The 144,179-nt window shown below is 37.8% G+C and overlaps 1 protein-coding gene across 5 annotated transcripts; it reads left to right on the forward strand.

The window, feature by feature from the left end:
* Positions 1–292: 292 nt before the first annotated feature.
* Positions 293–101,783, forward strand: Irk2 (Inwardly rectifying potassium channel 2). Of its 5 annotated transcripts, none has more exons than XM_067758720.1 (5): positions 294–727; positions 26,919–27,274; positions 91,475–91,749; positions 91,822–92,604; positions 101,427–101,783. In XM_067758720.1, the coding sequence occupies exons 2-5, from the start codon at positions 26,997–26,999 to the stop codon at positions 101,549–101,551; spliced, it is 1,461 nt and encodes a 486-aa protein (XP_067614821.1). In that variant the 5' UTR covers positions 294–727; positions 26,919–26,996; the 3' UTR covers positions 101,552–101,783. The 5 variants fall into 5 exon arrangements, with proteins under 5 accessions (XP_067614843.1, XP_067614821.1, XP_067614823.1 ...); XM_067758722.1 differs by lacking the exon at positions 101,427–101,783 and adding an exon at positions 95,735–96,047 and having other exon boundaries at positions 295–727; XM_067758742.1 differs by lacking the exon at positions 26,919–27,274 and having other exon boundaries at positions 293–727.
* The last annotated feature ends 42,396 nt before the right edge of the window (positions 101,784–144,179 follow it).

Here is a 144,179-nt window from a genome sequence, read left to right on the forward strand (position 1 = left end):
GTGCTTCTATATTTTCCCTCTATGCATACAAATATTCATAAGCTTAAACATTTACACACATACACACACATCATATATGTTAATACATATGTATGTAGGTTTATATGAAAGTTTGTAATTTCGCGTCTGTCAAGTGTTTGTCACTTTTGTTTCCATATAATATAATATTTGTATATTGTTGTTGTTTTTGTTATTTGTTGATGATATTCTCAACAAGGCATAGAATCATACATTCAGCCCCACATTCAAGTACATCAAATATTACAGCCTAAGCAGTCATTCAGCCACTCATTTGTTTCAGTCTGCATCAGTTTGTCCCCCAGTTTACACTTGTCCAGTTCGATGAATGGAAGTGATCTCGTCTTGCTTCAAAAGCAGATGCGCGTCGTTAAAGCGTGAATAAATTTATTTTGGTAGCGAAAAAGTTTTGGAGATCTGCGGCAGAAAAAAGGATATTTTCGAAAAAAAAAAATTTATTTTATGAAAACAAAAAGTGATGAGAAAGTGAAAATTTGAAAAAATAAAAATAATTTGTTTATTTACAGGCGTATTATATTGAAGAAGCTTTTTCAAGGTCATTGAGTTGTTGCGGGTTTAATTTAATTAAAATTCGAAATGGCTGTGCTAATTTCACAAAGTGTAAATACTTGTAGATATCTCGACTAAAAAGTGTTGCATTATCTTGCACTCGTCTTAAGATTTAAGTATTTGCGCAATGATGTAAAATGTAAGTGCATTATTTCTTTTGATGTTGTGTAAAATATTTACTACAGAAAAGTGAAGTGATAAATTTTACTGATTTCAAGCACCTCCCCAATAGTTCTAGAGTAACATTTTTCTACTTTTCCTTTTATATTTTTTCAAATATCACTACTTACTTACTTACCTACCTAATTGGCGCTTAATCGTTTCAAAGGTTATGGCCGCCGCTTCTTTTTTTGGGTTAATTGGTCCTTTCAGTGAAGTGGGGGCTGCCTTCTTTCTTTGCTTCCATAGGCGGGTGCCGATAAAAATACTTTTTTAGCCGGAGCATCATATTTCATTCGTATAACATGGCCTAGCTAGCGCAGCTGCTGCGTTTTAATTCGCTGGACTATGTTGATGTCTGCGTAGAGCTCGTACAGTAAATCTTCTTTGGTACTCGTCATCGCCAACGCGTAGAGGTCCTTAAATCTTTCGAAGAATTTTTCTCTCGAACACTCCTAGAGCCGTTTCATCTGATGTTGTCATGGTTCATGCTTTGGCACCATATAGCAGGACGGGTATGATAAGTGACTTGTAGAGTATGATTTTCGTTTGCCGAGAGAGGAATTTACTTTTCAATTGCCTACCTAGTCCAAAGTAGCATTTATAGGCAAGAGTTATTCTTCGCTGGATTTCTGAACTGATGTTGTAGTTAGTCTTAATACTGGTTCCCAAATAAACGAAGTATATTACTTTATCGAAATTATGGCTGCCAACAGTAGCGTGGTTGCCAGGCGCAAACGCTCTAACTCTTTGCTCGATGACAGCAAGTACTTCGCTTTCTCCTCGATCTTTTCCGCTTCTTTTTCTAATTTGGAGCGAGCAGAACTTACGGCGCGGGTGTTCAGGCTGATGATATCAAGTCATCAGCTATGCCAGTACTTTTACGCTTTTACGCTCACAGAGAATATTAACTTTGTTCGCATAACGGTAATCCGTAACGGCATAAACTAATCGAGATAGATATAGACTTCTATATATCAAAATAATCTGGGCGAAAAAAGAAATTCATTTAGCCATGTCCGTCCGTCCGTCCGTAAACACGATAACTTAAGTAAATTTTGAGGTATCTTGATAAAATTTTGTATGTAGGTTCCTGGAAACCGATCTCATTTAAAATGGGCGAAATCGGACTATAACCACGCCCACTTTTTCGATATCGAAAGTTTCGAAAAACCGAAAAAGTGCGATAATTCATTACCAAAGACGGCTAAAGCGATGAAACTTGGTAGGTGGGTTGACCTTATGACACAGAATAGAAAATTAGTAAAATTTTGGACAGCAGGCGTGGCACCGCCCACTTTTAAAAGAACGTAATTTCAAAGTTTTGCAAGCTGTAATTTGGCAGTCGTTGAAGGTATCATGATGAAATTTGGCAAGAACGTTACTCCTGTTACTATATGTGTGTTAAGGAAAAATTAGTAAAATCGGATTACGAACACGCCCACTTAAAAAAAAAATTTTTTAAAGTCAATTTCTAACAAAAATTGAATATCTTTACAGTATATAAGGTAATTATGTCAACATTCAACTCCAGTAATGATATGGTGCAATAAAATACAAAACTAAAAGAAAATTTCAAAATGGGCATGGCTCCGCCCTTTTTCATTCAATTCGTTTAGAATACTTTTAATGCCATAAATCGAACAAAAATTTACCAATCCTTTTGAAATTTGGTAGTGGCATAGCTTTTATGACGCTAACTGTTTTCTGTGAAAATGGGCGAAATCGGTTGAAGCCACGCCCAGTTTTTATACACAGTCGTCCGCCTGTTCTTCCGCTCGGCCGTTAACACGATAACTTGAGCAAAAATCGACATATCTTTACTAAACTTAAAAAAAAAAAAAAATTTAAGGCGCGATAACCTCCGAAGAGATCTAAGGCCGAGCTTCTCTTCCAATTTTCGTCGTGCTCCTCTTAATTTTCCCTACAAATTGGCCGGACGGGACCTACATGATTTTATGCCGACTCCGAACGGCATCTGCAAGGCAGATGAGTTTTCACTGAGAGCTTTTCATGGCAGAAATACTCCCGGAGCGCTTGCCAAGCACTGCCGAGGGGCGACCCCGCTTAGAAAAATTTTCTTCTAATTGAAAAACCGTATTTCTAAAATTTTTGATGTTTCTTTGCCCGGGGTTTGAACCCAGGGCATCCGGTGTGGTAGGCGGAGCACGCTACCATCACACCCCGGTGGCCGCCACTACTAAACTTAGTTCACGTAATTATCTGAACACACTTTGTCTTGGTATAAAAAATGGCCGAAATCCGACTATGACCACGCACACTTTTTCGATATCGAAAATTACGAAAAATGAAAAAAATGCCATAATTCTATACCAAATATGAAAAAAGAGATGAAACATGGTAATTGGATTGGTTTATTGACGCAAAATATAACTTTAGAAAAAACTTTGTAAAATGAGTGTGACACCTACCATATTAAGTAGAAGAAAATGACAAAAGTTCTGTAGGGCGAAATCAAACACCCTTTGAATCTTGGCAGGAATACTGTTCCTGGTATTACATATATAAATAAATTAGCGGTACCCGACAGATGACGTTCTGGGTCACCCTGGTCCACATTTGGTCGATATCTCGAAAACGCTTTCACATATACAACTAAGGGCCACTCCCTTTTAAAACCCTCATTAATACCTTTAATTTGATACCCATATCGTACAAATACATTCTAGAGTCAACCCTGGTCCACCCTTATGGGGATGTCTCAAAAAGGCGTCCACCTCTAGAACTACGGCCCACTACGTTTTAAATAATTTTCCCTTATTTTGTCTCCAAAGCTCTCAGCTGAGAATGTAATATTCGGTTACACCCGAACATAGCCTTCCTTACTTGTTTTAGCTTAATTTTGTATCCCCCTCAGAACAATGCCAAATAGAATTTGCTGCAGAGAGTGGTTCTCCATTGAATTTGTAGACTGTTTTTGCTTGAAACGGTGGTTCGCAAAATTCTGGTTTCTCCCACTTAAACGAATTTTCTAATAAGCTCGGATATTTCATTTATCATCATCATAATTTGGGCAGCATTTTTTTCCCTTCTCCTTATTTTCCAAGTCGCCTGCTACCTAATATGAGTTAATAGATTAAATTTTGAGCAAAAATGGCCTAATATTCTGGTGAAAAATTTATTTGCTGGAGCCTGGTTCATAAGATTTCGGAATCTTCGAGCTAAGGCGAAATTCATCACCCATTGCGATATGTTACATCCAGAACATTTAACTTTATGGCTGTGGGGACAAAGAGCCTTTGATTTGTTTGCGAAGTGTTATTCATTTGTTATTATGTCGATGAAAATGCGGCTACTTCTCGATAAAAAATTTACAGCCCGCCGAAAACAAACGGAAAACACTTAGATAATAAACCGATAACATTTCGACAACAAGTCGATAGCAGGCCGACACATCTGTACCTGTTGTTTTCAATAAAAAGCAGATAAAGCTTTTTATCAAAACCGATAACAAACCTAAAAACAAACAAATACAAGTAGATCAATACCTTCGAGGAGGTTAAGGCCGAGACTTTCTTCCAATTGGCGTCGTGCTCCTGTTTAATTTTTCCTACAAATTTTCGGAATGGGACCTGCATTTATACCGACTCCGAACGGCAGCTGCAAGGCAGATTAATCTTCACCGAGAATCCCTTTATGACAGAAATACACTCGCAGTATTTGCCAAACAACTGCCAAGGGCGATACCTATATGAAAAACCCTTTTTTTCCAATAGAAAAAAAAAAACCAAAAAATTGTTTTTCAAAATTTTTGATAATGCTTTGTCCGAAACTTCAACCCAGGACTTTCGGTGTTGCAGGCACAGCATGCTACCACATTACCACGGCGGTCACCGTTGTTCTTGCAGCGAATTTTAGGAAACTCTCAATTCTGGACCTTCGTTTATCGTTCGAATAACTGAACTGTCGAATAAATTAACTCAAATCTTCAGTATTGCGAATTGTTCTTTATTTTGTAAAGCAGGATGTTTCAAACAAGCAGTATTATATTTCCTAAACTCTTAACTTACCCTAATTTACATATCCGAAACCTTCATTCTTCAAATATTGGTCTGGAATTGTTTCTATCACACTATTATTAATTAAATACGTATAAGCTTTTCATTATTTTTAATCAAAATTTGTACTCATTCTTTATTAAGTTTATTTATATGTAACTTCAATTTTTTGATGTGATTGATGTACTACCTAAAGACTTACTTGTACAAATAAGTTTCAAATAAATAAATAAATAAAAAATAAAAAAATTTACAACACATATGGAGTCCAACTTCACAATTGAATTTATTCGTGTACTTTACTTACCACGTTTTTAAATCAAATTGATTGGGCATCGCTTGAATTGCGCTGCTCTTATACTCTCAGTTGGCTTGTTTGCCTATTTCTTCCAGGGTATAGACATTTCGCTAGCAGCCTTCTCGATTACCGTTTTGTTTTACTTTTCTCATAACTCTGCATCTCATATTCCCTGTTACCTTCTATGCATATGTATGTATTAGGGTGGCCCTTCGTTGTATGGAGGGGAAATAAAGTGTTTGGATTCTTAATCACACCCTTTAAAAATATACGAATAGCTCAAACACGAATATGTACAAAGTTTTAGGCCAATCAAAAAAGATTTAGAGGAGGCGCAAATGGCTTGAAATCATGAAAAATTACGAATTTTTACAATTTCGTATTTCAGACTTCCATATTTCTAAGCTCTATGAAAATTTACTGCTTTTCCATACCGTAATAAGATCTTATTTTCTTGCTTTTCTAAAATGACCATAATCTTCAAAATCGGTCAATTAATAACAGAGTTACACGGCAAAATATATATTGCTTTCGACAAACAAATATGAAAAGTAAATTAAGTCTGTGCAAATGTTGCAACACATGCATGCTGAAGCGTCACATGCTTGTGATATACCGTTATAACCGTTACCGTTATAAAATGTGTACTACAAAAAACTTCTTATTAAAACTATACTGATCTTGATTGAACAAATTTTGGATAGTAGGTTTTTATAAATAGATACATTGCGGCACTTTGCATTGGGATGAAAACCTACTTCCAGAAATAATAGGTCGTGAAAAGGTGGAACGACTTCCAGTTGTTGTTACTTACAGGAATGGCGAACAGTTAATAGGAGCTCCAAAAGTATATGCTGCAACAGGCTCGGAAATAGCTGATACGTTGTATGAACTGTTATTTGAATGGAATCTGAAGGATGATATTGTGGCCTGTTGTTTAGATATGACATCGGCTAACACAGGCGTTATAAAAGGTGCTGCAACATTATTAGAAAAAAACTTGAGCGAAAACTATTGTACATATCTACCTTATCATCATCATATTTATGAAGTTTTGCTGAGAGGGTTTTCGAATTTTATTTTCCAGTAAATACTAGTAAGGACGTCAAGTTATTTCGGCGATTTCAAGAAAAATGGAGAAACATCGACAAAAACAGTTTTAAAGATTTGCTACAAAATAACGAATTGAAATTACTTTTAAGCGATAGCAAAGATACTATTCTAAATTTCCATCAGGAAGAGTTAAAAAAGAAAATAGTAAGATATAACAACAGTGAATTATTGGAATTAACGTCTATATTTCTAGGAGCAAGTGATGGCATAAAGTTTCATGTACCAGGGTCCACTCATCATGCTCGGTGGATGTTTAAGGCATTGTATTTATATTGTATTATTTCGTGAATAGTTTAAACTAACGAAGTATGAGGAGAATTATTATACAATTCTATGTTAAGCTTTGATTTAACTGTACCAATCCTCATAGAGCACCCCTTAAAGACTTATCTTATATTAAAGAAATTTATAAATACAGAAATGTTAATAACAAAAATATCTGACGTTGCAATAAAAGAGTTTTGTAACCACCTTTGGTACCTGTCTGAAGAATGTATTGCATTGGCGTTGTTCGATGATGACGTCTCTTGTACCATCAAGAAAAAGATTGTGGAAAAACTCAAAAGAATAGACAACTGCGACAAAGAAACAGAAAATTTAAATAGGGTACACTTAAGGCCCAGTGTAATCAATAAATTTATAGAAAAATAACTAAACGATTTTGTAACAGGAAATACAATTGATTTTTTTTGGTCGGTTTGGGATATCATCTCAATCTCTGGAGGTAGATCCACTATACTGCGCGATACTGTTATAAATATAAAAGTAGTTAACGACACAGAAAAACGGGGAGTAAAACTTATGGAGGAATATAATAGAATACTTACGAATGACGAATAAGAAAAACAATATTTATTACAAGTTGTAACTGATTACAAAAAACAATTTGAATTGTCATTAATTAGATCCTAGGAAATAATATTGTAACGAATTTGCTGCAATTCCTCTTATTTGCAATCCTCTGCTAAGATCGAATCACTAAACTGTTGAATAAATAACTCCAATTTGTAATAATGCAAAATGGCCTTTATTAAAGTACTTCACAATAACAAACTGTGCAACGAATAGCTTGCTTAATAACCACACTGATTGATAGCTCAATGAAACTCTACTATTCAAAATAACACTGCTATTGCTCGCTAGATATCGTCTTAATCAAACTGCTTGACAACTCAAATCAAACTGAATTACTTCTTACTCGCCTGCCCCGCTTTTATAGTTTACGCTGCATACTTCTAGGCTCTTCGATTTCCAGAAGTTACTAGTTAGTTTCGGCTACAAAATCGCCAGCCACAACTACGTGCACAAATTATTGCTCTCTCTTGTGACAACTCAGATAAGATATATGCATGTGTTTGTGCATTGCCGCTCCGCTGCTCGTATACGTACATATGTGTAGACGCATTATTTATTCGTTTATGTAGATACATAATGATTGAATTATTGATGTGAATGTTTGTAGTTTACAGTCTCTCGCGCATACATAGGCGTATAAGTAAATGCATCTGTGTGTGACATCTTTCGGCTGCCTTATATATGTGTATACATGATTTGATTATTGATGTAAATACTGCTTATCGTGGCCTTGGCATCGCCTTAGTGATGGTATAACTTAGTGATGTTAATATCCGTGACAATATCATATTATATATGGACGTGTCAGCTAAAGTTTCACAAGATATATGTATATGTTTTAAAAATCGCGGGTTCGAATCGAGCTCAAGGCCTAACAATAATTTATTATCATTATTATTGTTATGATAAATTTTTTCTTAATTGAAAAAATTTTTAAATTAGAATAGAAGAAAGAAAAAATTTAGACAACTGCCAAAGCTCGTTGTATAGATCCATTTCGGGAACTGCTAAATTCCTTCATCGGCAACGTTTAGGCGCCGCTGCTATAACCATTCAGCCACCACAGCGGTTTTTTGTTTGTCTTCATTAATCCTACTTCTATTCCGGTTCGTGCCAATTGATATTCACAACACTGCGATATCTGTTGGAGAATAGCTGTGAAAATTGGACTTGTTTGTTGGCAATGCTGCCATAGTGTCATATTTTTATTGACACTTTTTTCCCCGTGCTCTGGGAAAAGAAAGTCCAATTTTCACAGCCATTCTGCAACAGCTGTCGCAGTGTTGTGAATATCAATTGGCACGAACCAGAATAGAAGTAGGATTAATGAAGACAAACAAAAAACCGCTGTGATGGCTGAATGGTTATAGCAGCGGCGCCTAAACGTTGCCGATGAAGGAATTTAGCAGTTCCCGAAATGGATCTATACAACGAGCTTTGGCAGTTGTCTAAATTTTTTCTTTCTTCTATTCTAATTTAAAAATTTTTTCAATTAAGAAAAAATTTATCATAACAATAATAATGATAAAAAATTATTGTTAGGCCTTGAGCTCGATTCGAACCCGCGATCTTAAAATCAGTAGGCCGATATAACAACAAAAATTGTTAATACATCCCAGAGCACGGGGAAAAAAGTGTCAATAAAATATGACACTATGGCAGCATTGCCAACAAACAAGTCCAATTTTCACAGCCATTCTGCAACAGATGTCGCAGTGTTGTGAATATCAATTGGCACGAACCAGAATAGAAGTAGGATTAATGAAGACAAACAAAAAACCGCTGTGATGGCTGAATGGTTATAGCAGCGGCGCCTAAACGTTGCCGATGAAGGAATTTAGCAGTTCCCGAAATGGATCTATACAACGAGCTTTGGCAGTTGTCTAAATTTTTTCTTTCTTCTATTCTAATTTAAAAATTTTTTCAATTAAGAAAAAATTTATCATAATAATAATGATAAAAAATTATTGTTAGGCCTTGAGCTCGATTCGAACCCGCGATCTTAAAATCAGTAGGCCGATATAACAACAAAAATTGTTAATACATCCCAGAGCACGGGGAAAAAAGTGTCAATAAAATATGACACTATGGCAGCATTGCCAACAAACAAGTCCAATTTTCACAGCCATTCTGCAACAGATGTCGCAGTGTTGTGAATATCAATTGGCACGAACCAGAATAGAAGTAGGCTTAATGAAGACAAACAAAAAACCGCTGTGATGGCTGAATGGTTATAGCAGCGGCGCCTAAACGTTGCCGATGAAGGAATTTAGCAGTTCCCGAAATGGATCTATACAACGAGCTTTGGCAGTTGTCTAAATTTTTTCTTTCTTCTATTCTAATTTAAAAATTTTTTCAATTAAGAAAAAATTTATCATAACAATAGCCGTGTTTTTTAACACGCGCGTATACGTTTCGTTTGCGCGTGTTAAAAAACGCCTATCTTCGCTTAGATAATGCTTAGGAGACCCATCTAGCGGCTGTGGTTAAACAACTAGCTACAGCAACAGGGTGTACCGAAAAGCGGAGACGCAACGCTCTGATGGCCATAGGGTATAACATATAGCTGAATCAGTTGCGATGAATTGGGGACACACATAGAATACATAGAATTAGTGTAGAGGGTGAAACAAAGACACATATTTCAGTTACATCTGAGTATAATGCGTATTTAAATTTAGTAGGACAAAATTTATGCGCAGCAATTTCAGAGGTGTATTTATAGTTTGTCGACTAGCAGTCAATATAAAGTTTAAGCGTAAACGGATATACGCGTGTTAAAAAACACGGCTAATAATAATGATAAAAAATTATTGTTAGGCCTTGAGCTCGATTCGAACCCGCGATCTTAAAATCAGTAGGCCGATATAACAACAAAAATTGTTAATACATCCCAGAGCACGGGGAAAAAAGTGTCAATAAAATATGACACTATGGCAGCATTGCCAACAAACAAGTCCAATTTTCACAGCCATTCTGCAACAGATGTCGCAGTGTTGTGAATATCAATTGGCACGAACCAGAATAGAAGTAGGATTAATGAAGACAAACAAAAAACCGCTGTGATGGCTGAATGGTTATAGCAGCGGCGCCTAAACGATGCCGATGAAGGAATTTAGCAGTTCCCGAAATGGATCTATACAACGAGCTTTGGCAGTTGTCTAACTTTTTTCTTTCTTCTATTCTAATTTAAAAATTTTTTCAATTAAGAAAAAATTTATCATAACAATAATAATGATAAAAAATTATTGTTAGGCCTTGAGCTCGATTCGAACCCGCGATCTTAAAATCAGTAGGCCGATATAACAACAAAAATTGTTAATACATCCCAGAGCACGGGGAAAAAAGTGTCAATAAAATATGACACTATGGCAGCATTGCCAACAAACAAGTCCAATTTTCACAGCCATTCTGCAACAGATGTCGCAGTGTTGTGAATATCAATTGGCACGAACCAGAATAGAAGTAGGATTAATGAAGACAAACAAAAAACCGCTGTGGTGGCTGAATGGTTATAGCAGCGGCGCCTAAACGTTGCCGATGAAGGAATTTAGCAGTTCCCGAAATGGATCTATACAACGAGCTTTGGCAGTTGTCTAAATTTTTTCTTTCTTCTATTCTAATTTAAAAATTTTTTCAATTAAGAAAAAATTTATCATAACAATAATAATGATAAAAAATTATTGTTAGGCCTTGAGCTCGATTCGAACCCGCGAAATTAAAATCAGTAGGCCGATATAACAACAAAAATTGTTTTAAAAATGTATTTTCAAAAAAGTTTATAATAAAAAAAATTTTAACAAACTCATTTACATATACTCATTATATACACATTTTAAAAGTAATGACACCGTGTTTAAGGCATAATTTATTTTATAACTTTATTATTATTTGGCCAGTTTTTGTTGTTTGAGATTTATTTGAAAGTGAAATATCTCTAGAACTTACCAATAGTACGGTAAATTACGCTTCGCCCATAACAAATGAAGTAGGGTTGACCAAATTTAAGAAATTGTAAAAATTCGTCATTTTCAGGATTTTAAACTCTTTGCGCCAACTCTAACCCTTTTTCGATTGACCTAAAACTTTGTATATTCTAGTTTTTAGGCTATTCGCATATTTCTAGGGGGTGAGATCGAGAATCGGAACACTTTGGAAAATAAGGGCCACCCTAGTGTGTATATGTCTGAGGTATATGGGCTCTTTACGGGCTGTGTGCATGTGTGTGTGACTGTCTTCCATTTCTTTTGCTTGCCTTCTTGTTGCTGTTGTCAAGCATTTATTACTAGGGGCATAGTAACGTATCGAAACTGCTAAACTGCATCGTCACAATATTATAATAAATAAAATAATAAAAAAAATTTTTAGTTAAACGGTTTTATTGAAAACAATACTTACATGAAGTAATAATAATACTGAAACCTAGAAAATAATTAGGTAGGTCCTAGGTACTAGTCATCACACTCCTCATCAACCTAGGACGTTAATCAGACGATTAAATAAAAGCGTTGAGCGCGTGAAATTTCTAAAAATGTGAGGCGTAGCAATACCTAATTAAGGTTCAGTCGGTCTTATATATGACTATCAATACAAATTTGACGCGAACCACGCTTTTATTTAATTGTCTGATTAACGTCCTAGGTTGATGAGGAGTGTGATGACTAGTACCTAGGACCTACCTATTTATTTTCTAGCTTTTAGTATTATTGTTACTTGCAAATCCTCTTATTTGCAATCCTCTGCTAAGTTCGAATCACTAAACTGTTGAATAAATAACTCCAATATTGAATAATGGAAAAATGGCCTTTATTAAAGTACTTCACAATAACACTTATACTTTGCTACTCGCTGGCTTAATAACCAAACTGATTGATAACTCAAATTAAGCTCTACTATTGGCCGCCAGATCGCGTGCTTAATCAATAACTGATGGATAGCTCAACTCAAACTGAATTACTTCTTACTCGCCTGCCCCGCTTTTATAGTTTACGCTGCATACTTCTAGGCTCTTCGATTTCCAGAACTTACTAGTTTGTTTCGGCTACAAAATCGCCAGCCACAACTACGTGCACAAATTATTGCTCTCTCTTGTGACAACTCAGATAAGATATATGCATGTGTTTGTGCATTGCCGCTCCGCTGCTCGTATACGTACATATGTGTAGACGCAATTATTTATTCGTTTATGTAGACACATAATGATTGAATTATTGATGTGAATGTTTGTAGTTTACAGTCTCTCGCGCATTCATAGGCGTATAAGTAAATGCATCTGTGTGTGACTTATTTCGGCTGCCTTATATATGTTTATACATGATTTGATTAAAGACGTAAATACTGCTTATCGTGGCCTTAGCATCGCCTTAGTGATGGGATAACTTAGCGATGCTAATATCCGTGACACTGCCCTCCACCTAAGTCTGATCGTCCCGGTCAGACAAATCTCTCGATCTAAACGTTGCCAGCCTTTCCAAATGGACCACTTTCATTTTGGTTCGTGGTTTATCGATGGTTTGTATGCGGTACACTACATCGGTGATCCGTTTTACAAATTTGTATGGGCCTTCCAAATTACACTGCAATTTCGGGGACAAAACTTTTTTACGTTGTGGGTTGTATAACAGCACCAAATCTCCTTCCTGAAAACCTTCTGAATTAATTGCTTTATCATATCTGGCTTTCATCTTGTCACTCATAATCTTTGTTCGTTGCCTTATCAGATCATGTATTTCTCTTAGCTCTTCTTCAAAATCACTAGTGGATTTCCTGGCATTTCTCTCCGCATTGGCATCTATCCCAAACTTCAAATCAGCTGGCAGTCTAAGGTCATTGCCAAAAATTACTTTTGCAGGAGTTTGGTCCGTTGTCTCATGCACTGCTGATCGGTAAGCCATCAAGAATAATGGTATGCGGGTATCCCATTCTTTATGGTACTTGTCTACTACTTTCCTTAAGTGCTCCTCCAATGTTCTATTGAATCGTTCTACCATACCATCGGATTGAGGATGCAATGCAGTTGTCCGTGTTTTTCGAATGCCCAATGACTTACACATTTCCTGGAACACAGCTGATTCGAAATTCTTGCCTTGGTCAGAATGTAACTCCATTGGTACACCATACCTTGCAACCCATTCGTTTTTAACCACTTCTGCTACTGTTTCTGCTTCTTGGTTTGGGATTGGGTATACCTCTGGCCGTTTACTGAAATAATCCATAACCACCAGTACGTATTTGTTTCCGCGGTTGCTAGTAGGAAATGGACCTGCGACATCCATGGCGATCCTTTCAAATGGCGCACCTGAGTTATATTGCTTCATCTGGCCATGACTTCGTGTTCTGGGCCCTTTCGCTCTGCTGCAAACCTCGCAGTTCGCAATCCACTCAGTGACCGACTGACGGCAACCAACCCAATAGAATCTCTGTTTAATCTTCTCGAGCGTCTTCGTGATTCCAAGATGACATCCGTTTGGACCATTATGCAGCTCGCTGAGCACGTCAGGAATCCTCTTTCTGGGAACAACTATCAGTTTATTCTTGTATTTACCATCCTCACTCTCCCATACTCGATGAAGGCAACCGGATATCAATTCTAAACTGTTCCACTGTGCCCAATACGACTTCGCAATGGGACTCTCTGCTGATATCTCTTCTCTGTTTGGTCTTTCATTTCGTTCGAGCCCTTGCATAACACGTGACAGATCTGCATCTTCTAGCTGGCACTTTCTTGGCTGTTCCTTGTCCCATTCATCTGTACATGTTATATTCATTAGCCGGACATCTATAATGTCTTCTTTAGCCTCGGCTTTTGAACAGTGCTTGCATTCCAAACTACATGGTCTTCGCGACATTGCATCAGCATTTCCATGGGTACTACCTTTTCGATGCTCAATGGAAAAGTCGTAGCTTTGTAGTCGCTCGATCCACCGTGCCAATTGTCCTTCCGGATTACGGAACTGCAGAAGCCATTTCAACGCTGCGTGATCTGTCCTGACACGGAATCGCTGGCCGTAGAGGTATTTGTGAAAATGTTTAATGCACTCTACCAATGCCAACAGCTCTCTCCGCGTAACACAGTAGTTCCTCTCTGGTTTTCCAATCGAACGGCTGTAATATGCAACTACCTTCTCCTGTCCATCGACCAGTTGTGATAAAACGCCTCCTATAGCATATCCACTCGCATCTGTATCTAGAATAAATGTTGCTCCTGGAATCGGATATGCTAACATTGGGGCAGTGCATAAACGCTCCTTCAATGTTCGGAAAGCCACTTCTTGCTCCTTCTTCCATTCAAAAGCTTTGTTTTTTCTTGTAAGCTCATGGAGGCTATGGGCTACGCTGGAAAAATTTGGTACAAATCGGCGGTAATATGTGCACAGCCCAAGAAAACTTCTCAATTCATGTAGGTTCTGTGGTCTTGGCCAATCCTTTACTGCCTCTATCTTTTCATTCGCTGTACAGACACCTTCTGTAGTTACTCTGTGGCCCAAATAATTTACTTCCTTTTTAAACAGCGTACACTTTTTGCGACTTAACTTCAGACCAGCGCCAGATATTCTCTGGAAAACTTACTCCAAGTTCTTAAGATGTTCATCAAAACTCTTGCCCAATACGATGATGTCGTCCAGGTACACCAAGCATGTTTTCCAATGTAGTCCTTTCAGTACCTGGTCCATGAGTCTCTCAAAAGTAGCTGGTGCATTACAAAGTCCAAAAGGCATCACTGTAAATTGCCAAAGACCATCACCGACACTGAAGGCAGTTTTCTCTTTATCTTCCTCCTTCACCTCAACTTGCCAATAGCCACTTTTCAAGTCCAGTGTGGAAAACCATTTCGTACCAGATAGCGAGTCCAGTGTCGTCAATTCTTGGCAATGGGTAGCTATCCTTTTTCGTAACGTCATTTAACTTCCGGTAGTCCACGCAAAACCTCATTTTTCCATCCTTCTTCTTTACAAGTACTACCGGTGAGCTCCATGGACTAGCTGATGGTTCGATGACGCCGCTGTCGCTCATTTCTTGTATAATTTGACTCACCACTTCCCGCTTCGCCAGTGGAACACTACGTGGAGCTTGACGTATCGGCCTCGCGTCTCCAGTGTCAATTTGATGTTTCACAACATTGGTGCGGCCTGGTTTGGAACCATCCTGGTCAAATATGTTCGCGTATTTTATGAGCAGTTGTTTTGCCTTACTCTGATAGGCTTCCTCTAGCTCTTACGTCCATGCCGTGATATCATTTGAAAGATCATGATCAAGATAGATGAAACGTGTTCCTGGAGCTGTTCACAGTTAATAACTACTTCGGCCTCTTGGCATCTTTCCAAAATAGCTCCTTTGGTCAAATTGAATGGTGACTTGAACTCATTGAGTACTCTTACCGGAATACGTCCATCTTGTTTTGTCATAGCCAGGGTTTTTCCTACAAGTATGTTCAATGCTGATTTATTTGCTGCTTCGACAACCCACAATTTGTTTGTCCCACAATCTCCATCAACCTTTGCCCAGATGACTGCTTCTGATTTTGGCGGTATTTGCTGACTCCCTTCCACCAGCACTCGTTTACTACTGTAGCCTCTCTCCTAGCCGAAATTAAGTGGCACATCCATGTTCTTATATCGCATCGTCTTGCTTTGCATATCGATTTTGATGCCTTGGTTGATTAAGAAGTCCACTCCAATTATGATTTCATCAACAATACCTGCCACTATAAAATTGTGTAGTACCGTGACGTTCCCAATTGCTACTTCACATTCTACTTCTCCAATTACCTGGGTGTCTTCTCCAGTGGCTGTACGCAATATTGCTCCATGCAATGGTCTTATCTTCTTGTTGACTAAATCCGCTCGAATGATGGAATGAGATGCACCCGTATCTACAGTCAGTAAACGTTCCTTTCCATCCACATGTCCTCCGACAGTAAGATTGCTCGACCTTCTTCCAATTTGTGAGATAGAGATTATGGGGCATTCAATTGAGGGAGTCAGCTGCCGCCCCTTGCTGCTGACTCCCTTTAGTTTAACGATTGATTTGTCTTGGAGATTTGCTCATCTCCTTCTGCTCTGCGTTTACGATCACCCACATTGTTGGAACTGTTAGGGTTGGTGTTGCAATAACGCGCAATATGCCCTGGCTTTCCACACTTAAAGCATTTGACTGCATCATTATTCTTCTGCTGCGTACCCTTCAATGCTTTCAAAATTGCGCCTACCCAGTCTGGCTTTTCCACTTCCACGCGATGAGCTTTGTACGCTGGCTTACTCAAAAGTGAGGCTGTTTCCTGAGTCAGTGCATGCGATACCGTTTCAGCAAACGTTAGTTTTGGATTCGCATATGTAGCCCGCTTCGTTTCCACGTCCCGTATGCTATTTATGAAACTCTGGATTTTTACCCTTTCAGTGTATTCCACGGGTGCGTCCGCATTTGCAAGATGAGCCAATCTTTCAATATCTGAAGCAAACTCCTGCAATATCTCATTTGCTTTTTGGTAGCGGTTTTGCAACTCAATTTGGAATATCTGTTTTCTATGCTCGCTTCCAAACGTCGTTCTACAGCAGCCATCAATGCTTCATAATTGTTCCGCTCTCCTTCCGGAATCGTCTGTAGGATTTCCGCTGCTGGCCCTTCAATGCCACGAACAGTGCAGCAACTTTATCTTCCGCATTCCAGTTGTTCACTGTTGCGGTCTTCTCAAACTGTAGCTTGAAGACCTGGAAAGGAACAGAACCGTCAAATGATGGTGTTTTTACCTTTGGATTGCTTGCTGAAACAGCTGGGCGGTTTAGTTGTAACTGCTCCATACGACCTTTTAACGCTTCTATTTCAGCATCAATTTTGTCCTCGTGTTGTAAAATTTATGCATCCTGCTCTTCCAGTTTCACAAAGAGCTGCGATGATACCTGTTCCGAAATTTGTGCCGACATTTCAGATATACGTGCCTCTTGCGCTTCCAGTTGAGATGCCAAATATGTCTTCTGTTCTTCCAATTGTGATGTTATACGGGTTTCCTGCGATTCCAGTTGGGATACCATATACGTCTTCTGTTCTTCAAGTTGTGAAGAAATTTGTGTTTCTTGTGCTTCAATCTTCGATGTTATTCGTGTCTCTTGGGATTCCATCTGTGATGACATATTCGTTTTCTGTTCTTCTAGTTGAAATGCCAGTTGAGATGTTATATCTGTCTTTTGCGATTCCAGTTGAGAAGCCACTGTCGATGTTTGAGCAGATATTGCAGCCAAAATCATGTTCAAGTCTGTGCTGGTAACCGTCTGCGATGTTTCGTTTTTCTCTTCAATTTTTGTTGTCTCCTCGCCATCAAGATGAAAGACATACTCTTCCACATCAATTCCTTCTGCTTCCATTGCCTCTCGTAGCCGTGCCTGAAGTTCAAGTTTAACGCCGCTTGTATTCAATCCACGGCTCTCCAACTCCTTCTTTAGTTGCTGGATCTTCAATTCACTGAACATTGCCATGTCCTTGTTGTCCTCTGGAATTTATTCAACAATTCCTCTTCTGACACCAATTGTAACGAATTTACTTGCAAATCCTCTTATTCGCAATCCTCTGCTAAGTTCGAATCACTAAACTGTTGAATAAATAACTCCAATATTGAATAATGGAAAAATGGCCTTTATTAAAGTACTTCACAATAACACTTATACTTTGCTACTCGCTGGCTTAATAACCAAACTTATTGATAACTCAAATTAAACTCTACTATTGGCCGCCAGATTGCTCAATAACTGATGGATATCTCAACTCAAACTGAATTACTTCTTACTCGCCTGCCCCGCTTTTATAGTTTACGCTGCATACTTCCTGGCTCTTCGATTTCAAAACTTACTAGTTTGTTTCGGCTACAAAATCGCCAGCCACAACTACGTGCACAAATTATTGCTCTCTCGTGTGACAACTCAGATAAGATATATGCATGCGTTTGTGCATTGCCGCTCCGCTGCTTGTATACGTACATATGTGTAGACGCAATTATTTATTCGTTTATGTAGATACATAATGATTGAATTATTGATGTGAATGTTTGTAGTTTACAGTCTCTCGCGCATACATAGGCGTATAAGTAAATGCAGCTGTGTGTGACTTATTTCGGCTGCCTTATATATGTGTATACATGATTTGATTATTGACGTAAATACTGCTTATCGTGGCCTTAGCATCGCCTTAGTGATGGGATAACTTAGTGATGCTAATATCCGTGACAATATTTTGATGTCACTTCTACCGGGCTATATGTAATAATTGTTCCAAATATGAGCCAAATCGGACATCATAGGTCGTTTTCTATTCATGTATGTATTATGTGTTCCAAATATTATTTTTGAATATCTCGATCCTTGCGCCACCTAGCGGCGATTTTTTTCATAGGCCGCTTTCTATTCATATATGTATTATGTGTTCCAAATATGAACCAAATCGGAAACAAATACGATTTTTTGAAATATTTCGATACTTATCGGAGTTTTTTTATACTCAGTTGAGCAGAGCTCACAGAGTATATTAAGTTTGATTGGATAACGGTTGGTCGTACAGGTATAAAGGAATCGAGATAGATTTCCGTATATCAAAATCATCAGGATCGAAAAAAAATTTGATTGAGCCATGTCCGTCCGTCCGTTAACACGATAACTTGAGTAAATTTTGAGGTATCTTGATGAAATTTGGTATGTAGGTTCCTGAGCACTCGTCTCAGATCGCTATTTAAAATTAACGATATCGGACTATAACCACGCCCCCTTTTTCGATATCGAAAATTACGAAAAACCGAAAAAGTGCAATAATTCATTACCAAAGACAGATAAAGCGATGAACTTGGTACGTGAGTTGAACTTATGACGAAGAATAGAAAATTAGTAAAATTTTGGACAATGGGCGTGGCACCGCCCACTTTTAAAAGAAGGTAATTTAAAACTTTTGCAAGCTGTAATTTGGCAGTCGTTGAAGATATCATGATGAAATTTGGCAGGAACGTTACTCCTATTACTATATGTACGCTTAAAAAAAATTAGCAAAATCGGAGAAGGACCACGCCCACTTTTAAAAAAATTTTTTTTTTAAAGTAAAATTTTAACAAAAAATGTAATATCTTTACAGTATATAAGTAACTTATGTCAACATTCAACTCTAGTAATGATATGGTGCATCAAAATACAAAAAATAAAGACAATTTCAAAATGGGAGTGGCTCCGCCCTTTTTCATTTAGTTTGTCTAGGATACTTTTAATGCCATAAGTCGAATAAAAATTCCCTGATCCTTTTGAAATTTGGTAGGGGCATAGATTTTATGATGCTTACTGCTTTCTGTAAAAATGGGCGAAATCGGTTGAAGCCACGCCAATTTTTTATACACAGTCGCCCGTCTGTCCTTCCGCATGGCCGTTAACACGATAACTTGAGCAAAAATCGACATATCTTTACTGAACTTAGTTCACGTACTTATCTGAACTCACTTTATCTTGGTATAAAAAATGAACGAAATCAGACTATGACCACGCCCACTTTTTCGATATCGAAAATTACGAAAAATGAAAAAAATGCCATAATTCTAAACCAAATACGAAAAAAGGGATGAAACATGGTAATTGGATTGGTTTATTGACGCGAAATATAACTTTAGAAAAAACTTTGTAAAATGGTTGTGACACCTACCATATTGTCACGGATATTAGCATCACTAAATTATCCCATCACTAAGGTGATGCTAAGGCCATGCCAAGCAGTATTTACGTTAATAATTAAATCAAGTATACACACATATAAGGCAGCCCAGAGAGATGTCACACACAGATGCATTTACTTACTTATATGCCTATGTGCGCGCGAGAGACTGTAAACTACAAACATTCACATCAATAATTCAATCTTTATGTATCTACATAAACGAATAAACAATTGCGTCTACACATATGTACGTATACGAGCAGCGGAGCGGCAATGCACAAACACATGCATATATCTTATCTGAGTTGTCACAAGAGATAGCAATAATTTGTGCACGTAGTTGTGGCTGGCGATTTTGTAGCCGAAACAACTAGTAAGTTCTGGAAATCGAAGAGCCTAGAAGTATGCAGCGTAAACTATAAAAGCGGGGCAAGCGAGTAAGAAGTAATTCAGTTTGATTTGAGTTGTCAAGCAGTTTGATTAAGACGATATCTAGCGAGCAATAGCAGTGTTATTTTGAATAGTAGAGTTTCATTGAGCTATTAATCAGTGTGGTTATTAAGCAAGCTATTCGTTGCACAGTTTGTTATTGTGAAGTACTTTAATAAAGGCTATTTTGCATTATTACAAATTGGAGTTATTTATTCAACAGTTTAGTGATTCGAACTTAGCAGAGGATTGCAAATAAGAGGATTTGCAAGCAAATTCGTTACAATTGGTGTCAGAAGTGGGATTGTTGAATAAATTCCAGAGGACAACAAGGACATGGCAAAGTTAAGTGAATGGAAGATCCCGCAACTGAAGAAGGAGTTGGAGAACCGTGGATTGAATACAACTGGCATTAAACACGAACTTCAGGCACGACTACGAGAGGCAATGGAATTAGAAGGAATTGATGTGGAAGAGTATGTCTTTCATCTTGATGGCGAGGAGACAACAAAAATTGAAGAGAAAAACGAATAATCACAGAAAATTACCAGCACAGACTTGAATATGATATTGGCTGCAATAACTGCTCAAACATCGACAGTAACATCTAAGATGGAAGCGCAAGAGGCACGTATAACAGAAATGTCATCACAAATATCCACCAACATGTCATCACAACTGGAAGAGCAGAAAACGTATATGTCATCACAGATGGAATCCCAAGAGACACGAATAACATCGAAGATGGAAGAACAGAAGACGTATATGATATCCCAACTGGAATCGCAGAAAACCCGTATAACATCACAATTGGAAGAGCAGAAGACATATATGGCATCCCAGCTGGAAACACATGAGACACGTATTTCAGAAATGTCGACACAGATTACATCAAAGATGGAAACACAACTGAAAGAGCAAGAGGCGCGTATATCATCAAAACTCGAAGCGCGTATGGACGAGAAAATAACGCAGTTTGAAGAAAAATTCGAGGCAGAGGTGGATGCATTGAGAGGTCGTATACAGGAATTGCAACTTAATCGGCCGACTGCTTCAGCGAGCAATACGAAGGTAAAAACTCCATCTTTTGACGGTTCTCTTCCTTTCCAGGTCTTCAAGCTACAGTTTGAGAAGACCGCAGCAGTGAACAACTGGAATGCGGAAGATAAAGTTGCTGCACTGTTCGTTGCATTGAAGGGGCCAGCAGCGGAAATCCTACAGACGATTCCCGAAGGAGAGCGGAACAATTATGAAGCATTGATGGCTGCTGTAGAACGACGTTATGGAAGCGAGCATAGAAAACAGATATTCCAAATTGAGTTGCAAAACCGCTACCAAAAAGCAAATGAGACATTGCAGGAGTTTGCTTCAGATGTTGAAAGGTTGGCTCATCTCGCAAATGCGGACGCACCCGTGGAATACACCGAGAGGGTAAAAATCCAGAGTTTTATAAATGGCATACGAGACGTGGAAACGAAGCGAGCTACATACGCGAACCCAAAACTGACATTTGCTGAAACGGTATCACATGCATTGACCCAGGAAACTGCCTCCCTATTAAGTAAACCAGCATATAAGGCTCATCGTGTAGAAGTAGAAAGGCCAGAATGGGTAGACACAATTTTGGAAGCACTGAAGGGATCACAACAGAAAAATGCCGGAGTTATTAAATGTTTCAAGTGCGGCAACCCAGTTCATATTGCACGACATTGCAGCACCGGTCCCAATAGTTCCAACAATGTGGGTGGCCATAAACGCAAAGCTGGAGGAGATGAGCACGAGCGAGTAAGAGGTAGAGAGCTAGATCCAGCTATTGAATGCCCTGTGATATCTGTGTCGCAAATTGGTAGAAAATCAAGCAGTCTTACTGTCAGAGGGAATGTGGATGGCAAAGAACGAGTACTGACTGTAGATACGGGCGCATCTCATTCCTTGATCCGATCTGACTTGGTCAACAGGAGAGTAAAACCGTTACCTGGAGCAAAGTTGCGTACGGTCACTGGAGAGTATAACCAAGTTCAGGGAGAAGTGAAATGTGAAGGTCATGGTTCTACACAAATTTGTTGTGGCGGAGATTGTGGATGAAGTTATATTGGGAGTGGATTTCTTGGTTGACCATGACATCAAGATCGATATGCAGAGAAGGGTGATGCGTTATGAGAACCAAGATGTGCCACTTAACTTTAGTTTGGAAAAAGGGTTCAGCAGTAATCGGGTACTGGTGGAGAATACTCGACGAAGGCCACGAAATTTAAAGGTAAAGGTTGATAGATCGAATGGGCCAAATAAATCAAAATCAAAAGTACCTGCGGGAGAAACACTGGCATTGACAAAACCTAAAAGACGCAGGAAAATGAAGCAACGAATTTCCGAGAAAGAATGCGAGGGTAGTTTCAAGCCGGAGCGCACTACTGTTGTAAAATGTGGGAACGATACCGATTATGCAAAGAAAATTCGTCCAGCGCAAGCTCTACGAAGTGGTTCATTGACCAAACAACAGAGTGTGAAGGAACGGCCCAGGGTAAAGAGTAGTAAGATGAAACACTGGCATGACAAGAACTTTAATTCGGAAAGTTTCTTGGCGGGAGATTTGGTACTGTTAAACAACCCTCACCGGCGGAAAGGTGTTCCAGCTAAATTTCGGTGCAGTTGGGAAGGCCCGTACAAAGTTGTGAAGAAGATCAGTGATACTATCTACCGCATACAAACCACTGGGAAACCACGGGTTAGAAGAGTGGTACATTTGGAGATGCTAGCGGCAGTTATATCGGGAGATTTGTCTGATCGGGACGATCAGACTTAGGTGGAGGGCAGTGTCACGGATATTAGCATCACTAAATTATCCCATCACTAAGGCGATGCTAAGGCCATGCCAAGCAGTATTTACGTTAATAATTAAATCAAGTATACACATATATAAGGCAGCCCAGAGAGATGTCACACACAGATGCATTTACTTATATGCCTATGTGCGCGCGAGAGACTGTAAACTACAAACATTCACATCAATAATTCAATCTTTATGTATCTACATAAACGAATAAATAATTGCGTCTACACATATGTACGTATACGAGCAGCGGAGCGGCAATGCACAAACACATGCATATATCTTATCTGAGTTGTCACAAGAGAGAGCAATAATTTGTGCACGTAGTTGTGGCTGGCGATTTTGTAGCCGAAACAACTAGTAAGTTCTGGAAATCGAAGAGCTTAGAAGTATGCAGCGTAAACTATAAAAGCGGGGCAAGCGAGTAAGAAGTAATTCAGTTTGATTTGATTTGTCAAGCAGTTTGATTAAGACGATATCTAGCGAGCAATAGCAGTGTTATTTTGAATAGTAGAGTTTCTTTGAGCTATCAATCAGTGTGGTTATTGAGCAAGCTATTCGTTGCACAGTTTGTTATTGTGAAGTACTTTAATAAAGGCTATTTTGCATTATTACAAATTGGAGTTATTTATTAAACAGTTTAGTGATTCGAACTTAGCAGAGGATTGCAAATAAGAGGATTTGCAAGCAAATTCGTTACAATATTAAGTAGAAGAAAATGAAAAAGTTCTGCAGGGCGAAATAAAAAACCCTTGAAATCTTGGCAGGTATTACATATATAAATAAATTAGCGGTATCCAACAGATGATGTTCTGGGTCACCCTGGTCCACATTTTGGTCGATATCTGGAAAACGCCTTCACATATACAACTACCACCACTCACTCTTAAAGCTCTCATTAATACCTTTAATTTGATACCAATATCGTACAAACACATTCTAGAGTCACCCCTGGTCCACCTTTATGGCGATATCTCGAAAAGGCGTCCACCTATAGAAATAAGCCCCACGCCCTTTTAAAATACTCATTAACACCTTTCATTTGATACCCATATCGTACAAACATATTCTAGAGTTACCCCTGGTCCACTTTTATGGCGATATCTCGAAAAGGCGTCCACCTATAGAAATAAGCCCCACGCCCTTTTAAAATACTCATTAACACCTTTCATTTGATACCCGTATCGTACAAACAAAGTCTAGAGTCACCCCTGGTCCACCTTTATGGCGATATCTCGAAAAGGCGACCACCTATACAACTACCACCACTCCCTTTTAAAACCCTCATTAATACCTTTAATTTGATACCCATATCGTACAAACACATTCTAGAGTCACCCCTGGTCCACCTTTATGGCGATATTTCGAAACGGCGTCCACCTATAGAACTAAGGCCCACTCCCTTTTAAAATACTCATTAACACCTTTCGTTTGATACCCATATTGTACAAACGTATTCTAGAGTCACCCCTGGTCCACCTTTATGGCGATACCTCGAAAAGGCGACCACTTATACAACTACCACCACTCCCTTTTTAAACCCTCATTAATACCTTTAATTCGATACCCATATCGTACAAACACATTCTAGAGTCACCCCTGGTCCACCTTTATGGCGATATTTCGAAACGGCGTCCACCAATAGAACTAGGGCCCACTCCCTTTTAAAATGCTCATTAACACCTTTCATTTGATACCCATATTGTACAAACGCATTCTAAAGTCACCCCTGGTCCACCTTTATGGCGATATCTCGAAAAGGCGACCACCTATACAACTGCTACCACTCCCTTTTAAAACCCTCATTAATACCTTTAATTTGATATTTTACAAACAAATTCTAGGGTCACCCCTGATCCACCTTTATGGAGATATCTCGAAACGGCGTCCACCTATGGAACTAAGGATTACTCCCTTTTAAAATACTCATTAACACCTTTCATTTGATACCCATATCGTACAAGCAAATTCTAGAGTCAACCCTGATCCACCTTTATGGCAATATCCCTAAATGGCGTCCACCTATAGAACTATGGCCCACTCCCTCATAAAATACTCTTTAATGCCTTTCATTTGATACACATATCATACAAACACATTCCAGGGTTTCCCTTGGTTCATTTTCCTACATGGTTATTTTCCCTTATGTTGTCACCATAGCTCTCAACTGAGTATGTAATGTTCGGTTACACCCGAACTTAACCTTCCTTACTTGTTCTTATTATTGCATTCTCTTCGGGTTCTGAACCATATTCCAAGTTTCAAGCTTATAGCTTATCGGGAAGTTACTTAAATTTTAATTACAAAATTCATGCCAGCCAGCCAACCAACCAGCCTGTCAAGTCAATCTAAATAAAACCGTTTAAAAAATACAGACCAGTAGTGGAATGCACTAACTTATAACGATGCGATCCCGACAAATTTTTATTAACGATTTTATCGCTTGCCTTATCGATTGTACTATTCACTAACTTAGTTTGAACGACTCGAAATAAATGACATTTTAATTTCGTTTTAATAGTAGAAAGGTGGCAGCACAGCTTAACGAAACCTAAAAAATGCGAAAAGCACAAAAGGAATGCCAAAAATAAATAAATTCCGTATACTAACTGCTTTTAAAAGTCATTATGGTACAAGTTTTTATATATTGTGACGAATATTAGTGATACTAAGTGATACTCCCATCACTAAGCCGATGCTAAGCAGTGACTTGATGCACATCAATAATTCAATCATTATGTCTACACATATGTACGTACGCACAGCGGATAAGCAACGCACAAACACATGCAGATATTTTATCTGAGATGCTCCCAAAAGAATGCAATTATAATTGTGGAAGTGTCGCTCACAAATCCACGCGAATATGAGAAGCTATACACGTGCATCTGTAGTTATAATTTTATAGTAGTAACTAAGTAAATTCTGGAAGCGCCTAGAAGATGCAACGAGGAAATCAAAGAGTATAAAAGGCAGCAACAGTAGAGGCGCTACAATCAGTTTGATTTAAGAAGCCACCTGGCGATCAATAGTAGTGTTGTGAAGTACGTTATATTGTGAAGAACTTTAATAAAGGCCATTTTGCATTATTGAATAGTGGAGTTATTTATTCAACAGTTTAGTGATTCGAACTTAGCAGAAGGTTGCAAATAACAGGTTTTGCAGTAAATTCGTAACTATATTTTAACAAAAAAGTAAGTAAATGCGGTATTAATTTCTTTTTTTTCTCTGTTGATATCGCAGTTATTCTTGTAACCCTTAATTGGCCATCACCTCAAGTTGCGAAATAATATCACGAGCAAAGTCTGGGGTAAGTCGGTACAGCTTTCGAAACTCCGTTGCAATCAAGTGGAATGGGTTATCTACTTCTCTAAGAAGGTGTCTGTCCACTGGCGATGGACTTAGTAATTCTTCATCTTGTGATAAAACGTACGCCAAGTACTCAAATGCCATTTGATTTATAAAGTAGCTTTTCGTGTTTGAAAGTATTGAATCAATGTTCCGATTTTCTTTTTTTAAATTGCCAGAAATATTAATTTCGATATTTTTAACGCAGCCAATTTACTTGCCATTTATTTAACAACACAGCTGATGGTCGATAAACGAATATCGATACAAAATAGTTACTAAATAACGAAATCGTTATAGTTATCGATTCGCAAGTAAAGCGATGGCAAATGTGGTTAAAAAAGTTAGTGAATTCCACTACAGGTTTCAAACACGAGTACTTTTCCTTTTTTAATTTACCTGATTTACAATTGTTTTTGTTTTTATCGGCCTGTTGATAAATGATTCAAGGTTCGATTCGAGCTCAAGGCCAGAACAATAAAAATTATTGTTCTGGCCTTGAGCTCGAATCGAACCTTGAATTACCTGATTTACTTTTTTTATTTGCCTTACGTAACACAATTTTTATAAAGTCAAGCTTATGTTTTTTTATTTTTAATCTTTGCAGTTTTTCTTGTGCACTAAATACGTAACAAATTTTAACAAATTTGCTTTCGAATAAGTGATTCACATTCAAATTGAAAACATGCGTCTTAATCTATTCAATACGTTACAACCCACGGTGGGTGATAAAATTGATACACCAAGTCCTGAGAATACTTCAGCGACAACACAGTTACGGTCATCAAAACGTTCACCACTCATGCAACGTCCAGTTACCATTGAGGCAGATCCTGATTCTTTAGATAGCGTTATCAGTAATCCACAGTCGTATCCAATAACAATCGTACCAAATCGACCTGCGAGTTTTTATGGTTATCCTACAAATGGTGGAAAAAGCTTTTACCGGCAAGCGAGTACAAGGTGAGTGAGTACCTAAGTACTTTTTGGCACTGTAGTTCTTATGGTAGCTATATTTTAAGAGCTAAAAAAAAAAATTTATCGTTCCTTCTTTCAAGGGGATTTAAACTGCTTAGTTGCTTGGTGTAACGTGAATTCAATGCCGTTGAGCCTAAATAAAAGTAAATTCATGTGCCTCTCTCGGAGATCTTTGCCAGCAGCCTCTTACGTAATTAATAATTTTCGCCTTGTATCAGTAAATTATTTTGATGACTTATTATAATATCATATTATGACTATTGTCAATAAGGCTAGAGGTGTCATTCGTGAAACAATGGTCTAAAGAATTTAGTGACCCTTATGTAACGCAAGCACTTTTTACCACATTAGTTAGACCGATACTAGAATACGGATCAATAGTCTCGAACTCGCGGTATCAAGTTCACGCAAATAGACTAGGGTCAATACAGTAGCAATTTTTACTTATCTCTTTAAGGAATTTTAATTGAGACTCTACGTATAACCTTCCACCTTATACTAGTCGGTCAAAGCTTATCAATCTTCCAACTCTCGCAAGTCGTAGAGAAATGCTAGGCATATTATTTATGGCTAAACTACTGAATGTACTCACTTCTAGCCCCTTTCTTTTGAACGAAGTAAACTTCAATGTCCCATCCCGAGCGTCAAAACATTACAAAACCTCTTCTTTTGAGTCAGTGAAGAACTAATTTCGAATTAAATGAAACTTTCCGGTGTTTATGTTTTGATTTTAACTCTCAGTCGAATTCATTTGATATAACAAATTCACTTTTTACTATAAAGAAAACTGTCCAATGCTATCTTAACTCGTAATAAATAAAAAAATATTTAAAAAATCTTTATATACTAAAGGGTTCAAAAATATATGTAGTATATGTATAATTTCCAACTGTTATGTATAATACTCAGCTGATGATTTTTATTCTGGAACTGAGCAGTTTAAGATCTCGACGCTTAACAAACCTCCGCCTATCAACAACTCGGCAAAAATAAAATCCGTACGTCATGCGGATGCGCCCCTCTTGTCGGTTGGGCGGGCTTCGGAGGGTATTAATCCATTGGTTTTATTATTATTGTTATTAAAAACCTATGTGAAAATAATTGGAAAGATATCGCATTGTAGGCTGCATCGCCATTGGGCGCTTTCAGCAAATACAACTGTTTATCAGTAGTTGAGTCTAAACTTTCGGAACGCACGGTTGGGTATTTTTGATCCAATCAACGGTTGGAATTTTTCGTCAAATTACTAAGCTGAAATTTTTTCGATAAATTTACTCAACGTGTATGTTCGGCTGTATGCCAGTTCTTTGACATTTTAAAATGTTGATTATGAATATAATGTTTACTCCAAATGTTATGGTGAATTGTAAAGAAACAATTTAAGTATTTTTTCTTAAAGTCTTTTTTCTTAAGTTTGACTCGCTGTACATAAAACAAACTTTATATCACACAATTGACGGAAACATGTTTGCAAAGTATCAACAAAAATTGTGTTCACTGAAAGCGCGCAATGTAATCAGTATTTCTAACTGCAGTGTTAATTAAGGAAATGTTGAATTAAAGCTTAAAATTTTCAATAACTTTGCAAATGATATGAGATAAAATTTCTATATTTTTTTTAAATGTTATCGATAACAAACCAATAAAAATCGATAACTCGTTAATAAAAAAACAGTTAACACACTGATAGCAAACCGACAGCCCATCGATAATAAAAAGATAACAATCCTATAATGATAACTCTTCGATAACGAGCCGATAAGAAACCGATAATCCATGGACAACAAACCGATAACTGTCCGAAAAAATGTTAATACCGGCTGTAAACAATAGAAAGCCGATAGCACTTCGATAACAAGCCGATGACTCGTGCATATCAGTTTTTATCGAAAAATTATAATTTCCTATTACAAGGTGATAAAAACCCGATAATTTGTAAATAAAGGTTATTGTCTGATGCTTCCCTCAAATAGGAACTGTCATACCGGTGACATATTTTCCAAAGTTCTAACATAGTTTTGAAACGGCCCTGAAATAATTCCAAAATGTTCTCGAAAGCAGCGAAGAAATTAATAATACCAAAATGGCTTTAAAATACTCTCGACATAGTTTCGGAAAAAACCCAAAATAATTTCGAAATAGTACCGAGATGATTCCTAAATAGTGTAAAAACGTTTCCTAAATAAACTTTTTAAGACAATTTTGAAATTATGTCAAAATTTTTTCGAAATTGGGGCAGAGATATATTCCCTTCCATGCTATATATATCGGGTAGAGTGGTCGTAGAATGGATCGATGTACCATTTGCTCTACTAACTCATGGATACCTGCTCGTGTCGCTTTCCTACAAAAGGCGTGCGAGATTAGTTATATGTACGCCAAGGACTACAAACCCATTTTTTCAAAATCATTTCTGCTCAAAACCTTTGAGAGCGTAATATATGCCTGCATAAAGCTCTCCATAATTGGTAAACTGTTTTCCTCAACACCAAACGCATACGCCAATGGCAAATCGGCAGACGCGGCACTGCATAGACATTGGAGGGGCTTTCAACAATCCTCTAAACGGGCGATCATGGATGGTGTTAATTATATTGAAGTATTTCAAGCGGTGACTTGATGGATCAGCTGCATTCTAAACTGCAGGAAATGGCTTCGCAATGGGGCTGTATGAGGCCACGTAATTAGACAGAGGCGCAGGAAAGCGCGGAGTTCTTATAAACGGAAAATGTGTTCCAACAATTAGGCCATTAATGGATCGGGGGCTTGGGGATATATAGCTAGGCATCTAATGTCGAGTTGACCGCCAACGCAGAGAAGACATATCAGAAAAGGCGACTCCCGTGCGATTTCTTTAACATACTGCTGGAGAAGATATTGCTAGCAGCAGAGCTTAACCGTGATAGCTCAATCTTTTATTAGGGCGCCACTGTTAATGGCTATATGTAGATTTGGGGCTGTGAAGTATTACGTATATTTGTGAACCAGCATTAACAGCAAAAACAATGTTAACTCGGAAATCAAACGGGGAACAACTTTTGCCAACAAGTGTTACTTTGAACTGAGTTGGCGGTTGAAAATTAAAGTGCTCTCTCAACTAACTAAATTCACGCTGTACAAGTCGCTCTTCAGCAGGACAGGTATGCTCTTGGAGTGTTCGGGAGAAGAGTTCTCCGGAGGAGTTATGGTCCTGTCCGTGATGCCGACGGTGGGTATCGAATGAGATATAATGATCAGGTCATGTTATGTGAACGGACGAATACGCTCCGGCCAAGAAAGTAATGCAGTCGACACCTTAGTTTGGAAGCAGACGAAGGGGGAGACCTCCTTTGAAATGCGAGATGCAGGTGGAGGAAGACTTGACCTCTTTTCGTGCTCCCAATTGGCGTCAGTTATCGCGAAATAGGAACAGCTGGCGTGACTTTATACAAAACGGCCAAAATCGCTTAGGCGGTTAAGGGCCAATTAATGATGATGATGAGTACTCCCAATATCATATTTGCTACTTTAACACACTGAAAGAAAAAGACTGGTAAAACCAACCGAAATTTCTGTAAATTTGTATCCATCGCAACAAGATGTTGAATCAACTGCGCACAAATCGTTGATTCGTAATTGACCGTTTTAGTAGTCAAATGAACAAAAAAAAAAGTTGTAAATAAATGTAAGGTGCGATAACCTCCGAAGAGATTTTAGACCGAGGTTCTCTTCCAATTTGCGTCGTGCTCCTCTTGATTTTCCCTACAAATTGGCCGGACGGGACCTACATGTTTTATACCGACTCCGAACGGCATCTGCAAGGCAGATGAGTTTTCACTGAGAGATTTTCATGGCAGAAGTACACTCGGAGCGCTAGCCAATCATTGCCGAGGGCCGATCCCGCTTAGAAAAATTGTCTTCTAATTGAAAAACCTTATTTCTAAAATTTTGATGTTGCTTTGCCCGGGGTACGAACCCAGGGCATACGGTGTGGCAGGCGGAGCACACTACCATCACACCACGGTGGCACTTACTAACCGAACGTCAATTGAGCTACATCAAATATGCTGACACACATTAAACATTATACACTTTATTATTTTGTTTTATTAAACGCACTTTCACCAAACTTTTTATTTTATAATTTATTTAATTTATAGTTTTGAACTTCGCTTTGCAACACTGATGACCTGATACGAAACATTCATTCTCTCTCAATTCGTTTCCAGGAATGGGGCTTGAAATCAGCTGTCTGTTCATTCAATTGTAAACAAAAGTTCATTCGTTTCGAGAAATCCGTTCGGTTTCATTATTTTCAAATAAATCAGCAAGTAAGCTGATAAAAACTTATTAAAATTTATAAAAACGGCAAAGTTTTGTAGAAATATTTTGTGGTAGATAAGTGAAAAAATATGAAATAATATATTTCGATTGCGTTGCTTTGCTTTGTTGCTCTGGCACCGCCATAAGATAACAATGAACAGCTAGCCCCTTTTTTCACTTTGATGCGACCAAAACGTTTATGTACATATATATGTGTAGCCACAAACAATAAAAAACGCAAAAGATTTATAAGAAATTACGAAATTAGATCACATGAAGTATCTGCGTTGTCGCCCGCATAAGGCTGTTAATTAAACATGTTGCGTTAACCTATACGTATACCTACAATTTATCTCAGCTGTTAAAAATGGAATGTCGCAACGCTCCACAAAAACTTGGGCTTTATGCATCCATTTACATCAATGCGAAGACTAAGAATCTGACTTTTACCAATCGAAAGTTGCTACCAAACCCCGTTTCGTGTGCAGCCCTTCGATGAAAGTTATTGTCACTGATAAATTTTCCACGGGTGAAAAAGAGTTATTTTTTTCTTCGGATTTGTAATCCTGACAAAAATTCGAGTTTTTTGATATCCCATTTGACAATCTTGAGTAAATTTTCGGTGAAAATCATAAATTAAACCTTTACCGTGTAAAATACCCCAAAGTTATTCTGAAATGCCCAAATTTGATTTTGAGTATGATGGCATCTATTGCTAATGTTATAAAAAATGCACATTTTTACGCGCTCTCAGAGAGCGAGAAGTTTCATATCAGGTCGTCAGTGCTTTGCAAATAGAAATGAAAATAGTAGTCACAAAACTGATTCTCAATTTTTTCAGTTGCAGCCAGTGTTGCCAGGTGATGAAAAAAAGAAGCTAGATTGGCAAAGAATGTTAGAAAAAGCTAAATTTAGAAAAAAAAGCTAAAAAAAGGCCAGACATTTTTTTGGTTAATTCATAAATTTTTTTTTTATATTTTAGTTTACACATTTGTAAATAAAAACTTATAAACATAACTTAAACATAACTTCTTGTTTCAAAACATATCAGGCACATTTTCCTTGACTAGCACATGGAATTACTTTAAATGAATTCATATGTGTATATACACAAAAAAAAATATTACAAACTAATTATTTATATAAAATATTCCCCGTTGAAAAATCAGAAGAGCTTAATTCTGCGAATAAAGTTTGGCTATTTACCATAGATATGAAATCATCGGTAATTTCAAAATCATTACAACATTTAGATAAGCGTTTTAACGAACATCTAATATAAGGCAGCGCATTAAGCATTTTAATTTTAATTTGTTCCTTAATTTAGTTTTCAGAATTTTCATGCCACTAAAATTTCTTACAACCTCCGCGTTACTGAGTGGTAATACTAAAAAACTAAATATGCATTTAATGCATTTTTATGTTCTCGGACTTCCGACCAAAATTCCATGGTGGAGTATAAATTTTTCCATTGTATAGTTATAAGTTTTCGCCACTGCAGCTCTATTAATGCTATTTGACTTGAAGAATAACTATACTTCTCTTTTTCAAAGTAAGAAAATACATATGGCTTTGAAACTTTCAACGAATTTTCAGCAGAAAAATTAATTAAACTTTTGTAGAGAACTCATATTATTAGGTATTAGGTGTTCACAGGAACTATTATTTTATTTTAGAAATTATTAAAAATACACTCGGATTAAAAAAGGCTAGAAAAAAGTCACGAAGCTAAACCCAAAATTTCGAGGCTAAAGGCAAAAACAAAAGGCTAAATCTAGCCCCGAAAAGGCTAACCTGGCAACACTGGTTGCAGCTCAGCTCATTCTTAATTTCTTCTCTCGCATGTAGTTGCCAGACTTGATTGTTTCGAACAAAACTTATAGTATAAATATTTGACGTAACATTTTAAAAAGAGTACTTGTAAGTTACAGAAAAGTAAAGAATCAAATCGCAGGAAGGTAATTCACCACTGGAGTAACTTTACGTGTAAATCGGCAAGTTTAATTTTAGTAACACTTTAAGTTGAAATGATTCCAAAACAACTCAAACTTTTATGTTGTCGGAAACATCAACATTAAAAACCGATGTTTTTTATTATCTTATTAAATTCATCTGCGTGACTGAAAATTCGTAAAAACTTGAACAAAATGTTACTAACTTTGGAAAAATCCTGTTCGTTCAAACAAAAGTTTTGCAACAAGAGGGCGCAATTTTGCTTTTCGCTTGGACGAGAAGTTGCAAAATTGTATCTATCAGGTGTCCCGGTATCTCATAATTTTAGCACAGTAGTTTTTTGTTGTTTTCCCATTTTGTGTGTTTTTTCGATTTGATGGTTTTCTTATTTTCGTGTTTTTTAACAAGTGGCACCATCGTCATAAGTACAAAGTAGAGAGCGCAGTGAGCGTAAAATTCTCTTTGAAATTTGCTCATTTATTGACAGTTGATCGCCGTTGAAATGACCTGTAAGATCAGTTGTGTTAACAGAAAAATCAGTTAGATTGACCAGGAATCTGTCAATTTTACAGAATTTGTTAACTTAAAGCCTTCCGCGATTTACAACCAGATTGACTGAATTTTTGTATGTGTGCGTGTCGGGTATTTGACGCTTGCCACACGACTATCAAATAAAAAGCCATCAATCAACATTTGAATTGAGAAACCGTAGCGCTCGGATGAGAATATGTCGTCATCGGATGATGACTTTTTTTACTTGCAACTACAGCAGTTTTATTAAATAATAAAAAAAATTATAAAAATTGTATCAAATAATAATAAAAGCTTTACATTCCATAAAGCTGGTAAACATTGATATTTTTCAATAAATTTTAATATGAATTGCTGTTCTTCCGCGCACTTGTTCATTTTGAATGTCGACACAAACTAAATACAACACTGCGTTTTGTAATCACACCCCGCGACTATCAAATAAGCTAGCGTCAAATGAAAAAATCTAAAATTTTGGATTTTCATCAACGTGTAGCCGACAACAAATACGTGTGTCACGAAGCCACCCGACTGCACTAACACACACAAAATTCAGTCAATCTGGTTGTAAATCGCGGAAGGCTTTTAAGAGCGACAATTTCTCTTCTGTTGAAATGACTAAACAAATTTTTTCGTTTGACAAAGAACTCGGCCGAATTACCCATAATTCGATCAATTTCACCGAATCTCCGTTAAGTCAAGAACAACAGAACCGATTTGTTGATTTTACTAGCACCATTTCTTTCAGTGCAATAAAAATAGACATAACCGCACGCAAATATTGGCAGCTGGTTTTGATATCAAAGATTGCTTGCTGTTATTTACTTTTATTTTTAAAAATTATTTGAAACCTTTTAAACTCAATTCTTTTCAATGAAGTCAAAATACTTTTCTAATATATTTTAACACCAAAATAATCGACTCAACAAACATAATATAAAGCAACGTTTTAACATGCTTTTAACAAGTTCTTACATACCTGAATACATAATACATGCAAATTTATATAAACTTATTTATATATTGATGCCCAAATACATTTTTACTTGTGAAATAACAACTACAATGCCGATTATCTTCATCTCAATGTTTCATATTGAGTAACTTTCAAGTTGAAAGTTAGTTGTTTAATCGGGCTTTTGAGTATTACTACGCGTGCGCGGCTGTCGATTATATCAGCAGAGTTAGTGAAAAGTCCATACATAGCAAATAGCTACATATATATAAGTTGCTGTACTTCATGTGTCTAGATTTTGTATGACAGTTTTTATTATTTTTCGCAAGGATATTACTCAAATAAACAAATGCAAAATCAACGCAGTGATGTGTCAAAGTTGAATGAAGCCGAAGAGGTAGCCGCTGAGATAGAAGATGTAAATCCTTTGTCATTTCAATGGAAACGTCAGTATATGCGCGGAATATCGGCGACTCCATCACAGGCTGGCGTTTATTATGAAGCGCTGAAGGGATCAAGCGCCTCGCTGGCGAAAGGGTAGGTGTGAATAATGTATAGAGAAATAAATCTCTCATAGGTATTTGATAAACAAAATTTGGTAGATCACATTCACTTTAAAAAATATTTGAAAATGCAACAGTTTGATAGATTCAGGAGCATCGGTTTAGGGAGTCGGGAGAGAGGGAGTTCCTTGCCCACTGCAACGGTGAGGTTTAATTTACCGAATGTAGACTTATCGAGGACCGAGGCAGTATAATAATTTATTAAGGTAATGGATATAGTTACTGGCTGCGGAAGCATATGAGAGGGGGGGGGGGGGGGCGTTGATGGACGTAGCTCAATACATATATCGGATAGGCATACATTTTGAAAGCACCATCCAATAAATTTCGAACTAAGAGGTACACCCTGGCATTGGCTTTAGACACTGCAAGTGCCATCTGAACGGCACATGCGCGGAATGGGACCCATGCTTTTATAGTTGAATGGGTTGATTATATTTCTGGGAGTGAATGTAAGCAAATGACTACCAGAAATATTCTGAAGTAGGGTTTATGCGGCCTCTCCTATAAATATTGATAGTTAAAAAAGTCCTTGAAAGTTTGAGAGCAAAGGAAACGCGGGCAGTCGCATACGCTGTTGACATCCAGGGTATGGGTAAATCTTCTCTAGCTATTAGTGAGCTCATTTTGGGAAAACCAGGACTGAGCTGGTTGGGGTGAATAACGTTTGGGGTGGGTCGCGTTTACAACGTCCACCAGGAAAACCAACACTGAAAGTGCCATCTTAACGTCCACCTAGTCCTTTCAGTGCAGTGCGAGCCTCCCTCTCCCTTTGAAACGAACACAGTTTCAGCCGGATCATCCTCCTTTTTTTGTATAACAAGACCCAGCCAACGTAGCTGCAATATTTTTATTCTTTGGATGAAGTATGTTGATGTCTGCATAGTGCTCGTACAGCTCATCGTTACATCTTCTTCCCCAGTAAAAAAATACATCGTCCAAAGATTAATCTTTAACCGCCCTTTAACGAGCAAAGGAATGCTCCACAAAGCAGAAAGCAAAAAGCCGATGGGCTTGCAAAAGAGGGTGCAGCACACGATGAATCGACGATAGACGTCACAATCCGCTTTAAAGAAAATTAGAATAAGACCAGAGTTGCACATGGTACATCAAACAGCAAAGGCTTGGATAGAAGCGCAGGGCTGCAAAATTTCTAAGACCGTGTACAAATATTACGATGCCAAAGTGTTTAATATCTCTTAAGAGAAAAGACTTAAGGCTCATTATATAGCATATTTACTGGACACTGCAGGAAGAAACGGTTGAGCACATTCTGTGTTCATGGCTTGCGCTCTGCATGCCAAGGCTCTAGCTAAGAGGGGTGACAGAGTTACCATATATCTAAGCTACTAAGCTAGGTCCTAAAACCTTTTTGTATTCGCCAAGAGGACCAAACTGTTTTATAACGTATTTCCTGGTACCTGTTTGGGGTTTTCCGTTTGGTCGTCAAACAAATTCTGGTAGCACTCTGGACACATGTGAGGTCTTTACTGGCCGGCCAGTTCAACTAAAGATAAAATACTTAAAAAAAAGTTCTCTGTGATTTAACTGGAGTTAAAATTTTAGTTAGGCTTAGTTTAGCCAAGTATTGAAAAACCGGGCCTCAATAAGAGAATAAGGGAAAGCATCTTATTCTGTGGTCACCAGCAATAAAAACCTAATTCGAACTACGAAATTTGAGGGGCGCCAAGTTTGCTGCCTGTTTTTTAGTTATAAAACTTCATATTTTTGTGCAAATTTTTGGTTTTTTTATAATATTTTTTTCTATGAGTTATTATAATGTATAAATGTTTTTTGTCTTAAGTATGACAACATCTTTGGTATTAAATTTGTTGTTCGTTTTGTTATTGTCATAGCAATAAAGACACTCCTGGAAGGTTTTGGGGAGTGCTATCGATGTTGATGGTCCTTTAACGGATATAGATCCGATAAGTTCCGGTAACGAGCACCATTAAAGTATAAGCTCGACGACTTCGGAAACGATTAAATATGACCACATTGAGCCTTCTAGGCCATCGTGCCCCACCACCCAGTTCTATGAGAAACTTGGGGTCGCCAGATCCTCAGCTGCTAAAGAAACAGGATTCAACATGAGTAGTTGAGGTTGATAATTGGTTACGAGATGTTATAAACTGCGCTGGTAAACCCTTGAAAAAATTGAGCTACAAAACCCCTTAAACCTCGAAAATCGTAGTTAAATTTTAAGCCCACTACCCCCTGGGGTGAGTCAGTTTAAATATTGTATTTGTAATTTACACTCTAACACAGATAACATATAACACACTATTATTCTGTAATCCCCTTCATCTGCGCTAGTAAATATCTCTTATTTGAATAGTTTATTGTGTTAAAGAAATAACTTTTATGCAATTAGTGCAATTGTACTTTGATGCGAAGTAGTACATTAGACAGTTTTTGTATTCTTGACGTGTTAATATCATTTTGCGCAGCACATGAGATGTATTTTTTTTCGTTTGTGAACTGTAAGTTGTAAGAATACATAGGAGAATTTATATGACACACAGATTATACTCAGCTGAGCAGAGTTCACAGAGTATATTAACTTTTTTGTTCGCATAACGGTAATCCGTAACGGCATATAGTAATCGAGAAGATATAGACTTCTATATATCAAAATGGGTGAAAAAAGAAATTCATTTAGCCATGTCCGTCCGTCCGTCCGTCCGTCTATAAACACGATAACTTGAGTAAATTTTGAGGTATCTTGATGAAATTTGGTATGCAGGTTCCTGGACGCTCATCTCAGATCGCTATTTAAAATTAACGAAATCGGACTACAACCACGCCGATATCGAAAATTTCAAAAACCGAAAAAGTGCGACAATTCATTACCAAAGACGGATAAAGCGACAAAACTTGGTAGGTGCGTTGAACTTATGACGCAAAATAGAAAATTAGTAAACTTTTGGACAATGGGCGTGGCACCGCCCACATTTAAAAGAAGGTAATTTAAAAGTTTTGCAAGCTGTAATTTCGTAGTCGTTGAAGATATCATGATGAAATTTTGCAGGAACGTTACTCTTATTACTACATGTATGCTAACAATGTAGGAAAATGAACCGAGGGAAACCGTGGAATGTGTTTGTATGACATGGATATGAAATGGAAGGTATTAAAGAGTATTTTATGAGGGAGTGGGCCATAGTTCTATAGGTGGACGACATTTAGGGATATCGCCTTAAAGGTGGATCAGGGTTGACTCTAGAATTTGTTTGTACAATATGGGTATCAAAAAAAAAGGTGCAAATGAGTATTTTAAAAGGGAGTGGGCCTTTTCGAGGTATCGCAATAAAGGTGGACCAGGGGTGACTCTAGAATATGTTTGTACGATATGGGTATCAAATGAAAGGTGTTAATGAGTATTTTAAAAGGGCGTGGGGCTTAGTTCTATAGGTTGACGCCTTTTCGAGATACCGCCATAAAGGTGGACCAGGGGTGACTCTAGAATGTGTTTGTACGATATGGGTATCAAATTTAAGGTATTAATGAGAGTTTTATAAGGGAGTGGTGGTAGTTGTATATGTGAAGGCGTTTTCCAGATATCGACCAAAATGTTGACCAGGGTGACCCAGAACATAATCTGTTGGACACCGCTAATTTATTTATATATGTAATACCTGCAAAGATTTTAAGGGTTTTTTATTTCGCCCTGCAGAACATTTTCATTTTCTTCTACTTAATATGGTAGGTGTAACACCCATTTTACAAAGTTTTTTCTAAAGTTATATTTCTCGTCAATAAATCAATCCAATTACCTCACCATGTTTCATCCATTTTTTCGTATTTGGTATAGAATTATGGCATTTTTTTCATTTTTCGTAATTTTCGATATCGAAAAAGTGGGCGTGGTCATAATCGGATTTCGTTAATTTTTTATACCAAGATAAAGTGCGTTCAGATAAGTACGTGAACTAAGTTCAGTAAAGATATGTCGATTTTTGCTGTAGTTATCGTGTTAACGGCCATGCGGAAAGATAGACGGAGGACCGTGTATAAAAACTGGGCGCGTCTTCAACCGATTTCGCCCATTTTCACAGAAAGCAGTTAGCGTCATAAAATCTATGCCCCTACCAAATTTCAAAAGGATTGGTAAATTTTTGTTCGACTTATGGCATTAAAAGTATCCTAGACAAATTAAATGAAAAAGAGCGGAGCCACGCCCATTTTGAAATTTTCTTTTATTTTTGTATTTTGCTGCACCATATCATTACTGGAGTTGAATTTTGACATAATTTACTTATATACTGTAAATATATTAAATTTTTTGTTAAAATTTTACTTTAAAAAAATTTTTTTTTAAAAGTGGGCGTGGTCCTTCTCGGATTTTGCTAATTTTTATTAAGCATACATATAGTAATAGGAGTAACGTTCCTGCCAAATTTCATCTGATATCTTCAACGACTGCCAAATTACAGCTTGCAAAAGTTTTAAATTACCTTCTTTTAAAAGTGGGCGGTGCCATGCCCATTGTCCAAAATTTTACTAATTATCAATTCTGCGTCATAAGTTCAACTCACCTACCAAATTTCATCACTTTATCTGTCTTTGGTAATGAATTATTGCACTTTTTCGGTTTTTCGAAATTTCCATATCGAAAAAGTGGGCGTGGTTATAGTCCGATATCGTTCATTTTAAATAGCGATCTGAGATGAGTGCTCGGGAAGCTACATACCAAATTTCATCAAGATACCTCAAAATTTACTCAAGTTATCGTGTTAACGGACGGACGGACGGGCGGACGGACATGGCTCAATCAAATTTTTTTTCGATCCTGATGATTTTGATATATGGAAGTCTATATCTATCTCGATTCCTTTATACCTGTACAACCAACCGTTATGCAATCAAACTTAATATACTCTGTGAGCTCTGCTCAACTGAGTATAATTAGCAAAATCGGATGACGAACGGACCCACTTTAAAAAACAATTTTTTTAAAGCCAAATTTAAAATCTTTACAGTATATAAGTAAATTATGTCAACATTCAACTCCAGTAATGATATTGTGCAACAAAATAAAAAAATAAAACAAAATATCAAAATGAAAGTGGCTCCGCCCTTTTTCATTTAATTCGTCTAGAATACTTTTAAGGCCATACGTCGAACAAAAATTTACCAATCCTTGTGAAATTTGGTAGGTGCAAAGACTCTATGACGATAACTGTTTTCCACGAAAATGAAGCCACTCCCAGTTTTTATACACAGTCGACCGTCTGTCCTTCCGCTCGGCCGTTAACACGATAACTTGAGCAAAAAACGATATATCTTAACTAAACTTAGTTCACGTACTTATCTGAAGCCACTTTATCTTGGTATAAAATATGGCCGAAATCCGGCTATGACCACGCCCACTTTTCCGATATCGAAAATTACGAAAAATGAAAAAAATGCCATAATTCTGTACCAAATATGAAAAAAGAGATGAAACATGGTAATTGGATTGGTTTATTGACGCAAAATATAACTTTAGAAAAAACTTTGTAAAATGGGTGTTACACCTACCATATTAAGTAGAAGAAAATGAAAAAGTTCTGCAGGGCGAAATCAAAAGCCCTTGGAATCTTGGCAAGAATACTGTTCGTGGTATGACATATATAAATAAATTAGCGGTACCCGACAGAATATATTCTGGCTCACCCTGGTCCACATTTTGGTCGATATCTCGAAAACGCCGTCAAATATACAACTAAGGGCTACTACCTTTTAAAACCCTCATTAATACTTTTAATTTGATACCCATATCGTAAAAACAGATTCTAGAACTCCTGGTTCACTTTTATGGCGATTTCTTGAAAAGGCGTCCACCTATAGAACTATGGCCCACTCCCTCTTAAAATACTATTTAATACCTTCCGTTTGATACGCATGTCGTACAAACACTTTCCAGGGTTACCCTAGGTTCATTTTGCTAAATGGTGATTTTCCCTTATTTTGTCTCCCAATCTCTCAGCTGAGTATGTAATGTTCGGTTACACCCTTCCTTACTTGTGCAGTTTAATTTCAGAAAATTACAATTCAAGTTCAGAATTTGCAATCTAAATTCAGAAATTATAATTCAAGTTCAGAAATTTACAATTAAAGTTTAGAATTTCCAACTCAAGTTCAGAAAATGACAGTTCAAGTTCAGAAATTCCAATTTAAATTCAGAAATTTACAATAAAGTTCAGAAAGCTATGTTTCAAGTTCAGAAAATTAGAATTCAAGTTCAGAAAACTACAATTCAATTACGTATTATGAAAAATAACACCCTACTTATAATTTTCTGAACTTGAAGTGTAATTTTCTGAACTCCACTTGTAATTTTCTGAACTTTAATTGTAATTTCTGAACTTGAAATGAAAATTCTAAACGTGAATTGTAATTTTCTGAACTTAAGTTTTAATTATCTTAATTAATTTAATTAATTGAATTGGAAATTCTGATCATGAATCGAAATTTTCTGAACTTGAATTGTAATTTTCTCAACTTGAGTTGTAAATTTCTGAACTTAAGCTGGAAAAGGTGTAGTTTCGGAAATGTTTAATAATAAAGTTTTTAGAAAAATATTTTTTTTGTAAATAAACTTTAATTTTATCAATTACAGTGAGTTAGATTTTCTTTTAAGAAATTTTGTTTTATAAGTTGATACAGGAGCACTACTCTGAATGCTCCAGCAGTAATCAGCTAAATTATGCGCGTTCCAGTGTCCTTGATATCCCTCTTCCATTGTTCGGAGGTCCTAGTGAAAACGCTCGCCCTGCTCTTCACTGGGATCGGAAAACGGTCCATATTGCTATGTAGAAAGTGCATCTTGATTATCGTGTTAACACCCAGATGTGGAAAGTGTAGTATCATTGTGTTTATATGCTCAGAGAAGTTAGGTTAATTCATATTTGGTAAAAAGTTTTTTATAGCCCAAATACTCGTCCGATGCAGATTTTTGTGGCTTTCATGCGGCTAGTGAACTGAGTCACAAATTAATTTTCCAATCTGTGGAGCTTCGAAAATTTCAGTTTTCACCTTTTCAGAACTCAGCTGTGGATCTGATTTAGAAATGTATTTGAAACATTCACCATTTTTATCTCTAGCTTTTACATATTGTAGTAGAAGTATTACCAATTTGATTTCGGCGTGTTATGAATTTATTATGTGAAATTTAACGAGTTTTTATAGAAAAATTGTCGATTTGCTATCAAAAAGTTATCGGTTTTTTATCGGCTACCAATTTGTTATCGGTGTTTTATCGATTTGTTATCGACGACTCATATGTTTTCTATGAAACAGATACTGATAAATTTTCACTATAAAATCTATGATAGCTCCATGTTAGCTTCCCTGTAGCGAAAATGGGTGACTGTCGCACAAAGCACCAGTTTCGCACTAAAGGTTTTAATGACTATCTAAAAACGCGCGCTTATAGGATGCATAGCGGGAAAGTTGGTAGCCACACTTGTATCAACAGCGCTTGAGTCTGAGCGTTAGGAATTTACAGTAATAAGTAAAGGACTATTTCAGAACCAGCTACAACTGAACCACTTAGGAACGCGTTCAAAAGGTGTGCAAAGAGGCAAAAACGCTATTTCGTAGGACATCACAATGTCCTAATAAGATAGATAGAACCTGTGCTAGTACAGAACTATTGCGATGCGCTGTAGGATTATATTACTTTATTTTCCAGAACTGAGTGCATCTAGATCAGGCTGCTTATATCAGCTATGCCAAGGGACCTAGAAATGCAATGATTTCTATATTTTTAAAAGATTTTTCTATGTCTAGAATGAACTAAAGTAGCAACCCATTTTATAATCAGCTGAGCAGAGCTCACAGAGTATATTAATTTTGTTCGCAAAACGGTACCCCGTAATGGCATAAACTAATCGAGATAGATATAGACTTCTGTATATCTAAATGATCTGGGCGAAAAAAAAAATTCATTTAGCCATGTCCGTCCGTCCGTCCGTCTGTCCGTAAATACGATAACTTGAATAAATTTTGAAGTATCCTAATGAAATTTGGTTTGTAAGTTCCTGAGCACTCATTTCAGATCGCTATTTAAAATTAACGAAATCGGACTATAACCACGCCCACTTTTTCGATATCGAGAATTTCGAAAAACCGCAAAGTGCGATAATTCATTACCAAAGACGGATATAGCGATGAAACTTGGTAGGTGGGGTGACCTTATGACACAGAATATAATATTAGTAAAATTTTGGACAATGGGCATGGCACCGCCCACTTTTAAAACAAGGTAATTTAAAAGTTTTGCAAGCTGTAATTTGGCAGCTGAGTATGTAATGTTCGGTTACACCCAATATTAGCCTTCCTTTGGTTGAACTGGCCGGTCCATGAGGACCTCACATAGACTGAATAAGTCCGTAGTGTTTAGCCTTCCTTACTTGTTATACATATACTTGTATAACTTTATGTACATATATATTTCCTTAAAAGTCCCATTTTTCTAAAGATCACTTGAACTTGATCTACTTATAAATTTAAACTTACAAGAAACAGAATATACAACAATTTCCTTATCAATGGAAGCAAATTACACAGCTGATGACTAAGAAATGTATGTACGCATGAGTGTAGCTATAGAAGCGTAATTTATTTATCAGAAAAACTTACTGTTTTTATGAGAGGATAAGTATATCGTGGCTACTTATATGTCATCAGCAAATTTGTTTTTATCTGTTTAGAAATCCGTAAATGACAAAAGTGATAAAGTGTTTGTTAAATTATTATCAATCATATATACTATAGTTTTTAAATGAACTCATACTCCTATGTCCCTATTGGTCTTGGTTCATTTGTAGATAAACACACATCTGTACATATGTAAGTACATATATTTATGTAAATAGTGTTTGTACGATGCAGATATGGATATACATATCACCATTTGTGGTCTACCTTACATGTGCACATGTAAATATTTTGTATCGCATTTCCCTTGATTTGACATTCAACTTGAACTTGCGGGAATTACATAATTAGATACAACAAGTAAAGGTGTCTAAGTTCGGGTGTAACCGAACATTATATACTCAGCGTGAGCTTCAATTGCACATTTCATTTCAGATAAATTACTTCTCTACATAACACGTTGCACCGCCCGTTTAAAAGAAGAATGTCTCCCCATTTCCTCTTACAATAAAACTTGATAAGTGAAATATCATTGATTCCAAACTATTTTTTGCTAAGTTATAACTTATTATTCTAGTCTACGACCCTTTCAAAAATCTTTTATATAAAAGTGGGCGTGGTATTTAACTGATCTCGTCCATATTTTCTAGCAATATTTCCTGCTGTAAGGGAAATATGTGTACACAATTTAATTATGATATGTTAATTTTTCTTCGAGTTATGGCTCCCGAAACATAGATTTTTTAAAATTTGAAGTTTTTCCTATTTACTGTTACAAATACACTTGGGAAATGAAATATCATTGATATAAAGCTCGGTTTTGCAAAGATATAGCTTATTTTATTCGTCCACGACTCTCTTAAAAATCTTTTATATAAAAGTGGGCGTGGTTTTTAACCGATTTCGTAAATTTTTCTTCAAAGCATTCCTTATAGCAAAGGGAACCTCTCTGCCGAATTTTGTTACGATAGGTTTAACAATTTTTGATTAATAATATTTGTAAAATTGATTTTATCACAAGTGGGGGTGCAACGCCCATTTAGAAATTTTTTTCAAATTTTTATCAATAGTCTCAATATCAGTACATGCGCCAAATTTCAACATTCTAGGTGTATTATTTACTAAATAATCAGGTTTTTTGTGTTTTACAAAATGTTATAAATATAAAAAGTGGGCGTGGTTATCATCCGATTTCGCTCATTTTCAGTACCAATCTATTCTGGGTCCAGATAAGCTCGTGTACCATATTTGGTGAAGATATCTCAATATTTACTCAAGTTATCGTGTTAACGGGCAGACGGACGGACGGCCATGGGTCATCCACATTTTTTTCGATACTGATGATTTTGATATATGAAAGTCTATACCTATCTCGACTCCTTTATACCTGTACAACCAACCGTTATCCAATCAAGGTCAATATACTCTGTGTACAAAGCACGCTGAGTATAAAACCTAAAGATAATGATCACTTATGTGCGGTGTGTAGCGCACGAGTTTGATTGATGTTGTTGCTGTTGTTATTGCGTGGCTCTTTCTCTATCGTCTATCCTGCTGCATATCTACATACGTAATACCTCTAACTTGATGTTGTTTTATGATAAAATTTTCATTCGTTCTGTTATATGTAATTCATTGTGTATATAATTCTGTTTGTGGGCGTGAATTTTTTCTTTGATTTTGCTACCTTCCGTTAAATTGTTTCAATGTTGCACATTTGGAATTATTATTTTATTTGAAGCAATTTACACCATCAACGATTGCATTCACAGGCAGACAGCAAAAACAATCTGACCTGCAATTACTTTTAATAATCGTCAATGTGCTTGCGCTGTGTAGTGCGCATATTGGCACTTTGCTGTTGTCATTGCTTATGCTGTCATTATGATTTTAATCCTTGCCTTTGTTTTCATTGTTGTTGTTTTGATTATTACACGGAAGCATTATTTTGTATTTTATTGTATCATACAGTTTATAATAATAAACATGTAAGGACGGGACTGTCTTCGGCTGTGCGGATCACTTCATACCTTCCATGTATGGGGCTGAACTATAATCTTATCTCATTAGTAATATCCAAATAATTGGCTGTATAAGATAAGAAATATATAGTGTTGTATATTGGAACAATTTTCCGTCATACCTTGTCAAATAAGGTTTCGAGACAAACCGGTTTCGGTGTTGTGCCATCATCAGTGTCGATTGTCGTTCTGATCTGTTGTTGTCGTTTGTCCTGTATTTATAGTTCGTAGGTACATGATCAGGTATTGTCAAAATTGATGCTTGTGTATATTTAGTTATGTGTATGCGCTGTGTGTTCACTCAGAATCGAGGGTGGCTTTTAATGATCGATTTGTGTGGCTGACTGAGGCAGGTAAAATTCTGTAATTCTCGTCGTTTGATCTTCTTTTTGGGTTTGCTGCTTTGGCGCGTTTATTGTTTTGTGTTTATTTGTTGTTGTCTGTTGTACCTGTGTGGTTACTTGGTTTCTTGTAAATTCAAAGCTCAAATGTTATGTCAGAAATTGTGTTTATCTGTTCGTTTGTTATTCTACCGCCGATGTTTTTTGTTTGTAGATTTCCATGTTTTCGAGTACGTTGAGACGGCGGCCTTTTGCTTGTACGTGAGGAACCCTAACTGTTTTATTGATGTTTGCTGGGGAACAATTATTTTCGACCATGTGATTCGCGAAGTTAGACTCGGGTATAATGTTTTGATTCTTTTTTTTTTTGTTGTAATCTGTAATGTTTTCTCTGAACCTCGTTCTTATTTTCCGTCCTGTTTGTCCTATGTAACTGTGTTGGCATCCGAAAATAAGCTTGTATACGCCGTGACTGTTAAACGGATCCTCTAAGTGAGATTGTTCTGTGTTTTGATCGCTGTGTTAATGTTGTATTTTTTTTAAAGAAATTTGCCAATTTATATGTTACTTTTCCAGTATATGTCATAATCCCGCAGGTGTTACTATTTTCCTTTTCATTATTTCTTTTTCGTTCTACATACGTCCTTCTGAGCTTATCTACTAGTGCTTTTTTATATCCTTTGTTTTCAGCAATGTTATATATTACTTCAAGCTCTCTTTTACATATATGCTTTTTGTGCAAGAGGTGTTCTTTCAAGTCTATGTACCAAATGCCTTAATGCTGTTGGAGGTGATTTGATGTATTATGTATTATTGGGTGGCCGTTGGCTTTCTATATATGTCGAAGTTAAATCTTTTGGCAGCTTTATCAATATATATCGCGAGGTCTAAACATATTGATTCCTCCGTCTTTTTCAGCTTCCATTGTGAATTTTATATTCCCGTGCTGCTTGTTGAGGTACTCCAGTACAAGCTCTTTGTTATTAGTAGTTAAAACGCATATTATGTCATCAATATATAGTGAACAGATGTACACCTAAGCTATTTTTAAGATAAATATAAAATAAAAATAAAATAAAAAATTTTAAGCACTTCCTTTATACAAATGGACAAAAATCATCGAAAAATATTCCTGCATATTCTTGCTAAACTTTGATCTTTAAATTTTGACATAGAAATTGCAAAAATATTTATGAGAAGTAAAAATATAAAAATGTATCGCACATTTCTTGGATTGGAAAGTTGGTAGGAAAGGAGATATTATTAGTCAATCAATTGCGCTCCACCTTTATATTTTTACTTCTCATAAATATTTTTGCAATTCCGATGTCAAAATTTAAAAATAAAAGTTTAGCAGGAATATGTCTTTATATAAGGAGACATTTTTCGCTGATTTTTGTCCATTTATATAAAGGAAGTGCTTAAAATTTTATTTTATTTTACTTTTATTTTCTCCTTTTCTTACATTTTCTCGATGTCTTAACCTATCTGTTAAGTTTTAAGCTTGCAGCTCAATGAGAACTTACATAAAAATCAATCCCAAAATTTCCTCCGTTTCGTACGATTTTTCTAAATATCTCATCCCGTGCACCCCCTAGCGAATCTTTTTGTATCGTGTCATCGGCTGTCATCGACCTCTGAATGAAGTTTGAAATTTAAAGCCTATAGCTCATCGAGAAGTTACTTAAAAGCTGGTTTGAAAATTTTCAAATTCTTATCTATTTCAACCCGTGCGCCACCTAACGGATTTTTTTCCTTTTGTTGCATTGTCACGGTGTTCTAACCTATGTGTACAGTTTCACGTTTGTAGCGTAATGAGAAGTTACGCAATATGCACACGAGGCGTAGCTTCATAGACGCGTTACGCGTACAAGATATGACATGTAGCTACGATTTCTCTACGCCTCAAGATCTGCACACGAAGCTACTTTCGAGCGTCGCTACGAAAAGCAAACAATTATTGAAAAAAAAAAATAAGAAATTAAATTTCTTCAGGCATATCCGTCCCGAAACCAACGGAAAATAGGTATTAAAATTTGTTTGCATCCCCACGCCTTTGTAAATTATGAAAGGCAACTTTACACCCCCGCGGACTAGAGAAAAAAGTGATTTCTAGTTTCCAAAACTTTTAGTCGCTTCAACAATGTCTAACCAAGCTTTTGTGGTGTTGAATACTCTTTTTTCGCTTTGGTAATATACCTTTCACGCACTTTTATTAACTAAAATAACATTTTCTATCTAATTACTCAAACTCGCATAGAAAAAAATGTGTGTGCTGTTCCTTTTATGCAAGCGTACGTATGCTCAGCGACCAACATTGCTGTACGCTTAGCTACATGAAGCTTTCATGCTTTGTCGCATTCATGCAGCTTACGCCTCGTGTGCAGCTCACCATTCATGTACATGTGTTCGACATCAAAGCGTACAGATTTCGCCTGCAGCGTTTAATATGCGTCTATGACGGGTAGCCTCGTGTGCACCTTGCCTTACTTAAGAATTGATTGCAAGATTTGTATGAAAAGCGGACAAATATTCAACCGACCTAATATAAAGGAAGTAAAATAGGCAGGTACTTTGTATGAGGATGCAAAGTTTCACTTTTTTGTGGTCTGCATGTAAAAACTATGACCACGAATCACTTATTTCAACAATATATGACGTAAGCGTTACTATTTGATGCTTCTAGACGTAAAAAAGGGGGCAGGAATGACAGTTTATATGGGGTATATCACTACATAGTATAAAACAAAGTCGCTTTTTCTGTCCCTATGTCTTTTTGAATGCTTAAACCTTTAAAACTACGCAACGGATTTTGATACGATTTTCTTTCATAGATAGAGTGATTGAAGGCGAAGGTTTATATGTATAATAACATCCATTAAATAGAGGAGAAATACTGTTATTTTTCAAGTTGTATATATATAAAAGAAAGTGGTGTTATTACACTATTTATAACTCAAGAACGGAAGAAGCGATTTGGCTGAAAATTGGTGGAGAGGTAGCTTAGAACCAGGAGACGGCTATAGAATACTTTTTTACCCGTTCTGGCTAGGGTCTTGAGATCAAAACGTGAACCTGTGTAATCCTGGGATGTGTTTGTACAATATGGGTATCAAATAGAAGCTGTTTATGAGTGCTGATACGGGGTATTTTTCGTACCCCTGGGTGACTAGCGTTTCGAGATATAGGCGAAAACGGGGACCCGGGTACCCCTAGAATGTGTTTATAGAATAAGGATAACAAATGAAAGCTGTTGATGAGCGCTTTAATACAGGCTAGTTTTCATACGTTTGGTGACTAGGGTCTCGCGATATAGGCCAAAACGTGGGCCCGGGTACCCCTAGAATGTGTTTATAGTATATGGATAACAAATGAAAGCTGTTGATGAGTGATTTAGTACTTGGTAATTTTCATACCTATTTGTGACTAGGGTTTCGAGATATACACCAAAACGTGGATCAGGGTAACACTAGGATGTGTTTTTACATTACGGGTATCAAATTGAAGCTGATGATGAGTGTTTTAGTACAGGGTAGTTTTCATACCTATTGGTGACTAGTGTTTCCAGATATAGGCATAGAACGTGGACCCGGGTACCCCTAGGATTTGTTTATACTAGATGGATAACAAATGAAAGCTGCTGATGAGTGCTTTAGTACAGGGTAATTTTCATACCTATTTGTGACTAGGGTTTCGAGATATAAACCAAAACGTGGAATAGGGTAACACTAGGATGTGTTTTTACATTATGGGTATTAGATTGAAGCTGTTGATGTGTGCTTTAGTACAGAGTAATTTTTATACCGTTGGCTGACTAGGATCTCGAGATATAGGCCAAAATATGGACCCGTATACCCCTCAGAATGTTTGTAAAATATGGATATCAAAAGAAGGCTGTTGTTGAGAGCTTTAAAGTAATTTTCATTGTGATATTCGATTTAGTCGCATCAACCTAGCAAAACTAATAAATATGGATACGAAGCGGAAATAAAGACATGAATTAATAATACCCACGTTAACCTGGTCGATTTGTATGGACGAACGTTAACCGATATGGCGCCATCGATTTTTCGATAGGATTTGGGCTCAGGAAAAAAAGTTCCACTACGCTACACAAAAAAATAATTTTCGAGCCTGCGAAAAAAGAAATGGCGAAAGGGTAAAATTTTCTACCAAAACACTCCCCAAAACCCAAAAAATATTTTTTTTTTTCAAAAAACTGTTATAAGAACGTTGGCGATACCAGTTTTTGTAAACAAAAAAAATTTTTTATTTTGTTATAAGAACGTTGGCGATACCAGTTTTTGTAAACAAAAAAAATTTTTTATTTTGTTATAAGAACGTTGGCGATACCAGTTTTTGTAAACAAACAAATTTTTTTTGGGTTTTGGGGAGTTTTTTGGTTGAAAAATTTACCCTTTCTCCATTTTTTCAGAGGCTCGAAAATTATTTTTTTGGGTATGTGTAGTGGAACTTTTTTTCCTGAGCCCAAACCCTATCGAAAAATCGATGGCGCGTTATCGGTTAATAAATCGACCCAGTCTAACCCACATACCTATTTACATACGTCCTATTCGATTTGCCTGAAATTTGGTATATAAATTTGTATATATTAGTATTTATGATTCCTTTTCCGGGAAGTAGACCACCGACGGACTGGGATTGGAATTAGTTCTAGGACTGGGACTGAGACTCGGAGTGGGACTGGGACTCGGAATGTGACTGGAACAAAATACATACCACCCTCTGGGACTGGCAATAAGGGATAAAGAAGAATGAGAACAACTTGAGAGAAGAGAACAGAGGGAAGGTGGAGGAGACTGAGAAAGAGATAAAGTGAAACGAAGATAGAGATAGATGAAGCGAAATAGAGGGAGTGAATGAAAGGATTAAGAAAAAGTGAAGAGGGGGAGGGCAGAGTTAACCGGAAAAAGCTTATTAAAGTGTATGAAGATAGACCAAATTTAGGGCAGAACAACGTCTGACGGGTCTGCTAGTACTATATATACTACCGATCTCTACGATTTTTTCAGACAACAATATGTGCTATATACGTAAGCATTCGGTGAAATTTGAAGCTTCTAGCTGTTAAAATGGCGCAGAAATTGCAAAAAGTGTTTATCCAAACAATTGGTTGTATAGGGTATATACTATATATATCGCCGATGTATAAAATTGTTTCAGACAACAATGAATACGTAAGGATTTGGTGCAATTTTAAACTTCCAGCTGATAAAATGGGGCAGAAATTTCGAAAAGTTTCTTATCTGAACAATCGGTTGTATGAGATATATACTATATATATACCACCAATCTATACATTTTTTTCAGACAACAATTAATGCTCTATATGTAAGCATTCGGTGAAATTTGAAGTCTCTAGCTATTCAAATGGGGCAGTAATTACAAAAAGCTTCTTATCTGAACAATCGGTTGTGGGGGATATATGCTATATATATGACCGATGTCATCCATTTTTTCAGACAATAATATGTGAAATATACGAAAGCATATGGTGAAGTTTGAAGCTTCAATCTGATAAATTGAGGGAGATATGACAAAATTCTCTTTTCTGAGAAATCGGTTATATGGGGGATATATGCTATAGTGGTCCGATCCGGCCGGTTCTGACAAATGTCTAATCGTAGAACTAAATATATCCGCTCACCAAATTTTATCAAGATATCTCAATAATTGAGGGACTAGTTTGCATGCACACAGACAGACGGACATTTCTAAATCAACTCAGATCTTGATCCTGATCATTTCGGTATACTTATTGGTGGGTCTATCTATTTTCCTTTAAGGACTTACAATTTTGGGATTCGTGACGAAGTTAATATACCATTTCATTTTCATGAAAGGTGTACAAATCGACAAATCGTCCGTGCAGCCTTTTAAGTAATTTAGAGAAAAAACTGATTGGACACATCAAATTTTATTCTAGGCTTTCGCTAGGTCAAATTTGACCACAGACTTTGTCCAATCACGAAAACGGCTTGTCATACAACGTCAAATGCATTTGTCGTCCGTTTTAACTACAAAGGACAATTAAATTGTGAGGAGTTTGGCTATTGTGAGAATAAGATGAAGTACTTTCTGTCATCCAAGAAAAAGTCGATGCATTCGCACCTTGGCAGCCACGTCTTTGTTGGCGGATATAAATTCGAGACTGTGAAGGATTTCGTCTATTTGGGAATCAGCAAAAACAATGTTAACTTAGAAATCAAACGGTGAATAATTCTTGCCTAGAAATGCCTCTTTGGACTGAGAAGGCAAAAAGGAAAGTAAAATCTTCTCTTGACGAACAAAAATCGCGCTCTAAAAGTCGCTCATCATACAGATGTATGGCTCGGAATCATAACGGTGTCGAGAGAAGATGACATGGCTCCTTCAATGTTTGAGAAAAAAGTTCTATGGAAGATTCATGGGCCTGTCCATAATGCCGACGGTGAGTATCGAAAGAGGTATAATGATGAGGCTGTGTAAGCTTTACGCAAATATTACGATAGTGTAGCGAATAAAAAAGCAAAGCCAAGAAAGTATTTCAGCCAACACCGCAGTTTGGAATCTACTGAGTTTAGAGAGGCAGACGGAGGAAGACTTGACCATCCATTTGTGCTCTCAATTGGCGTCAGTTATCGCGAAACAGGCATAGCTGGCGTGACTTGTTACGAAACGGCCAAAATCGCTTATAGGGTTAAGCGCCAATAACTGATTGTAATGGCAAATGTGATATAAAAATTTCATTTTGGCTTAATAAAAACCTACGGTAATTCGTAACTTCATAAGCTACAAAATTAGCAAAATCGGACGATAACCACGCCCACTTTATACATATAAATATGAAATTTTGGAAAACACAAAAACGTTATTATTCACTAAATAATGCACCTACAATAACCAAGTTGTATATGCAAATCGATGTTGGAATCGTCCACATGAAAAAAAAAACACTGTTAAAGGCAGTGATAACAAAAGGTATTTAAATTCACAGCATTGGAATTGTTGCTTCTGCAGATCTTTTTCGTTATTTCTACAGTTGGAATTGTCTACAATACATACATCAGACTGTACTATTTGATATATTCTTTCCTTCTTTCGCGCTTGGAGAGGCCTTGCCTCCAATCCGTACATCAGCCTTTTCTATTTGATATCTGCTTTCCATATTCCGCGATTGGAAGGGCCATATTCTAGTCCGCGTTTTGCATCTCATTACGTTGCTAGGTCGCCGCTACTGCGAAGCATCCTTTCCAGGCTTCTTAGCCACTTCATGATGTCTGCGATGACGTCGCATGCACCTATCCATTTTTCATAACTTTCGAGATTATGCTCTACGAATGTCTTGGGAGTGAAATCTTCCTGAAATATGCTACGCATTCTCTGTAAATATGTAGCTATGGGCCTTTGGGTACCCAAAAAAGTACACCCTGTACTACTTAACATCCCCATTGGTCGCATATGTTATTCTTCTCCTGCTTGAAACGGAGATGTTCCTTAACAACCAGTGCTCCCGCGGTGACCAGTGTTTCAAGACGGGAATGCACCGATATGTACAGCTAAACTTTTTCGAATTATCCTATCTTATCTGCATCGCATACTATTACTTTATTTCTAATTTCTAAAAAGCGAGGGCGTTGAAGATTGTAGATTAGAGGAAGGTATAAAAGGAAAAGAGATAGAGCAATGGTAAGAGTAAGAGTAAGGCTAAGAGTAAGAGTAACCGTAGGAGTAAGTTTAAGAGTAAGGGAGAGATTAAGAGCAAGAGTAAGAGTAAGTGCAAAGGTAAATTTAAGAATAACAGTAAGAGAAAGAATAAAGTATCAGGGTAGGGACAATAGGATAAGTGAGAGTATTGCGGTTAAGTAATCAAAAGACTAACGCCCTTATTCACAAAAAATAAAATGGCTTTAAAGCTCTTATAATAAGAAATTCGTATTGAAATGTTATTTTAAAAAGCTTTGCAAACCTTCTGTAATTTCTGGAACAGGAACAGGAAGGAAAAGAAAAATTAGATCGGGAAAAGTAAAAAGAAGATATAGAGGAAAAATAGCATGAATGGGAAATACAGCACAACTTATACTATACATAAGAATGAGTTAAGCTATTTTATAATGTATTTGTATACAAGTCGATTTAAAATTTCTTGCTGGGATGCTTTTGGATTTATGTCACTTGTTGCAACATAATTCATGCTTAGAATTTTGACGCTAATTGACATCTCCAGTTGTCAACATAAATTCATTTTATTGTTTAATTGTGAATCAAAACAAATTTAAAACAATTCTCAAATGCTTGCTCTAATTATTCGAATATGTAGTCGAACGTGCAATTTCAATCCATACCCCCAAAAAATGAATACCTTATAAAAGACTTATTTCATATGATCAAAATACTTATAATATGAGGATCGAAATTTTGGAAGAAGATGAGCTTTAAGTAACATTCCTTTTAATAAAACCTTCTCTTCTAAAAGGTGTTTTGAATGATTTTTACCAAATTCCAGAAAGCAAGTTCTGCTTTAGGGATGCATTAAATATAACTTGATATGTAAATAAGCTAGGCCATACAACTTCGTTGTATGTTCCTCCCTCTGAGGAGCAGTCTCAAGTGTAAGCCGAAGATTTAAAAAAATATATGTATGTCTACAAGTTAGTATATTAAATTTTTTTAAAGCTTTTTTTATCTCGGTTGCCGGTCCGAAAACGCCCTATCTCAAAAAAGCGTTTGAATAACGTCCTATCTCAGATTTTGTTTCAAAAACGCTCTAACTGAGCACAAATTCAATGCATTTTAACATTAGCTGGGGTGTTTATGAAACAAGTTCCTTCAACCGAATTCCGAAATAGGGCGGTATGTAAACTTTTTCCGCTACAGGTCATTTTTGAAACTTAGTTGAGTGATATTCCACACAGCAGTCGAAATGAGTTACCTTATTATACTATTTTTCATCCGCGTATTATTATTGTTAGGCCTTGATGCACTCCGATTTTTATTTGGATCTATTGTGCTTAACTTTTCAGGCTATTATCGTGTAGGAGAGTCTCTGCCCTGCCAGAGCGACGCATTCGCAAGGAATGTAAACCGGTGCTTAATACTCCAAATAACAAAATCGATATATTTATGTATCCGATAAATTCAACTTACCTAAGTAATATCGTATACTACAGCACCTCGTATAGCACCCAGTGAGACTTCGTAGGTCCTCTCTGCTTACATTAATGAATTTGGATGTTACTCTCGGTGCTGGAGGTATAAACAATTTGATCTGTGTTTTCACTGGGCAATCATTCTGGTGTTGTTTAAACTGCTTCCGCGTTACTTATATTTTCCCTAGCGTGTGTGATTGTGAGTACACAGAAGTGCTTTGTACCATTAAATGCTGCTATAGCACTTGATTGGATAGGTGGTCTGCCTGTTCATTAAGCGAGAACCCATCCTATAAAAAAATTTTGGTTTTAACTCCCAGATCATTTAGGGGTTCAATGCTTTTATCAACTAGCTTAAAAGTAGTTACATATGTAAGACTGCATGGCGCGCAAGGCTGATTGGCTGTCTGACATAATAAGAGTACTCCTCGAGGATCAGCCTCTCCGTAGACATTCTCTACGGCAAATTTCTATTACATTGGTTTCTGCCTGAAAAATAGTGGGGTAGCATCCTAATGGTATTGATTTCTTGAAATTCACCCTATATACACAAATTTTGATCCATCCGTGAACCAGACCTCTGAGTCAGGATCAGAATATGGATTCACTGTGTCTCAAAGAGTTCTGCCTGTACACCCCCTTGAGGGCTCCCCTAGTGATTAAAACTGGCTCAGTTGTCCCTCCCAGCTCCACCCTTTTTTTTTATTTTTTTTTTTTAGCTTCTGATACAGTCAATTACGGCAAGTTATTGCATGACTTGGAAGGGTCTCCTCATCCACCTAGTCTCAATGTTTTAACTGCAAATTATTCGTCTGTTCGGCAGGCATCGGTGCAATTAAGGAACGTAAAATCTAAGCTCAAAAGAATTAACAAGGGGAGCTATCCCCGCTTTTGTTTAACTTCTACATATAGAAGCTCCCTTCACCACGAGAAGCAGTGACTATTTTATCCTACACGGATGACTGCACGATGATGGCTACATTCTTCACCTCGCGAAACCTGATATTGTTTCCGAGCAAATCATCTGCGACCATATTTACAATACACACAAAACAAATGTCGGTCATATTGGACATCTACGTCGATGACATTACGCTACAGACTGTCTTACGCCCAAACATTTTGGGTGTGACGTTCGCTCAGGATCTAATTTTGACGAGCATACATCCGCAATCGTATCTAAAATTCAGAGCCCTAATAAAATTCTCAAAATTTCTTGCCGGCAGTACTTGGGGCAGAGATAAAGAGACGCTCATTAACATTTACAAAGAAATTGGCCGGCCGATTGCATGCTACCCGTCCGCGATATGGTCACCGAGCCTTGAGGTACTTCCTAAAAAAAAAAAAATTAATAAATAAAAAAAAAAATGCAAGCTTGTCAAAACACTGCTCTCAGAACTGCTGTGGGCTATCTTCCTATGTCACCAGAACACCACTTCCACAGTGTGGCGAGAGTACTTTCCATTAAGGAGAGAAATGAAATGCTGAACAAATCGTTTTTGTTGAATACTCAGAAACCTGGACATACCAATAAACATCGAATAGAAGAGGCCCCACTCCCAGGGACGTTACAAGTCATCTCCACAAGCGTTATCAGGAAATACGGCACAGGTGATATTAGCCGTATGTAGAAGAAGAACACAAAAAGATCCTCAGTGATATCCACAAAATGACGTCGGACTTCTATGCAACCAATTGCCCGGCGAACTCCGGTCTTAAAGTTAAATACCCAGAACTCGCAGAAGAAGAAAGCAAACAACTTCGAGCTGGATACTCTAACAGCTTCAACTGTTACCTATCCAGTATAAACCTCGACGTATGTCCTGCTTGCAACGTGTCTCCACATGCCACCAACCATCTTTTCAATTCCAATGTGGAACCAACGCACCTAACACCCCTTTCTCTCTGGTCCACCCCTGTTGAAACAGCAAGTTTCTTTGGACTCTTGTTAGAGGATATTCAAGAAAAGTTGTGAGTGTTCGCACCTATTTGATGGGGCGAAGCTACAACAACAACGACAAGAGCGCTATATGTTTAGACTCCAAAGCCTTTTCAATTTTACCGCTATGTTATGAATAGTCATCCCCGTGGATTTCCCTGACTGATAGGCAAATTGATTCCTACACGTAGGGAGTTTACTTTGGTTGACCTCTTTAACGTGCTGATCCAAAATTGGTCGATACGACGAGGGCAGCTGCTCGAGTTTACCTGGCTTTGGTATGAATATTTACTTGGGCCACCTGTTTAGTATTTGGCCGAGCATTACAGATGCCTTATAAAAGTGGGGAAGGCTGGCTTATATGGTTTATTCCCTACTGCAAAAGAGAGGGATAGAAAAAACCGCTTGCTCCTACCCTACATTTACCTGAGAAACACTTACATGATTTTTTGCTGGGTACTTTACATATGTACGTGTGTAAACGTATACATATGTACAACTATATGTTATCGCACCCACAACTCTGTCTAGTACCCCTACCACTTCATCACCAACCATAGAACAAGCTGGCGAAATTGAATTTGCTTAGCGTTTAATTTTTTAATTAATTGACACTGCATTAATGAATCAATCGAAAGAATACAATTAAAATTGTACAAAAGTGGGGTAAATGAATGGCTTAACAGCTGTGTGTAATAAAAAGCTTCTAAATATAAAATGGGAGTGATAAATTTAACGGCTCACATGAATGTAAGCATGGGGTTAATTAAAAGTTTAAAAAATAAATGAAAGGCGCGATGACCTCCGAAGAGGTTTAAGGCCGAGCTTCTCTTCCAATTTGCGTCGAGCTCCTTTTTAATTTTTCCTAAAAATTGGCGGGACGGGACCTACTTGTTTTATGCCGACTATGAACGGCATCTGCAAGGCAAATGAATTTTCACTGATAATGCTTCTATGGCAGAAATACACTGTGAGTGCTGGCCAAACACTGCCGAGGGGCGGCCGCGCTTAGAAAAATTTTCTTGTAAAATTCTTGTTTGTAAAATTTTGATGTTAATTTGCCTGGGGCGTGAACACAGAATCTTCGGTGTGGTAGGCGGAGCACGCTATCATCACACCCCGGCGGCCGCTAATAAAAGTTTATTTTTAGCAAATGGCACGTTTTTTTGTATTATTTTAATTGAATAAAGAAAAGACTTTTCAAGGTTAATTAAAAATTTGACGAATTTCGTTAGAGCAAAATTGTAAACTTTGGTGCAAATATTAATCATATAAATAAATGAGAGCGAAAGATAAATTTGAAGTTTTCTAAATTTAACTATTTGAATATATACTTTTCCTAACTCAAGGATTAACAGCTCGTGGACTAATAAACAGTTTTATTACCAAAAACTTATTGGGTCCCAAATAAATGATTAATCTCAAATTTATATTCATCAAGAGTGGCGTGGCTGCCGGTGCAAATGCGCCGACTTTTGCTTGGATGACATTAGCGTTGTCCTCATTTACTGCAAGATCCATTTTTTGTACCATGATGGTTTAGTTCTGCTGCTAGAATTATTCCCCAGCTGTGGGACACAGAAATCGTACGAAAAGGAGCACCTTGTTTGAAGACTTGTTTAGTTGTGAGTGGCTAGGGGAGGTGCTTCCCTATCTTACAGAGTTCGTAGTGTTGCTCAACGTCATTTTGGTACTTTGAAATCCATACTAATCTCGATTGGTGTATACGGTTACAAGTCACCGTTATATCAATAAAGTTATTATACACTGTGAGCTTTGCTCAGTTGAGTATAAAAATAAAAATTTATCTTTTCTCTCTTTTGATTCAACTTTCACGATAGCTAGACTTTGCTTTGCAGTTTCCAATTAGCGCCGTCATGTAGTCTAATTTTTCTCAAATCTTTTCGAATATTTTAGCGTATACATGGAAAATTGTTATGGACGTCAGCTTTTGGGGGATACGTACACAGCAAACATTTTAGTTTAATTTTAATAACTTTGAATACCAATTTGGCATTTATATATAATAATGCCAGAAAGTATAATACTAAAACCGAAAAACATTAAAACGCGACAATCAGCATTGATTAAAGTTTTGTTTCAAAACCATTTTAGACAAAAATTTATATTTCATGGTCTTAAAATAAAGTTTTTAGAATTAAAACACAAATTGAATACCAAAAGTTTAAGTTCAATAGCAACTGGTATTAAAAGTAAGATTCCACTTTTTACAGTGTACACAGATTTTTTTTTTTTTATTATGTGTTAAAAGCACAACCTAATATAAATGCACGCAATAAAAAGAGTCATAGTTATCTATTTCAAAACCCCACTCTTCGAATTCGAATATGGTATTCTACGGTCACCTATAGGATGGCCAAACAAACCTGAAAAAGGTACAGAAAAGAGATATTTAGGATGATAGCCATAATTACAGGATACTGCCTGTTCAACTCACACTCCTGAAAAATGGGAATCTCCTTCAACCATAGAGGTAGACGGTGCAGCGAAGCGGTCCATTGTGAGTGGACGCACTGGCGGATATCAGGTACCGAATTTGAGGCAGTTTTGTGCGGTCCGAACTAAGAAATATCAAAATAGCGCCAATGAGACTCCCCGAAAGTTATGCGGAGTTTTATCGATGTTTATGGTCCTTTGTCGGCTTTTGATCCGGAAAGTTCCGTTCCGGCATTAAGGTACATGTCCCATCATCTCGGAAAGGATTTGATATGACCACGCTCAGCTTTCAAGTTCATCAAACCGCCACCTTCCGTGAGTCACTTGTGGTCGCCAGAGCCTCGCCTGCTAAGTAAACAGGATTCTAAACGGGTAGTTTGACAATTGGGTCGGATAAACTATAAACTGTGCGAGGCAACCCGTAATGTTCCTATTAACAATCCCTTGAATCCTAACTACATACCCCCTGCCGCATTATCTTCGGTTACTTTAAAGCACACTGCGATCCTGGTATTCCAATTTTCCAGCTGATTATACGGCGAATGATGATGCTCTCACCAGTCTCATTAGAAGTAGTCAAAGTTCGTCAGACATCTCCATCGCCAGAGCAGAGGTAATAAACTATGTTAGGTTAGGTTAGGTACCTAAACTATGTTGACAGGTGAGCAATTTTAACACGCACATCTGAGTATATTCCTATATTGCCCACTCTAGTTCGCTAAGGTCGCCGCTCGATCAAAGTTTGTGCTCCAATAGACATGTAACTGCTTGATATACAAAAACACACCATGGAGAGCAACTTATCCATACAAAGCTAGAAGTCACGTACGATCGATCATATCAGTGCATCGCCGCACAGTGGCGCCTCGGCCGTAAAAGCATGGCAAAAATCAAAAAAATCATGAAAGCGTTCGCTAAATCTAATACATGTTTCTAATAGAGAATTTTCCAGTGATCAAGAATATACAACTGTTTTTTCGCAGAAAATTATAGTTTACCAGGTAGAGCCGCTCAAAGTTTACCAATTTTCAACATTGGGAAAAAATTTAAATTTTTCTTCTTTTTCGTTGTATTTAAAATGGTTTTGTGAGTAAATAAGGCGGCCGGTTGTCGTTTTCTTGTATAACAATTAAAGCTAATTTAATTTAGGATTGAAACAAAAAAAAGTTGTTTTTTTGTTGTCAAAAGTTGGCGGATATACCTGTTTTTCGAAATGCCTATTTTTAGGCCCTTTTTAAAACTTTAATGGAAAAAATAATGTTAAAATATGTGCTCCGCCAAATTAACAGTAGTTATTTGTGAAATATTCAGTTACCTAAATTCATAAAGTCTACCTGCGCCCAGCTGCAACTTAACTTTTTACATCAAATAAAGTTAAACAACCTTGGGCATAAATACGCGCCTGAGCAGGTATATATAATTCAGTACGGCCGTGAGGTCATTTTTGTTATTGGAACTTGTTAAAAACATACATTTTTTAGTTACGAATTGTATACCTGAAATTCATTTTAATAATTTGAGTAGGTATATAAAGCTATCCATCATACAATGCACATTATCATTCGTCTTTTGGAGATTAAGGAACTAAGTATTCTGTTTACTTAAATAAAGTGAATAGTATTTTTAAATATAGTTCAAAGTTTAATATTTAGTCAGATACACTCGAAGCCAATTTTAATATGTATCTAGAAAACTCGAAACTATTTGCGGTGTTTTAATCTACAAAGTCAAGACGGGACTTCGTTGAGGCTATTATGAGAGAATTAGCGAGTGAAACAAGCATTAAAGAAAAGGAAGGCCTGGAAGAAAAAATTGGTTTACAATACATTATGATAGAAAGAAAATGGAGGGACGTCTATCGTAACAATTAAAAATTTCTAAGTAAGCATTAAAAGTGGCTAGCTGACAAAACTTTTTTGGACGAAGAAACGCCTAGCACTTCCACCAATCCAACTAGAGGGAGACCAAAAAAACCCATAGAAGAGTGTTCTACCTACACAAAGAAAAAGAAGCTGGCTGATACCACAAAAGCTATGGCCACGACTCATTTTTCAGAAGCACTAGCTATTAAATATAAAAAAGACGAAGAAAACGTGAAGCCTCTTATAACAGAAGCAGTTGCGGTAGCAAGTCCAATGCGACTGATGAGGATCAAAAACAGCATTCCCACACCACCAAATGCGCTACCAATGAAATACAGTCCCGAAGAAGCTTTGGTGCTGTTTATAGATCTCGGTTTAACGAAGAAAAAATATATTGCATTGCGTAAGTCATTACTGCAACGTAATGCCGATATTTTACCTGGATACAAAAAAATTACTCAAGCCAAGAAAGAAGCAGTTCCTCTAAGTCCCAAAATAACCGAAGTATCAGCTGAAATTGAGCTACAAAACCTAATGGATCGTACGTCTCCACGACTCCTTCAAAGTTTTACTGAAGAAAAGTTGAAATCACTGCCAAAGGAGCTAGCATCGATAACTAAGTGGGGCTGTGATGGATCATCAGGACAAAGCGCATATAAACAAAGAATAAATGTAGACGATGAAACAATTACAGATAGTAATATGTTTATGGCTTCTATTGTTCCATTACGACTAAAAGATGAAGCTTCAGATTATTGGAAAAATCCACGTCCGTCATCAACTATATTGTGCCGCCCGATATTATTTAAATAAAGGAAGGAGTCTTCGGAACTCATAAAAGCTACAGTGAGTGATATAAAAAAATCAAATTGCCAAATTAGAACCAACAATAATTGAAATTGAAGAGGCGAATGTCATTACAATAAAGCATGATTTTCTTTTAACAATGGTCGATGGAAAGGTTTTGAACTTAATAACAAATACGACATCTACAATGAAATGTCCAATTTGTAAGAAGAGCCAAAAGGACTTTGAAAATCTTGATGATTCAATAACTGATGAAGTAAATTATGAGTACGGAATATCTCTTTGCATGCTAGGATAAGATGTATATAATTTGTTTTGAAGCTGGCTTATACACTACCACAACATGGAAAAGTTTTCGCCGACAATACAACATGTAAGGAGAAACAAAACAGGAGAAAAAAAAATTCAGGATGCATTCTATAAAGAGATTGGCCTTATAGTTGACTGTCCAAAGTATGGATACGGAAATACAAATGATGGTAACTCCTCAAGAAGATTTTTTGAAAACGATGGAGTTACTGCTCGCATAACAGGAGTTGATAGAGATATTGTGAAAAGATTGGGAGTAATTTTAAATATTTTAAACTGCCATGAACCAGTTAGTGGACCCAAATTTGGAGAATATGCATCTAAAACTACAGAGTTGCTGCATCAAAAGTATCCTGAGAAGAAACTTACACCAACGGTACATAAAATTTTAGCACATGGAAAAGATTTAACCTTACGATTACTAGAGATTTTTATGTACGAAATTTACTAATACTTGTTATTTATGACTGTTATAATAAACAATGTCTTGTAATCGTTCGCGTATATAATTTTATTAAATGCCGATTAGTAAATTATCTATTTTAATAATATTTTCTCCTAAGTGGAATAAGTTGTGACCAAAGTTGTCCAATGAGAACGACACATATGGTCCGGCGAATTAATTATTAATTATTTGCTTTATTCGCCCTCCTTATTTCAACAAATCAGCTGCTTTGTTATTGAATTCCCCTGGAAAATACCGTTGTTCCTGAGAAAGCGGTATTTATGAAAGCGATTCACCGTGTCCGAATAAGCAGAAGTTATTTTTCCTAGAGAGTGTGGATAAAATAAATAAAAATAACTTAAAAATAAATAATAAATATGAGTGAAAATAAGTTTGAATATCTTTCTGCAGCAGCTGTTGCAAGGTATGCGAACATTTTCATTTCTAGGTAAGTGAACATTTTGGTTTCTTTGGACATGGGCTTTCTTACGAAGATAGGGAAGCATATTATCGGAATTTGATTGATACGGACTCTGAGGCGGACGATGAAATGTTCGAGGATGACGATGGTGAAATCGATGTACATATCAGACCAAATTTAGACTCAGATATGGAAGTTGAACAGTATGAAGTAGAGATAAATGATGATACAGATAGCGATGAGGATGATGCCTATAATGAAGAACCATTATCTGCTTCTAATAATGACGGTTTTTTCTCTTCTAAAGATGATACGAAGTGGTGCAAGCACCCTCCTTGAATTAACCGCCAACCAGCTCATAATATAATAAGAGATACATCCCTTATGGGGCCTAGTCCCATTACAAAAAACGTTTCAAAAATTGATATATTCAAACTTATATTTAATGAACCTATAAGGGACCTTATATGCAGATATTCAAACAAAAAGGCTGACTATGTATACGCCCAATGGAACGAGGTAAATTCTGAAAAGCCATCGCGATCATGGAAACTTATAACGGATGACGAACTACTAGCCTTTGTTGGAATTTTGATTTTCACTGGTTGCCATATTTCGAGTAAAGAACCACTAACTGAACTCTGGAAAAAAACGCTTACCCTCTATATCGCGCGACAATGTCTCGCAATAGGTTTACAGAAATATTACGATTCATCCGTTTTGACTGGCATACTTCTAGACTATCTCGTCAAGAAACTGACAAAGCTGCAGTTATAAGGGACGTTTTTGAGATGGTTAATTCAAATTTGGGCACTTACTACCGACCACACAAATCTATTACTGTTGATGAACAATTACTTGCATATCGAGGACGAACTAGATTCACCCAGTACATGCCATCTAAGCCTGCTAAGTACGGAATCAAAATCTGGTGGGCTTGTGATTCTTATAGCTACTACCCACTTCGGGGACAATTGTATACAGGAAAAGAAGGTAATGTGCGGGAAAAAAACCAAGGCGAGCGAGTTGTGAAAAACTTGGTAGCTCCATACAAAGGATCCGGGAGAAATATCACAATAGACAACTTTTTACTACACTTTCATTGGCTAACGAACTAAGAATTTGGAGATTGTCTATGGTGGGTACAGTAAAAAAAATAAAACATATATTCCAAACGAATTCAAGCCGTCTCGAAATCGGGAGGAGCATTCCAGCTTGTTTGGATTTAACGAACCTACTACAATGTGCTCATATGTCCCAGCCAAGAATAAAGCTGTATTTATGCTCTCAACTATGCACGCAGATGGAGGTATTACTGGGCAAAAAAATAAGCCTGATATAATTGTGTTCTACAACAAAACCAAGGGCGGAGTTGACACGATGGACAGAATGGTATCGCAGTGTTCCACAAAGAGAGGAACGTTTTGTTGGCCTTTGGCAATATTTTTTAATATTCTCGATGTAACAGCTCTTGCTGCATTTATAATATACGAAGAGAACCAATCCAATCTTGTGAACCGAATTAAAAGAAGGCGTTTCCTAGAGGATTTAGGTGAGGAGCTCTGCAGACCACATATATTGTTGAGATCTACAAATCGAAATATTACTGGAAGGTTCCATATAAAATCTGCAATAGAATGCATTTTAGGTACTTTTTATAGATATTGCTTCGAAAAGTATCTCTAGTGTTTGTTTTTGTAGGAGTCCCAGCCTCCGAACCCCACGATGATGAGCAGTTTGAGCCAAATGAAGCCCTGGAAAGGGATGCAACTGGACGAATAAAGGTCAAAGGCAAATGTTACAAATGTCTTGTCGAAAAGAAAAAGAGAAACACTCGCCAAATCTGTATAAAGTGCAAAAACCCATTTGCGTAGAGCATAGTGTAAGTCAAACGAAATGTGAAAACTGTCACGCGGGCCCTTCAACAAATCGTTCCGTACGGAAATAGTGTACATATTTTTTTAGTTTACGTTCAATGCAGTAAAGAAACATATTCCTGTGCAAATATTTCAATTACATTCATGAATAAATCGTTTGCAACAACAGTATATATATTCATGTATATGGTGGTCACCAGGGTGGGTATCGGTAAACGACGTATATAAAATGAGAAAGTCCAAAAAAATACATATTTCGAATTGTAAAGTCAATTAAATTTTTGATTTTCTGAAAGAACTCAAAATTTTGATCAGTGAGTAAAAAGCATTTTTAGATTGAGTCAATGGTTGTCGAATAATCAATTAATGAAATTCCAAAAGGTCACCCGGGTGGGTATTGGTAAACCTAAGGTTAATAGAGTACCAGTGCTTACCATTAGGAGAATTGTCTGAAGAAGCTCAAGAATCAAAGAACATGGACTACAAAAGATATAGATGTATGAAGACCTGCAAAGTATCACGAGTTAGACAAAACGAAGACCTTTTCAACATGTTAGCTATCTCTTCTGATCCAGTCATATCATCTATGAGGTATGTAAGAACACAAAAAGATCTTACAGATGCGTATAGCTCAGAAATGGTTGCTTTGTTAGATATATGTACCAGTGACGATGACTATGTTAAGATAAAATAAGTTTCTCACTTCTTATCACAATAATGAAAAAGAGATTTACTAATCAATTTTGTTACTTTATTGAAAAATAAATTATCTATGTACAAGTAAATTTTTATTTCAAACAAAAGAATTAATTAAGTTAGTAATTTAAAAATATATACTTTTCGTTATTGCATTTCTCAAAAAGTTTATCAAATTTATTTTAAAGCTTAGGCATTTCGCTTTCAAACGAGTATTAAATTTTATAGAAATCAATACGTCTATCGAGTTTGGTACAAATTGGTAAAGCGGTTACTAAGATCAAACTTCTTAGCATAAATGGGCAGTGCCACTCCCCTTTTCCAAAATTCGTTGGCTGTTTAATCTCTAGCTCAAATAAAATTTCATTGAACCACTTTCAATAACTTTTAGTTATTAATAAAATACATATTTGGCTTGTAAATTAAAAAAAAAAAAACATGTAAAATTTTACGACGAATTTTGAAGCACCTTGTTATTGTGGCACCGAAAACGGAAATTTGAGTTTTATAAGAGTATTGCCATTTAAAAGAAACAATACCTCTATCGATTTTGGTAGTTATTGATTACGTGACTACTTAGATACAACTTTTTATCATAAAGGGGCAGTGCCACGCTATCTTATCAAAATCATTAGTTTATCTTATTTAATGCTCAAATACGTCATTATAAGACAAATCTTATTTTATTTTTTAATTTTGTTTTTGCATTTTTATAAAAATTTTTGACTTTGACGAATTTTTTTGAAGCACCCTGTATTCTGAGCTTTCACACAATAAAACTATAAATAATTAGCTTTCATTTGCATTTCAAATTTTTTAAATATCTTCATTGGTTGAAAAGTTATGATTTTTGCAAAGAAAAAACACAAAAGGCGCCACTGTGCGCCGTTCGGATGTTGCCTTCGCGCTTTATGAACATGCGTAAAAATCGCCGAAGCACAACTACAACGCATCACTCGATCATATCAGTGCATCGCCGTTCGGATGTCGCCTTCGTGCTTATACGTAAACGGCTTTCATACCAGATATAACTGGCATCAAAATAGTGTTGGCATGATTCGGAGGTCGCCAGAGTTCAGCACCATACGGTAGTTCATAGATATAACCAGGTTTGAATTATATTAGTCTAGTTAAGATTATTATATATATATATATATATATATACATTGTAAATAGATATAAGCTAGGCTTAATTAAGCTGTAATAAATAAATAAATAAAATAAATAAACCCAATCACAAAAGAAAAACACAACATTCGCTGGGACAGATAAATTATTCTTTTCACTAAAAAGAGAGGACTGTAGGCTGATGATGAGCATTCTGAATGGATACTGCCTTCTGCCGTCACATGCTTTTAAATGCGGTCTCGGTTGTTAAAGCAGACGTATGAAGTGCAGTTTAGAGAAGAAATGAGAAGCTATGAGATCTCGAAACAATACTAAATAATGTATGTCATAGAAAGCTTCTAGTATTTGCCAAGAGGAACGAGTTATTTGTTAACATAAGACCTGGTTTTTGATAGGTGTTTAGGCCAGTGGCCTAAATAATTTCCTATCGGGTAGCCGCTCTCGATTTAACTACTCTTTCGTTTGTCAGCGAGCAACGGCTAACTTTCAATCGTCCTCTTGATCCAGCAATTTCTTTCTTTAAGAGAAAAAATTTGGATTTGGATTTGGAAGTTGCCGTCGGTTCTGATTTAGTTTGTGTGCCAACATGTTCCCATCTGATCCAGCGTACGATTTTGAAGTTTCAATTCAAACAAAACGTAAGTGCCTACAATCCTTTTATTGTGATATTAAATTAATACATATTGTCGAAATGAGTATTTCAATGTTCAAATACTAACTATCGTGTTTTTATTTCTTTCATGCAAAGACAATTGCTTTCATTCCCGCCAGTTGTGTCGAATAGGGTTTGTCAGTTTGGTCATCGAGCAAGTTCTGGTAAAACTTTCGGCATATTCAGTATATGCGAGGTCCTAACGGACTAGCCAGTTCAACTTAACCTAACCTCTCCTTTCTAAGGCATTCACAATTTTCTTCTCCCAGAGCATTGCTCTATTGAGAGCGATCCCTTAGTTGTTAGTTAAATTGGAGAGATGTTAAGCACGGAACCCGTTTCTTCGAAAATACCACATTGTAGAAGGAGGCATTTTTCAAGTGCAGGGCTCATTCTATAAGTTGTTCCAGCCTCCTGCTCATTAGAATACAGCTTATGTAAGTGCTCTTTACCTCTTAATTTTTCTACTGGGTATTTACGTGTTCGCTTTTAAATTACCAATAATCAAGTAGGTATGTATGTATTTCTATAGGATTTAAAAGTTCTGCCCTAGCGCTGGTACTGTTCTGATGATTCTGAATTTATTATGAGTCAATATCAGTCCGTTAGGTCAATCTGTCAGCGAGTACAAAACGTGTGTAGATTATTTTGTACTAGCAGGGTACCCGACGTTGTTCGGGATGCGTATTTATATTAAAGTGGCCTTTATTTGTTTTTTTTTTATTTTATTTAGTGTATGTGTACGACAACCAATCGCACACCTACCAAAGCATCGCAGTACACACGAAAACTTTGCGCCACTTGGCAGCGAATAGATAAACCGAATTGCACCAAAAGGTTTGAGTCCCTGATTAACACGTGTAAAAGGTTTAAAATCTTAGCTAAAAGTATTTCATATTGTAGGTAAATTTAAAGATTTTGGAGCAAATACATTTTGACCGATAACTCAGTTATCGATTAATTTATCGAAATATCTCAAAATTCAAATGAAACCTGTGACCTTCCTCTATTGTTTGATGCCCATATTGTACGCATATTTAGAGGTTTTAGGTAACCCCATTTTAACCGATTATCGTAATATGGCAGCGTAAAATAATTTTTTTTTGGTACGCCACTGTATCTATTCATGAATTTGATTTTTAATTTATATGATGCTGAAAGAAAACTTTGCAAAGGCATTCTTTGATATTTGTTTGGAAACTAAGTGTATTTTCCTTCGTTTTTCAAAAAAAAAATCCTTAAAAGTAGCTTAATTATAGCTTAAACAACAATATCTTTTTTGTTTCTCACGCGATTTTAATGAAATAAGTTCTAGATTCCCTTCTGGATTACAGGCTATCCATCTGTGAAAGTCTCATAAAAATCCATTCGTTAGATTCCGAGATTATCGATATCATACAGACAAACAGACAAACAGACAAACCGACAAACAGACAAACAGAAAAAAGTGGTCGCGATGGATTCTACGACATTTCAAACGTCAAGTACACTCATTTTTTTTTAGAAATCTTGGATGTACAGACACGATTTTCTAGAGATTTATTATAGTATAGATAATACTTTATATTTTATATGTAATAAGTTATTCTCTACAAACATTTATTATGACCTGGATGAAAAAAGAAATTCATTTAGCCATATCCGTCCGTCCTTCCGTCCGTTTGTAAACACGATAACTTGAGTAAATTTTGAGGTATCTTGATGAAATTTGGTATGTAGGTTCCTGGGCGTTCATCTCAGATCCCTATATAAAATGAACGAAAAGGGACTACAACCACGCCCACTTTTTCGATATCGGAAATTTCGAAAAACGTGCGATAATTCATTACCAAAGACCGATAAAGCGATGAAACTTGGTAGGTGTGTTGATCTTATGACGCAAAATAGGAAATTAGGCAACGGGACAATGGGCGTGGCACCGCCCACTTTTAAAAGAAGGTAATTTCGAAATCCGACTATGAACACGCCCACTTTTCCGGTATCGAAAATTACGAAAAATGAAATAAATGCTATAATTCTGTACCACATATGAAAAAAGAGATGAAACATGGTAATTGGACTGGCTTATTGACGCAAAATATAACTTTAGAAAAAACTTTGTAAAATGGGTGTGACACCTACCATATTAAGTAGAAGAAAATGAAAAAGTTCTGCAGGGCTAAATCAGAAGCCTTTGGAATCTTGGCAGGAATACTGTTCGTGGTATGACATATATAAATAAATTAGCGGTACCCGACAGAAGATGTTCTGGGTCACCCTGGTCCACATTTTGGTCGATATCTCGAAAACGCCTTCATATATACAACTAAGGGCTACTCCCTTTTAAAACCCTCATTAATACTTTTAATTTGATACCCATATTGTACAAATACATTCTAGAGTCACCACTGGTCCACCCTTATTGCGATATCTCGAAAAGGCGTCCACCTACAGAACTAAGGCCCACTACGTTTTATATAATCATTAACACATTTCATTTGATACACATGTCATACAAACACATTCCAGGGTTACCCTAGGTTCATTTTGCTAAATGGTGATTTTCCCTTATTTTGTCTCCAAAGCTCTCAGCTGAGTATGTAATGTTCGGTTACACCCGAACTTAGCTTTCCTTACTTGTTAGCCATTATTTTTTCAGTAAGGATTTTTGCTGAGAGCCACTCTTTCTATCGGAACATAAATAGTTTTTGAGTTTTTTTTTCGATTGGAAAATATTAGTTTTTTTTATTGTATTCGGAATTTTCATACCGAAAATGGATTACGGTTGTATACGGTTGTAACAACAAAACAACCAACTAATACCAAGTAGTGAGGTCATGTGCAGGGCGAGATGAACTTGAGCCCACTAACCCCAATAAAACATGGGTCTGCTCAATTAGTTCTCGTCTCTCTAATTTTAGAAAGTGTTCCTCTTAGCTTCAGTTATATCACAAATCAATTACCAATTTCCTTTTTATCAAACCACTTCTAGATATTATATCATATGCTACTAAATAAAAGTCAATCAATTCCTCAAAATATGCAATTATTTAAGCACGTTTTATTATAAGGCAATTGAAAAAATCAATATTGCATCTAATTAAGAACTACTTTGCTACTTAATATGCAGCTATTTATTTACGTATAAGTAATATTTTATATTATAAGTTAAGCCCTTTTAAATGCCTTTGAGCTTACTGTTGTTGTGGACGCTTTCAAAATAGTAAGGGTGTGCAAAGAAAGAAAAAAACACATTTCTTAAATTCAATAGATCATCATTAAAAGCGATTAAGTAAGCAGTACCCAGCAGAAAATCATACTATTTGGAAACAAGAGCGAGAATATCGCTTTAAGTGGTGCTAAAAGCTCGCTACATGATTGTAAATTTTGTTTTAAATCTTTAAATTTTGTGTCTACACACATGACCAAACTTTTTTTGGTTTCAAATACAGACCTTGCAAAGTTTAAACTGAAACGAGCTCATATGACTGGTTTTAAATTGAATCATTTTGGTTTGAATTTTTGTCCAATAAATTTCAATTTTCCAAACTTCCGGACTGAAATTGGTTCTAATCTTAAACTTCTCAACGAAAATTATAGTTTTCAAGTGTCTGTACTAAAATTAGAACCAAGATATCTTAGAAATTGCTTTAAACTATTTAGTGGTCTCAAAAGTAGAATCAAAACGCTTAAAACCGGCAGTTAACTTTGCAAGGTTTAAAAAATAAACTAAAATTTTTGACCGGCTCAGGAACGCATTCACATAGGGGTTGATAAACGCAATACAAAGCTTTATAGCTCCAAAGCTTCCGCACCCTAATTGTCAACCTTACCTACGCGAGGGGAATCCTGTTACAAATATGAATGTATCATACACATAATTAGCGGGCGGGGCTCTGGCGACCCAAAGTTCCTCATGGAATTAGGGATGGGGGGGTGGCCTAGAAGGTTTAATGTGGTCATATTAATAGTTTCCGATATGGTCGGGCTAGTACCCTAATGGCGCTTTGTTACTGGAACGTACCGGATCTATATCCGGCAAAGGACCACCAACATCGATAACTCTCCCCAAAAACTTCGGAGAGTGCCTTTGTGGTTGATACTACAGCAACAACAATCAGTTTTATGCTATTTTCGAGGGTATTTTGAAAGTATTTTCTTATTAATATATGTGACCCGGTCTATGAAAAGGGGGTTACGAAGTGCTTACGAAAAATTGATTATTGTTTTCATAATAGCAACTATAATTTTACTACATTACGCTGAACAAATATTGTTCTTAGGTAAGCTACATTAAAAGCGGCAGACAAATGTGAGACAATTTAAAGAAGTTTTGGCGAATATTAGCAATTCGATACATCACTATGCTGCTAGTGAATAAATGCACAACAACAGTAAAGCAGCCACAGTATTAACAGCGAAGCTAACAGCAAAGAGAATAATCCACATAGATATATGTTGTCAGCAGCTAAGAGCGAAGATGACACATACACATGTATATAGCCAAATAATCAACTATGAAATAAGCAATTTTCGAGAAGGTTGTTATAGAAAAGTATAGACCCTAGGAGAAAGAGGTGAACGAGTTAAAAGATACTATAAAAGTCGCGCAGTCCAAGCGATAATCAATCAGTCTGATTTTAAAGACGCCATAAGTGAAATAACCGAGTAATCTATGTAGTTGCTAAGTACTACTACAAATGTAGTGTAAATAAAGAACATTTTGATGTACTGAATATTTGAGTGTATGTACCTACCTTGCCTCTCTTGGAAATATTTTCGTAAAAGTAGGCATAGTAGCGGTCATAAACGTGAAACTTATTCGGTTATATCTTTTGATTCTTTGATCTTTTGATGTCCGAGCTCATTGAAAGAAATTTATGTTCGACTCAACTCAAAAGTAAGACTCAACTTATAAATATTTTAACTTAAAATACTGTGCGTCACTTCGTAGACCCTTAAGAATCACGGAATGGATCCAAAAGAAGTCCCCAGTCAATCTCGCAATGGTTCCGGGATAATCCTGAGGTGATCCAGAAATATTATTGAACTATACTGGAATAGTCCCAGATACGTCCCAATATGATGCCGAAAAAAATATCGAAACGGTCCTGAAATGGTGTTAAAGTAATCCCGAATATTCCTATAATCGCCCCGATTTGATCACAAAAACAAAAACAGTCCCGAGAAGATACCAGAACACTCCGGAATAGATTGCAAAATATGTCACGAAATAGCCCCGAAACAGTTCTTCCCAAATTTATCCCGAAAATAGTCCCGAACTACTAACTGAAATAATGCAAAATAGCAACAATCAAAATGTCATTATACGACGTCATAACCCTTCGTATGATATCCATATAATATTTGTCTCTCGTTCCCGAGTCATAATAATAAAATATTTGCAGGGCGCGATAGCGCAGATGAGATTTTAGGCCAAGTTTCTCTTCCAATTTGCATCGTGCTCCTTTTAAATTTTCCTACAAATTGGCGGGACGGGACCTACATGTTTATGTCGACTTCGAACGAGTTCAGACGACTTTTCATTGAGAAGCTTTTCATGGCAGAAAAACACCCGGAGCGCTTCCCAATCACTGCTGCGGGGCAGCCCCGCTTATTAGCTTAAGTTATTTTATCGCATTTATTAAAAAAAAAAAACTTAAAACCAGTTTTGACTTTTTCTTTTGTATTTTAAAATAAAATTCAGCAACCACCTAACTTACGAACACCCTGGACTCTCCTTGAATCCGACCCTGATCGTTGAAATCCCTGCCTCTTAGACAAATATAACTTTAATGCACACTTTTGTTTCCTTGCACACTCTGCACAAACGACGAATACACTTATTTGGGTTTTTCACGCTTCTCAATATTATATAACATAAGATGAAAGTTGTACAAATTTTCTATTACAATAATGTAACGAATTTTGGGAAATTCCTGATAATTATGCCCCTTCTGCTAACGTTCGAATCGCTGAACTGTCGAATAAATAACTCAAATATTCAGTATGTGCTTTATTTAGACTACTTTGGGAATGGTACTTCACAAATTAATTACTCGCGTGCTTCACTAAAAGCGTGTTAAAATCAAACTGATTCAATATCGCTTGCACCGCGCTGCTTTTATACTCTAAGTAAGCCTCGAGCACCAATTTCTCCTAAGGTCTAGACTTTTCACGAACATGCCTTCTGGAACAGTTCTATCTCATACTTGGTTATTTAGCTATATACGTGTGTATGTGCGAGCTTCGGCTCTTAGCTGATGATTAAATATGTGAATGTGAAATAATCTCTTCGCTTCAAGCTGCTGGTTATGTGTGTGTGAAATATTCTACGTTGCCTTCTATGTATGTGTGTAAATGGCTTACTGTCGTTATGTTCATGTGCATAAGTGTGGCTGCTTGCTTTAATGTATACATGTACATATGTAAGTGTGGCTGCTTGCTTTATTGTTGTTGTGGATTTATTTGGAAGCAGCATATAAATATATAGAACTGCTAATATTCGCCACAATACATTCCATAAAAAGTCATAAGCAAACATTTACTTTACTTAGTAAACTTTCCATTAAGATATTTTTCATTATTTACATATAAGATCAGCAAATGCAACAACAACATTATGTCCATAAATTTCAAGTCTGTCTGCCATTTACGTAGCATTTTCATATGCAATTTTTTTGGATATTGAATTGAGAAAAGTAAGCTTAGCAGATAATACTACAGACGTTTTGTTTTATAGTGCTAATTAGTGATATTTCATACGGTCTGCAATTTGCATTAGACCGTTACACTGAAAGAAAAAACGTGAACACATATGGCTGTGTGGGAATTATGAGATCCAATAAATTAGATTAAATAACGCTTTAGAGTATGATTAAGTGTTGTTGAAATAATCACTTAATAGCTTTTATTGGAAAGTGACTAGCAAAAGTTCATTATGTCTAGTAATTTTTATAATACTCAATGTCTCAGTGTAGCTTTTCAGTTTTCAGGTTCCTACACGGTTTTAAGGATCAAATTCAAGAAACAAAAACATGCAAATATGTTCTGATCACTTTCTATGTGACATCTGGCTTAACCCAAAACCACTCAAAGTTAACTGACTTACGGTAATTTTTTGTTAGACATGCTATATAATCCTTTGCTGGGAAAGATAAGTTAAGTTAGATTGAACTGGCCGGTGCGTGAGGAACTCACGTAGACTAAATGAGTCTATAGTGTTATTATAAAATCAGGATTTATGTTATAAAATAACTCTGTACTTTTGGAAAATGCCAGAAGCTTTCTAGGACCTATGACACTGGCTGCTTTTGGATCTGATAGCTTTGTAACTCCGAACAGCTTGAATCTCAGTCTTGTCAGCGCAGAAAAGAGTACAGTACGTGCTCGATAGTTCTCTCTTGCAACCCACACTTCCCATAGCTGCTATCACTGACGAGGCCTTATTTAAAAGCATGCGACGCTAGAGAGCAGTGTCCAATCAGAGTACCCATCATGAGCCACGCTATGTGATGGCATATATCTAATCTAATCTAATCTAATATCTAATATATATTATAAATGGGAAAGTTTGGATGTTAAGATGTTTGGATGTTTGGATGTTTGTCCAGACGTTTGTCTTTGTGACTCAATCACGCAAGAACGGCTGGACCGATTTGGATGAAAATTTGCACACACACTAGCTATATATTTTTCAAAAGGGGCGTGGCCTCCGCCCCCTAGGAACAGTTATAATTTAATTATTATATTTTTTCGTCTTTGCGACTGAATCACACCAGAATGGCTACACGGATTTTGATGAAATTTGGGACGCAGACAGCAGTCTACTAGCGAAATTTTTTTCGAACATGGAAAGAGGGGTGGGGGTCCCACGACCCCTTCCAGAAATTATTTTTCAATAATTTTTACACATTATAACTTTACGTATACTGGCCTTCACCAATATCACAGACTCAAGGGGTCAAATAAGTCGAGGGCTTACAAAGTAAGCAGTGACACCCTCCGCCCGCCCCCTTTATCTCCACCTCTGGTGTAAAATCTATAAATTGTTATAACTCAATATAAATTTTCTCCTAAAACAATAGTTTTTGATATCTGGTACATACAGAACGAGATCTAGACAATTTTGGAGGAACGATCAGTGGTCCTCTCCTCTACTCTTGCCATCCGCCCTCCATCAATTGTTTTTATTAGCACGCTTTTATTAGCTTTATCTGTATGTTTCTATGTAACTTTTTATTCGCTCCAATGCGCCTGCTGCCTTATTAACATGGTTTTATAATTAGCTTCACCTTATTTGTAATCCCGTAAGGGTCATATCGAGACCCTTCCGGGATGATTTCTGTATGGTTTTCGGGATCGGTCCGGGATTACGCCGGGGTAATTTCGGGACTTTTTCGGGACTAATTGGGGATCATTTTGGGACCCTTCCGGGATCATTTCTGTATAGTTTTCGGGATCCGTCCGGGATCCCGTCGGGGTTATTTTGGGACATTTTCGGGACTATTCCGGAATCATTTCGGGACTATTTCGCGATCATTTGAGGACCCTTCCGGCATCATTTCTGGATGGTTTTCGGGATCCGTCCGGGATCCCGTCGGGGTACTTTCGGGATCATTTGCGTAACTTCGAGAGATAAATTCTTGATGGTTTCCGGGATCATTACGGAACTTTTTCGGGTTTATTTTGGGTCCCTTTAGGCGTCATTTCTGGATGGTCCTCGGGATTCGTCCGGCATCCCGTCGGGGTCATTTCGGGACTTTTTCGCGACTAATACGGGATCATTCGGCATCATTTCTGGATGGTTTTCGGGATTCGTCCGGGATCTCGTCGGGGTCATTTGGGGACTTTTTCGGGATCATTTGGGGGCTCTTCCGGCACCATTTCTGGATGGTTTTCGGGATCCGTCCGGGATCTCGTCGGGGTCATTTGGGGACTTTTTCGGGATCATTTGGGGGCTCTTCCGGCATCATTTCTGGATGGTTTTCGGCATCCGTCCAGGATCTCGTCGGGTCATTTGAGGACTTTTTCGGGATCATTTGGGGGCTCTTGCGGCATCATTTCTGGATGGTTTTCGGGATCCGTCCGGGATCTCGTCGGGGTCATTTGGGGACTTTTTCGGGATCATTTTGGGGCTCTTCCGGCATCATTTCTGGATGGTTTTCGGGATCCGTCCGGGATCCCGTCGGGGTCATTTCGGGACTTTTTCGCGACTAATACGGGATCATTTGGGAACCCTTTCGGCATCATTTCTGGATGGTTTTCGGGATACGTCCGGGGTCCCGTCGGGGTCATTTTGGGACTTTTTCGCGACTAATACGGGATCATTTGGGAACCCTTTCGGCATCATTTCTGAATGATTTTCGGGATACGTCCGGGATCCCATCAGGGTAATTTCGGGACTATTAGGGGATCATTTGGGAACCTTTCCGGCATCATTTCTGGATAATTTTCGGGATCCGTCCGGGATGCCGACGAGGTCATTTCGGGACTATTTCTGGATCATTTGGGATACCTACCGGCATCATTTCTGGATGGTTTTTGGGATTCGTCCGGGATCCCGTCGTGGTCATTTCGGGACTTTTTCTCGACTAATACGGGATCATTTGCGGACCCTTTCGGCATCATTTCCGGATAGTTGTCGGGATTCCGTCACGGTCATTTCGGGACTATTAGGGGATCATTTGAGGACCTTTCCGGCATCATTTCTGGATAGTTTTCGGAATCCTTTCGGGATCCCGTCAGGGTCATTTTGGGACTTTTTCGGGGCTAATACGGGATCATTTGAGGATCCTCTAAGGGTTGTTTCGTGACTTTTTCTGTTTATTTCGGGATCATTTGGGGACCCTTCCGGCATAATTTCTTGATGGTTTGCCGGATCCATCAGGGTCATTTCGGGACCATTTTGGGATCATTTGGGGACCCTTCCGAGATCATTTCGGGATCCGTCCGGGATGCCGTAGGAGCCATTTCGGGATTTTTTGTTACTTTTCCGGGATAGTTTTTGAATCCTTCCGGAATCATTTCTGTATGGTTTTCGCGATCCGTCGTTGATTCCCTCGGAGCCATTTCGGAAGTTTTTCTGGAGTATGTGGGGGTCATTTGGGGACTTTTTCGGGATCATTGTGGTCCCTTCCGACATCATTTCTGGATGGTTTTTGGGATTCGTCCGGCATCCCGTCGGGGTCATTTCGGGACTTTTTCTCAACTAATACGGGATCATTTGCGGGCCCTTTCGGTATCATTTCTGGATAGTTGTCGGGATCCGTTCGGGATCCCGTCAGGGTCTTTTCGGAACTATTGGGAGATCATTTGAGGACCTTTCCGGCATCATTTCTGGTTAGTTTTCGGGATCCTTTCCGGGTCCCATCAGGGTCATTTCGGGACTTTTTCGGCATCATTTAAGACTGGTTTTCAGGATTCGTCTGGGATCCCGTCAGGGTAATTTCTGGACGTTTCCGAGACTATTTCGGGATAATTTTGGGACCCTGCCAAGATCATTTCTAGATGGATTTCGGGATCTGTCCGGGATGCCGTCAGGGTAATTTTGGGACTATTAGGTGATCATTTGAGGACCTTTCCGGCATCACTTCTGGATGGCTTTCGGTATCCGTTCAGGATCCCGTCGGAATAATTGCGGGACTTTTCGGGATCATTTGGTGTCCCTTCCAGCATCATTTCTGGATGGTTTTTGGGATTCGTCCGGCATCCCGTCGGGGTCATTTCGGGACTTTTTCTCGACTAATACGGGATCATTTGCGGGCTCTTTCGGCATCATTTCTAGATAGTTGTCGGGATCCGTTCGGGATCCCGTCAGGGTCTTTTCGGAACTATTAGGAGATCATTTGAGGACCTTTCCGGCATCATTTCTGGATAGTTTTCGGGATCCTTTCGGGGTCCAGTCAGGGTAATTTCGGGACTTTTTCGGGATCATTTAGAGATGGCTTTCAGGATTCGTCCGGGAACCCGTCAGGGTAATTTCTGAACTTTTCCGAGACTATTTCGGGATAATTTTGGGACCTTCCCAAGATCATTTCTGGATGGATTTCGGGATTTGTCCGGGATCCCGTCGGGGTTATTTCGGGAGCTTTTCGGGGCTGATACGGGATCATTTGGGGATCCTTCCGGAATCATTTCTGTATGGTTTTCGCGATCAGTCGTGGATCCCCTCGAAGCCATTTCGGAACTTTTTCTGGAGTATGTCGGGATAATTTAGGGACCCTCCCTGGATATTTTCTGGATGGTTTTTGAGATCCGCCCGTGAGCCCGTCAGGGTCATTTCGGAACCTTTTCGGGATCATTTTGGAACACCTTCAGGGATCATTTCTGTGTGGTTCTCTGTATACGTCTAGAATCGTGTCGCTGTCATTTCGAGTTTTTTTGGGACTATTCGGGGAACTTTTGGAGACCCTTTCGGGGCATTTCTTGATGGTTTTCGGGATCCGTCCGCGATAGCGTGGGGGTAATTTCGTTGCTTTTTCTGGATAATTTCGGGATCATTTGGGATCCTATCAGGTTATCAGCTCATTTAGTTCTTTTTTTTACTCAATTACAAAAATAAAATGCATTAGACAGAAAACAAAATTTTAAACAGATAATAAGCAGGCTAACGCGAATAGCCCATATATTTAAATTTCTCCTTGCGGACGGGGCCGCGGGTAAAGGCTAGTATATATATATATAGATGGATAGACTATATGTCTATATGCAGTAGTGTGTACGGTAGTAGTATGTCCAACATCGGCGGTCCAGGCGAAGCTACCCGTCAGTTATTATCTGACGTAACCAGCTCGATAATATTATATGCAGCACCAGTATGGGAGGGATCTAAAATGGTTCACCAAAAAAATATACTAGCAGCTTACCGTATTACTGCTATACGAATTGCATGTGCTTATCGGACGGTGTCGGCCGACGCAATCCATGTTTTTTCCAGGAAGATCGCAGTAGATCTAAACTCAGGTGAAATGGCCGATCTGTATGGCCTTGGAATCGGTCGACCATCTGAAGATGCTAAGAAAAGCGCAAGGTCACGAAGAATAGTTAGGTGACAAGAACGGTGAGAAGAATCGAGAAAATGGCGCTGGACCTTCATGCTAGTTCGGAATATAGCGGAATCGTACGAGCGAAAACACGGATAACTAAAGTACCACCTCACACAGATATTAAGCGGACACAGCGGCTTCAAGAAAAATCTACATAAGCGTGGAATAGAGGAGGATCCTTTCTGTCCGCACTGTGCCCCCGAATTTGAAAGCGCAGAACATGTAATGTTTCACTGCCCCCGTTTTCACGGCGGGAGTCTCACTGTACAAAGGGTTTTGGAGAGAAGCCTTCCATTAAGAATTTAGTGCTCCGCATGTGCAGACAAATAGATTGTTGGACTGCTGTGAGCAAGATAGCCTTTATTGTTCTGACGCAATTGATGTATGCTGAAAGGGAGCGCAGAAAATGCGAAGTAGTGGCGACTAAATCACATTTCCCTCCCGTGACGTTATGTCTAACGGCGGTCCCACAGGGTCCCGACACATGAACAGGATTAGCCTGGTTTCATTGGGCCACTTGAGAGTTGTGCGCTACCCCAACGTCCAACGAAAGGGGGAACAAGTAATGTGTACGGTGTGGCAACGGGTGACAATCGACTGTGTCATTCTCTTCCAACTTGATCATGCGTTAAGCCAGGGTCCTTCCGGGGTCATTTGACTTTATTTGACGAAAAAGTGTATATTTTAAAACTCACACTTATTAAATCTACCCCCAGGGAACCTCCCATGGTCATTTCGGGATGAGTATAGTGACTTCCTCAGGGTCCTCCCGGGGTAATTTAGGGATAATTTTGGGATGATTTTGTGAACTCTCTCGGATTACTTCCGGGCTCACTTCGGGATGATTTTCGGACTCTTTCTGTATCCTCCCGGGGTCATTTGGCGAACCTTTCGGTACGATTTAGGGGAATATATGGTGCCCTCCCGAGGTCATTTCCGGAACTATATTGGGGTCCTACGGAGCCCTTTCGGTTGGACTTTGCGGTCTCTCTGGGAATTCTCCCGAGGCCATTTCCGAATAAATTTGGGGCGATTTCAAGATTACTTCGGATACATCATCGGGGTGCTCCTGGAGTAATTTCGGGATGAACTTGAGGGTCATTAGGGGATCACCTCGGGTCATTTAAGTGTTATTTCGGGATGATTTCGGGGTCCTTGCGCGGTTTAAGAGTATGTTTTCGTGTGGTTTTGGGGACTCCCCAGGTGTCCTCGCAGGGTTATTTCAGGACCATTTCGGGATGATTTTGGATCCACGTATTTTGGGATCACTTGGGAGAAAAGCGTAATATTTTATTTTAACATTATGCCATATTAAGTTCCTATCGCAATCTGTTTTTTCTGCAGGATGCTTTTAGAAAATAATCTCCATGTTTCTGCCAGGCGTCCAGTGATGGCTGTCATTTCTTTGATGATAAGAGTAACTTTGTTAGCAGAAGTGTATAAGGTCTGCAAATGATCTTCGTCACTATGCAGCCCCCGCTTGGTTTAACGCCTTTCCTGCTTGGTCCATTATTTGCAGCCATCACCTCGTTTTAATCTCGCCCAATCTGATTGTTTAGCTAGCTCTTCCGCATTTTTATTGTCATCTATTCCCTTATGCCTAGAGACTCAATATAGATGTATATATCTCCCTATCCCGATTTTTTCCAGAGTTTACTGACAATTTCACACACTTTTAGATCTTGTGATTTGAGAGATTATAGCTTTAATTGCTGTCTGGATGTCAATGTTTTATGTGATTTTCCTGTTGTTGTAGCGATAAGGTTACTCCACGAAGGCTTTGGGGAGTGTTGTCGATGTGATATTCCTTTTCCGGATACAGATCCGGTACGCTCCGGTAAGACAGCCCCATTAAGATGCTAGCCCGAACATCTCGGGAACGCTTTATATGGCCACATTATACCTTCAGGCCATCCCTCCTACCCCACCCCCAAGTTCCGTGAGGAGCTTGTGGTCGCCAGAGCCTCGTCTGTTAGTGTAACGGGATTCGCCAGGTAGGAAACTAGGTAGTCTGTCCGTATATAAAGGAAGATTTTAAAAAAAATGTCATGTTTTATTTTTTATTTTTACGTAATAAAAGAGAACAAAGGTGCGATTTAAGTTATGAGTGCCGTTAATTAGTTATGCAATCGCACTGCGGGTTCTCAAGTGTGCATTTGTTTATGTATATATTTAGCGATGCGGCCGGTGAATAGAATATAGAACCAGAGCACGTAAACCAAAATACGAACTTATCTTTATTAATAAAGTGCAAAAACTTGAACTAAAATTACATTTTACTAAGGCCGGTTTTTCAGTAGTTGGTTAAGCTAAGCTTAAACTAAGTTTGCTTAAACTCTAGTCAAATTTAAACTCCATTTAAACTACTGAGCAGTTTTTCAGTCACAGTTTAAGGCCGCCTTTGTGGTGTGCGTTTTAGAGCGGCGACATTTGATTTTTTTATTATCTAGATAAATTGTAGATACAGCAGCAGCTGGATTTTGTTTACCCAACAACACTTAAAAGATATTTATCCAGCGCCTTTTTGTACGTCAACACTGTTTTTCATTATCTAGATAAATAGTAGATAATGCAACAGCCGGCTTTTCTTTACATATTCGACGTCTTCATCATCATCATTAACTGGTGCTTAACCACCTAAGCGATTTCGACCATTTCGTAACAAGTCACGCCAGCTATCTCTGTTTCGCGATCACTGACGCCAATTGGGAGCACCAAGTGAAGTCAAGTCTTCATCCACCTGCCTGTCCCAATTCACTGGAGGTCTTTCTTCTGCTTCCAAACTTCGGTATTCTGCGGTATCGACTGAAATACTTTCTTGGCCGGGGCGTCTTCGTCCATTCGCATAACATTACCTAGCCAGCAGTGGCGTAGTGAAGAGGGCGGGGAGGAGGGCATCTTGCCGGTGCTACTCACAGGAGGCACCAAATGGCCGCAAAGCAGAACTTTCTGGATAATTTGTATTTCTATTATAACTAATTTCTGGAAGAATGTTCTATACTAAAAAATGCATGCGTATATCCGGAACACTTGTGACAGGTTGTGGAATAATTGAAAGCATATATGTTTTTTCTCACGTTCAACGTTACGATGGGAATTATTAAAAAATGCTTCAACAAAAACGTGAATCTGAGACACGCGCCAGAATACAAGCGGTTAGCGTTATCGTCGATGGGCTAGTGAATATAGTAGAACACTTAGAACAGTTAGCAGAGGACACTAACACCATAAGTGACACCAGAAGCGAAGCTACAATTCTGTTGCAAAGTACACTAAATTTTAATTTCATAACATTAGTTCGTTTCTGGTATGAAAAATTAAGGAGGATTGATCGTGTGCAGCACATATTACAAGATCCGGGGATGAATTCTAGAGTAGCGTATCATGATCTTAAATCATTGGCGATTGAACTATCCGAAATTCGAGACACCCTCTGTGAAAAAGCAATAGAAATAGATAAGTCTTTATGGTAAAAATGGGATTTTGTTATAGTAAAACGTGTAAGAAGGCACCGCAAAATGCCCGGAGATTCGGCTAGAGATGTTGGTTTTTTCGTAGGATGTGAAATTTCTCGCATTATGAAAAGTGTTCTCGATCGTCTCCAAGATATACTTAAAAGATTTACATGACTTAATGACTTTAATTATACTCAGTTGAGCAGAGCTCACAGAGTATATTAACTTTGATTGGATAACGGTTGGTTGTACAGGTATAAAGGAATCGAGATAGATATAGACTTCCATATATCAAAATTATCAGAATCGAAAAAAAAATTGATTGAGCCATGTCCGTCCGTCCGTCCGTCCGTCCGTTAACAGGATAACTTGAGTAAATTTTGAGGTATCTTGATGAAATTTGGTATGTAGGTTCATACTATATAGGATATCATACTATAACCACTCCACTTTTTCGATATCGAAAATTTCGAAAAACGGAAAAAGTGCGATAATTCCTTACCAAAGACGGATAAAGCGATGAAACTTGGTAGGTGAGTTGAACTTATGACGCAGAATATAAAATTAGTAAAACTTTGGACAATGGGCGTGGCACCGCCCACTTTTAAAAGCAGGTAATTTAGAAGTTTTACAAGCTGTAATTTGGCAGTCGTTAAAGATATCATGATGAAATTTGGCAGGAACGTTACTCCTATTTCTATATATAATTAATTAGCAAAAATATAATTAAAAATTAGCAAAATCGGAGAACGACCACGCCCATTTAAAAAAAAAATTTTAAAGTCAAATTAAAAAAAAAACGTTAATATCTTTACTGTATATAAGTAAATTATGTCAACATTCAACTCCAGTAATGATATGGTGCAAAAAATACAAATATAAAAGAAAATTTCACAATGGGCGTAGTTCAGCCCTTTTTGATTTAATTTGTCTAGGATACTTTTAATGCCATAAGTCGAACAAAAATTTACCAATCCCTGTGAAATTTGGTAGGGGCTTAGATTCTATGACGGTAACTGTTTTCTGTGAAAAAGGGTGAAATCGGTTGAAGCCAGGCCAAGTTTTTATACACAGTCGTCCGTCTGTCCTTCCACTCGGCCGTTAACACGATAACTTGAGCAAAAATCGATATATCTTTACTAAACTCAGTTCATGTAATTATCTGAACTCACTTTGTAATGGTATAAAAAATAGCCGAAATCCCCCGCCCCCCTTTTCGATAACGAAAATTACGAAAAATGAAAAAATGCCATAATTCTATACCAAATACGAAAAAAGGGATGAAATATGGCAATTGGATTGGTTTATTGACGCAAAATATAACTTTAGAAAACAAATTTTTAAAATGGGTGTGACACCTACCATATTAAGTAGAAGAAAATGAAAAAGTTCTAAAGGGCGAAATCAAAAGCCCTTGGAATCTTTGCAGGAATACTGTTCGTGGTATTACATATATAAATAAATTAGCGGTACCACATTTTGGTCGATATCTCGAAAACGCCTTCACATATACAACTACCACCACTTCCTTTTAAAACCCTCATTAATACCTTTATTATATTATTATATTTGATACCCATATCGTACAAACACATTATAGAGTCACCCCTGGTCCACCTTTATGGCGATATCTCGAAAAGGAGTCCGCCTATAGAACTAAGGCCCACTCCCTTTTAAAATACCCATTAACACCTTTCATTTGATACCCATGCCGTACAAACGCATTCTAGAGTCACCCCTGGTCCACCTTTATGGCGATATCTCGAAAAGGAGTCCGCCTATAGAACTAATGCCCACTCCCTTTTAAAATACTCATTAACACCTTTCATTTGATACCCATATCGTACAAACAAATTCTAGAGTCACCCCTGGTCCACCTTTATGGCGATATCTCGAAAAGGCGTCCACCCATAGAACTATGGCCCACTCCCTTTTAAAGTACTCATTAACACCTTTCGTTTCATACCCATATTGTACAAACAAATTCTAGAGTCACCCCTGGTCCACCTTTATGGCGATATCTCGAAAAGGCGTCCACCCATAGAACTATCGCCCACTCCCTTTTAAAGTACTCATTAACACCTTTCGTTTCATACCCATATTGTACAAACAAATTCTAGAGTCACCCCTGGTCCACCTTTATGGCGATATCTCGAAAGGGCGTCCACCAATAGAACTAAGCCCCACGCCCTTTTAAAAAACTCAATAACACCTTTCATTTGATACCCATATCGTACAAACAAATTCTAGAGTCACCCCTGGTCCACCTTTATGGCGATATTTCGAAAAGGCGTTCACCTATAGAACTAAGGCCCACTCCCTTTTAAAATAATCATTAACACCTTTCGTTTGATACCCATATTGTACAAACAATTTCTAGAGTCACCCCTGGTCCACCTTTATGGCGATATTTCGAAAAGGCGTTCACCTATAGAACTAAGGCCCACTCCCGTTTAAAATAATCATTAACACCTTTCGTTTGATACCCATATCGTACAAACAAATTATAGAGTCACCCCTGGTCCACCTTTATGGCGAAAGCTCGAAAAGGAGTCCGCCTATAGAACTAAGGCCCACTCCCTTTTAAAATACTCATTAACACCTTTCATTTGATACCCATATCGTACAAACAAATTCTAGAGTCACCCCTGGTCCACCTTTATGGCCATATCTCGAAAAGGCGTCCACCCATAGAACTATGGCCCACTCCCTTTTAAAATACTCATTAACACCTTTCGTTTGATACCCATATTATACAAACAAATTCTAGAGTCACCCCTGGACCACCTTTATGGCGATATCTCGAAAGGGCGTCCACCAATAGAGCTAAGGCCCACGCCCTTTTAAAAAACTCATTAACACCTTTCATTTGATACCCATATCGTACAAACAAATTCTAGAGTCATCCCTGGACCACCTTTATGGCGATATCTCGAAAGGGCGTCCACCAATAGAGCTAAGGCCCACGCCCTTTTAAAAAACTCATTAACACCTTTCATTTGATACCCATATCGTACAAACAAATTCTAGAGTCATCCCTGGACCACCTTTATGGCGAAAGCTCGAAAAGGAGTCCGCCTATAGAACTAAGGCCCACTCCCTTTTAAAATACTCATTAACACCTTTCATTTGATACCCATATCGTACAAACAAATTCTAGAGTCACCCCTGGTCCACCTTTATGGCCATATCTCGAAAAGGCGTCCACCCATAGAACTATGGCCCACTCCCTTTTAAAATACTCATTAACACCTTTCGTTTGATACCCATATTATACAAACAAATTCTAGAGTCACCCCTGGACCACCTTTATGGCGATATCTCGAAAGGGCGTCCACCAATAGAGCTAAGGCCCACGCCCTTTTAAAAAACTCATTAACACCTTTCATTTGATACCCATATCGTACAAACAAATTCTAGAGTCACCCCTGATCTACCTTTATGGCGATATCTCGAAAAGGTGTCCACCTATAGAACTAAGGCCCACGCCCTTTTAAAAAACTCATTAACACCTTTCATTTGATACCCATATCGTACAAACAAATTCTAGAGTCATCCCTGGACCACCTTTATGGCGATATCTCGAAAAGGTGTCCACCTATAGAACTAAGCCCCACGCCCTTTTAAAATACTCATTAACCCCTTTCATTTGATACCCATATCGTACAAATAAATTCTAGAGTCAGTCCTGGTCCACCTTTATGGCGATGTCCCTAAATGGCGTCCACCTATAGAACTATGGCCCTCTTAAAATACTCTTTAATACCTTCCATTTGATACACATGTCATACAAACACATTCCAGGGTTAGCCTAGGTTGATTTTCCTACATGGTGATTTTCCCTTACTTTGTCTCCATAGCTCTCAGCTGAGTATGTAATGTTCGGTTACACCCGAACTTAGCCTTCCTTACTTGTTTTAGATTTGGATTTCTCTTAGACGTTGAAAATTTGTTAAACAAGGATATTACGACTTCGGATAGCAATTGTTTGAACTTGGGTGAATTTTATAATACAGATTTCGATGGAACAGAATTGTTTATCGAAATACGAGTATGTGACTGCAAAATGCAGTAGAAAGGAAATTGAACCAAAAAAATATGAAAGCTTCAGCCTAATCTTCAGAGTACAAATTAAATTTAAATTTCAGTGGAATCTTTGTCCACTTTTTTTTTACTCAGTCCATACTTCTTTGAACTAGCAATTTGTTTTAGAAGTTTAACATTCATAGGTTCTGACAAATGTTGAACAAATAATGGCACGTCAAGGTTACAAAATTAAATGCACGATTATAATGTGCGTCATGTTTCCACATCGGAACGATTCCTTTCGTCCGTCCATTGTGAATTTAGTAATGAAAGTACTCGCTCACAGTTGAAAAAAAGAATTGAACGATTTTCAAAATCTCAGAAAAACAAACCACATTCGGATTCGCAAGTTTTTTCTCGTCTTACTTCGAATTTAGTAAAATCCGGGACTTTTCGGAAATATCCGGGACAGCGGGACAGCGGGACATTTCATCAAAATCCGGGACATGTCCCGGATTTCCGTGACGCATGGTGACCCTTATTAAAGTGCACAGAAAATCTGGATAGAAAGTTTAAGCGTAGTTTAACTGACAAACTGAGTTGAGCTTGTACTAAACAACGGGCTTAATATGTAAGACGGTTATTTCAGCGTTGACATTGAACTTATTTACACATGAGTAAGATAAATTGCATGCCGTTGCTATAAACTTATGGTAAGTTTATTACATAAAGCTTGCATATTATCAGGCGCGATGATCTTCAGTAAATATATATATAGCGCAGGTAAAGTAATGTACGTGTGTGTTGGTTACTTAGCCCGCTAGATCCGTTCCGCTGATCATTGACTTAGTGCGTTTACGCTACCTAGTTTTAGGCACACTGCTAATTAGGCGCAATTTCGTGAAAATAGATTTAGAATATTAAATCTCCGTACAGTGCGTAGGTATCTTAAAATTTGCACAAAAACGGATGTTTCAGAGACGAAAAATCTTTATAAATGTGTACAGGAATTCCAACGGTCATTATTTACGATGAAAAAGTTCATTGGATTTGGATACGGAGAATTTTAAGCATTTGTGAGACCAGAACAAAGTGTGAAACATAAATTTTTAGCATTGGTATTAATTTAACATTAATAGTTGGAAATATCTCGTTGCCAGAAATCTCAGTCTAAAATTGAGAGCACTTTCCTGTATAAAAACTGTAAAACCGTGTAGAAAATACTTAAAACATATAATCCCCTTTCGCGGACATTTTTGGGTCTTCAAACTTTTATTTTGTGAGCAAGAGCCTAGAACAGCATTGGTGCGATTCGAAAACGACCTTCAGGACTTACGTGGCCTATGACGATTACACAGGCCGAAAAATTGGTAAAAAGTTTAGACCTTGATATGAACCGATGACCCGATCACTGAATCTGAATATCGCGTTAGACTTTTTAATTTGGTTCTCCTTTTCGAAATATTCTTGTACAAGGGTACGAAAAACACGTTTTCGGTGCATACCCTACGTAACTTCGCCACGAAAACAAATTATCATCAAAATTCAACATAATAGATTTCTTTGTGTGCTCACAATCGTTTATTTTTAACAAATTATTTTAGTAAAATATAGTTAAACAAAAGCACTACGACCAATAATGCTCAAAACTCGCTAATCGCACGAATCTCCATCTTTACAACCGAAGCTTTATTTATAGATTTGGATTCCAAATAAAAGCGAAAAAGGGACCTGCACATAAAAACAGCAATTAGAAATAATATATAAGCTATTCTTCCACTCAGGTATTCTTTCGTTATGGTTAGGATTGTGAAACAAAGTAGCCAGTTTAAGCCCCAGTTAAGGTTGACATAGCCATAACGCCATAGTCATAACCATATTTTCACTTATCTATATCAAATTGGCATCAGTTATTGGTGCCTTAAACTAAAAATCGTGAAAATTTCATAAAAATGAAGAAAACGCAAAAATTTCAAACATATACCACAAAGTCTTTTAGTCAAAACGTATCCGAAAAAAACAGATAAAATCTACAAAAAGTTAATAAATTCTCCAACTCAACTATTTTTAGGTTATGGATGTGGCGAAAACCCAAAAACCAATTGTTTGGCTATGGTATGGTTATGGCTTTAGCGTTATGGTATGGCACCACTAATCGATTACATTGATTTCCATAATATTGGTTCGATAAGCTGTTTTATCTGGTTATGGTTAAGTCACCATTAACTGGCCTTTTAATTTCCTTCAACTTAAATGTTTTGCTTAATTAGTTTAAAATGATGGTATACTGAACCTCCATGGTTTGCTGAAGCCATCCACAGGCAGAGATTATGCATGTAAGGTATCTAGGTGTCTAAACGTAGACTTCAAATGTAGACGCTCTGAGCCCTGACAAAAGGAACTAGTTATTTTAACCAGACGATTCTAAATTGGATGGTAAGACCGATACTTTTCTATGGGCTGCTTGTCTAATGAAACGCACTGGATACTGCTAGTACTGCCAAAAGTTGGTATCTGGGGGTGGTAGGAGTTGTTTGTACGCCAAAGGTTCAAACTGCACTATGACTTTCGAATGGAAGTGACCAAAGTTAAAGAGGATAGTGTTACTACCGTTTGGTAATGTAACATTTCCTCGGAGATATAATCGGTAATATACTATCAGCAGCTATGCAATCGAGGATCTGGGAAAACCTGACCTCGCTTCTTTTTCTCTAGTACTATTTTAAGATAAGTGAGTCTGAGTCCCGTAGCATGTCAATATACTGACAACTGATACGGTTGTATTTTGTTTCAAAAGAGAACTTATTATGAAGACAGGAACTCGAAATTTCGTTGGCTTCTTTTTGTCTGTTCTTGCACATATAGATCCGAATGAAGTGAGAAAACGCTGAGCAATCAGTACCTGTTGTTGTAGCGATAAGGACACTCCCCGAAGGCTTTGGGGAGTGTTATGGTTGTTGGCGGTCCTTTGCCGAATGCATATCCGGTACGTTGCAGTACCAAGCCCGACCATCTCGGGAACGATTTGTTATGACCACATGCGACCTTCTGGCCATACCGTTCTCCCACCCTCTAGATCCATGAGGAGTTCGGGGTCGCCAGAGCCTCGGCTTTTAATGAAACAGGATTCGCCACGGATAGGTGAGTTTGACAATTGGGGTGGAGAAGCTATATATTGTGCTGGCAACCCCTTTAAAGGGTTACGCTTTACAACCCCTTCAATATATTTGGTATTTTAGTCACCTCTTACGACAGGCATACCTACCGCGGGTATATTCTAACCCCTTAACCCGCTGGGGCTCTCATGTGTTCCTGTTAAATGGGGGAATATGACTTTACACTGCACCAGCTATCTAAGTAATTAAAGCTGAAACGGTATCATCTCTACTCTTAACGCTGCCCAAATGAGCTTTTTCAACCGCAGGTAGTTGTCACTCGACCTAACATAAATTAAACATCAACAGAAAGCCAAGAGAATTCCATAAGCTCACGTATTCTTAAGAAGAGTGATATCTCACAAACTTGTCCCTCTGAATTTTACTAGAAGTTTATTCGGCCTACTTTGTTAAATTGATTTTTATTTCCAGTACTAACAAAATACTTTTGAAATCTTACCTGCTATAGATCGCGCAACTTTCGTCCGGGTAGCATGCGAAAAGTTCGACGACGTGCTGTCTTCAAAAATGGTGATTGCAATATTTTACAAAAGAATCTGATGCGACGGCGTTTGCGCTTCATGCAGGATCTCTATACAACGCTTGTCGATTCACAATGGCGCTGGACGCTGCTCGTATTTGCGCTCTCTTTCATACTCTCTTGGCTATTCTTTGCGTTACTCTGGTGGTTAATCATATTTACACATGGCGACTTGGAAGAGCTTCATTTGCCTGAACATCAAGGTATAAGCAGATACTTCATCATAAATCGAATAGATAATTTTTCACGTCTTTTGTCTTACTCACGTCTTTCAGAGGAGTCCGGTTGGACACCTTGCGTTTCAGCTATACACGGCTTTACCTCATGCTTTCTATTCTCGATTGAAACTCAACACACTATCGGCTATGGTGTGCGCACCACTTCCGAAGAATGTCCTGAGGCTATATTTATGATGTGCTTTCAGTCGATATATGGCGTTATGTCTTCCGCTTTTATGGGTGGCATTGTCTTTGCTAAGATGACACGCGCCAAACAACGCGCACAAACATTGCTCTTCTCTAAATATGCTGTGATTTGTCAACGCGATGGTGGTCTGTCGTTGATGTTCCGCGTGGGTGATATGCGTAAGTCACACATCATTGGTGCTACAGTACGCGCTCAACTCATACGTACGCGCACCACGAAAGAGGGTGAGGTTATGTCGCAGCATTTTACGGAGCTAGAAATTGGTGCTGATGAGTCTGGTGCGGATTTGTTTTTCATTTGGCCAATGATTATCGAACATAAAATTGATGAGAATTCACCATTTTACAATATGTCTGCTACCGATATATTGCAGGATAAATTTGAATTGGTTGTTGTTTTGGAAGGTACCGTTGAATCAACTGGTCAATCGACGCAGGCGCGCTCCAGTTATCTTAATACGGAAATATTATGGGGACATCGTTTTGATCCAGTGGTTTTGTATAATAAGGATCGTCAAGCTTATGAGATTGATTATGCTCGCTTCAACGAAACTACACAAGTGGATACGCCTCTGTGCAGTGCGAGAGAGTTGAATGAGATTTATAAAATCCAGGAAGGCTTTAGAACACCAGGTGAGTTTTGTGAACAAAAAATATTTATGGTGTCGAAGTGTTTTCCTTAAAATTCACACAATTTGCTCTACAAAGCAAAAAAAATATGTGTCTTAATAAAGGCGTCCCACAAAAATGCTTTCGCGTTGGCGTTCATTGCCTGATTTGTCGGTCTATTCATGAGTCCAATTTGCTCTGCCTCGTCGAGTTGATATTACAACTCGTGGTTTAAAAAATTAAGATCATCTGGGAACAAATGATGAGTCTCTTAAAAGTCAGGTTAATAATTTTGTCCATATCCATTCCGTTAAGTTTAAATATTTGAGCATTTTTCAATGAGCTACAAAAGGCTTTCGAGTAAGAATTGCTCCAAGTACTTAGATATGAATCGCACTGAACGAGCTACACCGCCTCTTCTGCCTTTTTACAATGCAGCCATGCCACGTTGGTGACAGTAGTCCTGTGTCGGGTGAATTGAACAAATATCTGTACCATGTCCCGAAAGTTATGGGAGTATTGCGGATATAGCTCAACTGCTTCGGGAACGAAATTTTCTAACTCCTCGAACCTTTGAGTGTGCGGATAGACACCTCTTACATCAGGTATGCCAAACGCATAAGATTCCTAAACTCTTTAATTTACACCTTATCCAAGAGCGTGTTGTTCAGACAATCTATAAAAAAAGATTTTGCATAAGGGTAAACATACATCTATGTTAAATCCGCGGTCATATTGGCATATACGGCACTTAAAAGGACCGCGAACACCTCGCAAACGTCTCAGTCAGGTATGGTGAGATAAAATGGTAGCAGTATAAATTAGGTATTGTTAGTGACAATAGATGTAGTAAATGCGGACTACAGAAAGATATGGTTGAAGAGGTACTGTGTGTCGGTCCTATGATAGTCAGAAGGTGCAAATAGGGTTGAATGTAGAGTTGTTGCCAAGAGAACATACTTTTTGTAAAGCAAAAGTCCTCAAACTTAACCGGGCTCTTCCGTTTGGTCAACAAACAAATGTTTATATTCATTGGCCGAGCATCGAAACTTAATTTCCAATATCACTGCAATTACACTTGGATCTTCTAAAGATCTTTGTTCCTCTTAAACCTTTGCAGAACTGCATTCGTTTTGTTGGCGTATGGCGCCTAACGTCGGACCAGCGCGACTTCATATGACCACGCCGACAGTATTCTCCTCTCATAATATATATTTTGCACTTGGAAACCCTTAAAAAGCTTGGTGGAGCTCTATTCAAGTTTTATTGCGGTTAAAAGGTACTTTGCGTCTACAACGGGTCGTTAGAACGTTGAATTGCTTGTTTAGCTACCACGTAATCGCCTTGTATATAAGAATGAGATTTTATGTGATGACTCTTTATAAAAATGTTCATCCTTTAGATATAAAAGAACCGTTTGGTTAATCTTATGTAAAGAAACATATCTCGTATTTAAGCATAGCATAAAAAAGCCAAAGTTGTTTACACTCCCAGAAACGAGAGTGTCACAAAACTCATTAATCTAAGAAGAGAGGACCTACGAACTCTCTCTCTCTCTCTCTGCGTATTATATACTGTAGTCCACAATACCATCAAGGTAGGTAAAATCTACTCGAATCACAAATCTGTCGCTTTTGCGAGCTGGCTCTTGCAAGGCGATCTCTCCCATCCAGGTGGCATGGCTCTTAATCCCTTCGTTATATAGAATTAGGAGCCTCTACATACAGTAAAATGCGGAAAGATCGAGCACAGTAGGTTTAGATAAAGGTTGTAATGCATTGCGATTGAACCGCAAGCTGCAACCATCCCCGATCAGTTAAAATTCGCCTGTTAAGTGACTTTCCTCGCTAGGAGGCACCCATCTGGTTTATCGCTGTTATCAAGGATGCACGTCACTGCGGTGATGCACCGAAATTATTTCTCTCTCAAACAATTTTAATTTTTCTCGATATTTACATGTGATATATAGATATATAAGTTTTGTACTCTACGTCCTTGAACGCTGCGAACAAAAGCAATATAGCACACTTTCAGGTGGACATTCGTATATTAAGTTTGGGTAGTGCAGCAGTTGGAATAATGTACTCAGCTGAGCAGAGCTCACAGAAATTCATTTTGCCATGTCCGTCCGTCCGTCCGTATGTCCGTGAACACGATAACTTGAGTAAATTTTGAGGCATCCTAATGATCAGGTCGCTATTTAAAATGAACGAAATCGAAACTATAACCACGCCCACTTTTTCGATATCGAAAATTCCGAAAAAATGCGATAATTCATTACCGTATAAAGCGATGAAACTTGGTAGGTGGGTTGACCTTATGACGTAGAATTGCAAATTAGTAAAATCTTGGACAATGGGAGTGGCACCGCCCACTTTTAAAAGAAGTTAAAAGTTTTGCAAACTGTAATTTTGCAGCTGAGTACGTAATGTTCGGTTATACCCGAACTTAGCCTTCCTTACTTGTTTTAATGAAAATATTTTGTTTTATTTGTTTGATATAGTTTCATTTCGAATATCCATGGTTTGATGAACCCGGCTCCATGCAGCTATTAAGTGATTAACGTGTCTAAAAGTAGAAGAAATGTTGTATGGAGAAAGTATTACAAACCTTTTATAGTGTAAATAGCAATATTTCAGATCGTAACCACAGCCCTCAAAAAAAGCTACATTTTCAAGAAAAATAGTTGCGTTGATACTTTGTTATTTTGTAATAAAAATTAGTGGCCAAAAACCTTGGGCATATTAAACTTTCAGGTAAAAATATTTAGAAAACCACACGGAATTTAAAACTTCTGCTAAGGGATTCTGAGTAAAGTTTTTCAGCCCATGTAATATATGGCTGTCGGCTATAGATCGGCTCGTTTTCTTCTCTCATGGTTAAAGCGTAGTATTAAAAGGGAATTCCAGTTTTAACTTTGTGGTTCTAGCATTGAGAGCTAGATTGAGGGATACGAGTTTGGAGTTGGAGTATTGAGACCTAAGGAAGTTATGTGAGTGAGAAAGAACACGTATAGATTTCTCCCAAAGGATTTTAGGGAAAAATTTGTTACTGTTATAGATAAGAACACGTATATGTATTTAAATTATGCTTGAACTTTTTTCATATTTTAATTTAATCTGTTACAATTTGTATTTGTTTTTCCTACACACAGAAACCACATTCACCGCTCGTCAGTTGTCCACTAATCAATCAGATAATTAGGAAGTCCAGACAGGCAAAAAAAATGCAGTATCCTTGTACATACAAACACACATCATCGCCGCTTATGTACCCAAAAAACATTTGCACTGTCCAAGTAAAATGTCATCATAATAACGATTTCACAAACCAAAAAATTTAAATATTTTATGTTGTATTTGTAAGATAATTGTGTATAAATGTTGTTTAAAACTATTTAATATATGTACATGAATAAATCGTTATTTAGATTTTATCTAACTAAAAACGATGTATCAACAAACAAATGTAGTTTAATATTAGCTGTTCTTTTTTTACATGCACATATATACATATGCACTTTAACTTTATAGGGACTGCGAAATGAATAACTGAATACCCTTCAAAAAACGCGAGTACTCTATAAATAGTGTAAGGAATACTCCTTTAGGAGTATAGGAGTGTTCCAAAACTAATCTGTATTCATACAAAAAATGTGCTCAAATTAACATTGCAATGTCCTAGAAGAGGAGTAGGTGATCCCACACTCGCTTTGTTTGTGAGTATTCCATAGAGTAAATACGTGAGAGTCCTTTCCAAAGTACTTTCACTGTAGTACTCCACGGAGCACCCACAGAGGATTATATGCAAAAGTACTCTGGAGGAGTTGTGTCGGAATGAATCTATATATTAATACGCTAACAAAATTTCCATACAAACAATTGACAGGCCGTTTCGCATAGTTAGCATACGTAAAATCATATAAAAGTGATATTAATCGATTCGTATAGATCAGCCGCAGTGTATAGGCCTATTTTTGTTAACAAATATTACTCTATTTGTTTATAATTAATAGAAAAATTTTTTTTCTAAATCCAACTTACTTACTTACTTAATTGGCGCTTAACCGTCTAAACGGTTATGGCCGTCCAACAAGGCGCGCCAGTCGCTCCTTCGCTCCGCCAACCGGCGCCAATTGGTCACACCAAGGGATTTTAAATCGTTTTCCACCTGGTCCTTCCAACGGAGTGGGGGCCGCCCTCTACCTCTGCTTCCATAGGCGGGTTCCGATAGAAACACTTTCTTGGCCGGAGCATCATCTTTCATTCGCATAACATGGCCTAGCAAGCGCAGCCGCTGCGTTTTAATTCGCTGGACTATGTTGATGTCTGCGTATAGCTCGTACAGCTCATCATTAAATCTTCTTCGGTACTCGCCATCGCTAACGCGTAGAGGTCCATAAATATTTCGAAGAAAACGATAAGTGACTTGTAGAGTATGATTTTCGTTCGCCGAGAGAGGACTTTACTTTTCAATTGCCTACCTAGTCCCAAGTAGCATTTATTGGCAAGATTGATTCTTCGCTGGATTTCAGTGCTGATGTTGTTGCTAGTGTTGATGCTGGTTCCCAAATAAACGAAGTCTTTTACTATTTCGAAATTATGGCTGCCAACAGTAGCGTGGTTGCCAAGGCGCATATGCGCTGATTCTTTGCTCGATGACAGCAGGTACTTCGTTTTGTCCTCATTCACCATCAAACCCATCTTTACCGCTTCTTTTTCCAGTTTGGAGTAAGCAGAACAAACAGCGCGGGTGTTTAGGCCGATGATATCAATGTCATCAGCATATGCCAGTAATTGCACGCTTTTATAGTATATTGTTATATATGTTATTAGTATGTTATATTTATAGTATGTTGTTGTATAATATATTGTCCAGTGCGGTTAAGTTCTGCAGCTAGTATAATTTTCTCCAGCATCAAATTAAAGAAATCGCATGATAGGGGGTAACCCTGTCTGAAACCTCGTTTAGTTTCGAACGGCTCGGAGAGGTCCTTCCCAATTCTGACTGAGCTGATGGTGTTGCTCAACGTCATTTTGCACAGCCGTATAAGTTTTGCGGGGAAACCAAATTCAGACATAGCGGCATATAGGCAGCTCCTTTTCGTGCTGTCGAAGGCGGCTTTAAAGTCGACAAGGAGGTAATGTGTGTCGATTCTCTTTTCACGGGTTTTTTCCAAGATTTGGCGCATTGTGAAAATCTGGTCGATGGTAGATTCACCAGGTCTGAAGCCGCACTGATAAGGTCCAATCAGCCGGTTCACGGTGGGCTTCAATCTTTCGCACAATACACTTGAAAGGACCTTATATGCGATATTAAGAAGGCTGATTCCACGATAGTTGGTGCGTTTTGCAGTATCCCCCTTCTTGTGGACTGGGCAAAGAATAATTAGATTCCAACCGTCGGGCATGCTTTCGTCTGCCCATATTTTGCTAAGAAGCTGCTGCATGCGCCTTACCAACTCCTCGCCGCCGAACTTGAATAGCTCCGCATGCAATCCATCAGCGCCCACGGCCTTGTTGTTTTTCAATCTGGTTATTGCTATTCTAACTTCGTCATAATCGGGCGGGGGGACATATACTCCATCATCATCGATTGCGGGATCGGGTTCTTCATCTCTGCGCGGTGAATTGCTGCCTCCATTTAGGAGAGCAGAGAAGTATTCCCTCCATAATCTAAGCACTCTCTGGACATCAGTTACAAGGTCGCCGTTTTCATTCCTACAGGAGTTTGCCCCGGTCTTAAAACCTTCCGTCTGTCGCCGCATTTTTTGGTAGAATTTTCGGGTTATTCCTGGTGGCTAGCAGCTCAAGCTCCTCGCACTCACGCCTTTCTGCTTCTGCTTTTTTCTTCCTGAAAAGGCGTCTCGCTTCCCTTTTCAACTCACGATAGCGTTCACACACTCCTCTTGTCGCGCCCGCTTTTAACGTAGCCCTGTAGGCAGCGTCTTTTCTTTCAGTTGCAACGTGGCATTTTTCATCATACCAGTTGTTTTTTCGTGGCCGCCGGTAACCATTTTTTTCCTCGGCAGCAGTTCGAAGTGCTTTGGAGATATCCTCCCACTGCTCCTGTATTCCTTCAGGATGAGTTGTGCTCTCAGAGAGCAGGTGTGAGAGTCGAGTTGCGAAATCATTGGCAGTCTATTGTGATTGAAGCTTTTGGACGTCTAGCTTTCCTTGTGTGTTTTGTTCCTTGGTTTTAGCCGCGTTGAGGCGGGTGCGTATTTTGGCTGCAACGAGATAATGGTCCGAGTCGATGTTAGGTCCTCGGATCGTGCGGACATCTAAAACACTGGAGGCATGCCGTCCGTCTATCACAACGTGATCGATCTGATTGCGAGTATTTCGATCAGGAGACAGCCATGTAGCTTGATGTATCTTTTTATGCATGAACCTCGTGCTGGATATGACCATGTTTCGAGCACCGGCAAAGTCAATCAGCCTCAGTCCGTTAGGAGAAGTTTCATTGTGTAGGCTGAACTTTCCGACTGTAGAGCCAAAAACACCTTCTTTGCCCACCCTGGCGTTAAAGTCGCCAAGCACGACTTTTATATCATGACGGGGGCAGCGCTCGTATGTGCGTTCTAATTGTTCATAAAAAGTGTCTTTCGCCTCATCGTCTTTCTCCTCTGTCGGCGCATGGGCGCAGATGAATGATATATTAAAAAATTTTGCTTTTATTCGGATAGCGGCGAGACGCTCGTCCACAGGCGTGAACGCCAGCACTTGGCGACAAAGTCTCTCTCCCATCACGAATCCGACGCCGAAACTGCGCTTATTCGCATGGCCACTCCAATATATGTCACAATTTTTGATCTTATTTCTTCCTTGCTTCGTCCAACGCATTTCTTGGATGGCGGTGATGTCAGATTTTGCTTTGACGAGGACATCAACCAGCCGGACATCTGCACCAATCCCATTCAGGGAGCGGACGTTCCAGGTGCATGCCCTCAGTTCATTGTCCTTCAAACGTTTGCCATGGTCGTCATCAATAGAGAGTGTATTTATCCGAGGCTTGTTGTTATATTTCGTTGGAGTATGGTTTTACGTGGCGGGTCCCAAGCCCAGCGCACAACCCGCTCAGCGGGGGTGAAAATATTACTTGGCACGTTTATATAGCGAGCCGCTTGCTCCAAGACAGACGCCCGCTTGCAGCCGCACCTAGAGGTGTACAGACGCTGCCGATGAGATCTCCCCCGGCTAGCCCTTAAACCGATTATGTCAGAGTGGCCTAGCCAGGTTGTCGCCTTCTCACATTAGCTCACCGCTAAACGGGTTTTTAGCGGCTACCCAGAGGATACTTGGCCGCAGGCGTCCGGCAGTAGTGAGCTGCTTGAACCGCATGCAAAAGAATCGCTCTGGCCATTCCCAGGTGAATGGCGGTCAGAAGCTTTCCCCACTTTCGTGGACTTCTACACACGGCCCCACCCTCTTGTAAATCCAACAATCTCTCCAAATATCGATATTTACTTTCTTGCACAAAAGCGCGCCATATTTGGACAAATTATGTAAGTGCTCTATCCGAAGATTAGAATCTTCATATTTCCACAATGATCACATTAAAAGCCGGAAAAAAGTCTAAGTTCACTTATTGCGTTTTTATATGGAACTGCTTGTTCACTTCACTTAATTTCAAGTAATTTCACCATAATTCTATGTCATTTTCATTTGATTTAACATAATTTTTATATTTTTTTTTAAGGAACTCCATACCAAAACGTTATAATTACATGTGAAAAGTTTGTAGAAAATTTAAGAAAATACAATCAAAAAGTACAAAGTCTTAGATAAAATTCAAAATTTTACAGAAAAAGTTAAGTAGGTTAGACCAGTCTGCTATATTTCCAACACTTGATGCATAGACTGAGTTGAAAAAAATACACGTTGGTCGAATTTCGACCACAGGCGATACTAGTTTAATTTAAAATGAAAGTAAAAGAAGAGGGGCAATACAACTTTTATATTTTATTCTACGAATATTCTTATGTTATTTAGCATTTGCGTGAATAAAGAAGCTAATATTTCTCTATACTATAGTATGTATACATAAAACCAATGCGCGGTTGCATTTTATCAGAGTTGCCATAGTAAAATTTTATTATCAGTTATTTGTATGCAATATTTTACTTTTGGCAACTCTGTTCGATCGTCATCGTGTCGTGATCACGGTCGTAAAAAAATGAGCAATGATCGGCTGATGGTGGTCCGCAAACGCTTTGCAAAGGAGTATTGTTATAGTACTCCAACATGAAGAAATAGAACACTTAATCCAACAATTTTTGCAGGGTATCTACACTTATGAAGGTGTTGGGCAGAAAATTAGTACTGCTAAATTTCAGTATGCATTATACTCAGCAACTGAAATCTATCCCTGCATTTTATATCTACACTATTCTCCACTTCTATGACACAAAAGTATGTGTGTCCACGTTTCATCGTAACCGATTCAGCTTTACGTTATACACTATGATCAACAGAAGTGTGTGTCTTCGCTATTAAACACAATTATCACACTCACTGCAACGATTCTTCAATAGTTGCCGCTAGATGGGTCTCCTAAATGTTATCTAAGTGATGATAAGAGTTTTTTTTTAAATTGTAGATGTATATACATGTAAAAAAAGCACGGCTAGTATTAGTAAATGTATTTAATATAATCCTAGAAGAAGACAAATTATAAGCCCTTTCCTTGTTTATGTAGTTAGCTTCAATCATCATGCTTGAATATTGTCCTATTGTAACACAGTCCAATTATTGTAAGTCAACATAAAAAATATAAACAAACTATTTTGTATTTGAAAAAGTTGGATACATTTTGAGTAACTCCAAAAATTCTTCTTTTTTCAGTGCTACGCAATCCCCTGCTGCGTTGTGCTTCATGCGATCCTCAGCCCAGGCGTACGAAAATGCTATCCAAAGAAGCTAGGTCTTACACGCATCTATCCTTACCACGGCGTCCAAATACTATGTGAATTAAGAATGATAAAACAACAAATGCAAAGCCACCATCAATGCCTGCATCACCGGTGAGCGTTCGTAGCTCCGGCTTTTCTTCCATTGGTTCAGGCGATGAGCGAATACTACGCTACGCTGCGCTCCTTGATGATATTGAGACTAAACGAAAAATAGAAAAAAATTAAATAAATATATTAAGTGGTATAATGTGTTATAATAGATACCATACGATTTCAGTTTATTTCAGCACTTCCTCCTTTGTTTGTTGAAAAAATATTTTAACAAAAGTGAAATATAGGTTTTCGTTTATTCTTAGGGTAACATTCTCAGACGGTGAGAGGATGCTGAAGCTGAGGGCGAAATTTAATTGAATTTCATGAGAGCCAATTTGAATTTAGTTTTTGTTCGTCGAGAGAAGACTTTGTCTTTCAATAATCTACTTAGTTGACGTTGTTGTAGTAGTGCTACGCCCCATTCAGTAGGTGCGACTACTCAAGAATTATCATCAATATCCTTTAACAGAAGTCCGAGGAAGCCTGCAGTTTCAACCTTGGTAGCCTAAAGAGAAAGAGGCAAAAGAGACGTTGGTTCCACACTGCAACCGAAAAATAGTTATTGTCATGTGAGGACACGTTACAAGCAGGGCATATGATCGATATATAAGTCGGGGTTAATTCTGAATAGGTAAGAGTTTAACCTCTGGGAGGCGGGGCCTCTTCAATCAGATGTCTGTTGGGATGGCCCGCCTTATGGGGTGTACTCTTGCCTCACTCTGTAGATAACGTGTGGATATTTCGCCGATAATAAACCGACTAGTTTTCGATAACAGTTAAACCATATTTCAACAAAATCTAGTTTAAATTATTTTCGTTTAGAATAGGTCAACCCCTGGTTCACTTTCCAAAAGATAAGAAAGACAACGGACCAAATTGTGAATCTAAATCGTGCCCAAATCCCTTTGAACGCACATGAAAAATTTCTTCAAAACATGTACAGTGAACAGATGAAAAAGCTCAGGAAGTGTTCGAGAGAAAAGTTCTTGGACAGATTAACGGATCTTTACGCGTTGGCGGCAGGGCTACCGAAGAAGAGTTAATGATGAACTCTATGAGCTTTGTGCAGACATCAACATAGTCTAGCGAATTAAAACGCAGCGGTTTCTTTTGCTAGGCCATGTTATTCAAATGAAAGATGATGCTTCGGCCAAGAAGGTATTCTTATGGTAACTCAACTATAACGTGAATACCTGTTAATGGAAGATTCAACCTCAGTATGTCAAACACGGATTTAATTGCATGATCAATGGCCCAACTCTCGGCTACATATTGCCAACCTAAACACATCGTAGCCGAATCAGTGGTACCAAATTAGTTTATAATGGGGTGTTTCAATCACAAGGCCTTATCTTGGTATGATATGGAGTCTCTCCAAGCTCCTGCCATTTTAAGGATAATGTCATCCGGTTGCAAGGCAACTCCACTTTGACTTCTTTTACTATTCTATTTCAAGCATAAACATTTCTCTGCAACATGTTCTAATGCTAGGGCTCATCAGATACATTATTAAGAGGAAGAAGGCGGCCCCCACTACGCTGGTTAGCCCAAAGAAAAAGCGACCGTCGCCAAAACCTTTTAAACAGCTAAGAACAAATTTAAAAAATACATATAAGTGCCAAGGTGTCAAAAATATACCACATCTTTTTTTGGTTAGAATTGCTTCAACATCAGCATGGCTAGTTAATTGATTTCAATTGCTTTAAAGTCTTTGGTTCTGAAAATACATCCTTCATTGAATTTCCTTCGGGGAAATCAAGGCTCATGGATCGCGAACGCCAGCTGTAGCCGACTTTGATTGAAACTACTTTTGATTGAGCTGCTTTTGCACTGCAGTATTTATTTTTATATTTTGAGTCAGGTAGAACGGTAGACCTGACAACTATATCTTATTATTTTTGGTTGCTGTAGTATTTAAGGTTGATGTTTGTGCATATCCATGATATGATTATTTCGGAGGATGCTACAGATATGACCTCTTCCGACGTTTTTAGATCCTTGCTAAATTTTTGATATTGACACCAGATTTGCGTGTGACCACTTGACAGCGAAAGAATTACTGTAACACAAACATTTTGGCAGAATGAAGTTTTATTACAAAAAAAGCAACAACAACAAGTGCGTGCACTTAAACCTTTGTACGGCAAGGACATATATACGCACTTCTTTAGAACTTTAGTAGATGAAGGCCCTAATGCAAGGACATGTCTGAAACTACCATATGTAATGAAATGCGTTGCATAAACTTCATATGATATTTCATTTTAACGCGTCTTGATCCACACTTTAGGTAGAGTAAGCATTCAAGGGTTAGTTGGCCGAAAGCACTATGCTGAGATTCATAGCAAATAACTTTGATTTGGGTCTTTAGTTTACTCTATATTACGCCAAGCTTATAGGTTAGTAATCATTTCATTTTGCATAAATTTATCAGTCTTAGAAAAAATGTCTAGCTACTGAGTAGTAGATATGCCGGTCTGATTCATTTTGTTTTATTGATTTTCCAACAGAGTGGATAATAGATGTATATTGGAATAAATTTCCATCATTGACAAGGGATTCAAATTCTGTATCGAGACAATTTTCGTTTGGACAACGAAAATTAATATTGATGATGGCACAACGCCGAAACCGGCTGCTGTTGTTGTTGTTGCGATAAGGTTTCTCCCCGTAGGCTGTGGAGAGTGTTATCGATGTGATGATCCTTTGCCGGATACAGATTCGGTACGCTCCGGTACCACAGCACCATTAAGGTGCTAGCCCGACCATCTCGGGAACGATTTATATGGCCACATTAAGCCTTCAGGCTATCCCTCCTAAACCTTCAGGCCATCCCTCCTAAACCTTCAGGCCATCTTCCATGAGGAGCTTGGGGTCGCCAGAGCCTCGTCTGTTAGTGAAACAATATTCGCCGCTGATAGGTGAGGTTGGCAATTGGGATTGGAGAAGCTGTATATTGCGCTGGCAAGCTGAAGGGTTGTGCTAGACAGCCCCTTGAATTTGGTATTTTAGTCGCCTCTTACGACAGGTATACCTACCGCAGGTATATTCTAACCCCCTAACCCGCTGGGGGTGCCGAAATCAGTTCCTGGTCTATTGTATCGAACTCGCCAAACGTAGAACACAAGGGATTATTAATTGGCAAATACGCTCAAGCAACAAAAAAGTGTATTGAATACACATAAAACAAAGTTTTTAAAGAATTCAATCACCCCAGAACCCATGCCTTCACATTCTTAAAGTAACACTTTTGGATTTCAGCCTTTACTACTTTGTTTGGAATTATTCCTTTTCGTTACTCCGGACTATTTTTTATTTTTGCGGAATATCAAAATTCAAAAGCATTCCGTAAGTGAATAATAGAATTGCAAAGCGAAGGAAAAACAAATGATTAGAGATTGCAGTCCATTGATTGCAAGCAGTAGTGACTAAGATTTTTTATTCATTATTACGGACAAACAATAAAGTATTGAAATCCTCTAGGGCTGCCATCAAAGGTATAATTATTACAATTAGAATGCATTCCTTAACAACTCTGACCTAAAATAATTTATAACCAAACAAAATTAGAATCTAGTGATCAATATTTCACAAATTTTAAAATAAAAACACTGTACATTTTACTAAAAATTTATAATTTTTCGTTTTGGGTGCAACGGCAATGCAGCAATCAGTCAATCACGTAAAAAAATGTGTGGCAATCAGCTCGAATTACCAGTCCAGAAGAATATTGGTGTATACATACATTAATATTATTTAAATACATAACATGTTGTAGCTATTGTGATCAAATAAAAAAAAAAAACAGAAAAAATAAATTGTTTGCTGAAGTCTTTTGTTGTGGTTACAATTGATTGCAATACGAAGCATATGTCTACATAACAATAAACTTTAATATAAAGTCTTTAATTTTTATGACAAGCGAGTAGGTGTGTGTTATTACGAGCTGATTGTAAGTTTTATTATGTTAGTAACATATTGTTTCTTTGATTGGCAAAATCTGTAGCGCCTTCGTCGTTTCAAGTGCTTTACAATTTTGCAATAAATTGAGTATCCGGTATATATTTCGGTTTTTTGTAGAAATGTTCAATATTGAAAGCAAAAAACAAATTGCACTTAGACAATCCTAAATTGACAAAACAGACGAAAGAAAGACGAAATCACTGATACATCATATTTCAAAGCTCTATCATCGATCCCACGAGAGACGAACACGTTGTAAATCCCACCGAAGACTTACATGATTCGTTGTTCGTGTGGAATCTATCACATTTCGGCTTCTATCCTGGAAGACTAATACGTTTCAGCTCCCGCGTTGAAGACAAACACAATTCACCTTATCGCGTGAATAACTAACGCATTTCAGTTTCTTGCGTGAAAACTTATATGTTTTTGTCTTCTTGCTTCTTCTATCTCGTTTCGGCTCTTCGCGTGGAAGACTACACCATTTCCAGTTTTAAATGAGAAAGCGTTAATTATAAATGCGAAAGCGTCATATGGAAATGTAAATAGTTAAGTGTAAATGCGAAATCGTCACATCAACATGAGAATAGTCACTTGTAAATAAAAGAGCATCAAATGAAATTTCTAAGGCGTCAATTCTAATTGAGAATAGTCAAGTGTAAATGCGAAAGTATCACATCGATATGAGAATAATTACTTGTAAATAAGAAAGCATCTAATAAAATTTCTAAAGCGTCAATTGTAATTGAGAATAGTCAGTTGTAAATGAGAATAGTCAAATTTAAATGCGAAAACGTCATATGGAAATGAGATTAGTCAGTTATAAATGCGAAGGCATCATATGGAAATGAGAAAAGTAACTTTCGCAACTTATTTACAAATGACTATTCTCATACCGAAGTAACGCTTTCGCATATACAATTTACTATTGTCACTTACTTACGATTTGGCAATTAACGACGGAAACTAAACCATTATAAATAAAAAAACGATAAGCGATTTAGTTTTAATAACACAGTAGATTTATTCAATTAATTTTAATAAGCTTTCTAACTTTGGTATTCACGACACGTACGACTTTGTAAGGATGCGATTTCAAACTCTGTAGTTGCCAGATCGTGTGACAGCACGGCTAATTCTGACGACAAATCGCCCCCGATTTCCGAAAACAAATCAGAATCGTCTAGCTCAGGGGCACTAGCGTACCAACGGTTCATGTTGTCGGAAGTATAAATCGAACAGAACTTTTTATTTGTAATTTGCATACCAGGTACGTCGGCGATGAGATATCGATCATTATCCAAAATTTTGGATGCGATATACGGACCTCGACATCATGGTTCTAATTTTCGTGATTCACCAGTTGCGTTAGGTTCGTTTTCAAGCACTACTAAATATTTTTCATTATATACTGTAGGTTCAGAGTGACGCCGATCGAATCTAGCATTCCATTTGGCTCGTTCACTATTTATATTTTTTACGGCTTGTTCACGTTTATGAGCTATTGGCATCGTAGATTTATCGTCGGTTAAGTCGTCTTGAATAGTAGCGAGTAATTGATTTTGAATAACATCCCGTAGATTAAAGTCAAAGACTATTTCATTTGGGCAAAAACCCGTAGTTGAATTGCGTTGAGAATTTTATAGTCACTGGATTTCTATTAAATTTAAGGCCCAGTCTTTCGTGTTGTCGGTTGTAGTACGGATGAAATTTAGAATTGATTGATTAGCGCGTTCAATTTGCCCGTTTGCGCGAGGTGTTAGGACGGCTGTTTTTATATGACGAATTCCGTTTAGGCTGCAATAGCTCTCGAATGCTTTCGCGGTAAATACGGTTCCTCGATCGCTAACGATCTGGCTGGGTAAACCGAAATGACTCGACATTTCATTTAATGCATTTAATACGGAATCGGTTTTAGTATTTCGTACGACCTTTACAATTAGAAACTTCGAAAAGCGTCAGAGATTGCTAAGACGTAAGTATTACCACGTTTACTGCGCACGAACGGACCCATATGGTCAATATGTATTAATTTGAAAGGTATAGGTTTTACTGGGCCAAAATGCATACGGCCTTCGGTTTTACCAGCGTGGTGTTTTTGGTAACAACATTGTACCTAAGCTGATATATAACTTTTCAAATAACCGCTGAGAGGTTGGAAACTAATATGATTTTTGGATACGTTCAATTGTCTTTTCGAGAGCGGGATGACCGTAGTCATCATGACACAGTTTTACGACACGCCAACGTACGGATTTTGGTACAACAAACACTGAGCCACTAGGTGTTTTACGGAATAATCTGAGAATTTTGAGTTCGAATTGGGTTGTTAGTTGGTTTAAGTGCGGAGATTTTAAGTCACCTTTGAGAATACGCATATTTTCACATAACGATTTGTCTTGTAATTGCATAGCTAATAGCCAATCTTGCTGATTTGCGGTTACGTTTACTATAAATCCGGCAGGTTCTATATCGGTTGGATTTTCAACAGGATTTCGGCTAAGAGTGTCAACTCTAGTAGCCTAAGCCACCAGCGCGCAATTTTGGGTTTTAATTCTTTATTGTCTTTCATTTTTGTGAGCGTGGAACAGTCGGTGATTAAACGGAAATGTTTTCCGAGAACATACATTCTAAAACGATTGAGAGTTTCTACTACGGCAAGCGCTTCTAGCTCGTAGCTTTGGTAACGGCTTTCGGCGTCGGTACAGTGACGGCTATAATAAGCGACGGGTTTCCAGTTCTTACCATCAATTGATTGCAATAATATAACTGCGAGACCAACACTAGATGCGTCGGTATGTATTTCGTGTTGCGCGTTTAAATCGTATAATACAAGTATGGGTTCATTAACAAGCTTTTCTTTTAAAGTTTCGAAAGCTTGTTGTTGCGTGTCGTTTCGTACGAAATTATTTATTTCACTTTTATGGAAGTCTTGTTATCGGTTTCTCGATGAGCGAATAATTCGGTACGAATTTCCGGAAGAATCCGGTAAGTCCTAAAAATCTTCGAACTTCGGTTACGTTTTTCGGCGAAGTAAATTCATTAATCGCGGATAATTTCCGTTTTCCCGGCGTTATACCGTTTTCATTAATTACATGACCCAAATACTCGATTTCTGTCTCAAGAAACTTGCATTTTTCCATGCGAAGAGTTAACCCGTTTTGTTTTAAAATTTTAAGGAATCTCTCGAGTCGTTCGAGTCCTTCTTCGATCGTCTTACTAGGAATGATAACGTCATCCAAGTAAGCTAGTGCTTCATTTTGCGGCATTTGAGAAATGATTTTGTCCATAGTGGACTGAAAAAATGCGGGAGCATTAACCAATCCGAGCGGCATTCGGTTATACTTATAATGACCGTCGGTGGTTACAAAAGCGGTAAACTTTTTAGATTTTTCATCAATTTCGATGTGTTGATAACTACTACGTAAATCGAGTGTTGTATAAAATATATTTTCGGATAGTTACTCGTATTATTCTTCCATGATCGGCGGGATACGGTTTTTTAATTGTCACCTTATTAAGACAACGGTAGTATACACATAATCGAGGTTCGCCATTACTTTTCTCGACGAGAGCTACAGGAGATGCATACGCAGATTCACTAGGGCGTATAATTTCATTTTATAATAGTTCATTTACGATTTGCGACACAATTTCGCGCTTAGCGAAAGGAACACGATAAGGTTTAAGATATACAGGCGTATCGGTATTCAGTTCAATTGTCATTATGGAAATACCACATTTTCCAATTTCGGCAAGATTATTTGCAAACACGCGGGAGTATTTGTTTAAAAGGTCTTCAAATTTTTTTCGATCGGTCACGTTTAAATTATTAGTGATTTTAATGTTTCGAATTTGTTCGATGCGACACTGATTTTGTTCTATAACCAAACGTTTGCCTGTTGAGCAAAGAACATCTCTACCTAGGAGTATCGGTTCGCATAACAAGTCACGTCAGTTAGAAGTATATCTGTCCGAATTTTGTTATCATCAATTTCAATAACAGCGTTTAATTTTTCGGCACTCACGTATTGTCCACCAGCAAAGCCCTGCAAATTCGTTAGGTGCTTCACCGGTTGTCCAAGTTCACGCGCGAAGGTTTTTCGGATCAACGTATGACTACTTCCAGGGTCAACAAGAGAAACGGTTTCAATTTCATTAACCTTGATCGCTTTATTTATTTTATTATCGTGCGTAGAGTTTTCTATCTTATTCACGGGATTGCTTATTTTCACTGAGCATTCGGCGGTTTTGTGCGTGGTACGTTTACATTTTTCACACCGAGGTTTACGTTGGAGCACTTTACAATTAATTGAGTAATGCCCTAATTTAAAACAAATGTAGCACTTTACTTTTTCGAGTGATACCGGCTTTGATTGCACATCGGTTGCATTTGACGGAAATTTTCGACTCGGTGGTTTGTCTGGCGGCACCTTATTCCCGATTTTAAGCAACCGAATTCACGTTCGTAATGTCACGGAGTAAATCTTGACAGCGTATATAATCGTTAGAGATTTTCTTGCGAAGATCGGAATCGTTTATTCCATTTATGATGTGACGACATATGCTTGCATCGGATAAGCCACCTTTGGCTCCTAGCGATAGCATACGATAATAATATTCTTGAGCGGATTCGTTATAATTACGTTTTGCCTGTGCCACTTTAATATGCACATCGGCTTCGTTTACAACACACGGAAAATCTAATAGAAATTTATTCACAAATTGCGGCCACGAAACACTTCTTGCAGAGAATCGACCCAATACTTGGCAGATCCTCGCATCTTTTGTTGAACGGCAAACAAAAGTGTGTTTTCTTTCCAATTATATACGTTTTTAAGATTTTCGACGCGTTAATAAATTGCTTCGCATTCAGCGATTTATCTGACGACGGGTCAAAATACGGTAAAAGTTCTACTATATCACGTGCATTATCATAAGGATTATAATAATTCGGCATCGATGGAAAACACTATGTCCTGGCATATACGGAGCATATGGGTATCGTAGATTGGTATATTCGGCGGTTGTACTGGGTACATACGTTGACGACCCAAATGTTACATGTCTCGATCGCGAAAAATCTAAATCACAAAAACTACTTTGATTTTGCGCGGTAGTTCACAAAGAATGTTGAGTATTGAACATGGTCGATGGTATTTGCGTATGTGCGCACTTATACATATGTACAAGTCGCTGTATGATTGTTTTGCGTTGTTGTTTCCACCACACTTATTGGTGACGATGACATTGGCGGCTTAAAATTTGCGCCAGTCGCGTGTTTCTATTTTCCGATACGAATTCTGTAATTGTGTTTTCTAGCGATGCGATACGTTTTAACACTACAGTGCCATTATCACTATCCGAGAAACTATCTTCAGTTAAACGTTCAATTAATGGTAAATGGTAAGCCTGCCCCACGGCACTTCTTTTTCAATTCGCACACTTTCATATTTGTTAAAGGCATTATCGTTTTTGTTTTGATCACTTCTCTCGTACAGTTGACAAATATATTTTATCTTCGATTTTCGTTTCACACGTATGTTTTGATTTTACGTTTCAAATGTTCGGAATTCAAATACATATGTATTTATTTCGTTATATGTATGTACTATACGGCATTATATGCGCACGACGATTACAGACACTACACAACGCTGAGTTCGATTATATATACTGTAACGAATTTGCTTGCAATTCCCCTTATTTGCAATCCTCTGCTAAGTTCGAATCCCTAAACTGTTGAATAAATAACTCCAATTTGTAATAATGCAAAATGGCCTTTATTAAAGTACTTCACAATAACACTCAAACTGTGCAACGAATATCTTGTTTAATAACCAAACTGATTGATAGCTCAAATGAAACTCTACTATTCATAATAATACTGCTCTTGCTCGCTAGATAGCGTCTTAGTCGAAACTGATTGACAACTCAAATCAAACTGAATTCCAGCGCCTCTACATCTGCGGCCTTTTATACTCTCTGGTTTCCTCGTTCGCATCTTCTAGAATCTACTAGCATTGTCCATGAGCTCTCAAACTTCTCAGCTATAACTAAAATTGCACGATTTTATAGCTTCTCTCATACCCCATGCTTGTATGTGTGAGCGACACTTCCACAATTATAATTGCCTACATTTAGGAGCATCTCAAATAAGATGTCTGCATATGGTTGTGCCTTGCTTCTCAGCTGCGTGTACCTACATATGTGTGGACATAATGATTGAATTATTGATGCGAATGTTTGTAGTTTACAGTCTCTCACGCACACATAGGCGTATAAGTAAATGCACCTGTGTGTGACATCTCTCGGCTGCCTTATATATGTGTATACATGATTTGATTATTGATGTAAATATCGCTTAGCATGGCCTTAGCATCGCCTTAGTGATGGTATAGCTTAGTGATGCTAATATCCGTGACAATACGTTCGGTTGTTTCTTATTGGAATTTACATATATGCTAGCTTAGCATTTTATGTTCGGCTATCCAACAAGAACGTTTTGCGTATGTGTTTTTGGCATCTATAGCGGCTGCTACCACTTATAACGGCACTTTTCAGCGGAGTCTCAAGCGTAAACTCACCAACCCCTTCTGAAATTGTCACTTACTTACGATTAGTACAATTAACGACGGAAACTAAACCATTATAAATAAATAAACCATTTAGTTATATTAACACGGTAGATTTATTCAATTAATTTTAATAAGCTTTCTAATTTTGGTATTCACGACACGTACGACTTTGTCAGGATGCGATTTCAAACTCTAACTCTCGTGTTGAATGCAGCGTTGTATTATGACGTATGAGTAGTTGCCAGATCGTGTGACACTATTCTCATTTTTATATGACGTTTTCTCATTTAAAATTGACGCTTTCTAATTTAAAATTGACTAATCTAATTTACAATTTAAAAATCTTATTTCCAACTGACGCTTTCTCATTTACAAGCATATATGTAATACTCCTATATTGCCAATAGAAAATGCTCGCAATGTGTTTTGAATTCGAAATCAAAACAAGACAGCCCATAAAATTTTTGTGATTGTAGCAGCATCAGTGTGACAAGAAAAAATCTAAATTTTTGGTACATTCGATTATTGCATACAAAAACAAAAACGTTTAAACAGCGATGTATCGGCACTCTGATGTTTGGGAATGTACCTAGCCTTTTGTAGCAATATAGGAGTATTACATATATGTTTACAAGTAACTATTCTTATTTTGCATATGACGGTTTCTCATTTACAATTGATTATTCCTATTAGCAAGTGACGCTTTCTCATTTACAACTGTAAATGGTATAGTACGTTTCATTTTCTCGCGTTGAAGACTTCCACGTTTTGGCTTCCTGCGTGGGCTTCTACTGGCTCGTACAATAGAAAATATATATATCTTACCGAGCAATGAAGAATAGGAGACAAATACTGTTCAACCTTCCTCTTGGATGTGTCTTGAAAATACTTGCCTCAGACAGACAGTTGCTGGGATGATTGAATTAAGTACAATTTAATCGGTAAGTCAATCATATACTATTTTATTATAATTTTGCCTACATAAAGGAAGTGTAGCGATTGCGAATACGTTCTTTCCAACCTTACACAGAATTTGGCTGTTCCTTTTCGAGCTGCCAGGTACTGTGATGATCGAAATTTATTGCATTAAACATAAAAAACCACGTTAATTTAATTATTGCTGCAAGGCGGCTTGGAAACACGTTCTTTCCAACCTCCCAATAAGTTTGACTGAAGGAATGTTTCTTTTAGAACTGCCAGCTTCAGTGCTGATCGGAAGTTCTTGCATTTCAATAGGAAATATTTTAGTGCTAATAATATTTTTAACATGCATTTATTAAGCAAAATAGCTTAAAGAATTCCGGTGTGAAATAGTTTAAGTTTAAGGCCCTACAAGCCGTCATAGCAAATTAATAAATAGATAGCTTTAACCGACGAGTTGCTGCCACAAAACAACTTATCGGTAATCAATATTAATTTAAAACTTCGTATTATTTAGTTATAGGTCATTATAAGTACACTCCCACTCATCATCCTTCTAATTCCTCTTTTTTTATCTCCCTCTACTTTTTCCTACCCCCAACTCCTTTTTCATCACTTCCCTCCTAACCCTGTCCATCTCTCAATCCCTTTCCTACTGCCTACCCCTGTCTCTTTCCACGTCCCAACCCCAGTCCCTCTGCCTTCATCACTTATTCCCCCCTCTGCGGTCCTTCTTCTGCTGCTTCTTATTGTAGCGATAAATACACTCCCCCAAGGTTTTGGGGCTAAGCTAGCGGATATGCACACGTTTATAGAACACACACCCTTTGTGACACATTTTGTTAATCTAAAAATAAGTAGAGTTGCCACGTATTTTTGCAGTTGATTTTATTTATTCATGCATTCGGTCGATGATAATTTACTGAGTTTTGTTTAGCCCTTAAATGTTTAACCATAAATTCACAGTATATTTTTATGACTTGCTTGACCAGTAGTATCCAATGGATACACTTAATCATTCAGCCGCATTTTAGTGGAGGAACAATAATACTTGGAACGTAAACTAATTACTTTTATACATAAAATACATATGTCTGAGTTGGTCTACAGCAATTACAAAACCATTTAAAGTTGATAACAGGTTCATGGTTCTTTTTAAATTGTTACTTTGTTACAAAGGAATGTCATTTTCCACAAGCAGTTTCTCGATGCTTGTATGCTGCTATGTCTGAATTTAAGCACCCTACAAAGTTTCGTTAGGATTGGGAAGAACCTCTCCGAGCCAGTCGAAACCAAACGAGGCTTTAGACAACGGGACCCTCTTACGTGCGACTTCTTTAATATGCTGGAGAAGACAATTCTAAACAGTGATGGTAAAATTATCCCTAGCAAACGCGTCGTAAATTCTACTCTTCTCTGGATCCACGAGTATTTAGTACTCACAGATCTTTTATAATGTTCATTATGTTAACGTTCACTGAGTGCAAGTAGGGTTCAACGCCATGTGCTCTACTGCAAAACAGAAGAAAAATTTGCCATACTACAAAAATAATAAGCTCTACTCAAATCATGCCCTAAAAATATGCCACTTCAAGATGCGCGAACGATAACGTTAACACTGTTCAAACTAATGAAAAACAAGTAAAGAAGGCTAAGTTCGGGTGTAACCGAACATTACATACTCAGCTGAGAGCTATGGAGACCAAATAAGGGAAAATCACCTTGTAGGAAAATGAACCTAGGGTAACCCTGGAATGTGTTTGTATGACATGATCAAATGGAAGGTATTAAATAGTATTTTAAGAGGGAGTGGGCCATAGTTCTATAGGTGGACGCCATTTAGGGATATCGCCATAAAGGTGGAACAGGGCTGACTCTAGAATTTGTTTGCACGATATGGGTATCAAATGAAAGATGTTAATGAGTATTTTAAAAGGGCGTGGGCTTAGTTCTATAGGTGGAAGCCTTTTCGAGATATCGCCATAAAGGTGGACCAGGGGTGACTCTAGAATTTGTTTGTACGATATGGGTATCAAATGAAAGGTGTTAATGAGTATTTTAAAAGGGAGTTGGCCTTAGTTCTATAGGTGGACGCCTTTTCGAGATATCGCCATAAAGGTGGAACAGGGGTGACTCTACAATTTGTTTGTACGATATTCGTATCAAATGAAAGGTGTTAATGAGTATTTTAAAAGGGAATGGGCCTTAGTTCTATAGGTGGACGCCTTTTCGAGATATCGCCATAAAGGTGGGCCAGGGTTGACTCTATAATGCGTTTGTACAATATGGGTATCAAACGAAAGCTGATAATGAGTATTTTAAAAGGGAGTTGGCCTTAGTTCTATAGGTGGACGCCATTTAGAGATATCGCCATAAAGGTGGACCAGGGCTGACTCTAGAATTTGTTTGTACGATATGGGTATCAAACGAAAGGTGTTAATGAGTATTTTAAAAGGGCGTGGGCTTAGTTCTATAGGTGGAAGCCTTTTCGAGATATCGCCATAAAGGTGGACCAGGGGTGACTCTAGAATTTGTTTGTACGATATGGGTATCAAATAAAAGGTGTTAATGAGTATTTTAAAAGGGAGTTGGCCTTAGTTCTATGGGTGGACGCCTTTTCGAGATATCGCCATAAAGGTGGACCAGGGGTGACTCGGTGACTCTAGAATTTGTTTGTACGATATGGGTATCAAGTGAAAGGTGTTGACTCTATAATGCGTTTGTACAATATGGGTATCAAATGAAAGGTGATAATGAGTATTTTAAAAGGGAGTGGGCCTTAGTTCTATAGATGGACGCCTTTTCGAGATATCGCCATAAAGGTGGACAAGGGGTGACTCTATAATGTGCTTGTACGATATGTGAATCAAATAAATGTATTAATGAGGGTTTTAAAAGGCAGTGGTGGTGGTTGTATATGTGTCCAGGGTGACCCAGAACATCATCTGCCGGGTACCGCAAATTCATTTATATATGTAATACCACGAACAGTATTCCTGCCAAGATTCGAAAGGGCTTTTGATTTCGCCCTGCAGAACTTTTTCATTTTCTTCTACTTAATATGGTAGGTGTCACACACATTTTACAAAGTTTTTTTCTAAAGTTATATTTTGCGTCAATAAACCAATCCAATTACCACGTTCATCCCTTTTTTCGTATTTGGTATAGAATTATAGTATTTTTTCATATTTCGTAATTTTCGATACCGAGAAAGTGGGCGTGGTCATAGTCGGATTTCGGCCATTTTTTATATCAATACAAAGTTTGTTCAGATAAGTAGGTGAACTAAGTTTAGTAAAGATATGTCGATTTTTGCGCAAGTTATCCTATTAGGGGCCGAGGGGAAGGACAGACGGTCGACTTTGTGTAAAAACTGGGCGTGGCTTCAACCGATTTCACCCTTTTTCACAGAAAACAGTTATCGTCCTAGAATCTAAGCCCCTACCAAATTTCAAAAAGATTGGTAAATTTTTGTTCGACTTATGGAATTAAAAGTATCCTAGACAAATTAAATGAAAAGGGGCGGAGCCACGCCCATTTTGAAATTTGCTTTTATTTTTGTATGTTGTTGCACCATATAATTACTGGAGTTGAATTTTGACATAATTGACTTATATACTGTAAAGATATAAAATTTTTTGTTAAAATTTGACTTTAAACAAATTTTTTTTTTTTAAGTGGGCGTGGTCGTTCTCCGATTTTTCTAATTTTTATTAAGCATACATACAGTAATTGGAGTAACGTTCCTTCCAAATTTCATCATGATATCTTCAACGACTGCCAAATTACAGCTTGCAAAACTTTTAAACTATCTTCTTTTAAAAGTGGGCGGTACCACGCCCATTGTCCAAAATTTTACTAACGTTATATTTTGCGTCATAAGTTCAACTCACCTACCAAGTTTCATCGCTTTATCCGTGTTTGGTAATGAATTATCGCACTTTTTCGGTTTTTTCAAATTTTCGATATCGAAAAAGTGGGCGTGGTTATAGTCCGATATCGTTCATTTTAAATAGCGATCTGAGATGAGTACTCAGGAACCTACATACCAAATGTAGTCAAGATACCTCAAAATTTACTCAAGTTATCGTGTTAACGGACGGACGGACGGACGGACATTGCTCAATCAAATTTTTTTTCGATCCTGATGATTTTGATGTATGGAAGTCTATATCTATCTCGATTCCTTTATACCTGTACAACCAACCGCTATCCAATCAAACTTAATATACTCTGTGAGCTCTGCTCAACTGAGTATAAAAACGATGGAAGTTGGCAAAGTAATTCAAGTGTGGCAAAGTAGCAATTGTTGTAGCCATCGTCAGCACCCACCCACCAATTTGGTAACAAACACACTTGGCACATATGAAAGCAAACACTTCTAACTCACCAAATAATTATTTCCTTTTTCTTGTTTTCTTCACACAAAAAAAAAAATTGTAAGACCCGATTTTTATTTACAAATTTAACTCAATTTTTCGGTTAAATCACGCTTAAACTTATTCTGCAGTTTTGCAGTGTATTTTAACTGAAATTTAAGTTGAGTTTAAGTGGACCATTAAACTCTGGTTAACCCATCATATATGACCGAACTACCATGCAATTTTTCCAATAGATGCCTTCAACGCAATCGTATGCGTGATGAGTAGATTGCACATGTTTTTATGTAGAACAGCAGATCGAGCGACACTGACGCCATCTGACATGAAAAAGTAGATAACTTTCAACTTTTGTTGCAACCAAAGCATAAGAATAAGAATTTGACATTTGCTTTGGGTAAGGGTGTTTTATTACTTTGCAAGTGAAATTATTTTTCCTACTCGTTGGTGGGAGAATTTTCTTACATATTTCCAGTTAAAATCTGCAATTTAACAAATGAATACGACCCAAAATATGTTGGCAAGAGTATTTATTTTATATTAAGAATGTTTATAGCAGTGCTTCGCGAAATAAACTTCAATTGCCAAGTCTGAAGTTCCATCATATTTACAAACGCAACATCTTGCCTGATTGCGGCGATGTTACTGGTATGCATAAGATTGCGTTGAACGGATCTATGCGAAAACGTTGATGTGGCTCGGCCAATATTTGCGTTCGTTCGAAATGGCGTTGAATATACCCAACAAGAATTTGGGCTTCAGTACCTTTAGCGCATATGTTGATAACTAGCATACTTCTAAAATCTCAGTGTTGTTTCGGAGCAGTAAAGTTTTCAGTAAAAAAGCGGATTTTCTTGTAAAGCAAAAAATTATGTAACTGGTTACTCAAGTGTGGTTCTCTAATTGGATTCAAATGTAATATTCATGACTACAGCATTTTTACGAAAATAAAATAACGGCTGAATTCTGCAATTTTGTCTCATCTCCAGTCTCTAATTGCTGAATTCTGTATCTCAGTCTCATTTCAAGTCTCTAAATTAGAGCTTTACCATTAGAGAAAATTTTTGTGACTTGAGATGATTTCGGTATTCAGTAAACGAAAGTTACAAAACAAAAATTCACCAAAAAGACTCATAAATTGAACGAATAATATATGGCTGAGCCTGCTAAGGCCCCGCTCCCATATCTGTATAGAAATACCCAAGGTGTTGGCTGTTGCCTTTGGTGGTGCCACCTTGGAGAACATTTTTTTTAACTTCACCTCAACAAGATATATAATCTAGGATATCAACTGGAGGAATGTATTGGATATTCATCTAAGAACTATACATTTTCCAAGATGTCTCAAGGAATAATTTGAGAATGACGTTGGAGATCAACTCGAGAACTAGAAATTTTACAAAATTTCTCAAAGGTTGGATAGTGATTGAAGATTGATGTTGAATTTTAACTTGAGAACTATAAGATTTAAGTATAATTAGAGAATGATGTTGATTTCAACTCCAGAACTAGATATATATTTCTCTGAAGCAGTAAAATTATTTTTTCCATTTTTGTTGGGTAAACCAAAATCCAGCTGCTACCGTATTTACAAATATTCTTTATGTGACCCGGTCTATGAAAAGGTGTAAAAACCAATGTTGCCATAAAAAAACCTACCCCCAAAAGCGGCCTTAAACTGTGACTCGAAAACTGCTCTTTAGTTTAGCTGGAGTTTAAATTTGACTAGAACATAAATAAACTAAGTTTAAGCTTAGCTTAAGCAACTACTGAAAAACCAGGCCTCAGTCACTTGAAGAAATTAATAGCTGATATTTGAACCACTTAAATAATAAAAATTTGAAAAATCACATTTTGGTCCCAGCAATAACTCTAATTTTGGTAGGCAGCCTCAAATATAAGTTAAGAACAAAAATAAATAAATATAGGAAATTTGTGTGAAAAATCAAACAAAAAATAAATAAACGGCGCAGCAAAAATCGTGCCCAACCACAAATCAGCGCAAAACGCCTTCATTTCTTTGCAAGGGAATTTCAGTAGGCAACCTACAAGTATTTTTTGTATGATTGATGGTAAGCACAAAGTTGTGTACACATTGACACATATTAACGAAGCGATATGTGGTTACCCAATGTGGAAATATTATAGGTTTACGCCGATCACTTTATAGGCAGCGTCGGCGTGGGATTCATAGCATAACGGCGGCGGTAGCGATGCCGGCGTGTCAAAAAAGTAGTATTTAGGAGAGGTTTTGTTTATAAGTATTTAAGGAAATCGATGTTTTGGGCATTTCGGACGTACCAGGACAACCGGTTCTATATATAAGAGTGATCTGTGGTTTTTGGCAGATCCTCTGGCTGATATTTCCATGTAATGTGGATCGTTCACAAAATCTCATCCAAGTAGTAACTCCTTGCGGAGGGACAGTCCTTCATTCACTCACTCCAGCGGGGCTTCGAAGCTAAACCCGGTCCTAGGGATTGCTACTGCTGCGTCTGCCGAAAAAAAAACTTTAAGTAGTCACACTTTTGTATATGCATGTCTTGTGCAATGCGTAGTATCACCGAAGGAGATGTTCTTATACTCGTCGTCGATGCAATTTCTTTAAATCATTGCTATTCACGCCCAAAGGCGACTTACGGCCGCTATCAATGGTCGAATAATAATAGCTGTGTTTTTTGTTTTACTTCTATATAAGTTTTCACTTAGACTTTATATGGACAGCTAAGCGACAAACTTTAAATACACCTCTGAAATTGCTGCGCATAAAATTTGTCCTACTAAATTCCAATACGCATTATACTCAGATGTAACGGAAATATATGTTTTTGTTTCACCCTCTACATTAATTCTATGTATTCTATAAGTGTCCAATTCATCGCAACTGATTCAGATATATGTTATACCCTATGGCCATCAGAGGGTTGCGTCTCTGCTTTTCGGTACACCCTGTGCTGTTATGTTAGTTATTTAACCACTGCCACTAGATGGGTCTCCTAAGCATTATCTAAGCGAGAGTAGGCATTTTTTTTCACGCGCAAACGAAACGTATACGCGTGTAAAAAAAACACGGCTAATAATAATAGTTTTAACTATTAGCATTAATGCTGGCATATTGTTGATCGCGAAAAAGGGCGCCTCCAGTTTTTTCAGCTCTTTTTAAGAGCTACAATTTCCGAAGTTCAAATAGTATCAATTCCGACCACCAGTCGCTTTCACGTCCTCTGGACCTCACACCGTATACTAGCACAGAACCTATAGGACTACGACATCAAATTCATACCTTCGTCGACGTCACTTTCCTCGAATATCTTGGTGTAGCTACGAAGACTTTCTGAGGGCTGTTTTTGTCGCTCTCTGCGGTCGCTCTTCATAGCTCACAAGACGCTATTCAAATCATCAAAGAAACACCTTCAAACGTTAAGGTAGCTGAGTAAGGTTTACGCTAAAGATGCCACCCTCGAAATTATAAGATGTCTAAGTGGATATCGTTGCGATACAATTTTTAAAAATTTGCAGAAATTTGTGTTCGAAACATTCATTAAAACAAACCAATATTTTATTAACGTGAAAGTCGACCAATTTTATTTTAAAGATGTGAAAGAGTCTTTATTAAAGCTCTTTCGGGTTGTCAGGGTTTTCAGGATTACGATTAAATAAAAACACTGCCGATTTATGCACATTAGCACATTATAACTAACAATTCACGTTTATTAAAGCTTAAAGTTAAATATAGAAAATATATGTGTTTAAATGAAATTGATTAAATGGATGAATTTAAGGAAAAGTAAAATGAGTATTAGAGTGATTTCTCTGCCCGTTGCCGAACCGACGTTGTTCACGGCGCGTGTTCAAATCCAAACTGCTTTTTGTCGCTGACCATGGGTAAGGGTTACCATATGATTATTATTCTGTTCATGTGCAGAGATGATGTATTTCGTTGCATTAATTATTAAGGTAGGGTCAGCCTATTCGTTATATTATATTGACCATAGATTTAGGTTGCCCTTATATTATATTGCTCGTATACTTAAGATCACCTTACAGATGTTAATAGTTATATGTTCAGTTAACATTTTTTCCCCGATCTTATGATATATGTAAGAGTTGATAATGATTGACAGCGTAACTTCAGTTTTTCGACTAGTTCGGCTATCCAATAAGTACGCTAGGGTACGTTAGGGATTGCCTTTCGAAAGCTTTGGCTTTACCACTTTGAGTCTTCTTGGGAAAGTCAGAGTCTCACGTGGAATATACATGTGCCTACATTTTCACATTTGTAACAGGAGCCGTAACGTTTAGGTGATATTTAAACTCGGTTGGGAAGGGCTATAACATAATGATTCACGCCAAGGGACTTCTTGGTGATAGGGTCACGAATTTTACGAAATTCTAAATCGGAAGACTTAGGTTTTGGTAGTGATCAAGTGTGAAAATCGAAATTAATGTTTCAGACGCTATTTTGTAGTTTCGAAAAAAACAACAACAGGGTTTGAATAAAGGTCCAAGGGATTTTTCAAACTCTTCTCATACGTATATCTTTAATTTAAGTATGAGTTGAGAAACATTTCATAGAATACTTAGATCACATCCGGTCTCCGGGAGAAGAATTTCGGGAAACAGAATTTTTGAAAAAAATTGGCACCTTTTTTGGATATCTTGTTTTTTAATTGAATTCATTTATTTGAATTCGTTGTTCTTCACTAATTTTCTTAACAACAATGCATACTCAATTTTTAATTTATTGTATAACTTCGCGTTTAATGTTTTATTTCAATAACTTGGTGAAATCGGTGATTCCGATTTTTCAGATAAGAAGCTTTTCGTAATTCCTGCCGCATTTTAACAGCTAGAGGTTTGAAATTTCACCGACCGCTTACGTATATAGCATATATATACCGATTGTTCAAATAAGAAACTTTTTTGTAATTTCCGCCCCATTTTAACAGCTAGAACCTTCAAACTTCACCATCTGATTTCGTATATAGCAAATATTGTTGTCTGAAAAATTCCAAAAGATCGGTCGTATATATTTCATACGTCCCCTACAACCGATTGTTCAGATAAGAAACTTTTCGTAACTTCTGCCTTGTTTTAACATCCAGACGCTTCAAATTTCACCAAATGCTTATTTATATAGCATATATTGTTGCCTGAAAAAATCATAGAGATTGATGGTATATACATTATATTCCCCATATAAACTGTCATTTCTGCCCCCTTATCATCAAATTCTTACGCTTACGTCATATATTGTTGAGATAATTGTTTCATGGTCATAGCTATTTCATGCAGACCACAAAAAACGTGAAACTTTGTATTCTCGCACAAGGTACCTACCTATTTTTATACCTTTCATGAAAATTAAATGGTATGTTAACTTTGGCACGAATCTCAAAATTGTAAGTCCTTTAAGGAAAATAGATAGACCCACCATTAAGTATACCGAAATAATCAGGATGAAGAGCTGAGTTGATTAAGCCATGTCCGTCTGTCCGTCTGTCAGTTTGTATGCAAACTAGTCCCTCAATTTTTCAGATATCTTGATAAAATTTGGTGAGCGGGTGTATTTGGGTGTCCGATTTAGTCGGAACTGGCCGGATCGGACCACTATAGAATATATCCTCCATACAACCGATTTTTCAGAAAAGGAGGATTTTTGTCATAATAAAAAGTATCTTCCTCAATTTAACAGATTGGAGCTGCAAACTACACCATATACTTTCGTATATTGCACATATTGTTGTCTGAAAAAATAGATGAGATCGGTCGTATATATAGTATATATCCCCTAAACCGATTGTTCAGATAAGAAACTTTTCATAATTACTGCCCTATTTTAAGAGCTAGAGGCTTCAAATTTCAATGAATGCTTACGTATATAGCATATATTGTTGTCTGAAAAAATGATAAAGATCGGTGGTATATACAGTATATATATCGTGGTATATATCGTATATATATATAAAGTATATATATATTTTCGCAATTTCAGCTCCATTTTAACAGCTAAAAGCTTTAAATTTCACCGAATGTTTACGTAGATAGCATATATTGTTGTCTGAAAAAATCATAGAGATCGGTTGTATATATAGTATATATCGCATACAACCGATTGTTCAGATAAGAAACTTTTCGCAATTTCTACCGCATTTTAAAATCTATAAGCTTCAAATTTCACCGATTGCTTAGCATATATTTGTTGTGTAAAAAATCATAGAGATCGGTGATATATATAATGTTTATATGATGGTATATATAGTATATTGTTACGAATATTAGCAACACTAAGGGGTACTGCCATCTCTAAGCCGATGCTAGGCAGTGACTGTATGCGCATCAGTAATTCAATCATTATGTCTACACATATGTACGTACAAGCAGCGGAGAAGCAACGCCCAAACACATGCAGATATCTTATCTGAGATATGCAATTATAATTGTGGAAGTGTTGCTCACAAATACATACGCATATGAGAGCTATACACATACATCTGTAGTTATAATTATAGCAGATAACCAACTAGTAGATTCTAGAACAGAACAGCCTATAAATGTCAACGAGGAATGCAAACACTATAAAAGCCAGCAACAGTAGAGGCGCGAGAATCAGTTGGATTTAAGACGCTATCTGGCGAGCAATAGTAGAGTTATTTATTGTGAAGTACTTTAATAAAGGCCATTTTGCATTATTGAGTAGTGGAGTTATTTATTCAACAGTTTAGTGATTCGAACCTTAGTAGAAGATTTGAAATAAGCGGAATTGCAGTAAGTTCGTTACAATTGGTGTCAGAAGAGGAATTGTTGAATAAATTCCAGAGGACAACAAGGACATGGCAAAGTTCAGTGAATTGTAAATCCACCAACTGAAGAAGGAGTTGGAGAGCCGTTGATTGAATACAACCGGCATTAAACTCGAACTTCAGGCACGACTACGAGAGGCAATGGAAGCAGAAGGAATTAACGTGGAAGAGGATGTCTTTCATCTTGATGACGACGAGACAACAATAAAAATTGAAGAGAAAAACGAAACATCGCAGACAGTAACGAGCACAGACTTGAACATGATATTGGCTGCAATAACTACTCAAACATCGACAGTGGCATCTCAGTTGGAATCGTAGGAGACACGTTTAATATCCAAGATGGAAGCACAGGAGGTACGCATTTCAGAAATGTCGTCACAAATGTCATCTCAACTGGCATCGCAAGAGACACGCATAACATCCAAGATGGGAAAACATCTAGAATCTCAGGAGGACCGTACAACATCAAAGATTGAAGCACAAGAAACGCGTATTTCAGAAATTTCGGCACAGATAACAACCAAGATGGAAACTCAGTTAGAAGAACAGAAGACATATATGGCTGAGCAGTTGGAAGCACAAGAAACTCGCATATCCTCGCAGCTGGAGGCACAGGAAGCAAGGGTATCATCAAAACTTGAATCGCACGATGAAAAAATCGCACAATTTCAGGCAGAAGTCGATGATTTAAACGGTCGTATGGAGCAATTACAACTAAATCGCCCGGCCGTTTCAGCAAGGAATCCAAAGGTAAAGACACCATCCTTTGACGGTTCTGTTCATTTTCAGGCCTTTAAGCTACAGTTTGAGAAGACCGCAGCAGTGAACAACTCGAATGCTGAAGATAAAGTTGCAGTTTTGTTCGTGGCATTGAAAGGGCCAGCAGGCGAAATCTTACAGACGATTCCCGAAGGAGAGCGGAAAAACTATGAAGCATTGATGGCCGCTGTCGAGAGACGTTATGGAAGCGAGCATAGAAAACAGATATACCAAATTGAGTTGCAAAACCGTCACCAAAGAGCGAATGAGACTTTGCACGAGTTTGCCTCGGATGTTGAAAGATTGGCTCATCTCGAAAATGCAGACGCACCCGTGGAATACACCGAAAGGGTAAAAATTCAGAGCTTTATAAGTGGCATGCGGGACGTGGAAACGAAGCGAGCTACATACAACAATGTGGGTGGTCGTAAACGCAGAGATTGGACAAGCAGCATTTGAAGTATCAATTGGGAACGTCACGGTACTACACAAGGCATCAAGATCGATATGCAAAGCAAGAAGATGCGATATAAGAACATGGATGTGCCACTTAATTTCGGCTACGAGAGAGGCTACAGCAGTAAACGAGAGCTGGTGGAAGAGAGTCAGCAAATACCACCAAAATCCGAAGCTGTCATTTGGGCAAATGTTGATGAAGATTGTGGGACAAACAAAATGTTGGTTGTCGAAGCAGCAAACAAATAAGCACTGAACATACTTTTAGGAAAAACCCTGGCTATGACAAAACAAGATGGACGTATTCCGGTAAGAGTACTCAATGAGTTCAAGTCACCACTCAATTTGACCAAAGCAGCTATTTTGGGAAGATGCCAAGAGGCTGAAGTAGTTATTAACTGTGAACAGCTGCAGGAACACGTTTCATCTAGTAATACTGATCTTTCAAATGACATCACGGCATGGATGCAGGGGCTAGAGGAAGCCTAAAGTACGCGAACATATTTGACCAGGATTGTTCCAAGCCAGGCCGAACCAACGTTGTGAAACATAAAATTGACACTGGAGATGCGAGGCCGATCCGTCAAGCTCCACGTAGTGTTCCACTGGCGAAGCGGGAAGTTGTGAGTCAAATCATTCAAGAAATGAGCGACAGCGGCGTCATCGACCCATCAGCTAGTCCACGGAGCTCACCGGTAGTACTTTTAAAGAAGAAGGATGGAAAAATGAGGTTTTGCGTGGACTACCGGAAGTTGAGTGACGTAACGAAAAAGGATAGCTACCCATTGCCAAGTATTAACGACACTCTGGACTCGCTATCTGGTACGAAATGGTTTTCCCCACTGGACTTGAAAAGCGGCTACTGGCAAATTGAGGTGAAGGAGGAAGGTAAAGGGAAAACAGCCTTCAGTGTCGGTGATGGTCTTTGGCAATTTACAGTGATGCCTTTTGGACTTTGTAATGCTCCAGCTACTTTTGAGAGACTCATGGACCAGGTACTGAAAGGTCTACATTGGAAGACATGCTTGGTGTACCTGGACGACATCATCGTATTTGGCAAGAACTTTGAATAACATCTTTAGAACTTGGAGGAAGTTTTCTAGAGAATAGCTGCCGCTGGTCTGAAGTTAAGTCCCAAAAAGTGTGCGCTGTTTAAAAAGGAAGTAAATTATTTGGGTCACAAGGTAACGACAGAGGGCATCTGCACTGCGAACGAAAAGATAGAGGCTGTAAAGGATTGGCCAAGACCATAGAACCTATATGAATTGAGAAGTTTCCTTGGGCTGTGCACATATCACCGCCGATTTGTACCAAATTTTTCCAGCGTAGCCCATAGCCTTCATGAGCTTACAAGAAAAAATAAAGCTTTTGAATGGAAGAAGGAGCAAGAAGTGTCTTTTCAGATATTGAAGGAGCGGTTGAGCACTGCCCCAATGTTAGCACATCCGATTCCAGGAGAAACATTTATTCTAGATCCAGATGCGAATGGATATGCTATATGAGGCGTTTTATCACAACTGGTCGATGGACAGGAGAAGGTAGTTGCATATTACATATACATATCGATTGGAAATCCAGGGAGGAACTACTGCGTTACGCGGAGAGAGCTGTTGGCATTGGTAGAGTGCATTAAAAATTTTCACAAATACCTCTACAGCCAGCGATTCCGTGCCAGGACAGATCACGCAGCGTTAAAATGGCTTCTGTAGTTCCGTATTCCGGAAGGACAATTGTCACGTTGGATCGAGCGACTACAAAGCTATGATTTTTCCATTGAGCATCGAAAAGATAGTACCCATGGAAATGCCGATGCAATGCCACGAAGACCATGTAGTTTGGAATGCAAGCACTGTTCAAAGGCCGAGGCTAAAGGAGACATTATAGATATCCGGCTAATGACTATAACGTGTACGGATGAATGGGACAAGGAACAACTAAGAAAGTGTCAGCTAGAAGATACAGATCTGTCACATGTTATGCAAGGGCTCGAACGAAACGAAAAACCAAGCAGAGAGGAGATGTCAGCAGAGAGTCCCATTGCGAAGTCTTATATTGGGCACAGTGGAACAGTTTAGAATTGATATCCGATCGTTTGCATCGAGTATGGGAGAGTGAGGATGGTCAAAGAAAAAAATAAACTGATAGTTGTTCCCAGAAAGAGGATTCCTGACGTGCTCAGCGAGCTGCATAATGGTCCAAGCATAGGCCATCTTGGAATCACGAAGACGCTCGAGCAGATTAAACAGAGATTATATTGGGTTGGTTGCCGTCAGTCGGTTACTGAGTGGATTGCGAACTACGAGGTTTGCAGCAGATCGAAAGGGCCCAAAACCCGAAGTCATGGCCAAGGATCGCTATGCGTGTCGCAGGTTCATTTCCTACTAGCAACTGCGGAAACAAATATGTACTCGTGGTTATCGATTATTTCAGCAAATGGCCAGAGGTATACCTAATCCCAAATCAAGAAGCGGAAACAGTAGCAGAAGTGTTTATAAACAATTGGGTTGCAAGTTATGGCGTACCAATGGAGCTACATTCTGACCAAGGCAGGAATTTCGAATCAGCTGTGTTCCAGGAAATGTGTAAATCATTGGGCATTCGAAAAACATGGACAACTGCATTGCATCCTCAGTGCGATGGTATATTGGAACGTTTAAATAGAACCTTGGAGGAGCATTTACGGAAAGTAGTAGACAATTATTCTTGATGGCTTACCGATCAGTAGTGCATGAGACAACGGGCCAAACCCCTGCAAAAGTAATTTTTGGCAATGACCTTCGGCTCCCAGCTGATTTGAAGTTTGGGATAGATGCCGATGCGGAGAGAAATGTCAAGAAATCCACTGGTGTCTTGGAAGAAGAGCTGAGAGAGATACACTATCTTGTAAGCCAACGAGCAAAGATTATGACTGACAAGATGAAAGCCAGATACGATAAAGCAATTAATTCGGGAGGTTTTCAGGAAGGAGATTTGGTGCTGTTATACAACCCACAACGAAAAAAAGGTTTGTTCCCGAAATTGCAGTGTAATTGGGAAGGCCCATACAAAGTTGTAAAACGGATCAACGATGTAGTGTACTGCATACTAACCGTTGGCAAACCACGAACCCAAATGAAAGTGGTTCATTTGGAAAGGCTAGCAGCGGTTAGATCGAGAGATTTGTCTGATTGGGACGATCAGACTTAGGTGGAGGGCAGTGTTACGAATATTAGCAGCACTAAGGGGCACTGTCATCTCTAAGCCGATGCTAAGCAGTGACTGTATGCACATCAATAATTCAATCATTATGTCTACACATATGTACGTACACTCAGCGGAGAAGCAACGCACAAACACATACAGATATCTTATCTGAGATATGCAATTATAATTGTGTAGGTGTCGCTCACAAACACGCGCGCATATGAGAGCTATACACATACATCTGTCGTTATAATTGTAGCAGATAACCAACTAATAGATTATAGAACAGAACCGCCTAGAAATTTCAACGAGGAAAACAAACACTCTAAAAGGCAGCAACAGTAGAGCCGCGAGAATCAGTTGGATTTAAGACGCTATCTGGCGAGAAATAGTAGAGTTATTTATTGTGAAGTACTTTAATAAAGGCTATTTTGCATTATTGAGTAGTGGAGTTATTTATTCAACTAAACTGTTGGTGATTCGAACCTTAGTGGAAGATTTGAAATAAGCGGAATTGCAGTAAATTCGTTACAATATATATATTTTTTTGCAATTTTAGCCCCGTTGTATCAGCTAGAAGCTGCAAATTTCACAAACTGCTTACGTATATAGCATATATTGTTGTCTGAAAAAATCATAGAGATCGGTGTATATATATTATATACCCCATATAAACTGCCATTTTTGCCCCTTTTTTTACGGCTAGAAGCTTCAAAATTCATCAAATTTCATCAAATAGTTACGTTTACGTCATATATTGTTGAAATACGTTATTTGTAGTCATAGTTTTTACACGCAGACCACAAAAAACCTGAAACTTTGCATCCTCACACAAAGTACCTACCTATTTTTAACGGTTTTATTTAGCTTGAGTTGACAGGCTGTACGGCCGCGTGCACGGCCGTTGTGAACGAATCTTGTAATTGAAATTTAAGTAACTTCCCGATAAGCTACAAGCTTGAAACTTGGAATATAGTTCAGAACCCGATGACAATGCAATAATAAGAAAAAAAAAATCGCCTCTAGGTGGTGCAAGGATCGAGATATTCGCAATATTCGTATTTGTGGTCCGATTTGATTTGGTCCATATTTGGAACACATAATACATACATGAATAGAAAGTGACCTATGATGCCCTATTTGGCTCATATTTGGAGCAAATATTGCATACAGTCCAGTAGAAGTAACATCAAAATATTTTGGAGTTGGAGGAGGGACAAGCATACGTGGCGCAGAGTCGAGTAAAGTCTTTGGAAGGATTATATATTGAGGACTTAGGTTGTAACAAATTGTCAGGAAAGAGTCCTTGTAATAATGAGTCACTAAATGAACTAAATAGAATGAGAAATAATAGGCAATTAAATAAAGACTAAAAACTTGAAAATAAAATAATTTAAAAAAAATTTTTAAGTTAAACGGTTTTATTGAAAAAAAATACTTACATGAAGTAACAATAATACTAAAAGCTAGAAAATAAATAGGTAGGTCCTAGGTACTAGTCATCACACTCCTCATCAACCTAGGACGTTAATCAGACAATTAAATAAAAGCGTGGTTCGCGTCAAATTTGTATTGATAGTCATATATAAGACCGACTGAACCTTAATTAGGTATTGCTACGCCTCACATTTTTAGAAATTTCACGCGCACATCGCTTTTATTTAATTGTCTGATCAACGCCCTAGATTCATAAGGAGTGTGATGGCTAGTACCTAGGACCTACCTAATTATTTTCTAGCTTTTCCTATTTTTATTATTTCATGTAAGTATTGTTTTCAATAAAACCGTTTAACTTAAACATTTTTTTAAATTATTTTATTGATTTTAAATTTATCTTAAAAATCGTTTAGGTATGTACATCTGTTCACTATATATTTCTTATCTTATATATCCGATTATTTGGAGATTACGAACGGGATAAGATTATTGTTCAGCCCCATTCATGAAAGGTATGAAGTCCCGTCCTTACGTGTTCTTAATCCCTTTATTTACTCCACCCTCCGTCTTTTTCATTTCATCTATCTCTATCTTCTTATCACTCTATTGTTTTCTCAATCTCCTTCTCCTTCCCACTTTTCTCTTCACTCAAGTTTTTGTCATTCTTGTTCATCCCTTATTGTCAGTCTTAGAGGGTGGTACGTATTTTTTTCCAGTCCCATTCCGAGTCTCAGTCCCAGTCTCGAGACCCTAGTCACCAATAGGCGTGAAAACTACCCTGTACTAAAGCACTCATCAACATCTTCAATTTGATACCCATAATGTAAAAACACATCCTAATGCTACCCTGATCCATGTTTTGGCCTATATATCGAGACTCTAGTCACCAATAGGTATGAAATCTACCCTGTACTAAAGCACTCATCAACATCTTCAATTTGATACCCATAATGTAAAAACACATCCTAGTGTTACCATGATCCACGTGTTGACTTATATCTCGAGACCCTAGTCACCAATAGGTGTGAAAACTACCCTGTACTAAAGCACTCATCAACATCTTCAATTTGATACCCATAATGTAAAAACACATCCTAATGTTACCATGATCCACGTGTTGACTTATATCTCGAGACCCTAGTCACCAATAGGTGTGAAAACTACCCTGTACTAAAGCACTCATCAACATCTTCAATTTGATACCCATAATGTAAAAACACATCCTAATGTTACCCTGATCCACGTTTTGGCCTATATATCGATACTCTAGTCACCAATAGGTATGAAAACTACCCTGTACTAAAGCACTCATCAACATCTTCAATTTGATACCCATAATGTAAAAACACATCCTAGTGTTACCATGATCCACGTTTTGACTTATATCTCGAAACCCTTGTCAAAAATAGATATGAAAATTACCCTGTACTAAAGCACTCATCAACAGCCTTCGTTTGATATCCCTATTGTATAAAATCTGTCTAGGCGTACACGGGCCCACGTTTTGGCCTATATCGCGAGACCTTAGTCACCCATGGGAATGAAAATTAGCCTCTAATAAAGCACTTCTCAACAGCTTTCATTTGTTATCCATATTGTGTTAACACATTCTAGGGGTACCCGGGTCCACGTTTTGGCCTATATCTCGAAACCCTTGTCACACAGGGGTATGAAAATTATCCTCTACTAAAGCACTCATCAACAGCTTTCATTTGTTATCGATATTATATAAACACATTCTAGGGGTTCCCGGGTCCACGTTTTCGCCTATATCTCGAGACTCTAGTCACCCAGGGGTACGAAAAATACCCTGTATCAAAGTACTCATAAACATCTTCCATTTGATACTCATATTGAACAAAAACATCCCAGGATTACCCAGGTACACATTTTGATCTCAAGACCTTAGCCAGAACGGGATACAAAGTATCCGATCTCCGTCTCCTGGTTATAAGCTACCTCTCCACCAATTTTTTTCTGCCAAATCGGTTCATCCGTTCTTGTGTAACTAACACCACTTTCTTTTATATATATACTAGCCTTTACCCGCGGCTTCGTCCGCAAGGAGAAAATTAAATATATGGGATATTCACGTTAGCCTGCTTATCAAGTTATCTGTTTAAAAAAATGTTTCTGTCTAATACATTTTATTTTTGTAATTGAGTAAAAAAAGAACTAAATGAGCTGATAACCTGATAGGATCCCCAAATGATCCCGAAATTATCCAGAAAAATCCACGAAATGACCCCGACGCTATTGCGGACAGATCCCTTAAATCCCCTAATAGTCCCGAGATGACCCTGACGGGATCTCGAACGGACTCCTAAATGACCCTGACGGGATCCCGGACAGATCTCGACATCCATCCAGAAATGATCTTGGAAGGGCCCAAAATAATCCCGAAACAATCTCTGAAAAGTCCAGAAACTACCCCGACGGGATCCCGCACGGATCCCAAAAACTATCCAGAAATGATACCGGAAGGTCCTCAAATGATCCCCTAATAGTCCCGAAATTACCGAAAACCATCCAGAAATTATGCCGGAAGGGACCCCAAATGATCCCGAATACCATACAGAAATGATGCCGGAAAATACCCCAAATGATCCTGAAACAGTACCGAAAAAGTTTCGAAATGAACCCGAAGGGATCCCGGACGGATCCCGAAAATCATCCAGAAATTATGCCGAAAGGGTCCCCAAATGATCCGATACCAGTCGATAAAAAGTCCCGAAATAACCCCGACGGGATCCCGGACGGATCCCGAAAACCATCTAGAAATGATGCCGGAAGGTACCCCAAATGATCCCGAAATAGTCCCGAAATGACCCTGATTGGATAACGGACGGATCCCGAAAACCATCTAGCAATGATGCCGGAAGCTACCCCAAATGATCCCGCATTAGTCGAGAAAAGTACAGAAATGACCCCGATGGGATCCCTGATGGATCCCGAAAACCATCTAGAAATGATGCCGGAAGGTACCTCAAATGAACCCGTATTCGTCGAGAAAAAGTCCCGAAATGACCCCGACGGGATCCCGGACGGATCCCGAAAACCATCGAGAAATGATGCCGAAAGGGTCCCCAAATGATCCCGTATTAGTCGAGAAAGGGCCCCGAAATTACCCCGGCGGGAGCCGAACGGAACCCGAAAACCGTCCAGAAATGCCCCGGAAGGGTCTCCAAAAGTTCCCGGAATAGTCCCAAAAAACCCGGAATGACGACGACACAATTCTAGACTTATCCAGAGAACCACACAGAAATGATCCCTGAAGGGTACAAAAATGGTCCCGAAATAGTCCCGGAAAAGTTCCGAAATGACCCTGACGGGCTCCCGTACGGATCTCAAAAACCATCCAGAAAATATCCAGGAAGGGTTCAGAAATTATCCTGACATAGTCCAAAAAAATTTCCGAAATGACCCCGAGGGGATCCAGGACGGATCGCGAAAACCATACACAAATGATCCCGGAAGGGTCCCAAAACTATCCGGAAAAAGTTACAAAAATATCTCGAAATGACTCCTACACAAATGACCTCGGAAGGGTCCCCAAATGATCCCAAAATGGTCCCGAAATGACCCTGATGGACCCGGCAAACCATCAAGAAATGATGCCGGAAGGGTCCCCAAATGATCCCGAAATAATAAAGAAAAAGTCATGAAATGGCCCCTAAAAGGTTCCCAAATGATCCCGAAATAGTCCCGAAAAAGTTCCGAAATTGCCCCGATGGGTTCCCGTATAGATCCCGAAAACTATCCAGAAATGATGCCGGAAAGGTCCTCAAATAATCCCCCTAACAATCCCGAAATGACCCTGACTGGATCCCGTACGGATCCCGAAAACCATCCAGAAATGATGCCGAAAGGGTCCCCAAATGATCCGAAATAGTCCCGAAATGACCCCGACGGGATCCCAAAAACTACCCAGTAATGATGCCAGAAAGGTCCCCAAATGATCGCCTAATAGTCCCGAAATGACCCTGATGGGATCCCGGACGGATCCCGAAAACCATCCAGAAATGATGCCGAAAGGGTCCCCAAATGATCCGAAATAGTCCCGAAATGACCCCGAGACGGGATCCCAAAAACTATCCAGAAATGACGCCAGAAAGGTCCCCAAATGATCGCCTAATAGTCCCGAAATGACCCCGACGGGATCCAGGACGAATCCCGAAAACAACCCAGAGATGATGACGAAAGGGTCCCCAAATGATCCGAAATAGTCCCGAAATGACCCCGAAGGGATCCCAAAAACTATCCAGAAATGATGCCAGAAAGGTCCCCAAATGATTGCCTAATAGTCCCGAAATGACACTGATGGGATCCCGGACGGATCCCGAAAACCATCCAGAAATGATGCCGAAAGGGTCCCCAAATGATCCGAAATAGTCCCGAAATGACCCCGACGGGATCCCAAAAACTATTCAGAAATGGTGCCAGAAAAGTCCCCAAATGATCGCCTAATAGTCCCGAAATGACCCTGATGGGATCCCGGACGGATCCCGAAAACCATCCAGAAATGATGCCGAAAGGGTCCCCAAATGATCCGAAATAGTCCCGAAAAGACCCCGACGGGATCCCAAAAACTATCCAGAAATGATGCCAGAAGGTACTCCAAATGATCCCGAAAAAGTCGTGAAATGTCCCCGACGGGATCCCGAACGAATCCCGAAAACTATCCAGAAATGATGCCGGAAAGGTCCTCAAATGATCCGCCTAATAGTCCCGAAATGACCCTGACATCAAGATATGATGCCGGAAGGCACCCCAAATGATCCCGAAAAAGTCCCGAAATTACCCCGTCGGGATCCCGGACGGATCCAGAAAACTATCCAGAAATGATGTCGGAAAGGTCCCCAAATTATCCCCTAATATTCCCGAAATTACCCTGACGGGATCCCGGACGGAACCCGAAAACCATTCAGAAATGATGCCGGCGGGTACCCCAAACGATCCCGAAATAGTCCCGAAATGACCCCGTCGGGATCCCGGACGGATCCAGAAAACTATCCAGAAATGATGTCGGAAAGGTCCCCAAATGATCCCGTATTAGTCGAGAAAAAGTCCCGAAATTACCCCCACGGGATCCCGGACGGATCCCGAAGACCATCTAGAAGTGATACCGGAAGGTACCCCAAATGAACCCGAAACAATCCCGAAAACCATCTAGAAATGATGCCGGAAGGTACCCCAAATGATCCCGGAATAGTCACGAAATGACACCGACGGGATCCCGGACGGATCCCGAAAATGTCCAGAAATGATGCCGGAAATTATCCCACGGATCCCCAAAACCATATAGAAATGATGAAGAAAGGTACTCCAAATGATTCCGAAAAAGTCCTGAAATGACCCCGACGGGATCTCGGACGGATCCCGAAAACCATCCAGAAATGATGCTGAAAGGATCCCAAAAGAATGATGATGGAAGGGACCCCAAATGATCCCGAAAAAGTTCCGAAATGACCCCGACGGGATCCCCGACGGATACCGAAAACAATCCAGAAATGATGCCGGAAGGTACCCCAAACGATCCCGAAATAATCCCGAAATGACCCGTCGGGATCCCGGACGGATCCAGAAAACTATTCAGAAATGATGCCGGAAATGTCCTCAAATGATCTCCTAATATTCCCGAAATGACGCTGACGGGATCCCGGACGGATCCCGAAAACCATCCAGAAATGATGCCGAAAGGGTCCCCAAATGATCCCGTATTAGTCGAGAAAAAGTCCCGAAATGACCCCGAAGGGATCCCGGACGGATCTCGAAAACCATCCAGAAATGATGGTGGAAGGGACCCCAAACGATCCCGAAATAATCCCGAAATGACCAAGTCGGGATCCCGGACGGATCGAAAAAACCCTCCAGAAATGATGCCGGAAATATCATCAAATGATCTCCTAATATTCCCGAAATGACCCTGACGGGATCCCGGATGGATCCCGAAAACCATCCAGAAATGATGCCGAAAGGGCCCCCAAATGATCCCGTATTAGTCGAGAAAAAGTCCCGAAATGACCCCGAAGGGATCCCGGACGGATCTCGAAAACCATCCAGAAATGACGGTGGAAGGGACCCCAAATGATCCCGAAAAAGTCCCGAAATGACCCGACGGGATCCCGGACGGATCCAGAAAACTATCCAGAAATGAGGCCGGAAATGTCCTCAAATGATCTCCTAATATTCCCGAAATGACCCTGACGGGATCCCGGACGGATCGCGAAAATGTCCAGAAATGATGCCGGAAATTATCCCACGGATCCCCAAAACCATATAGAAATGATGAAGAAAGGTACTCCAAATGATTCCGAAAAAGTCCTGAAATGACCCCGACGGGATCTCGGACGGATCCCGAAAACCATCCAGAAATGTTGCTGAAAGGATCCCAAAAGAATGATGGTGGAAGGGACCCCAAATGATCCCGAAAAAGTTCCGAAATGACCCCGACGGGATCCCCGACGGATACCGAAAACAATCCAGAAATGATGCCGGAAGGTACCCCAAACGATCCCGAAATAATCCCGAATGACCAGTCGGGATCCCGGTCGGATCCAGAAAACTATCCAGAAATGATGCCGGAAATGTCCTCAAATGATCTCCTAATATTCCCGAAATGACGCTGACGGGATCCCGGACGGATCCCTAAAACCATCCAGAAATGATGGCGAAAGGGTCCCCAAATGATCCTGTATTAGTCGAGAAAAAGTCCCGAAATGACCCCGAAGGGATCCCGGACGGATCCCGAAAACCATCCAGAAATGATGGTGGATCGTTTTTCCAAAATTGTTTAGATCTCGATCTGTATGTGCCAGATACCAAAAACTATTGATTTTGGAGAAAATTTATATTGAGTTATAACCAGGCATGCTTAACGAACGAAACGATATCATTTCGTTACGATAATCAACGCTATACGTTAATTTGACGATCCTAACGTTAATAAACGAAACGAAGTGACTTCGTTTCGTTTATTAGCGTTGATTATCGTAACGAAATGATATCGTTTCGTTCGTTAAGCATGCCTGGTTATAACAATTTATAGATTTTACACCAGGGGTTGGGAGAAGGGGGAGGGGGGCACCGAGGGTGTCACTGCTCATTTTGTAAGCCCCCGACTTATTTGACCTATTGAGTTGTAATATTGGTGAAGGTCAGTAAAGGTAAAATTATAATGTGTAAAAATTATTAAAAAGTAATTGTTTGAAGGGGTCGTGGCATCCCCACCCCCCTTTCCATGCTCGAAAAAAATTTCGCTTGTAGACTGTTGTCTGTGTACCAAATTTCATCAAAATCCGTGTAGCCGTTCTGGCGTGATTCAGTCACAAAGACGAAAAAGTACAATAGTTAAATTGTAACTGTTCCTAGGGGGCGGGGACCTCCCCCCTTTTCAAAAAAATATAGCTAGTAGATCCTTCTAGACTATTGGATATATGTGTGCAAAATTTCATCTAAATCGGTCCAGCCGTTCTTGCGTGATTGAGTCACAAAGACAAACGTCTGGACAAACATCCAAACATCTTAACATCCAAACTTTCCCATTTATAATATAAATATATTAGATTAGATACATCACATTAGAAACTTCAAAAATAACTGTATTTCTACAATATTTAATGGATGTTATTATACATACAAACTCTGTCTACTTAAAAAAACCGCATAAAAATCCCTTGCGTAGTTTGAAAAGTTTAAGCATTCAAAGAGACAAATGGACAGAAAAAGCGACTTTATTTTATACTACATAGTGACATAAGACGAATACATCATATTGTGGCGAATATTTGCATTTCTAACATCACTATGCTGTTAGTTAATAAACACAACGACAGAAAGCTATTTACACACATGCATAGAAGGCAACGAAGAATATTTCACACACATAACCAGCAGCTTGAAGCAAAGAGATTATTACACATACACATATGTATGTAGTGAGCAGACAAGATCGAAATAAATAAATAATAAAATATAGATGTATATAGCTCAGGGTTGCGTAATTTTTATTTGAATGAATCACGAATACAAAAATAAAATGTATTTTTTATTTGAAAATGTTTTCAAATCAAAGATATTTTTTATCTTTTATTTGATTCGGCATCCAAAAAAACAAATTTTTTAATTATTATTTGATTCTTCAGACGAATCAAAGATACTTTTTATATTTTATTTACTCGGCGTTCAAATAAAAAATACTTTTTATTTTTTATTTCAAATAAAAAATAATTTTTATTTGTTATTTGATTCTTAAGACGAATCAAAAATATTTTTTATTTACTCGGCCCCCAAATTAAAATACTTTTTATTTGCTATTTCGTTCTTTAGGGAAATCAAAAAGAATTTTTGTTTCCAATTTGGGTCGCTATCGGAATGAAAGATACGTTATGTTTCTTACTTGAAACGTGTTACCAGTTGAATTGTCCCCATTTCTACTAATGCGGCAGTTACCCACCGACGTGTGCCGTACGTAAGGACGTTTGTCGTACGAAGCACGTTTGACCGAACTCTCAAACCCGTAGGAATCAATGTGTGCGTCTGTGTACATGTACATAACATATTTGTGTGTGTATTGTTTACAGATAAGCACTGTTGCCATTGACCATTTTGCATGTATGCTTATGGAAACATCAACTTTTTCCAATTTAATTTTTGATATTTTAAAAGGCCGGAATACATATTAAATAAGTATAAGCAGATTACATATTTATAATCAGCAGTTTTACATAATTATTTCGAATTATTTTCACAATTTTTCAAACTTTAATTAGGTGTTTTTGCATAAAATTGCAAACGGTCAAAAATTAGCGCACACAAGTTTACTAGGCAACTCTGTCTAGTGAGAGAGCGATCAGCTGACACGTTCTTACGGAAAAAATCAAAATTGTTTTGATTTCTACAGGCATGCTTAACCAACGAACCGATATCATTTCGTTACGATAATTAACGTTAATAAACGAAACAAAGTCATTTCGTTTCGTTTATTAACGTTAAGAACGTCAAATTAACGAAGTGATTTCGTTTCGTTTTCTGCCATATCAAAACGAAATCAAATCGTTTATGTTGATTTTTAATTTCAAACTATGCTGGCAAAGCTGATTGATGGCGGAGTCATTAAAGGTGAAAGCGTTAGCCAAGCTGATTGCAACTTTTCTCATGAATTTTGACAGTACGAACATTTCTCAGAGTATTTTTGACATTGCCACCAACGAATTACACAAACAAATTACATGGAGTTTGTGTGTGTATGTGCGCTCGTTGTTACCACCTTACGGCTTCACCGTGGCTATAGCATTGCCAGCACAATTCAAACATAAAGTATCACGTTTTTGTTAACGTTTTTAACGTTAACGAAAGCTTTTCGTTTCGGTTAAAAACGAGATACAATTTATCTTGATAATTTCTTTATCGATAATATTTCGAAGTGTTTCAACGGAAACGGTGGAAATTTTTTGATAAACGATTAGCTTAACGTTAAGGTGCATCCCTGGATTTCTACGTTCCGGGCTACGTACGTACGGGCGTTGCACGTCGGTGAGTTTTCGTTTACATTGCACACTCATAAGATAGGTCGTGTCAGCTGACACGTTTTTGGTACGTACGTTCGTGAGTAACTGCCGCATAAGAGGATACCGTTTCTTACCCGAAAAAGAATGAACAATAAATACTAAAGAATTCTAGTATAGTCTGGTTGATGAAAATATGTTTTATTAACATGTATTAATTATTATTAAATATTAAATAACATAGTCTATGAGTTTGTAAATATTTATTATTTTTCAAACAGTTTGAATTTGCTTTATATAAGACTCTTTTTTCAAACTGTGCATCTGCCATCCGGTTGTACTTTGATAAATCCAATAACGTTGCAAACGAGAATAACCGTTCAACCGACGCTGAGGAAGATAAAGCTGTGTTATATTTCAGGAAAAGTTCTTTTACTGCAAAAAAGTCATTAAGGACATTAAGTGAAGTTGATGTTTGATTGAAAAAGTGTCTGAACTCAGACTCCTATTTTAATAACAAAGGAAAGTCTTCATTAAGTATATTACTGACAACATCGCTGTCGAAATCAAAAAAATCTTCCTTTTAATTTTTTCGGTGCTCGGTGTTTGTTTCATTAAATACAAACAACCTTGCCATATCTTTCGTCAACTTTCTTAACTTGTTTTGACCTTCGGCGTTTAGTGCTGACAGCCAAGTAATTTTTAATTTCGGGTGACAAAAAGCTGCAATTGCAGAAAACTCTCCATTGCTGTCACTAATATTTAAAAAATTACCAAATCTTTTGGTAAGAGCATCCATTACTTTTTCTATTAAATTTTTGACTTTTACGCTTATACTTTCCGAATCTAACATCGCCTGCCACTTTGTCCTTACACCTAGCAAAGTTGGCAGCAAATACCCGTAATGGCAATCCTTTTCTGCTTGGAGTATATCTATAACTCGGGCTAGAGGACCATACCATTCTAAGTACTCTCAAATGTACTCGAAGTCCATGCCTTGAAATGGTGGCATATCCTAATCGAGTTAATTTCATAATTTATAATTTTTTCTTTTAATGAATAAATCTGCTTTAAAGCATCAAAAGAGTTCCATCTCGTAATAATGGGTCTTTAATGTAAAGATATAAGCGGAGGAAAGAAATTGAACACGGTTTCGGGTCTGCAAATGGGTCTTTTGCCATTTCGAAGACATCGTAATGTTTAAAGTGTCAGTTGAAAGCACTGCGAGGGGACAGAATAAGAAGTAGTAGACAATTATTGTATACGCTTCCCAAGGAAGTAAAAGCCAAACTTATACTCAAATGATTCTGAAGCCTTACCGAAATAATCCCTAAAATAATCCAGAGCGACCCGAAAGTTGTTCCGAATTGGTTCTGAAGGGGTGTCGAAACGGTGCCGATATAGTCCCAAAAAGCTGCAGGAATATATGATACATTTTCATCATTTCAAAATTTGATTGGAGTACGTCACACCTTAAGGATGGACAAAGCAAGGATGTGTATCAAGTAAGAAGCATAAGGTATCTTTCATTTAGATAGCGACCCAAATCGGAAACAAAAACTGTCTTTGATTTCCCTAAAGAACCAAATAGCAAATAAAAAGTATTTTTTATTTGGACGCCGAGTAAAAAAAAAAATCTTTGATTCGTCTGAAGAATCAAATAAAAAATAAAAAGTATTTTTTTATTTGAACGCCGAGTAAATAAAAAATAAAAAGTATCTTTGATTCGTTTGATGAATCAAATAACAAATAAAAAATATTTTTTATTTGAACGCCGAGTAAATAAAAAATAAAAAGTGTCTTTGATCCGTTTGAAGAATCAAATAACAAATAAAAAATATTTTTTATTTGGATGCCGAATCAAATAAAAAATATAAATTATCTTTGATTTGAAGTTGGATTTTAATCAAAAATTATTTAGAATCACGCAACCCTAACTGAGAGTATAAAAGCAGCGCGGTACAAGCGAGAATGAAATAGTTTGATTTTAAATACTATAATTGAAGAACGCGAGTCTTGTAATTGTACTACTGCCACAGTAGTGTTGCTAATAAAGGAAATTTTGCCATACTGAATATTTGAGTTATTTATTCGACAGTTCAGCGATTCCAACGTTAACAGAAGGTGCAAAGTAATTAGAAATTCCTAAAATTCGTTACAATATATTACTGTTTCAAAAAAGGTTAGTTAAATAATATGTTCACTCACATTCATTTGATTCGTTTTTACAGCATTTGAATATTGATGAGTCGACACATGATGTCAACGACATAACCTTATTTTTTTCGGAAGCTCTATTTTCCAGTATTTACTTGCATTACAAAAGTAATAAATTTTGATTGCTTAATTTTTCGTACAAAATTGCCCAAAAAATATGTTTTCTTCAATTTTTATTTGTTTTTTTTTTTTTGGGAACACAAATTTACGTAAATTTTCTGGCTAAACAATTCTAGTGGCAGCATATACCCACTCGGCATTTGGATGATTAAATTTTGAATTTCCCTACATATAAATACAATTTGATTCTTCTATCTGACTAAATAATGAGTTATCATACAATTGAACAAAAGAAATAATCAAATATCAATACCTTTGATGATCAAAAACTGAAAATCATTTTTTGATCACGTTTTGGAATCATTTTTGAAGTTCTTTGATGATTAAATTTTAATATTTCATAAAATTCAACAAAAAGAATAATCAAATATGCTTACCTTTCGATGAACAAAAACTGAATATAGTTTTTCAATCACATTTTGGAATCATATTTGGATCAAATGTGTTTACTTTATGTGATCAAGCATTTATAATCAATTTTAATTCAGCTTTCTGAATCTTTCTGACTATATTTGTTAACTAAATAATGAGTTTTATACTTGTTAAAATTTTACTTTTCATTGAAAATCTTATTTTTTTCACATACACACATTTTTTCAATCATGAAGTTCTGAAAAAATATGTATGTATATTTAATTTTTATTATTAAGATATTCTTCAAGACAATTTAATGCAAATGCTGCTCATGCCCGAAGATTTTTCCAACCATTTCTCCACCTTCTTCTTCCCAGATAATACATAATAGTTGAACAATACAAAAGTTGTGAGCTATTTGACCAGGTAAGTGAAACTCTCTTGACATATGTACTGGATATGTCCTCAACATCCCGTACTGTATCGTATTTTAAGATATTGACGACCATAGCTGATGTTGGATGTTGTAGTCGCAGGTGAATATCGGTCAAGTTTGTTTGCGAGTGACCTGTGGTTCAAATAGCTCACTTCCGCATGCTTTCTTCTCCTGATGAAATAAGATTATTATGTAGTATCTTATTTTGAATGAGATATAAAGAATATATGCATCATAATCGCATTCAAAAATGAGTCAAAAATCTAAACCAAAACGATTGAAATATATTCACGAGTATGATCAGAAAATGACTGTGAAAAGCAGTCAAATATTACTCTAAAACAATTAAAGCTCAATTTTACAATGATATCAAATATGAATAAAAAGAGTTTCGAAATATGAATTATAAATGATTATTCAAGAATAATCACATTTATGGTACATTTTTCTCCCGACGATACGCTAATATTCGAACAGAAAATGCTTTTAAATTTGAACGTTTTTAATCATCTTAGGGTATGACATTTGAATATTTGTTGATCAAAATTTTCAAAAAATGCTGGCTGAGTATATTTATTATATTTCTAAACGTATAGTAAAATATATTCTGATCGTAGTAGGCCTGAAAGGCAGTCCGGTATGATAGACAACCCTCCAAAATATGCATGCCGTAAATAAATAAATTATGAGACGACATTTCTATCAACAAAAGTATTAATTTAAAATCAAAAAAATTAAAAGACAAACTCATTCATTGAAATTTTTGTTCGTTATCAGAAATTTTTAGGAATTTTGTTTTAAGTGTGGCGAGTTTTGTTGAAATCGGCCAAAATCTGGCTTATGTCAAGATGCTTAGTTACCAGCTTAGAAGTGGAACGCGGCTTATGCAGTCGTAAATCAAATTTTGTTTTAGTTGTAAAAGTTGTCATATTTAGTGTCAGCATAAGCCCAATTAGTTAAGCAATATTTAAGAAAAATCAAAGCAAAGCCACCATTTACGTATATGTTTATCAACAGAAATAAAAACAAAATTTAAATTGTATATAAAAGCAAACTAATTTCTTAGCATTGGCTAGATCATATCAATAAAAAAAATATAAGCAAATCATACGTAAATAAAAATGGATTGCAAATTGTGATAAGACGCAAAACACAACCAACCAACGAATGGAGTACGTAACTTGAGAAATTGTTCAACAATCTAGATTTCCGATTAAAATCTGCAAAATTTTTATCGCAATCGCTTTTAAAATGCGTGCAATGGAAAAATTCAGGTGCCATGAGCACAACTAATGACTGTCGTAAAGAATTTTATAGCCTGGCTTCGACAAATCGCGTTCAAGCCAATGCATGTAAATATTTTATGTTAAAAGCTAGTAACAACAACAACAAAATCAACTTATAATAGAAAAATATGAATTATAACTAAATTGCGCTACTGCAGTTAATATGGTCATAGCACATTAAAATTGTACTC

The sequence above is a fragment of the Eurosta solidaginis genome, chromosome 1 (genome assembly GCF_040869045.1).
Source record: "Eurosta solidaginis isolate ZX-2024a chromosome 1, ASM4086904v1, whole genome shotgun sequence".
In the NCBI taxonomy this organism is placed as follows: Eukaryota; Metazoa; Arthropoda; class Insecta; order Diptera; family Tephritidae; genus Eurosta; species Eurosta solidaginis.

Excerpts from the sequence above, each read along its gene's own strand:
- Irk2 (XM_067758720.1), top strand. The coding sequence starts at position 26,997 with ATGCGTCTTAATCTATTCAATACGTTACAACCCACGGTGGGTGATAAA. Across the intron at positions 91,750-91,821 it reads TCATTTGCCTGAACATCAAG|AGGAGTCCGGTTGGACACCT; the intron begins GTATAAGCAGAT and ends CACGTCTTTCAG. Across the intron at positions 92,605-101,426 it reads GGAAGGCTTTAGAACACCAG|TGCTACGCAATCCCCTGCTG; the intron begins GTGAGTTTTGTG and ends TTCTTTTTTCAG.